This window comes from Pteropus medius, unplaced genomic scaffold (genome assembly GCF_902729225.1).
Source record: "Pteropus medius unplaced genomic scaffold, Ma_sr-lr_union100, whole genome shotgun sequence".
Lineage (NCBI taxonomy): Eukaryota > Metazoa > Chordata > Mammalia > Chiroptera > Pteropodidae > Pteropus > Pteropus medius.
The window spans coordinates 10,134,932-10,279,110 of record NW_024354500.1 but is presented as its reverse complement, the minus strand read 5'-3'; the positions used below and the strand labels follow the sequence as shown (position 1 = coordinate 10,279,110).

The 144,179-nt window shown below is 37.1% G+C and overlaps 3 protein-coding genes and 2 pseudogenes across 15 annotated transcripts in view; 1 reads left to right on the top strand and 4 right to left on the bottom strand.

The window, feature by feature from the left end:
- Positions 1 to 13,988: 13,988 nt before the first annotated feature.
- NT5E (5'-nucleotidase ecto) lies at positions 13,989 to 59,426 on the top strand. Of its 2 annotated transcripts, XM_039853278.1 has the most exons (10): positions 13,989 to 14,007; positions 14,065 to 14,427; positions 30,990 to 31,212; positions 35,532 to 35,720; positions 51,506 to 51,703; positions 52,552 to 52,706; positions 53,806 to 53,911; positions 54,749 to 54,898; positions 56,141 to 56,341; positions 58,994 to 59,426. In XM_039853278.1, the coding sequence occupies exons 2-10, from the start codon at positions 14,089 to 14,091 to the stop codon at positions 59,155 to 59,157; spliced, it is 1,725 nt and encodes a 574-aa protein (XP_039709212.1). In that variant the 5' UTR covers positions 13,989 to 14,007; positions 14,065 to 14,088; the 3' UTR covers positions 59,158 to 59,426. The 2 variants fall into 2 exon arrangements, with proteins under 2 accessions (XP_039709212.1, XP_039709211.1); XM_039853277.1 differs by having other exon boundaries at positions 13,993 to 14,427.
- A 9,480-nt stretch (positions 59,427 to 68,906) lies between these two features.
- SNX14 (sorting nexin 14) lies at positions 68,907 to 131,018 on the bottom strand. 8 transcript variants are annotated; one of them, XM_039853262.1, is made up of 29 exons: positions 130,709 to 131,018; positions 117,044 to 117,164; positions 115,617 to 115,693; positions 115,457 to 115,535; positions 111,976 to 112,019; positions 109,884 to 109,971; positions 105,847 to 105,931; positions 101,316 to 101,472; positions 100,252 to 100,327; positions 99,486 to 99,530; positions 99,305 to 99,385; positions 99,097 to 99,211; positions 93,382 to 93,537; positions 92,893 to 93,017; positions 92,354 to 92,412; positions 90,368 to 90,394; positions 88,458 to 88,590; positions 84,243 to 84,444; positions 81,604 to 81,687; positions 80,047 to 80,147; positions 78,009 to 78,120; positions 77,125 to 77,165; positions 76,863 to 76,982; positions 74,729 to 74,852; positions 74,310 to 74,474; positions 74,038 to 74,133; positions 71,510 to 71,601; positions 70,826 to 70,882; positions 68,907 to 69,860 (listed from the first exon to the last, which is right to left on the bottom strand). In XM_039853262.1, exons 1-29 carry the CDS (start codon positions 130,906 to 130,908, stop codon positions 69,822 to 69,824), a joined length of 2,901 nt encoding a protein of 966 aa, XP_039709196.1. In that variant the 5' UTR covers positions 130,909 to 131,018; the 3' UTR covers positions 68,907 to 69,821. The 8 variants fall into 8 exon arrangements, with proteins under 8 accessions (XP_039709196.1, XP_039709192.1, XP_039709198.1 ...); XM_039853258.1 differs by having other exon boundaries at positions 115,617 to 115,690; positions 130,709 to 131,006; XM_039853264.1 differs by lacking the exon at positions 130,709 to 131,018 and adding an exon at positions 130,326 to 130,510 and having other exon boundaries at positions 115,617 to 115,690.
- On the bottom strand, positions 96,730 to 96,845 carry LOC120595251 (uncharacterized; annotated as a pseudogene).
- On the bottom strand, positions 119,401 to 119,519 carry LOC120595215 (uncharacterized; annotated as a pseudogene).
- Positions 131,019 to 144,176: 13,158 nt separating the features above from the next.
- The window catches only part of SYNCRIP (synaptotagmin binding cytoplasmic RNA interacting protein), a 28,990-nt gene continuing 28,987 nt past the window's right edge, over positions 144,177 to 144,179 (bottom strand). For 3 of the 5 annotated variants that reach the window (XM_039853268.1, XM_039853270.1, XM_039853273.1), the window contains one exon: position 144,179. This exon is cut by the window's right edge. The gene's annotated coding sequence lies outside the window, so the exon portion shown is untranslated. The other 2 variants (XM_039853272.1, XM_039853276.1) reach the window with 1 other exon arrangement.

Below are 144,179 nucleotides of genomic sequence, written 5' to 3'. Positions count from 1 at the left end.
CAAATAAATAATATCAATAAAGAGAAATTATATTAAATAAATAAAAATAAATGAATGAATTTTATATCCCACACTACTATCTTTCAAAAATAAGGGGAAGTTAAGACATCTGATTAAAAAAAAAAAACAAAACTGAGAATATCTCACCAGCAGATATGTTTTATAAGATATACAAAGATAGTCCTTCAGGCTGGAATAAAAGGACACTAGACAGTAATTAAAATTCACATAAATAAATAAAGAGCACCAAAAGAGGTAACTACCTAGAGAAGCATACAAGGTAGTATATATATATATAGGTTAGGTGTGTAAAAGACAACTGCATAAAGCAAAATTTAGAAGGGTCTATTATGTATAAAGATATAATTTGTATGATAATAATAGCACAAAAGATGGGTGATGAAACAAACATATAAAAGCAAAGTGTTAAATACTATTACAATTAAATTCATATTAATCTAAACTGATGGTTATAAGTTATTCCTTATAATTCCCATAGCAATCACTAAAAAAATCACTCAAAAATGTAGTAAAAAGTGAGAGTATTAAAATGGTACCCTAGAAAATATCTACTTAACAAAAAATAAGACAGTAATGGAAGAACAAAAAACAATAAGAAATATAGAAAACAAAGCAAAATGGCAGATGTGAATCCTACCAGTTATTATCAGTTATTATGTTAAATGTAAATATTTTAAACATTTTAATTACAAGGCAGGATTAGAAGAATAAATTTTTTAAAAAAGTGATCCAACTATATGCTATCTATAAGAGACACATTTTAGATTCGAAGACATAAATAAGTTGAAACAAAAGGATAAGAAAAGAGATACAATGCAACAAAAAGAGACAAAATAGACTTTAAGACCAAAGAATATTTTATAATGATAAAAAGGTACATCCATCAGAAATAAATAACAATTATAAATATATATGCACATAACCTTAGCACTTAAAAATTCATAAAGTAAAAACTGATAGAATTGCAAGGAGAAATGGTAAATTCAACAATAACAATTAGAGACTTCTAGACTTCCCTTTCACTTTCAATAATTAATAGAACAACTAAACAGATTAAAAATAAAATAGAAGACCTAAACAACACTGTAAACTAACTAGACGTAACAGACATCTAAATAACACTCCACCCAACAACAGGATATACATTCTTTTCAGGTGCCTAAAGAACATTCTCCAGGACAGACCATTACCAGGCCAGAAAACAAACCTCTATAAATTAACAAAGACTTAAATCATACAAAGTACGTCTTCTAACCATAATGGAATAAAATTATAAATCAGTAAATGAAGGAACTTTGGGAAACTCACAGATATGTGGAAATTAATCATGACAGTCCTGAAAAACCAATGGGTCAAAGAATAAATCACAAGAGTAATTAGAAAGTTCTCTGAGATGAATGAAAGTGAGACATACCAAAAATGAGATGTAGTAAAGACAGTGTTTTGAGAGAAATTGATAGTTGTAAATGACTGTATTAAATCAAAAACCTAATTTTTTAACTTTAGAAGAAGAATGCTTTTTAGTTGGTCTTCTAAAATATCCATATAATTGACAAACTATTAGCTAAACTGACCAAGAAAAATTAAACTAAATACTTAAATCTGGAATGAAAGAGGGACTATTACTACCAACCTTATAAAAATAAAAGAATTATAAGGGAATACTATGAACAATTGCATGTCAATAAATTAGATGACCTAGATGAAATGACAAATTCCTAGTAAGGCACAAACTACTGAAACTAACTCAAAAAAAAAAATCAAAAAATTAAATAGACCTATAAGAAGTAAAAAATCAAAAAATTAAATAGACCTATAATAAGAAAAAATCTTCCCACCAAAAAGTGACTAAATCCAGGTAGCTTCACCGGTGAGTTCTCCCAAATGTTTAAAGAGGAATTAACAGCAATCCCTCACAAACTCTTCTAAAAAATAAAAGAGGGAAGAAAACTTCTCAATTCAATCTAAAAGGCCAATATTACCCTGATATCTCAACTGGACAAAATCATGACAGTATAAAAAAAACTACAAACCAGTATCTCTTATGAACATAGACATAAAAATTCTCAACAAAATCCTATCAAACAGAATCCAACAAGAATTATATATCATGATTTGTCATACTTTTTAAAGTCTGAGTCAACAGGCACGATAGAAATATAACTCTCAAGAGACTGGTTCTGGGACTGACTTGGGTTTAAAGGGTTGAGACAATAAAATCTGGTTAATCGTATATTAATCATTTAGATGAAAATGGGATAAAGTTCCTCAGAGCATTCCTGACCTGTTTTAAATTTTTCAACCTGAAAGCCTCTCAGCTAAGGGAAATCCAGGGTTCAAAATTTTGTAAGAACACACAGAAGCCTGTGGAAATGGTACAAATGGGTTAGTAATTAAATGTAGGATTATTTTTTCTCCTACCAGTTCTGTGATCTTAAGCAAGAAACTCAAATCCAGTTTCTCTTTCTGTAAAATGGACATAACAAAAGCACCTACTTTGTAGGGTTACTGTGATAATTAAGTGAGATTTAAGAGGTTGGTATAAAATGCTACTCACATGAAAAGGATTTAATGGACATTGGCTGCTACTGACTGCCTTTGAAGATTGTGTTAACCATTCTGCATAGGAAAGGGGGGTGCTCAGGCATGCAATGTCACCTATGTATCTGCTTGGTGTCCTTTAATGGGAGTGAATGGGGCCTCAACTCTCCACAGAAATGTCCCTGGAGCTCCAGTTACTACCTACTACATCCTCCACCATCTCCTTGTCCATCATTCTAGGGGTAAGGTGTGGCTGCCCAGCTCTCTCATTGTAATACAACGAAGCCCTGCTCCCAGGCTTGCTTCACCCACCACCATGTCACCAATGACAATCTCTCAGGAATCTGTTTTGCAAGCTTTGGAGAGTAGATTGTTACATTGTTTCTTCTTATATAAAATGAGAAATTATAGGACACTGGGAACCTAGAGTTTTGCCCAACGTCTCATATAGTGTGCTCTTTCCAATCCATGCTGCCTCCCATTCAAATGAGATAAAAATGTGTTCAATTTTGAGTCAGTGAAGCTAGATAGCCAACAGACCTGCCTATTCCTAACTAGACAAAAGAGCTTCAACTCTCTGTGCCTTATTATCCTCGACTTTGAAAGGGCTGCTGTGAGAATTAAATAAGGCTTCCATATAAAAGCCCCTCTTAAAATACTTACCTTTTTTCATTTCTCCTATAACTTAAAAATTGTATGTATTATTTGTATTTTTTCTTTAAAAACATGGCTACGAATATGTAGCTTTTTTTTACACAAATGGTTACACTTCCAAATTTTAGGATTTCTGACAGAAAGAAAGAGGGCATTACAGAGTAAAGGCAACTTTTCTTAGAAACGTGAATTAGAGCATTAATAATTATAATAATACAAGGAAAATTCTAGAGACATTGTGAAGATGACCTTCAGTCTGACAAAATCCCCAGAAAACTCATCTGTGTGGAAAGCAAGGAAGTGACCCAAAGATAACAGTAAAAATGCAAAAATATTTAGTAACCATTGATGTAGCAATCCAAAGGTAGTGCTGATTCTAGAGGTGCCCCCCCACCACACACACACACATTCCACCACCATCCTTGGAGCCCTGGATTCCTGACGCCTATCTCTAGGAAAAGTGGAATTCTGGTTTTTCTGCAACAGCTTTGGAGCAGTCCAACTTGTAAACTCCCTTTTAAGTAATTACTGAGTCTATTACCAAGAGTTTTAAATCTGCTAGGCAGTGTGGCCCACGTGTGTTCTTGGGATAGCACAGCACACTGTGATTCTCTGGCTTCTAAAGATCTCACACAATTCTATAAGCTTTCTGAAACCTCCCTGTTTGTACTGGAGGAAAGGCTGAAAAGTTTTGGTCAAATATGTGATATTTGAGAAACAACATCTCTTTTTAACATTTCGAAGCATATTGTTGAAAAAATTGGCAAGCTCTAGGTTCCTTTTCAGCACGCAACTGGTGGAAAATATAGGCCATCTCCTTAAAATAGCCATCCCCTTTTTTTTGTTCATCATGTGCTTGCTGGTGGCATCAAAGAAGAATTCTTACACATTTTTAGTCCTCTTTAAAAACTACAAAGACCGAATTTGAAATGATTTTTTTTAATAAATAAAAGGAAAAGAAAAATTGCCAGAGAGAACTTTGTCTGAAAAGAAGTATTCCCAATTCTTTGCACAGATGGAACTCCTGCTATGTTTTATCATACGCCTTGTTCTGCTGATTTCATGAAAAAGGAATCCCCTTGGGTCACGCCACCCATTGCTCATCACACAGAGAGGCACTAATGAAAGTCTCCTCGTGTCACCCTGAAGAGATTTTTCGACAACCATAGAGACAATGCCATTATCAGAAGCCAGATCTCTAAATCATAGCATTTTAAAAAGATTTTGTCAGGAAATGGGAACATCATGGAGAGTACTTCTCTACCACTCAGAAGAGGGAAATTTTTAAAAGCACTTGGAACTATAAGCAGGAGTTTCACTTTATCTAACAGAAAAAGAAAACCCATTCTTGTTTCACTTTGGAAAAAAATATATATATCCTTTAATTGTATTGCCTGCCAGTTATTCATACTCACATGAATAAAATAAAACTTTCTATTAAAAATTCTGCAGTCACTATGATGGTTACTATTAAAAAATAACATGCTTTATTGGCTAAGCTGCCAAGATTTAGAAATAGGAGGACTAGCATCTTTCTAACATTTTTTTTTTAAATAGACTTTTAGAGAAGTCTTAAGTTCACAGCATAATTCAACAAAAGGTACAGAGATTTCCCATATCCTCCCAGCTCCACATATGCATAGTCTCCCTACTGTCAATATCTGGTACCAAAGTGGTACACTAGTTATAAACAATGAAACTGCATTGACACACCATTATCACCCAAAGTCCATACTCTACATTAGGGTTCACTCCTGGTGGTATACATTCTATACATGTTGACAAACGTATAGCAGTTATCCACTATTATAGTATCATACAGAGTAGTTTCACTGCTGTAAAAATCCTCTATGTTCCACCTATTCATCCTTCCCTCCCACTAACCCATGGCAACCACTGATTCTTCTACTCGCTCCATAGTTTTGTCTTCCCCAGCACGTTGTATAGTTGGAATCATACAGTATGTAGCCTTTTCAGATTAGCTTCTTTCACTTCGTAATATGAATTAAAGATTCTCCCATGTCTTTCCATGATTTCATATGTCATTTCTTTTTAACAGTCAATATTACATTGTCTGAATGTACCACAGTTTATTTATCCATTCTCCTACTGAAGGACATCTTGGTTACTTCTAAGTTTTGCCAATTCTGACTAAAGCTGCTATAAATGTCTATGTGAAGGTTTTTGTGTGGAAATAAGTTTTCAACTCATTTGGGTAAATACCAAGCAATGAGATTGCTGAATATTATGGTAAGAGAATGTTTATTTTTGTGGGAAACTGCCAAACTGTCTTCCAAAGTGCCTATACCATTCCCACCAGCAATGAGAGTTCCTGTTTCTACATATCCTTGTCAGCATTTGCTGTTGGGAGAAGCCTAGATTTTGGTCATTCTAATAAGTATATAGTGATATCTTATTGTTGTTTCAATTTGCATTTCCCTGACGATACATGTGGAGATTTTTTGCTACCTGTATATCTTCTTTAATGAGGTATCTGTTCAGATTTATTGCCCATTTTTAAATCAGATTGTTTTCTTATTGTTGAGTTTTAAGAATTCTTTATACATCTCGGATAGCAGTCTTTTATCAAATATGTCTTTTGCAAATATTTTCTTCCAGTCTGTGGTGTGTCTACTTATTTTCTTAAGAGTGTTTCACAGAGCAGAAGTTTTTAATTTTAATGAAGTCTAATTTGTCAATTATTTCATGAATCATGTCTTTGGTGTTATATCTAAAAAGGCATCGCCATACCCCAAATCCTAGATTTTCTCCTGTGTTATCTCCCAGGAGAGAGTTTGTGTTTTACAGTTAGGTTTATGACTCATTTTGAGTTAATTTTTTGCAAAGGATATAGGTCTGTGTCTAGATTTATTTTTTTGCATGTGAATGTCTGTTCCAGCACCAATTGTTGAAAATACTACCTTTTCTGAATACTACTTTGTCTGAAGTAGTATTTATTGTCGTTACTATTTTATCAAGGATCAGTTTACTAATCAGTTTATATTTTGTGAGTCGCTTCTGAGCTCTCTATTCTGTTCTGCTGATCTATGTATCAGAAAAAAAAAAACTGGGGAAGAGAAAAATATGCCCTCTTCTGAAGTTTAAAAAAATAAAAATAAGAAGTCTTCTGTGCCTTCTGCCAGCTGGCATGGCCCTCCTGTCTTATCTAAGCAATATCTTTCCTCCTTTGATGCAGGAGCAAATCTAAACTATCATTGGCCCACAAGACCCTGTATAACATGGTTTCTGCTCACATCTTCAGCATCACATACATGCCCCATACATCAGGTCCTCAAAATACATCATTTTGCTCAATGTCGTTTTTTTATAATGTTGATAAAAAAAAAAAAAATTGATTCCTGGCTGGGAAATTTGCACATTCTTCCCATATCTATGTGGGTTTTCTTTGGATATAGTTTTCTCCCAAATCCCAAAGTTATTCACGTGAGATGAACTGGCATGTCTGAATCATCCCTGTCTGAGTGAGTGTGGGCTTCAGTGTCAGTGTGCCCAGTAATAGAATGGCTGTATGTCTAGAGTAGATCTCACTTTGTGCCCTGCGATGCCAGGATAGTCTCCAGCTACCCACAACCCTGAACTGGGATAAGCAGGTTAAAAAACAATTATCTTACTTGTTTTATTAATCTGTATTAAATGTATGTATGGCTCACTTTTATTTCGATCTTTAATATTAGAAGTATTGTAGGTCCTTATTTAGAAGTTTGGTGATTATTTTGTGACCACAAATATGCCATAGGTACTTAACTCTTGTTTATATCAGTCTATGGTAAAACTGGTTTCAATATATGTCATTTCGCTCAAAGTGGCAGTTTCCAAGAGCCTATCGATGACGTTAAGTGAGGACTTACTATATAACATGTCACACAAGTTTGCGATTGCTTCATTTTGAGATTGTTTCATTAGTTTCCTAGGGAAGCCACAACAAAATACCACAAATCGCGTGGCTTAAACAACAAAAATTTACTGGCTCAAGGTTCTAGAGGCTAGAAGGAAATTAGGTGTCAGCAGGGTTGATTCTGAGGGCTGTAATGGAAATTTGTTCCATGCCTCTCTTCTAGCTTCTGATGGTTGGCTGGCAATCACTGGTATTCCTTGGTATCTGCCTTCAAGTTTACATGGTATTCTCCCTGTGTGTGTCTTGTTAAAAAAAAAAAAAATTAACTGAGTAAATTTTGAAGATCTTATTGGCTTTATTCAAAGATTCATGAATCAGGCAGCTAATCTACCAGCTAGAAAGGAGCTCTAAAGAGAGATATTCAAGGGAAGAGATTTTTATATAGGTAGAAGAAAGCAAGAATAGAGAAGTTGTACTAGGCAAAAAAGCAGATTGGTTATTGCAAGGTTACTTTCCTTACAGGGGTTGGCAGAGTCCATCAGGCAGATTGCCTAACTAATGCTGATTAAGTGATTCTTATTGATTGATGTAAGACAGTATTTCTGGTGGAGCAGAAACTGTAACTAAGTTAAGTCTTGGTTTAATGACATAGAGTTTAGCTAAGTAACTCCCTTTGGGACCTGTTCTCTTGTTTTTAAATCTTCATATCATCTTTCTTTTACGTCTCTGTGTCCAGATTTCCCTTTATAAGGACATCAGTCATGTTGGAGTAGGGCTCACGCTAATGACTTCATTTTATTTTGATTGCCTCTGTAAAGACCCTATCTCCAAATAAGGCCACATTCTGAGGTCCTGGGCGTCAGGACTTCAGAATATCTTGTTGGTGGGACACAATTCAACCCATAACCCTTTGGCTTCCTCTGTACAGTAAGAGCTTTAAGGACAGGATCTGTCTCGTTACCCATTTTAGCCACAGAGTTTTACTGAATGCCTGTCACATAGTGAGTGTTCGATAAATATTTGCTGAATAAATGAACAAATAGATGACAACCCCAATTCCTTTGGACTTTTCTCAAATCACATAAAATAGAAACTGTGTACATGCTACAAGCAAAGCACTGAACACAATTTTATTTGTTATTCAATGATATTCTGTTTGGAATCCTAATTCTAAAGCATCAATGCCTGCATACTTGAGAAATAGCCACCAACATATGTAATAAGAGTTTGGAGCAAAAGTTAATTTTTACCCCAGCACACTGCTTACATAAGAAACATCAAAACCTTTAAGGAATTTTTATATGAGTTTATTTGAGACAAAACTGATGACAATTGCTGGGAAGCAAGATCTGAAATGTTCTGCAGAATGACAGTATTGCAGTTTCTTTTATGCATTTGAAATTAAGGATGGAATGCAAAGAAGATTACACAAAAATGGGAGAAACCAAGGTGGAGATTGAATTACAGAATAATTAATAAGATTATGTGCTCTCTTAAAGGTGGTTGTGCCTCAAAGGCACAACCAGCAGGGACCTGACTTATATAGACAGAAGTCCCTGCCCCTGGTCCTTAAATGGTCCATCCTCATGCAAATGAGGACTCCAAATCCTCACATGGTCCAAAAAGCACTGTCCTTATTGGAGCCTCTCTGACTGATTGGTGAAGATGTTGATAAGGATAAAGCTGCACAGCTCCAAGTGGATGACAAAAGCCTCAGTCCTATTGGTTAAAATACAGTTCCAGAAACTCCTTTATAAGGGCTGGCTCGATGTCAAGAGCACAATTCAGGGAGGCAGTTTAGTGCAGGAGACAGGCAGTTCAGTGCAGGCTTCTCCCTGAAGTGCAGTTGGCATGAGAGGCCCCTGTTTAGAAATAGCTGCTAGGCTCTGCTTTTAAATTTGAGCCCAGTTAGCCACCAGAAGCCCTTCTCAGTAGGTATCTTCTTTCTTAGGGTCCACAGGTATAAAAAGAGGCATTTCAAAGGTGTGTTAACCTAGGTGCACAGAAACAATGGACAGGGCTAGCTTAAGGCAAAGATAAACCTTTTACTAAAGAAGTTATAGGCCTGGGGCATGACTATCCACTATGACCTGTCGAGTTAGAAATTTATGATCAGATCACCCTGAGAGGTCACCTTCCATAGAACCCCTTTTTCATCCACATTTTCTGAACCCCTACAGAGGGAAAGAAAGAGGAAGCATAGAATATGTGACAGAGAGTGGAAAGTGAAGTTGGGCAGATAAGGTGAATGTATAAAAAGCCAAATTGAGAAGTTCGAGTTTCGATTCAATAATCAAAAGCCATTTTAGATTTGTATGCAGATAAATGACAGAAGGATGACGTTAAAGCAGAAGTCTGGTAGCATTCTCAGGACAGGAATTTGAGGCTATTGCAGTGGCCCAGGTTTACAAACAAGAAATAACAAATCATCATTTACCCAGTGATCAGTCATAAATCATGTACCCCCCAGAGATGATATGATCAGAAGGCACTTCACCTCTGTGGCATTCTCTCTAAAATTCCATAACCTCAGTCTTATCATGAGAAAGCATCAGATAAACCCAAATTGAAGGACAGTATGCAAAAACTAGTACTCTTCAAAGACAAAAGAAAGATTGAGAAAATGCCACAGATTAAAGGAGACTATGGACACATGACAACTAAATGCAATGTGGTATCCTGGATTGGATCCTGAAACAGAAAAAGCATATTGGTCTGATAAATGTTGAAACCCAAATAAAATCAGTAAAATAGTGTGAACGAAAATGGGGCTCTGTTATAAATCTGACAGGTCCAGTGACTGAAAGTAACCTCACAGGGTGATCTGATCATAAATTCCTAATTGAGCAGGTCATTGTAGGTAAATATAACTTCTTTAGTAAAAGGCTTATCTTCTCTGTAAGCCAGCCCTGTCCATTGTTCTTGTGCATCTAGGTTAACATGCCTTTGAAATGCCAGAAGTAACCCTCTTTCTCAGACCTTTCAGAGGTGTAACCACCCTCAAGGGAGCACATAATCTTGTTAACTATCCTGTAATCCAATCACAGAGGTTTCTCTTCCTGGCTTTCTCCCACCTTTATGGAATATTCTTTAACATTCCCTCCTTAATTCCAAATGTGTAAAAGAAACTGCAAACTCATTCTCTAGAGCATTTGAGATCTTGCTTCCCGATATATCGTCAGTTTGGCTCGGATAAACTCATAAAAATTCTCCACATGTTTTGGGCATTCTTAAGTCAACAATAGTTAACATTTTTAATTTTGTTATTTTTTTTTATCTTTGATGGCTATATAACACATATATAAGCTGTTAACATTAGAAGAATATGGGCGAAGAGTATGTGGCAACTCCGTACTACCTTTGCAACTCTTCTGTAAGTCCAAAATTATTTTTTTACACCATTTCTTCACCATTGGCTTTCTGGCTCTCAGACCTTTGAACTACACTACTGGCTTTCCTGGGTCGCCAGCTTGCAGAAGGCAGATCATGGGACTGCTCAGCTTCCATAATTACATGAGCCGATACCTTATGATAAATCTATATCTATCTACATTACCATCCCCACTCCTGCCCCTCACCCTTAATACCCCCCAAAACCAGCCCCACCCTTTGGTGGGGTCCAATAGTCATCTCCATTAACATAATAATGCTTAGGAAATTCTGAGGGTTTGGGGAGCAGTGACTGAAGATCAATATCCTATAAAACACAACATTGCATACACATATATATCCTATTGGATCTGTTTCTCTGGAGAATCCTGATTAATACACAATCTAAGCCTCAAACCCCACGTCTTAAAAACAGGGCTAGCAAGGGCAGTCTTTTCAACAATTAGCGTGGGGAACACCAGACATCCATATGCAAAAATGAGTGTACTCTTACCTTATACCATATTAAAAAATTAACTCAAAATTGATAAAGAGTTAAATCTAAGGGCTAAACTATAAAATTCTTAGAAAAAAACATGGGAGAAAAGCTTATGACATCAGATTTGGCAATAATTTCTCAGATATGACACTAAAAGCACAGGTAACAAAAGAAAAAATAGATAAATCAAACTTTATAGAAATATAAAAGTTTGTGTACCAAAGGGCACTATAAACAGATTGAAAAGGCAATCCACAGAATGGGAGAAAATATTTGTAAATCATATATCTGACAAAAGATTAATATCCAAAATATACAGAATCATACAACTCAAGAAAGGAAAAAAATTTAACCTACTAAAACATGGGCAAACTTGAACAGACATTTCTCCAAATAAGATCTAGAAATGGCCAATGAAAATGTGCTCAACATCACTGGTCATTAGGAAAATGCACATCAAACCACAATGAGATATTACTTCAAACCCCTTGAGATTGCTATTATCAAAACCAGAACATAAGTGTTGGTGAGAATGTGGAGAAATTAGAACCCTGTATTGCTGATGGGAATGTTAAATGGTGCAGCCATTATAAAGATAGTATGGCAGTTCCTCAAAAAAAGTAAACATAGAACTACCATATAACTCGATTCCACTTCTGAGTATATACCCCAAGGAGTTGTGTTAACATAAAAATAAAAACCAAATGGAGAAGCAACAAGCATTTATTTGAAATCCAAAAGAATGGCTGTTGGGGAAACACTGATTCGGGCAGAAACACAAATAATGTTCCAATTAGGAGGTGATGGTAAAGGGTATTTATGAGAAAGGGAAGGGGAACAATGACATCAACAGAAGAAAGGCATTTCTATTGGTACAGATAAACTAACAGTGATGCTAATTCAAAAGAAAGTTTTTAATCTTCAGTTTCATAGTAATGACATCAGCTTTCTTGTTATCTATGCAAACTGTGGTTTGGGATGCAATACTACTTTAGACCTAGTCCAAATATCATTTTGCCCAATTTTAACATTCCAAAGGTTTGAGGAGTAAGACATACAAGGCAGTTTCTCTGGGATTACAGCTCCAGCTCCATTTTAAAGTGGCTCCATTTATATTATTTTTCACAGTTGAAAGCACAGACTTGAATAGATATTTGTACACCATGTTCAAGCAGCATTATTCACAACAACCAAAATGTGGAAACAACTCAAGTGTGTATGTATCAATGGATGAATGGATAAACAAGATATTATATATATGTACAATGGAACATTATTCGGCCTTAAAAAGGAAGGAATTTTTGACACATGCTGCAACATGGATGAACCTTGAGGACATTATGCTAAATGAAATCGGTCAGTCACCAGTGGACAAATATTGTATGATTCTACTTATATGAGAAACCTAGAGTACTCAAATTCATAGAGACAGAGAATAGGATGGTGGTTGCCAAGTGCCAGGGGCAGGACTGGGCAGGGGGGAGGAATGGGAAGTTATTGATTAGCAGCTAGAGAGTTTCAGTTTGGAAACACGAAAAAGTTCTGAAGATGAATGGTGGTGATAGTTGCACAATAATATAAACATACTAAATATCACTAAACTATACACTTAAAATAGTTAAAATACATCTTGTTATGTGTATAGTTCATCTGAAAATGCTTTGAAAAAATAAACAAGACTGGCTTGATGCATTTTGAAGTGTGAGGACTATATATGCTGTTCAGTAAAGCATAAATCAGGGAACACCAAGTAGTGGCTCCAAACTAATCCACCACTTCTCAAAGTGGCTAGATTCTTTTTTAAAAATTATAGTTGACAGACACTATTATATTAGTTTCAGCTGTATAACGTAGTGATTGGACATTTATATATCTTGGGGAGTGATCATCACAGTAAGTCTAGTACACAACTGACATCATACAGTTATTACAATATTATTGACTATATTCCCTATGTTATACTTTACATCCCTGTGACTAATTTTATAACTGGCAGTTTGTACTTCTTAATCCTCTTCACCTTTTTCACCCACCCACCCCATTCCAGCAACAAAGCATCTAGACTATTGCTCGCTCAAAGGAATCAATCTGTTCCTACTATTGTCTTCCTTGCCAAAAGCATTGCCTTACCGCCCCCCACCCACCAACATACACCATCCTTAAAACATTAAACCTTCAAAAATAGGGCAGAAAAGGAAAGAGAGGGGGAAAAAAAAGCCTAGAAAAGCAACAAAAGGAAGCATCACGCCTTGATAGCTCCTGATTTTATTCTTCACGCTGTTTTAGCTTCCAATACCTATCCACGCACCGCTGTTGTTCCATCGCTAAGATTCTAATCGTGGATAAACGCGGGACTGGGTTCGTCTGATTTCTTAGCTTCTGAGATTCTACGTCTAAACAAGGAAGACCTGGTGTGTTTTCACACAGGAAAGCGCGGTTGGTCGTCTCACAACCTGTTTTTGGTTCCCAGAGCCCAAAAAGCAAAGCGCTTCTCTCCCCTGCGTCTCTGTCTTTTACTCCTGTCTCCCCATTTTGTCCATCTTCTTTCCACCTCTTTTCTTCACCCTCTTTTGCTCTTTCCAGTGATGAGCTCGCACAACCACAAGTCCAACAAAAAACAAGCACTTCTCTTAAGAAAAATTCTTGCCAAAAGAAGCAGGAATCGGCGAGGACCCGGACCCTCCTCGCCCTCCCTCGCGCCCGGGAAAGGGCGACCCACCAGCAGTGGGACTGCGGGCGCCCAAGCTCCTGGTCGGGCCTGGATGGTGGCCGGCGCCCGCTCCCCGCGGGAACAGCTCCCCCACTGTTCCTGCAGGAGCGAGTGTTAGCCGCCAGCCGCACGCGGGCCGCCGGAGGCGGCGGGGTCGGATCAGGTGACCGTACGGGCTGCGCCCGGCCGCGGGGCTGGCCTCGGGGTAAAGGAGGGCCCGCTCCGGCCCCGCCCCGCCCCGCCCCGCCTGCGCGCCCAGCTGCTGCGCTCGCTGGCGCTCACCGCTTGTCTCCGCTGCTCGCCCGGCTCCCCTACGCTCGCCCGGCTCCCCTACGCTCGCCCGGCTCCCCTACGCTCGCCCGGCTCCCCTACGCTCGCCCGGCTCCCCTACGCTCGCCCGGCTCCCCTACGCTGGCGCCCAGCCCACGCGCCGCAGCCATGTGTCCCCGAGCCCCACGGGCGCCCGCGCTGCGGCTCCTCGCGCTGGGCGCGCTGCTCTGGCCCGCGGCCGGCTCCTGGGAACTCACCATCCTGCACACCAACGACGTGCACAGCCGGCTGGAGCAGACCAGCGAGGACTCGAGCAAGTGCGTGAATGCCAGCCGCTGTGTAGGCGGCGTGGCGCGGCTCTACACCAAGGTGCAGCAGATCCGCAGCTCCGAGCCCCATGTGCTGCTGCTCGACGCCGGCGACCAGTACCAGGGCACCATCTGGTTCACAGTTTACAAGGGCGCTGAGGTGGCGCACTTTATGAACGCCCTACGCTACGATGCCATGGTAAGTCGGCGGCCGGCCCGGGAGGCTCGGGAGCACGGGAAGAAGAGTCCGGACCGAGAGAGAAGTCGGGGTGGAGGAGCAGCCCATAGCACGGCAAAGCGGGGCAAGCCTAGGACCGGGAGCGATTTGGGGAGAAAGCAAAACTCTCTTTGGCCAATGTGCTATGTGGATGCAGACACAGAAATCTCTTGGATGATGTGTCTTAGACGTACTGATGTTGTTGGGCCCCCACTATGAAATGGGATGTTTAAAAGAGCAGAACCCAGTCCTGCCTATGAGGGGGTTCCGCTGGGGTGCGTGGGAGCATTGGCAACTATCCCGTACTAGGGACCCAAGTAGACCCATCACGCGTCTCTCTCATTTACTCTTATTCTATCGAAGAACATCTCAGTTTTGTTGGAAGGAAAACTTGGGGTCAAAGGTTGAGTACATTATCCAGATTACCAGCTTCAAAAGAGGGAGACACTGGTAAGTGTGCATTCCAGATCTCTTTGACCCTGGAAATTGACCTTGATTAAGCTCACAGGCTTGGGTTGGATTCCCAGGTTAGCTACCTTATATGTGCAAAGTATTTACTCTCTCTTTGCCTCAGTTCCAACCTCTATTAAAAGGGGATAATAATTGTATCTACCTCAGAGGGTTGCCTGGCACATAGTACGACCTCTATAAAATGTTAGTTTCTATTACCAGATGTAAATGTTAAAAAAAGAAAAGAAAGAAAGAAACTTCCAGAGAAGACCAAAATGCCGAAATACTGGTGTTTCAAAGGATTTCGATAAAAGCAGTTTGGCAGCTGAGATTTAGGAAGAATCCAACTTAAAAGACCAGGGACCCTTAAAACACAAGCAAGAGTTTAAGTTCAAGCTCCCCAATGCTCTGTTAAAGGCAATGCCTTATTTGTCGGACTAAATTTTAGGAAAGGAGCAGAGAGGGCTTATACAACAATAAGTATAACCTAAACATATATGTGGTCTTTTGGGAGTTTTTTGTTTTTTTTTTAATCAAACCACCACCCAAGTTTAACCCTGTGTAAAATCCTGGAGTAAGGAGATTCTGTAGAGAAACCGGGGACAAGAAATCTTAGGAGCTTTAGAAGAGAAAGAACAGAGCAAAGATACAGGGAAATCTGTGAAGTCCACGAATGTGGAAGGGAAGGAGAGGTGTGGTCCAGGCTGGGATACAGAGGGCTAACAGTGCACTTTGAGAAGAGCACAGAGGTCACCAAAGAACAATGCTTTATTTTTCCCTCTGGAAGCTTAAAGAAAGGAGGACAGGAAAAGATGATAAGAAGGTAGAGTTGTTTAGTTTCTTTTTCTCCAACAAGAAAACAGAGAAGGGAGCTCTTCTCCATTCCAATTGTTGGTTTTAAGGATATCAGGACTGCTCGAAGCAGCAGCAATTCTGAGGGAGCCCTGAGTCCCAGAGTTTATCTCCAGGGCTCACCAGCCTCGGAGTCTACAGAAAAAAAACATGGATCTCAAGAACTCTGTGTGGCCTCTTAATGTTGGTATCTCCACAGCTTGGTCTGTCTGATGCTTTGCACACGGTAATGGCAAATGAATAAATATTTATTGAATTGAATTGTTACTAGCGTATGTCTCATTTCCTCCACAGAAGGGTAGAGTAAACCTTACATGAATTTATTTTGATTTCACAAATAAACCACTTTATAAACTTTTCTTTTTGCCACACCCTTTTCTCCACAGTTGTGTAAACCTTTTTTGGTGTTTAAAAAAAAAAAAAGTGAATTCCTAGTTTTCTCTAATAAAAATGTTTCCTCTTTATGTCAAATTGAGCTTGTGGTGTTAATCATCTTATCGAGTATTAATGACAGGACTCTGGGTGAGGCTGGGACAATCTGCTGCAAGTTACAGCCCATCACCACTGGAAATGTTTAGAATACTCTTTGTTGGATGGAATTATGTTCTTTCAAATTTTGCTCAGAGTAATTGGAGTGGGGCTTGAAGAAAAGTAGGCTACTTATATAGTGAAAAGGGAGAGAGCTCCAATGGTACAGCTGGTTGATAGCCACATTCCTAATAATACAGAACTTCACCCTGAGCAGTTCTGGAGTTCGACAAACATGATTTGACCTGCATAAAATATTAGTTTTTGTAATGCTTTAGCTGTGCCATATTCTTGTTTCACAGAGATTTTTCATTGTCATTTTGTTTATATTATACCGCTCTCGGGGAATTAATTAATGTTCTGCTATAAAGGTTCCCCTACCCTACCCAGCCGCACACCATATCTTAAATCTTAGGAAGCCGGAGATTCAGATCAGGGTTGAAAACAGTGTGGAGGGGCATATCCAGTTCTCTAGTTAGAGGAGCCAAGTCTGAGGACTCGAGGGTGTGGAAGGCAAAAAAAGGAAGTTACTAGAATCTATCTTAACCCCCAGAAGTTCCCTCCAGCAAGAGCCTCCAAGGAGGTATAGACTTTCTAGACCTGCCACATCCCAGTGAGAGCTGCAGGAGCAGTTCTGATAACGCTGGAGGCCCCAAGGTGAGCCTGGAGACCCCCTGGACCCACTGATAGCTAGAAAACTCCGGAGGAAGGATGTCAGAAGCCTCTGGTTGGTGTTGCTGTCTGAGTGAAAGGACCAGAGTCCCCCGAGGCAGCCAGAAGACAGCACGGTTGCACTTACAGCATGAGTATGGCCAGGTTACTTTCTCTGACTTCATGTTCCCTAACTATAAGAGAGGAGGGATAACCCCGCCCACCTGTCGGATTTTTGTGAATAATACATGTGATAATAAATGTAAAACTCCCCAGCACCCTGCTGGCTTGTAGTAAGTGCTCAGTAGAGGTTAGTTCCATGTGCCTCCCCTGCCACCCCCAAAGGAAAGAGAATCAGTTTATCTGATTCTGTCAGCCTGGCACAGTCTGCCATTCTCCTCCACCCTCTCCACCATTTTTTTCTAAGTCCCATTGTCTAAACTATCCTTAATGTTTGCTCATTGAGCAGACTTATGAAATCTCTGCAAAGCACAAAACCAAAGGGATTTATCTCTAGAGGTGACATTCTCGTCTTCGAGGTGAGTGGGCTGTGAGGATGATAGCTTTGGTAGTGAAGGATAGCCGCCTCTCTAGCTGCTCCTGCTTCTAAGGCCCTGGCTCCTAAGCCCACTTTCTGTCCAAAAGACTGCAACCTTAGCCTAAACAAATTGCTCTGAGATGCTAGAACTAACAGCTGGGGTGGGGATCAGGGCACCTGTGTTTAACTCACACAGAAGACCAACCACTAGTCAGGTCCCCACCTCCTGCATAGGCAACCATTCTAATATGTTGATGTTTTGTTTCTGTGTGTACTTGCAGAACCTTTCTTATTTAAATCGTGTAACTCTTCCTATTACTCAGCTCATTCTGTTTCTCACTTTTGTCCTACGCTGGTTGTTTGTAGGATTTGTCCCTGTCACTCTGTGTGTATCATGTACGTATGTACACTGTGCATCGTGCTCCTCGGAGATCTCCACAGATTTTACCATCTGGTCCCCCAGTGATGGTCCACTTGGAGATCACACAAATTATGGTGCGATTTCACAAATATGCTGCTCTGAATAGCCTGCTGCAGGTCCTGCCAGTGGGGATGTCTTTGGGATCCATACCCATGGGCAGAATTACAGGTCACAGGCATTTATATACATACTTTGAAAAAGGACTGCCAGATCGATTCCTGAGTGACTGGAACCTTCTACTTTCCCCACCCCACCTCCATGTAGATGTGAATGCCCGCATTCTTACCCATACCTTGTACACAGCTTTCCAGTAGGTATAAAGTGACATCATTGTTTGATCTTGTATTTTTCTAATCAATATGTAAGTTCAATATCTTTTGACTTTTTGAGTTTCCACGTACCTAATTTCATGCTCTTTTTTTAAAAATTGGGTTTGCTCTATTCTTGATTTTCAGAAGTTCTAGGTATTGATCTATGATCAATTTTAAACATTAAAAATGTCTTCTGATTATGTCTATTTTGTCTATAGTATCTTTCAGTGAACATAAATCTAATCATTTGTAGTCAAGTTAATCTTTTCTTGCCTTGTTTGTGTTTTTGAAAATTTTACATGAGTAAAATTTGTTAATTTGAAGCTTATCCTCAGCAGAAATTCAGAGAGCAAATTATAGATTACTATTTCTCTGCCTTTTGAGAGATAATCTATAATCTGGGGCTGTGGCATCACCACCCTGAGTCAGTAGTTCCTCATCTATAACATAAAAGGCTTGAACCAGCTCATCTCTGAGGTTCCTCACATCTCTAAACGAAATGACATCCTAAGAAATGTTTTGAGGGCAGAAGAAATGTGAGAGGGCAGAAGGGTGGGGCAGAGGTGCAGAGGCGGGAATCTGCAAGTTGGACCAGCCTGGACCTTTGCGAGTGGCAGGAACCATGGGAGGTGAGGTTGTGTCCGGCCTACAGGCCCCTTGAAAAGTTTGGGCTCTCCCTATTATCATGGTAGCCACTGGAGATTTCTGAGAAAAGGGTGACTCTGGTATAATATAAAATATTTGGTCTTTGTCCCCAGTTCCTACGAGTGTCTTTTATATGCTAATAAGATGACTGATGGCTGAGGACCCCTAGATAGACCAGAAAGACCAAGCCATGATTAGAGGGTTGGATCAGCCTCCCCTCAACCTCCTGCGAGGGGAAAAGAACCAGAGGTTGAGTTGGTTATCCTTGGCAATGACTTGTGATCGACTGTGCCTGTGTAATGAAACCTCCATTAAAAACTCTTAAGTGATGAGATTCAGAGAGCTGCTGGGTTAGTGAATACATCGAGGTGCTGGGAGGGTGGCGTGCCCAGAGAGGGCATGGAAACTCCACAGTCCCCCCCTTACCCCCGTCATACCTTGCCCTATGCATGTCTTCCGTTTGGCTGTTCCTGAATTGCATCCTTTATAATACACCAGTTGTAGTAACTAAAGCACTCTCCTGAGTTCTGTGAGTCATTCTAGCAGATTATCAAACCTGTGGAGTTTTGATAGCTGGTTGGTCAGGAGTATAGGTGACCTCGGACTTGCAACTGGCATCTGAAGTAGGGGCAGGCTAGTGGCACTAAGCCCTTACCTTGTGGGATCTGATGCTTACTCCAAATAGATAGTGTCAGAATGGAACTGAAATGTTGGACAGCTTGTTGGCGTCTGCATGGAACTGGAGGATTGGTTGATGTGAGAAAAAACTTCTCAGCAACATAGGGGAATCTGTTTTGGAAGATGAGCAGAAATGGATGGGAAGGGGAAACACCACAGAAGAGTCCGGGAGAAGAGGCAAGGCAGCAGCGTGGATGTGAGATGCTAAGGGCTGAACTGTGGTGATGAGAAAAGAAAGGCTGAATCCAAAGGAACCAGTTTCAGGCAGGCAGTGCGGCCTAGGGCTAAGCAGATGAACTCTCAGGTGACTCTGGATGATTCAAGTTCCCTCTCTTCCACTTAGAATCTGTGGACTGCGAGCAGGTCATTTAATCTCACGAAGCCTCCAGTTCCACATGTGTCAGGTGGATGTGATGGTAGTCTTCATCCAATAGGTGGCTGTGGGGTGTAAAAGAGATGATAATAACGCATGTCAAGTGCTTAGCGCAGTGCCGGCTCACAGTAAGGGGTAGCAGTGCTGGCCATGCCCACCTTCTCTTGGCAAGAGTGGCTCCGGAAAGGATGGAATCAAGATAGGACTAAGAAAGTTCAAGCTGGAGCACCAAAGAGAGTCAGTAGGCTTTGACACCACTATACAGGAAGGTGAGTTCTTCTACGTAAGCATGCCTCTGACAGAAGAAACATGCTAGTTGCACATAGAAGCTCAGTCTAATGACTTATCCAGCTCAGTGTAATGACTTGGACCCTATGCAGCTGTGGCAGACAGTGCAGTGGAAAGAGATTTGGACAGGAAGTCAGGACACCCAGGTTTTATGGCTTGTCTCTTCCAACTCATTAGCTATGTAAGTTTGGACAGCGGATTCCTCATCTGTAAGATGCGGGAATTGGAAAAAGCGGTCGGTTCCATGTCATTTCCCAGCACCTCAGCCGCTGTCCAGCTTTCTGTCTTGCTTCCAATCTGCCAACATAACTTGGTTTTCCCTGGGACTTAATTTTACACACAAGTCTAAGCTGGCTTGACAACTCTCTTATTGCTTCCTCACAGTTACTTTCATGGCAGCTATTTCATTGTGGAGAGATGGCTTGGGTCTTCTCCCAGGTACCTCCAGTTGGCCACTGTTTCCAGATAAAGAGGGTCCCAGGATTTTGGGTAGAGGGTCCCAGGATTTTGGATGGAGCGTCACTCTATTAGTAAGAGAAAATGGTGGCTTAAGGAACGGGAGGATGATGAGCTCAGTTTCAAGGCTGTTGGTTTTGAAGCTCATGTATTCAGTCAGTCCGCAAATATTCACTAAGCACCAGCATGTGCCAGGCTCAGTGCTAAGTGCTAAGGACAGTGAACAGGACCTGCTAGGGTAAAACTTAACTGTTAAGTAGATGGGAGGAGCAGTGCCCCTTTGAGCCCTTCTTAACGATGTAACGAGGCCGGGTAAGACCTATGAAGGAGGGGAGATAAGCAAAGCAAAGCAAAAATGACTGAAACTCCATATCTCTGCAGGGGATTGTAGAGCTAAAGATCTAGTCTGCAGAAGACATGACATCAGGCCCTCGTATGTACCACGTATGCCTAGTCTGACAATGGGCAGCTTTCCGCACCTCCCTAGAAGACCAATCCTTAAGCAAAGAGAAGTCCCCTTATATTCAAGTGCTTACAAAGGAACATGATATTCTCATATCAGGGAAACTCTCAGAATTACTTTATCTTCTGTAACAAAGCTGGGTTCAAGGAAGACAGATTAGCAATTCTAGTTTGGGTGGCCTGAAAGAGCTATCCTGATGGCAGTGGTAACTTTTATTTTTTTAATTTTTTTAAATTTTGATTCATTTTTTTAATGATGACGTTGATTAACGGGGCAGTGGTATTTTTTTAAAGGCAGAGAAGGTTGGTTGTTATGTCTAGAGCTCAGACCTCAGGAATTGCAAGTGTCTGGGGTTTGTGGATCCCCAAGTCTCAGCAATGTGATCTTGTGGCTGTGGTCACAGCTCTTCTGCTTCCTCTGTTCCATTCTGAGTTCCACACCAGCGCTGGGCTGGCTGAGACTGACCTCAAGCACGAGAAGGAGTCAGAAAAGGTGGTTTCTTAGCTCATCTTGTCCTCGTTCTGTCATCTTTGCTTAACTGAAAATTAGAAAGAGCCAAGTAGATCACACACTGAATTGGCAGCTTTCCGTACTTCACTCACAAATATATCTGGATGCTGTGCAAATTCCTTTGTGTCTGTTTTCTTCAACGCCAATACTAGAACTTGAACATTCTCTTGACACTTCTTTTCCCTCACTTGAGTAATTACTTCTGTATATAATCCACACATTGGCTGGAGCCCTCTAGCCTCTCAGAGATGTAGTGAAACCTGCTGGATCCCAATTAGTTGAGCAGGTAATTGTAATGTAACATGGACATGTATATTTTGCATGTACGGAGAGTTAGTAAAATTTTCCACCTGATGTGGAAAATGTGAAATGCTGCCTGTTCAGTACCTGTTCGTTTATTTGTTCCACAAACACTGAAGTGCACATGAGCTGGGCTGAGCCCCGGGATCTTTTTTCTGCCATTCAAACAGACACCGCATTCACTTGCCAGAGCTGACATGCCCTGGCCCAGGACTGGGGGATGGAGCACACCCCACACCAGAAGCGGTCCCCAGTGCCTGAAATGCATCGACCAAACCACACGTAACATAATCCTCCCCTCCTAAGGTCACTGTCACCTCTCCCTGAATACCTAGCAACTTAGCCCTAACCCTTATGTAATAGGGTGGACTGCAACCTCCAGTCTTTAATGGGGTGAGCTAATGTGTAAATGACTAACCAGATTCAAGTGCTGGAAATTTTTGACAAATGCCTTTTTGATGTTATTGCAGTTGGGATCTGTGGATTGCAGCATTCTTTCCTTCTGCCTCACGCATGCTGTGCTGCTCTTGAATCGATTCTTCTTTCCTTTGTTTTTCTTCTAATGTCTTGTTTAAGCCTCTTACCATCACTTGGAACATTTCTGACTACCTCAGCCCTCGCGTTTTTATTCCCTCATTTGTTTATACAAGTTGATATTATTTCCCTGTGAGCTTCCCCTGACTGGCACCAAGGAGTGAAGCTCACGCCCTGAGCTCTTCGGTCCTTAATGGACAGGGTGTGCCCGCGTCTTTGCTGGGCCGTCTCAATGTGCCCCTCCCTGTGGTTCCCATGTGTCTTAGGTACACATGGATGCATGGGTGGATGTGCTATGTGTGCTCTCTCCCTTTGGGTCCCATCAGCTTCCTGAGGACAGGGACTATGGCCTGGTTACTGGGCACTCTGTTGCCCTGTACGAAACTAATGTCAAATGATCCCCATGCCCTCCAGGTGTTTGCATCAGCGTCAGTTTGGCAGAGCAGTTAAGTCCCTGGATACCTAAACCTCACCACCCATGTTCACTACTGTGCTCTGCCACGTGCTAGTTGTGGGAGCTTTGTGCCTCAGTTTCCCCATTGACAAAAGAACAAATAATAGCACCTGCCTCACTGTAATGTAACGATTAAGTGAGTTAATATGTCAACAGTGCCTGGCCATGAAGCATGAAAATCTTAACCGTTAATATTTCTTTGTGTTGTGTTTTTTGTCTTTTAGGAAGAAAAACTCCTCTTTCTTGAAATTCCTTTATGTCAAATTCCTGGTAATTTTTACAGTCCTCTGTGAACAAAGCTGTGGCTACGAAATGCCCTGTTTCTAATTCAGATATAGGTGTCCTTTGATAGACCCAATAATTGGTCTCCTTGGCAAATTTCTAATAGAAAGAGACTTTTCAAAAAGTTCCATTTTCTCCCTCACTGCCATGAAAGCTAAATAATGTTCACATGAGCACACACAAGGCATACACAGAACTGTCAACAAACTTTTAAAATATACCTACTCCATTAACGAACAAGTGCCAATAAGATATTAGTAGAAATATAAATAAAAACACAAGAAATGAAGAGAACCAGGCCAGTTGAGCGGGGGGCTGCCAGAGGGTCATGCTGTGACTTGCGATGCAGTTGGCCAAGCTTTTCACCTGCTTCCAAGCAACTTGGTTTCTCTCATTTTACAACTGAGGTACTGCTTAACTTCTTTACCAGGTTCATTTTTGTATCCTGCCTTCTTTTGAGAAGTTTTAATTGCTCACATACCAAATCATAGAGTAAAATGGAGATGATTTAAAAGGAGCAGAGGGAGTGAATAGTTTTATTATCCATTCAGTAAACATCTGCTGGGCTTTGGTGTCTCTGAGGATACAGGGCAAGGGACACTTCTACTGCCTCTAGGAGAAAGACATGAGGACAGACAGCTGTGGCAAAGACAAGTGCTGTCAGACATACGTGCAAGGTATGACATGACGGACACGCAGAGAGGGGCGTGCATCTACAGTGGAGCTGTCATGGAAGGCTTCTCAAGGAAGTGCCCCTTGAGCTGCATCTGAGGCCGCTCACTACATGTGGGTGGTTCAGTGATCCTGGGACTCCAAGCACCTGAAGTTTGGCAGAAAAAGTGAGGCAGCTCAGGGAGGGGCTTGTTTGATGTCCACGGAGTCAGGACTGTGGTTTTGGTGGGAGGTTGGAAGCCTTGGACAGACATCAAGCAAGAAGCGGCTGTGTTTTGAGGAAAGGCAGTCTGGTGGCCTGAGGTGAATGGGTGGGTGGTGTGCGCGTGCCCAGTGGCCAAGAGACCGGCTAGAAGACTCTGGAAAGGGCCGAGTGAGAAATGATGAAGCAGAGGGGGTCAGTGGAGTGTGGTGAAGACCACTTGAGGGAATGGTGCAGGAGCAGAAGCAACAAGACTTCAAGGCTGCTTGGCAATGAGGGGAGGGCCCAGGGGAGAAGGGTAGAGCTGGCAGCATGTTTCACCGCTTCTTTGGGTGCTTCTCTGTGGGGACAGAGGCCCCTTCCCAGCACCTGAGGCCACTCGCATCCTCACAAGTGCCTCATTCTCTCATGGGTTACCGGGAGCAAGTGTCTTCTACTGATGTTCCTCCTGACCAACAGATAAGAAGGAATGGGGCACCATGGGTAGGGTTGAGGGAGAAAGGGCAGTGACCCCTATTTCACTTGCAGACAACTCCATCTAGTGTCTCCTGAATAAACAGGAAAGTGGTCCAGGCCTCTGCCCCACTGGCCCACTCCCAGGCCCATGGATTTTCACAATGTCTATAACCTACCTGGCCTAGTTTCAAGCCAGACAAGCCTAAAATGGGAGGGCTGAGGCGGGGGCGGGAGTGGGGAGGGGAAGAGGGGGCTTCAAAACTTGAAAAAAAAATCTAAGTTTTCAGGTAACAGTTGGAATAAAAATTTTGCTGCAGGTCGAGGCACAATAACTAAGGTTGCTGCCTCAGGAGCTCGCCAAAGCTGAGCCCCTGGGACCTCCTCACAGCTTTATTTATTTGAAAACACATTTCTCAGTTGAGAATGCAGGCTCTGTCCTCAGCAAGGCCTAACAGATTCGCCTGTGAAGCCTTTTTTCAGCTTTTGAGGCTTTGCGGCTAGCTTGCCTTTTGTGACCCAGTTTCCTACTAAAATTATCACTCTGTGGCTGCTGTGCCCATTCATGAGAGGCTCTCAAAACAGAACTCTTCACTGGGTTGGTACCGGAGGCCAGAGAGACTGTGTCTCGTAGCCTTTTTTCCCATCACAGCACTCAGACATGATGGCATAGGTACAGAATTCCAGGTTACACGGGAGAGGCTGTGGCGGCAACTGGCCCAGGGCTGGGGACCAGTAACTCCAGCCTTGGGGATGTTAATTCTCTGTCTCTTTTGTTCCTCCCCCTCACCAATCGTTTATTTACTTGTTCATTAATTCAGTAAGGTACATTTTAAATGGATTTTGGGGGCTAAATAATGCAATCAGTTGTAACTGGAGAAATCAGAAAGTGAAAGATTTCTCCTTAAAAGCAAAATATTCTAAAATAGTGAGAGGCCTTCATGGAAGGCCATCGGATGGCCACTGACTTCCATGTCTTCTCTTATAGGCCATGAGTAAATACCGGTGTCAAGGCTCAGGCATTAGCCACCACAGCTCACCCACTCTCATACCAAGTCCTTATTTCTCTTACCATACCCTGAGGAGTACACTCACTACTTCTCCTGTTTGCCTGTTTACTTGATACCAAGGCAGCCTTTGTTTATGTGTGAAAGCAGGAAATGAATTTCATGGCAGCTCCTCCTAGGAAGAGCTTTGAGAATGAAGAAACATGGACGTTGGCATGTAGCCTCAGAGGACCGTGTGGTTAGGCAGCAGACTGTGTGACTACTGAATTCAGTTGCAGATCTCATCCATACTATTCGTGGAACAAACACGGTGAAGAGAGAACAGTCAGAATTCTTTCCTCTTTATTTGAAAGTATTGCTTCCAGCATTTGTTACTCACTGAGGATATGTTTTGCTGTTATAAGTCAGTAAAGAGATGCCACACATAATTGCTATCATAGTGCAAGCAAGAAAACTAATTCCATCTCAAGCATCAGTGTCTCACTGATTGACAGTAACTCCTTGCAGGGCCAAAATAAGCAGGATTCTGAGGCTCAGTCCAAACTTACTGGGGAAAGACTGACTCGATCAGTTCATGAGCACCTGCCGTAGACATTATATTTCTATGATTGTGGTGTTGATAACGAAGGTGTGGAGTGTGGCATTATGACATCATGCATTTGTTTGCACTTCAACTTGGGTGGATGTTAGGTACCTTTCATTTAACGTGGCATCCAAGAGATGATAATGAAATGTTAGGTTAAATTCTTTTTAGCATATAGTGCATTGGAAATAAATGATTAGAGAAATGATCACCTCATAAAAATCTGAAAATTTGTCTAAGTAAGAAAATTGCTGATCCCTAAAGGGAAGGTAGAATTTGACCAGTGCTCAGAATTTGTGAGAATTTCAAACCAAAGTTTGGACACAAGCTTTCCCTCACTTCTAACACCAGGGTATTTTTAATAATCAAAACAAGAAACTTGGAGTCAGAAGTCTTAGAATATTCTCATTCTTCTTTTACTGAGTTGTATGACCTCAGGAGCCTTCTAGGCCTTATCCTCAGTCACCAGAGAGTTTCTCCAGCGCCACTGGACTTTCACAAGCTACCCACATCGAATGTAAACATTAACAGATATCTGCAGGAGGTATTAAAACATCAGACTGTTTCTCAGAGTTCACTTAACAACAACAACAGGCTTTTGAGTCACAGAAGAAGGGAATCTCTTGTCCTTATATTTTCATTTGTTTCTTGTTTTAAACAGCAGTGAACATTTTTTGGTGTTTCAATCATCAAAAATACTGGGCTGGACTAGATGAAGAATGTGGAAAATTGTTTTCATATAAAATCACATTTGGGTTTTTTTTCATAGTATTTTAGGCTTCTCCTGCACAAAGAAAGCAGTGAGGGTGAGGAGCTGGGGCTAGACCAGCTGCTCACATTATATTTCTATGATTCTGGTGTTGGAGATGATGAAGAAGGTCATTTTATTAGGCTCAACTTTCTTAAATTACAGAAGAGTTCATTGGCGTCGGCCACGGACAGGAAAAGGTAGGCCAGTGAAATTTAGTGTTTGTAGTAAAAATACGCAATGTTGTCATAGGGCCGAAGTTAGTGAACAAATAAGGTTAATGAATGAATGAACCCAATAGTAGAAATGACATGTTTGAGAACTCTCCCCACCCACACACACACACCAAAGAGAGAAGAGAAAGAGAAGGAGAGCATAAGAATATGATTTAGGGTCAAGGAAATCACTTGCCCGATGTGAGGATTACTTCAATAAGTGGCAAGTAACAGGTCAGATCAGGATTAGTTGTTAAAGGCACAAGAGAAGCTGTGGGCAGAGCAGCAAGAAAATTGACAAGCACACATAAAGGAAAGTGGATGGGAATTTTCAGAGAGCACAAAAAAAGGCAGAGTACTACCGCAGTATGAATTTTTAAATTCTCCTATGTTTATGCTACAAATGCTCTATATCAGCCCCCAACATTTTTGGCACCAGGAACCGGTGCTCCCATGAGAATCTAATGCCTGATGATCTGAGGTGGAGCCGAGGTGGTGATGCTAGCGCTGGGGAGCAGCTACAAATACAGATGAAGCTTTGATGGCTCCCCTGCTACTCACCTCTTGCTGTGCAGCCCCTTTCCTGACAGGCCACAGACCAGTACCCACCCACGGCCCAGGGGTTGGGGACCCCTGCTCTATAAGATATAAAGGAACATGGAACGTGATCTGCTCTATTATGTTCTATCTTTTATTGCTCTACGTTCTCTCAAGCAGACTCTTCCTGAAGTATTCTCATGTTATTAATAATAACAATCTTTAAAACGAATAAATATTTAAGACATTTCTTGAGCGCCTGCTGTATGCCAGCAGTTTGGTGGGAGCGTGGTATGCTCAGGTGAGTGGCACAGTCCTCTTTCTGAAGAGCTTAGGAATAAGGAAGTTGTACTAAGTTCCGTGGAAGAAGAACGGGTAGGAGAAGGTCACAGAGGGAAAATGAAAATAAGAGTTTCTAAAGAAAATTTATGAAGGAATTTTTCTGGATAAATTCTTGTAGGAAAAGTTAGCTGTGTATAGAAGAAAGAAATTGCGTTAGAGACTCTTCTGTTTAGTTATTTGTTCCATTAGGGAGGCTCACTGGGCAGGAGCAAGGGCTGCTAGGGCTGCACAGAGGTCGTCCTCAGAGCAGGGGAAGGACATTAACTCAGGGAACGCGGTGAAGGGTTCTTGGGAAGTCTCCGTTCTAGAAGGATCATCAGACTTCAGGAGCTAAAGCCAGAGTTGCATAAGGTAGTAAAGGCATGGCATGAAAAAGGGATATTCTGTTCTACCTATCTACTTATCAATTGATCAGTCATCATTTAGCTGTCATATACAAAGGGACAGAGATAAGTGAGAGCATGGAAAACTGCAAGTAGTTAGGATTTAATTTTGAGTACTCTTTGTATACTAGGCCTTATGCAAAGCCCTTTGCATCCAAGCATCGAGGTCAGGAAGGTCGGAGTCAAACGAAAGTGGTCCTAGTCCCAGCCCCATCACTTACTAATTCTCTGACTTTGAACAATTCATTTAGTGTCTCCAGATCTCAGTTTTTCTCATCTGTAAAATGAAGGTAGTTATAATACCAACCTCACAGCAAAAAAACAGGTTTTCTGTATGAAATCACTTTGCGTGTCGTGGGCATGTGGCAAGCGCTTAACAAATGCTGGCTCATTTTTTAAATTACAACTTGTGTTTTATTCATTTACTGCCCTGCCAGAGGGAGCTGTGGTTTAGAAATGTGCCCAGGAAACTGCTCATGAGTGATGGAGCCAGCCCTGCCTGGTTGCCTCGCACATTATGGGGTAGGTGTTAGAAATGAGGCAGTGGAGAGCCTCAGTGGGACCTTAAGGTCAAGATTGACAAGACCAGATTTGCATTTTAGAAAGATTGTTCTGGCAGCAATAAACAAGATGGTTTGACGGTAGCCGAAAGCCCAGTGAGGAAGCTGTCGAGGTAGTCTAGAGAGAAAGGCCAGGAGTGCACGCAGCCGGTAGCAGTGGGATGGACAGGAACTGGGCATTTGGTCAAAGGCGGGGGATGCCGGTGGAAGGAGAGGGGGAGGGAGCACTGAGTGGGAAGGATTTGACTGCTCCAGGGTTCCTGGCCTTACTGAGTGGGTATGTGGTGGCAAGACGGAGTAAATGAAAAATAAAGCTTCAGCTATTACCAAATGCCAGCAATATAAGGTTGGCAGGTAAACTGCAGGGTGGCTGACATGGTGGATAGTCTTTTGTGAAGAACTATAGAAACATTCATTTAAAACTTTACAGTTAAGCGGAATAGTTATTGAAATCTCATAAGGGAGACTTATTTCACCATAGGAATAAACCAGTGATATTCTTACAATAGAAGAGGAAAAGACGATTACCCAAGACTGGTAGAAACTTTAAGACTAGCCTAGCCTTTAAGAAGGAAGCAATAGGTAAGAGGAAGAGATAAAAATGAGTAGATTCTCGGAGATGGGGGAAAAGACAAATTCAGAAATTTTGAGTTCAGTTGAGGAGATGGGTAGGTGAGAATGTGAAAACATTGTTGCTTTCTCTATGTAAACATATACACTTCAGGACATAATGCACAGTCCCTTGAGCAGCAGATACTCAAGGAGTACCGGTGTGGCAAGTAAAGAGCAGGGCAAAGGTGGCAGCACTCAGTCTGGCAAGGACGCTATCAACATGTCCTTAGAGTATGGAATTTGCTAGGAGAGAGGAGGTTGGGGACTATAAGAGAATGGGGGGCTAATTTAGATTGAGAGGTCACTAGCCAGCATTTCCAGGCTTGCTCCCAGATGACCCTCCAAAGTGAAGCCAAATTGGATGTGGTATTTAGAAAGTCTGAGACTCACTGGTTTAAATACTAAGTTAGCAAAAGGGCCATGGCAGCCAGAACAGATAGGTAGGTGCTTAGAGCAGCCAAGCTAATTCCAGGAAGGCAGTGGGGAAAAAAGGTGAAAGGCTTTTCAGGGGAGGTAGCCAGAATGTCTTGTTTTGTCAGTATTGCCCAGTGGGGTAGAAGCTGCCAAATGTCGAAATGGTGGTTTTGCACCCAGTAACCACAACCAGAGCAGTGGTGGATAGAAGAGAGCCAAGAAGACGGAGGCAAGGGTTGTGTTAAACCATGCCAGCTGCTGACGAAACCCTGTGCTCAGAGGGGTTCAGAACCCCCTGATGGCGCTGTAATTATTTCACCATCCTGTTGTTCTCAGACAGGAAACTACTGAGAATGAAACACAGGATGGCCCAGAGCTGACAGAAGGAAGAAACCAGGGCCACACTGTAGAATGCAAAGAATGCTATCTCCTTCTTGCCTGTGGGGATCTTCACTTCCCCAGAAGAATTAGAGACCGCACAATCCTTGGCAAGAAACAACTGTGGGAACATAAGGGCACTATGACCAAGGAGACGCGGAGATACGATGACTGAAGAGAGGCCTCTGGTCTCTGTCCACAGTGCTTTTCCTTTCAGTCGCCTTTTGCTAATGTCCCATTGATCTTAACCGTTCTCCCTGGCAGATAGAGGTTGGAAAGGTTGGGTTGGTGGGTTGAAATGTGGGATTATGAGAGAAAAGAAAAAGTGAAAGGCTGGACAGCACCTGGTGAACGCAGACTCTCAACCCTGCCCCAGATCTGTGGATGGCAGGACAGTGGATGATCTAGTCAGCTTTCCAGGTGACTCTTAGTTACACTGATGCCACCTTCAGTAGAGTAGGTGGTGTGGGACCTAGGGAACAATTCTCAAACCTGCCTGATGACCTTGATGTCCCTGGGCCCAACCGTAGGACAATGGAGTAAAACTTTGGGCATGAAGAGGACAGAGGCCATGCAGTTGGCCTCTTGAAACCCCACCAGGTTTGGGAGCCACAGGGCTAATGTAATATTTAATATTCTTTAAATATGCGTTTATTGGACATTTAAGAGTATCTAATTCTTTTTCTCTTTTCTTTCTTTGCTAGGCACTGGGAAATCATGAATTTGATAATGGTCCAGAAGGTCTGATTGATCCACTTCTCAAAGAGGCCAGATTTCCAATTTTGAGTGCAAACATTAAGGCAAAGGGGCCACTAGCATCTCAAATATCAGGACTTTATTTTTCATATAAAAATCTTTCTGTTGGTGGTGAAGTTGTGGGAATTGTTGGATATACTTCAAAAGAAACCCCTTTTCTCTCAAATCCAGGTATTTTCTACTTTTATAGCACTCGTGGCTTGAAAATAGCTGCACCAAATCAGAGCTTGGTGTTATTTTTATGGACTGTAGGTGAAAGTAAGAACCACACATGGTATCGGGCAAATAACGTACTTAGGATAACATGTTAAACCAGGCTGGTGGCTTCCACATTGTCCTAACTTACCTCTTACAGACATTTGCTCTTCTGCTCAGTGAACTTGTTTGTTGACATAAACAGTATCTTTGTTTAATTCAGTGCATTCGAAGTTGGACAAGAAGTCCATTTATATCCGAAACAGTACAAAGTCATTTACTGGAGAATGAGAGCCACATAACTCACTTTTCCTATGGGGCCAGAGCACCCAGGGACAGGGTTTTTACCTCAATTTATCTTTCCTTTTTTAGTATTATTATTCCATGTCTAGTTAAGTCTCCTTTCCTCCTTTGTGTTATTTATCTTTAGTTTTAATGACTTTGTCGTATCTGGCTTTCTGAGAAATAGATACATATTCTTGAATGGTCTAATGATATATATTGACTATATCTATATATCTATTTATACACATATATTCATATATAATCCTAAGACCATTCAAGAAACATTTTTGAGCCACTTTTACAGGAACACTTTCACCAAAATACTTGGGCAGTGAGAAGAAAAAAATGACATTTTTTTCTACATTATCCACATTAACTTTCTTTCCGTACTTGAAGAAAAAAGGAAAACTAGGAGCTGGCAGAAACAAGCGTTTTTATTAAGAATTAACTGATAAAAGGGCATCTAATTATTTAACAATTAGAAAAGTAATATATTAATGTTGTTGTTAAAATAGGTCCAGGTCATTGGAAACAAAAAGGCCAGCTGTACTTGACCCTGAGCAGCATGGCTGCTCCCGAGGGGAGAGGGGCCTGCCGCCAGCTTGGGGCAGGACAGGCATCAGACATGGACTTGGGTGCTCTCCACTGAGAGGAGGTGGGGAGTGTCAGGTGCTCCAGGCAGCAGGTAGACAGCTGGTGCACAGGTGACCAAGCCTTTGCACACTGTCTGACACACAGTAGCTGTTGTTGATGTCATCGTGGAGCCAGAGGGTGCTTGTGGACATCCAAGTCACTGGCTTTTGAAGTGTTATAGAAGTGCTCTTCTGACTAAGAATGTGGTCTCACCGGAAGAACGTGACCAACAGTCTCGGGCTGCTCCCCACCCCACCCAGCCTGACTGGTCCTCTCTCCCTCCCCCTGTAGACTGGGCTGCCTAACTGATCAGACTCCCCCTGGGGTTAAGGGGCTGAGGCTGCTTTGGGCCTGCTGGTACTTTTCTGCAAAGAGGAGAGGATGGAGATTACAGAGTGAAGCAGGCTTCCCGACTTCTAGCAAACCAGTTGCCAGTGAGGGTAAGGCTGGGCGACATCAGTTACCGCCGAGGTTCATTTGCTGCCGTCCTTGCTGCTAGTCCCCATCAGAACCAGCACTGGGTCCCCAGCACCACTAGAACTGCACTAGCCTGCACTGGTCCCCTTTCAGTGAACATCTGGAACCTAACACAGAGTCCAGCTTGGGATCTTTGGGTAAAGATGTAGATTTGGTGAATAATTGAATAATTATGTGTCTCCATAATTTATATTTCATCCACAGGTTTTTGTAGTTAATTTAAGATAGAATGTAATTAAATGACATAAGAGAGTCATAAGCAGAGACACAGGAAGAAAGGGCAAAAGGAGTGATGGCCAAGTTAGGGGTCGGACAGACTTGGTGAAGAACCCCTTGGCCTCCTTGAGGGCCATGGGAAGCATCCTGAGGCCAAGGGCATTCCAGAGGCGGGGTCAGAGTCACGTGCTACCATACATGCTCTGTGAGGGCAGGGGTCTTATTTGTCTCATTCGCTGCTTTATGTTCTGCATAGTGCCCAGCATATGGGAAGTTCTCAGTAAATGTTCCTGGAATGGATACATAAGAGCAGGGGATGTGGGGACCACAACCACAAAATAGCAGGTAGTTCAGTTTTCTGGAACACGGGTTCTAAGTAGGGAAAGCTAGAAAGTTGGTTGAGGACTGCATTGTAGAGGCTCCTGAATGCTTGGCTGAGTTCAGGCATGATTTGGAAAATACATTATCTTTTCTTTAATAGTCATCAATAAGAAGGTAAAAGGAGCAAGAGTTGTTAGTGGAGAGACATGGGGCCTCCAGAAATCAGACTGCCCTTGCTGGGACTCTGAGAGCATCCCACATTATCCCTTTACCAGGTTATAATGGAAAGGGGAATCTGTAGCAGTGATGCTCTTTGCAGCAGCTCCCAGGAGGGGACAGCTGGATTGTGTAGGGACTCAGGCAGGAGCTGAGGAGGGGTGGAGCAATGTCTTTTCTGAGGACACTTGCCTCTTCCAAGACCGCAGGCCCAGCAGCCCAGCATCGGTTCTTCCTCCAGATCTCTGGCCCCTAATCCAACCCCATTTCTCCAGGCTTGGTGGCCTGGTGCCCACAGGTGTAATTTGTGTTTCCTGCACATTTACTTCTGCTAGATAAATGAAATTCCTGCAACTCCCCTCATGATATCCTGAAATAGATCTCATGCTTTCTATATATGTGATGACTAATCCTGTGAGATTTCTGATGTCTTAGAAGACATTCCTTTGTCCTCAGAGGCATTTCACTGAATTTTTTCATTCCTTCTTGCCAGAGAAACTAAAGCAGAGGATGGTAGCTTTCTCTGAAGTTCTCAACTTTTCCTTCCTTCTTGCCTGCCTGCCTGCCTGCCTGCCTGCCTTCCTATGCCTGTTTACGTCCCAGGCACTGTTCTAGGTACCAGCGATACTGACCAAAATTAAAATTTCTGTCCAGCGGAGCTTACATGTCTAGTGGGAGAATAAATGAATGAATGAAATGTTTGGTGTGTCAGAAGGTGTTAAATGCTGTGAACAATTAGTAAGAGGCAGAGGAGTGAGGAGAGTGGCATGGGGATGGGGGAAGGGCGCACCTTGTCGTCTTATGTGGAGGTTCTGGGGCAGGTCTTCAGAGAAGGTGACATGGTGCTGAGAGATGACTGGGGAGCCCTGCGTTAATTGGGGTGACCAGCAAAAAGCAGATTATTCATTACCTTCTCACGGCAGACAATGGTGGCAAAGCTGTTCATTTAATTCCTGATTTTTAAATATCGCCTGTGAGTTACTGTCAACACTGCCAGTCCAATCCAACACATCTGTGAGCTACTGATTTTTAGGCTGTCAGCTGGGCCTCCCTGGCTTAGCTGTCAGCTATGCTGTTTATCTAAGGACTCAAGAGTTCTCCACTGGATCACGTAGAGACTCAAACATCACAGCATCCCAAGGGGTGTGTTTAACAGTCTTGCCGCTCTTTGGAGAGATGAATACTTTTCAAACTGGAGATGGCAGTCTCCTGGGTTTTGAAAATTCTTTGTGAGATATTTATGTTTTGGAAATTTGATTTTAGCAATAATTCTTAGAAATTTCTCATAAAGGAATCTAGATCATCTAGAGGACTCCCTTATCACTGAGTACTGGACATGACTTCAGGGCAATGTGTCTGTCTTTGTTTGCTGTCACCAATAAAAACGTTAAGACCTCAAGCCTTGCTGAGGTTTGGCTACAGAGACAGAGGGAGGGACAGGTGGTCTTACCACACTGGGTAGCACATGCTTGTAGCACACAGAGCACCTGGGCTGTGCAGTCACACCCACACTCGCCAGCCAGTATCCATGAGCAACAGTCAGTTACCACCACGTGGGGAGTGAGTAGCCAGTGAAGAATGTGCATGCTCCCAGTGCAGCAATATTCAGACAGAACCCCTGTCTAATGCAGAACTCAACAATGCTCTGATGCTCACTTTGTCAAGTGAACAAGAGAGTTGTGAACTAGTGTATTAAGATGGGCATTCAAGGACCAGTTGCTGACAGTTTTAAGTTTGAAGACTGATTATACTAAACCTGCAATGAAGCCTTAGAATTAGTAATCTGTTTTATACTTCATGCTTTGTGCTCAGGCATTTTCTGCATGGGCATAATGGAAATCTAAATATGAAAAATGAAAACAGGCTTTCAGATCGAAAGGCTTCTCATACTGTGAGCTTGAATTTGAGCAACATAATATTCACAACTTTAAACTAATGCAGCATTAAGTGACTGTAAAAGAATCAGTATCTTGGGGGTTTTTTGGCTTGGTAGGGATTTTATATTTAATTATAAATATGTGTTAACCTTAGTAATTCAAGAGCTTTAGTAGATTAAAGTGTTTTTTACTTGGCATGTCAGTGTGTACAATAAGCAGTATAATAAAAATTGTTGTTAACATTTATTTTATTTGTTTTGTCCCTTTTAGGAACAAATTTAGTATTTGAAGATGAAATCACTGCATTGCAACTTGAAGTGGATAAGCTAAAGACTCTAAATGTGAACAAAATTATTGCACTGGGACACTCTGGTTTTGAAATGGATAAACTCATTGCCCAGAAAGTGAAAGGAGTAGACGTCGTGGTGGGAGGACACTCCAACACGTTTCTTTACACAGGTAATTATTTCAGAAGGATTATACCAGCCGAGATGTCTATATAACTTACTTTGTCTCTTTTGCCTTTGCAACTATCATTGTTAATTTTCTACTATTTAACATATAATGTATATTACACATATTATACAATATGTGATGTATATTGCACATACTATACAATATGTGTAATACTGTATAATATGTGTGATATACGTTATATGTATGTAATATACATTGATTGGTAACATGTAAATCTTACTCAAAGAAACATTACTAAGAATAATTTATAAATAATATACAACATATGAATAAAAAATATGTATAAAACAAAAAGATTGCTGAGCCCCAACCACAAGTCCGTTAACATCAAAAAGCAACTTGTCATAGTAAAATTTTTCAGCATAAACAAAATACTATAAATAAGGCCTTCACAGGATTTGATTTTTAGGTTCATAGGTAGCAGGAGCTGGGACCCTGGGCTCAAGTCCTGACTCTATTGCACACCAGGACAGTGAGTGTCCTGGAGTCACACCACGCCTGGCACTCTGGAGCACGGACATTCTCCCCTCCCTCCCTCCCTCCCGTTCTCCCCTTCTCTCTCTTCTTCTCGCCTGTCCTTCCTCACCCCTCTCCCTCCCTCCCTTTGTCCACGTAAGAAACGTCCAAACCTACAGAGAATTTTTATGAGTTTATTCAAGCCAAACTGACGACATGTGCCAGGGAAAAGATCTCAGGTACTCCAGAAAATAAAAGTTTTGCAGTTTCTCTCATGCATTGCATGGAAAGAGCAAGGCAGGGGTTGAATGACACAGAGTTAACAGGATTATGTGCTCTCCTGTGGGTTAATACTCCCTTGGAGGGGTATTGCTTCTGGTATTTTAAAGGTGTGTTAACCTGGATGCACAAAAACAGCGAACAGGACTGGCTTAAAACCTTTCCTTAAAGAGTTATAGGCCTGGGGCGTGACTACCCACCATGGCCTGCCTGGTAGAGAATTTATGATCAGATCAGCCTGTGAGGTTGCTTTCCGTAGAGTCCCCTTTTTAATCCATACCTTCCTCCCTTTTCCCTATCTTTCCTTTTCCCTCCCCTCAAAAGAGATTATCACTGATAATCTCTTACTACGAAGGCTCCATCTCCTCTCCTTTCTCCTTCACTCTCCTTGCCTTCTCCCCTTCCCCTTCCCTGCTTTTTTCCTCCATCCCCCTCTCTCCTTGGTGTTAGGTAGTTTTAGTTAGAAAAATCCTTTTTTAAAAAAAATTTTTAACTCATAATGTCCCAAAACTTTTGAGTTTGGCTCAGTGAATCTTTTTCACTATGTCCCCCTCCCCCATTACATGGAGCTTTGAAGTATTTTCAAGAAAAGAGCCTGGCTGGTAACTGATTTTATCAGCAGTGGGAAGGAAGGCTTTGTGGGGGAACAACCCTCCCCTTGAATAAGTGGCCCCTTGGTACATCTCTCTATATGGGCTATCTAAGGCAATCCTACTTTTACAAAAGCAAAAATAGAAAATACCCCAAATAGTAGAAAATACCCAAAAATGTTTAAAAAAAAAGGGTTATTGCTAAGAAAAATATGGGGTAAGAACAAACCTCTCTACCCTCAAGATTCCTTTGGCTCATCTAATAATCAAATAGACATGAAACAAATTAGCAAGTGAGAATGACCAAATTTAATACATGCGTACGTATGGGAACTCTGCATACTTGAGAGAGTCAGAGACTTTACATGCAGGGGAGGTTTAGAGATAGAAAGGGAACGTGGGTATGTGAGACATCCTGAGCTAGGGATGAGGTAAGGTGCCTTGGGGGCTTCAAAGGGTCCTTGCAGAGAGATAAGAGGAGATGTTTAGCAAATAGAAGTTTGCCCTGCCATGTAGGTGTGTCAAAAGAGGTTATCGCTGATAATCTCACTATGGGCAAGGTCCCCAATTCAAGTTCTCCTAGATAGTTAAGGGACTGGAAGAAGTTTCTCTTGAGCCTAAAGCTAATATTGCTTGTAGCTCAAAATAACCCACTTACCACTGAGGCACATCTTGGGATGGCTCGTTCTGAACCCCACAAAAGCATACAAGTAATTTTTATTTTCCTAGCACCTTTCAGCATTTTAATACAATGAGTGCATGTTGCTTCTGTAATCAGAAAAAGAGATACATGATAAAAAGAAAAGAAATACAAGAGTGGGTCAGGAGTTCTTATTTCTGGTTCACTTGAAAGACCTTGAGCTGGTCACTCACCCTCTGAATGTACTAGCTTTGCTTCAAAATAAGGATGATAATGCTCAAAGTGCCACATTGTTGTAAAAATTATGTAAGATGGCGTATGGGTGTCAGAGAGGAAGAAACTTTCCTCTACCCTCAAGGTTCTTTTGGCCGGTCTAATAATTAAATCTATCTGAGAGATTAACGAGAAAATAGAGATTTGCATGTGTACATATGGGAACCCTACATACATGAGAGAGTCAGAGATAGAATGGTAAAGTGAGGTGTCTATGACATTTTGAGCTAAGAATGAGCTAAGGTGCCCAAGCCTTCAGAGGTGAAGAATTTTATTGAATAGCAGGTGTTCAATAATTAGAAGTTTGTCCTGCCCTATACATAGGTGATAAAAAAGTTATTTCTACTGATAATTCTTACTATGGTCAAGGCCCCCAGTTTAAATTATTTAAGGGAGAGGTAAAAGTTTCTCCTGGGCCCTCAGAGTCTCGGTTACCTTCAGTTCAAAATGATCCACAAGCCAGAGTGGTACATCTAGGGGAGGCCTGTTCTGAACCCCTTTAGTGGAAATACTTTATAAATAACTATATCCTGGCCTATAGTGGTATGGAGACTGTTCATCAGTAAAAACATGCCAATCAGAACTGTCTCGCATGCTAGGGCTGGTTTTCACGTAAGAAAATAATAACAGAATTTACATGGCTAATTCAAACCCTTCACAAGTATTTTGCCCGTGGGGAGACATAGGCTAAAGAATAATTTCAAACTGTGTTATACCCATTAGTGGTTGTGAAATCAATGTAGTGGTTTAAAAAAAAGTAGTTGTTTTTTTTTTTAACAGACTAGATTAAAATAGATTAGGCACTTAAACATTACTCATACGAAGGATATATTGTTTCATGGAAAAAGACTTATATAAAATGATGAGAACAGCTCCAGGCACATAGCAGGCAATACATAAGTGTGGTGAGGATGATGATGGACACTGACAGTGATGTGAACCTTTTTTTTTTTTTTATGTGAACTTCCTTAGTGTGGGCGATGTTGCAGGCAAACATCAGAGAGCCACTTAAGTCACTTCAGAGAGTCAGATAGACTGATTGTGCCAAGAGGAGGAAGCATCCGAGCAGCACTGGGTAGAGTGCTTCGGTGTCCAAGTCTGGCTGTGCCACCAGCTAGGGGTTCGATCCTGCCTCTGTCTGATTTCCCTCACTTGTAGAACGAGGGTGGTGACAACAGTACCTATTATAAATGCTCATTGTGATTTCATGTGTGTAATGAATGGGTGTAGGTGAAGAGCCTCAGAATGGGGGGTAGTATTTTAGCCATTCCTATTTCAGTTATGCCCCAGTTCTGTGGATAAGACCCACAAAAAAACTCTCTCTGGAGCCTTTTCTTAGCTTTTCTTTGGGGCAGTGAGTGTCAGAACCCTAGGACACAGGGCAGAAGCTAGATATCTGCTTCCCACCCCCTCATCCTTTGGAGTAGTGATTTCAAAGGTTTTTGACTATGATCCACAGCAAGAAAGGCATGGCGTGTGTGTGTGTGTGTGTGTGTGTGTGTGTGTGTGTGTGTGCGCGCGCATTCTCACATAAGCTTGTGCGCGCACACACACACTGGAAAAAAAACTTTCACAAAGCATCTGGAATGTATCCTGATGTTTTCTGTTCTACTGTTTTTTTTTTTTTTTGAAGTGCCAGTTACCACCCATTAAATTAATTTCTCCATATTGTAACTTGCCTATATTTTTAAAAACTCAGCCTTAAGTGAGGTATGACTAAAACAGCGCATGAGCAATCACAGGACTCTAACCTTTCCATTCAGATGCTAAAGTCATTCCCACTCCCTAGGGACTTATCTTAACACCATCTTCATGGATGTCCTCTTACAGCACCAGCTAGTCACCCACAGCCTTGGTGTGTGGCCATCAATTAGTGTGCCCTGGTGGGTCTGAAAAGGGCCCGTGACTGTGCCTAGCTTCTCATTAATTCTGCAGCCTGTCTTTTTGTTCCTGCACTTGGTTCCAGCCAATGAAATCCTGCAAAATAATATGTACCTTTTGCTAAGTACATGAATTTATGGTTAATGATGAATGACTAGATGAAAGAAAGATGCATGCATAAAAATTATAATTTGCTTATCCATAAATCTGGAAGCAGATAATTATAGTCTCTAAAAAAACTGCCTCTATACAAGCTTAGTCATTTATTTCACATTTTTCGATTACTTACCAAAATTAAACTTGTTCTCATGAATTATTCAATTTTGATACTCATCATTTTGAGGAATGAGTTTAAGAAAAGTAATAAGGTAATTCCAGAACACAATAGGAGATGAGGCATATTTACTTACTTAAGTAAATTTTCCTAGCCTTAAAAACAAAACAAAACAAAAAAACCCCCCTCCACTGAATTGTTTGAATTGAATTAGCATAAAGTTAAATGTTATTAGTTAATAAAAAAAAAAATAAGTTAAAAATAATACGTCTCTTGGAATTTTAAGTCTTACTGAGAATCATTTCAGCACACACACAGGACCTGCCACACATACACACACATACACCTGAAAGAAAACATCACAGAGCATCTGGATGGCACCCGCTATTTTTTTTTGTTTTATTATTTATTTGTTTAATGCTGGTTACCACCTATTAAATGCATTTCATTCTAGGACAGCTAGCCCATATTTTTAAAAACTCAGCTTTGGTGGTGTGCGGGGGAGATTGAAGAGGGTTAAGGGGGTCAAATACATGGTGACAGAAGGAGACTAGACCTTGAGTGGTGAACACACAATGTAAGATGCAGATAATGTATTATAGAATTGTACACTTGAAATTTATATGATGTTATTAACCAGTGTCACCCCAATAAATTTAATTTTAAAAAATAAATTTAAAAATATTTTTAAAAATTTTAAGCTCAGCTGTAAATGAGACGTGACCAAAACAGGACAGAATGGCTGTCCTCCAGGTGCTGAATACCATCCTAGGTTTTTTTGATCACAACCACTGTGCAAATGCAAGATCACCCATCATATCCAGATGAAGGGAGAGGGCTTCCCCCTGCCAGGCCTACAAAATGTTAAAGCTGCAAGGACAAGGATGAGGGCTAGTGTGCACATATCAGCTCTAAAAGAACTAAATCCATGTCTGTTGTCTTGGGAGAAAAAAAGTGGTAAAGTGAGTGCAGGTCAAAAGCTGCTGCAGGTGCTCTAGGGGACTCTGTTCTGGGCGCAGCCCGTGAGGGTACACAGACTCCTCGGAAGCTGCCCCTCTGTTTGCCCTCCCACTGTTTTAACTGATCTTTGGATTAGGCAGGCCAGTGTGACTAGCTGCGGCCTGGCTGAGTCCAGACATCAGTTTCTATATCTGCAGAATGACGGGGTTAGAAGTAGTAAGTCGATGATCCCTTCCGTTCTAACATCCTATTCCCTAGAAAGTCATCCATGCAAAGAGCGAGATTACTTACGTTACAAAATTTGGGAAAATAAAATATTTTGTGTGTTTCTTTGTTTGATTTTTGGCTGAACACCTGATAACTTCCTGAGGTTTACTGCAGTGAATTTACTTTTACCTCTCATTTCTTTGAGGCTCACACCTCCTGGGTGTACCACCCTCTGTCCCTCTTTATCTCTGTCATCTAATGGTCTCCAGGCCACTCCCCAACATCACTGAGAATTTCGCACCGAACTCCCCATCCTCTCCACCCCAGCTCCTGCCTTCATCCGGGCTGTGTCCGTACAGATGGCTGAACCAATACCCAGGGTTCAGAGCCCCTTGATCCTCGCAACTCTCACCCCCACTCCTTTCCGGCACCTTCGCTTCCGGGGCCACAGGCTGACACTCCGTCGTGTTGTCCAGAACGCCTCCATCTCCAGACACCCACGATCCACCTCCCTAGTCCCAGCCTCCGAGCCGTAAAGCTTTCTCACCACTTGTTTCTTGAGAGTTGGCCTCTTTCAGCCTTACTGAAACCTCAGTCTCACCAACTCCTCTTTTCCTCCCAGTCCAGCAGGCTTCACTTTCCTCTACTCGTTAGCCTGGAAGTGTCCATTACAGACTCTTGACCATGTCTGTGGCTGACGCGTAGAAGGCAGTTACCCAAGATTGTTGAATGACTTACAGATGCAGCTCCTTTGAAAATAAGATTTCTTTATTTGGTCAGTCTTTTTATTAAGTACTAATCTTCTTTGCTTCTGGAGGTAGGCACACATTTGTTGATGATGGAATTCATACCTTTCATTTACATATAGAACATAAATAATTTTAATGAGCACCAAATTTTGTTCTCAAAACAAATGTGGCTCATAATGTAAATATAAATAAGACAGACGAAAAACCTAAAGCTTGTTCTTCATGCTGCAGCCAGTGGCTAGGTGTGCGGTGCAAAGGGATGCACCCTCTCCCTGCCTCAGTAGAATAAGCGAGGGAGGGCAAAGGACTGTTCATCTCTTCATTAACTTTCACTCTTGCAGTTGAGATGATCTGGCCTTTTAGAACAAGAAGACGGTCTTATTATTCACCACATCCACAGGACAAGGAAACACTCTCCAGAAAGAACCATTCCTGTAAGTCAGTAAGGATTGCTGACACCTGTGGTTTGTAAAGTGAACTGGGAGGATCCGCCAAAAGCCAGAGGTGTGGTCTGTTAGCTCCAAAGATGATGTCCTTGGTGGCCCAGGGACTTACTTGTTCCAGTGGTGGGTCACTCATTCAGGACCTTTCAGTCAACTTCTAGCCACACCCCAGCCTCAGTACCAGCTTCCTTCATTGAGCAAAGTCCAGGGCCTTCTGGTTAGTGAGTTTTGCAACCACATAACAGCAATCGGTTTTAACTACGCCTAAGGAAACTGCTTTCCAAGGTAAAGTGGGACTGGCCAAACCCAAAATCTAATAAGAACAACTATAAATCACGGTCAAGGTCATTTGACAGGGTGGAGTTATAAGGAAAGCTGACAGCCAGCTATTGTAAAATCGTAAGGTCATTCTTACCTCAAGGTACAAGTCTCCTCCCAGGACTGCTGTTCGTTTTGCCTTAATTTTGCTGCCTGATGGTCTTCTGAGGAGAACCTCATTTCTCCTACCTTCCCACCGAGCATGGGTTGTGGAAAGGCTTTGGACTCTGACTGACCCCATTTCCTCCTGGGGTTGGTCACTGCTGTCTGGGCTTCAGCTTTTTAATTTTAAAAATGGTTACGGTGACACAACAGAGAGTGTTGTAGGTATTAAATGAGGTAATATATGAACAAAACTAGGCCCTAGAGCCTAGTATGTCCGAGGTAAATACGTCAGTTCTGTGATATTCTGCAACATGGGAAAACATAACATTAAATGAAAAAGAAGACAATACAAAAAATTTTTACAACTATATAAAAGGTTATCATCCAGAGTGTACCCACCTGAGAGTCACAAACCCTCAAGATAACTTATGGGATCACTCCTCCCTTTAATAAATAAAAAGGCTCTTTATTATACAAAACTTGAAGCACTGGGGGCTCGTGTCACTCCCTCTCTTCAAAATCTGATCATTCCTTGAGGACCCTACATTTGTCCTGGTCCCCTTGATTCTAATGTTGACTTCCGTTAAATTCTCAGTTGCCTCTGAGAATTTAAGTTGCCTCTTGCTTCTCTCAAACCATTCTTTTCTGTCCATGCAGCATAGACTCAAATATGGAAAACCGACCTTTCTTTTTGAACTTTCCAAACTCCATCTACACAAGTCAGTTTCTCTCCAAGTTTGCCAGTTACCACGGGGGAGTTGGCCACCGTACAGCACAGCCTGTAACCTGGCATGAGCCCCTATCTTCAAAGCCTGTGCTGGCTCCACCACAGGGCAGGTGGCACTGGTTTGCTGTTCTTCCTCGGCCCATTCCTCCCAGTCCCGCCTGTCTCCCCTCGTCCTGTTCTTTTCTTTACTCCGAAGCTACACAAAACTAAAACGTTCTCCCGCTACTTTTATGCAAATGATTAAGCACCCTCTGCCAGCACCACCACCCCCACCACCCAGCCTGGGCCTTGTCTGGGAGCCTGTGTGCCCAGACAGGCCTGCCTCCCCTCACTTTGGGGAAACGCAAAGGAACAGAGACACCAGGACCCTTGTCCTCCCCCAGGTGTTTTACTAAACAAAGTGGTTTCTCCCTAAAATGGATTCTGCCACCCATTTCTCTCCAGCCCCATTGCTATCCATACATATATATACACATTTTTTTAATTCACTGAAATTATTTTGGTCATTGACATAGCGTAGTGAGACAAATAACTTTTTCCTCTCCATTTGCCAAATCTTCTATTATGCTTGCTTTACTTTAAAAAAAATTTTTAACCTCTCTAAACCTTACAAATTTAACTCTTAATCCTAAACTTTATTAAAAGAAAAGTTTTCCACAGACAATTTACTGCTCTAGTAGGCTTTTTTTTTATTCAGCGATTCCTGAATTGAGCAGCATCCTATCTAGCAGATAGAAAGGGCCTCCCTCCGAAGAACTGTGTAAGAACAGCGTTTTGTGAACCAAAGTGAGGATGGGGACGAGGAAGTCACATTGGGCGTTTGCTCATTGGTTAAAGCACAGCCACTTTCCTTCAGTGGAGCGACAGGAAGTCTCGAGTCAGGTCAGGTAGCTCGAGCTGGGCATAGAAACGTGGTCACATTTTGGTCTGCCGACGCAGGACTAATCTGGTTAATAACTCGAACTATTTTAAATATTTTTATTAAATTTGCAAAAAGATACACACTCACTTTGAGAATCTGGCCTAAATACAGAAATGATCAGATGTATCTCATTACATTGCAAAGATAAGAAACCAGGCATGCAATGCTTCCTCTCAAGCAGCCCAGATAGTCTCCCACAGTGCTCTAGTTCTCAGTGTATAAATTTTCCCCAGACCAGGAAACACATAAGACTGTGAATCCGTGCTCCTCCGTAAGGGAATTCCTAAATACTGCCAGGATTTGGAAGCAGGGCTTTGGCCTTCCACAACAGACGATCTCCAGGTTCTCTTCGATAAGCTTATTTGAATTGTGTCCTGCATGCTCCATTGCTCACCAGCGTGATGAAAAGGAGTGATTTGTGGGAATCAGCTGAATACAAACACACAGCATTTCCCACTGGACCGCTGGATGAGACCACCCTGGGAATGCCTTCTCCAGCTGCATGCTGGTTTCTCCTAAAAAATACGTTAGGTTTACATGACTCTATGGTCACGTGTACATCCTTTTTAATCTCAAGAAATTAGGTATTACTTCTGAAAAGAACACTTAGCGAATGGAACTACATGTTAAGATGAAAATCAGTCTCTCTCCATCCCATTTCTTTGGACTCTGCAATTTAACAGGCCACAGTGATGGAACCAGAGGATGGTTGTGTTATGATTTTTGTTTTCATTTTTTTCGTTTGTTAGATAAAACCCCGTTCTGGATGGTTGTGTTATGATTTTTGTTTTCATTTTTTTCGTTTGTTAGATAAAACTCCATTCTGTAATGTAAAAAGTGAATGGGAAGTCTGGTATCCAGAGGGATACTAAACCATGGGGACGGCTACATCCTACGGGAGAGATGAGGGTGACGCGCAGCTGGGTGTGTCACTCCTTCCCTGCTCTGTTGTCATTGAGCAGCCTCTCCCAGCCCCATAAAGATGAAGCAAAGACCTTAGGCCTGGCTCCTCAGAGCAGCGAGATCCAAAACACAGGGCACTTGTTGGAGCTCTGTAAATATCTGCTAAGTGAGTGAGTGATGCATGACTGCCCATTGGCACCCTGCTTTGTCCCCTGACTTGCCCCAGCCAGTCAGTACTGTGTACAGCAGATAGCCTGAATTGGATTTCAGGCCAGCTTCACCTAGACCATCCGCCCTGGGTACTACTCGAAGATGCATAATCTCCTTTAGACCTCCCAGTCATCACTGAATGTCCAAGAGCAAGAATTTGATCAGTAACTCGAAGCATGTGTAAAACGGAGGGACACAGTCCCAATATGGAGAGTATTACATGGCCTCTTGAGTTCCCTGAAGGGGACGTAACGGAAGGTGCATCATAGTTGGGTACAGAGATGGCCAGGGAGACCATGACTAACCCCTCTGGTTGCCAACCACCTCTTGTCTATGCCGGGAAGATGGGAGAGAGCCTGGACACCTGGAGCTGCTCCTGTACGAGAGGCAAGGGACATGGCAGCTGGCCTGACTGGCTGGGCGCAGAAGGCATCTCCGTCAGCAGTCTTCATGCTGTGTCCTGAAGAGCACCCGTGGCCAGGAGCCTAAAGCTGGACTCTGGCCCCAGCACCACCGCGCCCTCCACAACCTGTTGTATGTCTGGCATTGCCACACAATTTCCTGTATGCAAAACAAGTTCATAGCTTACAAAAAAAATGTTTAACCACTTTTGGTCTAAACCACTAATTAAATCTCTTATTTTACAAATTTAGGAAATAAATTTAGGCACCAGGAGCTCCATGTCTCTCCCAAGATCGTGAAAGCAGATTGAAACTGAGCTAGCACCAAAACCCATTCTCTTGACTCCCAGCTCTGGTTCCAATTTAGGATCCCCACAGAGCTCATTAGTTGAGGAAATTGAATTGAGGGGAGCAATGCTCCCTTCTGAAAATAGATTCCACTACAGGGAAAGCATACAAATCTCGTCTGATCTGTGGAAAAGTATTGGTGAAACTACTTAAGCTTAAGTCATCCAATCAACATTTATTGAGCACCTACTACGTGCTAGGCAAACTCCAGAGACACAGCAGTCCTTGCACTCATTGAACTTATTGTCTTGAAAGGGATATTGACTGTTATGTAAAATTCCCTGGGGCTGAGAGACCAAGAAAGAGGTCAACAACTCTATCATTTATCAAGAGTTTATTAAGAGAACTTAATATGACGCTTGTCTTGGGCAGTGGCAAAATGATGGTGGATATCATCATTGTGCAGTGTGGCAGGTGCTAAGGGATTATATAGGACAAGACAGGATGGATAAGGGTCCTGGGGCATGACTGCCCCAGCTAAGGGGAAGGTGCCCTGCATAATTGCCTGAGGCAGGGTGACAGCTTGTGCCAGGAACCTGCAAGCCTGGGGCGTGGTGGAGGGGTGAATCAGACAGTCTTTGAGGGGATTTTGGGGAAGTAATCTCTGTTCTGGCCTGATCTAGCCGGTTGGTTTGGCAGTGGTCTCGACATGGAATAGTCTCTCCTCCACATTGACCCTGATCAGATTCTTCTTAAAGCATGCAAATAAATCAATTATATTATATTGTGGGGAAGAAGAAACTTTCCTCTCCCCTTCAAAGTTCTTTCAGCTGGTCTAATCGTTAAATCTACATGAGGCAGATTAACAAGAGAAAATAATCAAATTTAATTAACATCTTGACCTACATAAACGAGAGATTCAGAGACAGAATGAGGAAACGAGGCATTATGACATTCTGAGCTGAAGATGAGGTAAGGCACCTTCTAGAGGAGGTCATTCTCAGGATAGTAAGATGAGCAGATGTTGAGTAATTAGAAGTTTGCTCTGCCCTGTAGATGGGTTAATAAAAGGGTATCTCTGATAATCTCTTATTATAGGCAAGTCCCTAATTCAAACTCCCCTAGGTAGTGGGGTCTGGGGGGCAGAAGTTTCTCTTGAGCCCAGAGTGTCTCAGTTGCCTTTAGCTCAATAAGCCACATACCACAGAGGCCCATCTTTGTGTGACTCCCTTTGAAGCCAAGCTATATATAATTACAAAGCATGCTATGATGTTGTAAGAGCATGTATAGGAGGACTCGACCAAGTCTGGGGGCTCCCTAGAGAGTGTTCTCCTGAGGAACTGACATTTAGGCTAAGATCAGAAAGATGTCCAGGAGTTAACATGGTATATGATTATTTCTAATCTTTTGAGCATCTATCTGAGTCAGGCTTCACTTTATTGCGTTAACTTCTTTAATCTTCCCAACAACCCTGTAAGGCAGGTATTATTTTCATGATGAATAAACTGAAGCGAAATGATGTAATTCACATGTAGACCTCGGGCTCCAGGTCTTACTCCATATTCCAAAGCTATGGAGGTGGGTGTGGCCTAGGAATGGGCAGAGCTAAGATTGTTGAAGTGCTGGTCGGATGGTCTAGAGGAAGCTGGCAAGGTAAGAAAGGGCCACATCATGTAGGTGTGGTAGTTTATGATATTCATGTCAAAAATTGTGTTTTACCTAAGGCCAGTAAGAAATATTTTAAACTGGGAAGCACATGATCATATTTATTTATTTATTTGTTTGTTTGTTTGTTTTATTTTATTATTTTTTTTTTAGGCAAGGCAACCCTTGATTGACCTCACAGGTTGCAAGGAGCTTGTCAGCTTACAATCCCTTATTTTTTATTTTTTACGCCTACAGCACCTGGTCTTCCTAGGTGGTCTCCCATCCAAGTACTAACCAGGCCCGACCCTGCTTAGCTTCCGAGACATGATCATATTTATGTTTTAGAAAGATCACTCAGACTGTTGCGTGAAGACTGGATTAGAAAGAGGGGAAGAAGAGATGTACAGAGACCAGTTAGGAGGCTGTCACAGTAGCCCAGGCACAAGATAACGGTGACCAAAACTGTGGCTTGCCTGAAGAGATATAGAGAAGTAGACAGTTTAAAACAGTCTGGTGGAAGCAAGCACTTCCAAGTAATTTAAAAGAGAGACTCAAGTCCTTTTGAAGTAATGATGTGAAATATGCCGATCAATTACCAATGATTTGTATCTAGTCCCATATAGGGAGTTTAGAAGTTAGTAAACTGGTTCCCATAGACATTAAAATCATAGCATGGACTGTCTTACAACACAGTACAACTCATTCAGTCCATTGAAAACCATGTCAAACGCCTGCCCCCTGTCACCACATGCTCCACCCTCAGCCCCTTCCAGCCACCAGGAAGGCATTTGCCCAGGCTGCTCTGGCCAGGATTCCCAGGGTAGGGCCCCTCAAGGTTCCCCTTGGCACCCACACTGTGCTAGGAAATGCCCCATTTACCAACTCCTCGGCCTCCCCAGATATGCTTCCCAGACTATTTTCTAGATGGCTGGAAGAGAGGGAATAATTTCTCTCCTGCCAAGATGACAAGTCAGGTTTCTAGAGACAGATGTTTGGCTCTGTGTAGAGAGAATATTTTGGGTGTGAGCATCTTTGGCAGAATAGAATGGTGTGGAAAATGTGAAGCCTTAGATTGTTTCCTCTGCTAGTCGTTTTCTGGGGCTGCCAAGTTGAGGGAGAGCAGAGAGGGCTTAGCTGTGGAGGAGGCAGGGATTAGCCAAACTAGCTATTGCCTCATCCACATGAGACGTGTCCTCCTGGTTCTTGATTAAGTCCTCTTAAAATGCAGATGACAAGTCTTGTATTCTCACAACAGGAACATAAAGGCCTTTCAGAACTGGAGAATGTTCTTTGTCAGACGGGCACCGGGATTTGTAGCTCCTATTTGTAAGTACGTGCTGATCTGATGAGGCATTCAGCCGATCGTCAGATTCCTAACTTTTACATTCTGTTTAAGTTCAGCTATGTCTAGGGAAGACAGAAGAATGCTGGCTGAAAAAAAAGTCAGCCTTGTGCTTCTCGTGGATCTCCAGGAAACTGCCAGGCTTCCTTTCTGAAATCGATTTAGCGCTATTTCTTCCTGGGTGTGCGTTTTGCGCCACCTTGTGGGCATATTGGGAACTGCATCTCAGCTTCTCAGGGCTCAGAGAACCACCTTCTGTAAGAACCCCAGCTGAGAACGTTGGAAGGGGCTGCCACAGCCCCTGGTTCCCTGAAGTAAAGACCACGCTCGGGCTTGCCCAGAGGAAGACCAGCTAAAAATGGAATGATGATGAGAATGTTAAACTTTCCCTGATCCTCTGCAGTGCATCAGATAGATGATCTACGACCGCCCTAGCCAACTCTGCTTGTTGCCTATGAGGCTGTACACTGCAAACAGAGATGGGACAAGGCCTGCACTGCATCTCAAATCAGGTGCTTTTGAAAAAATTTACAAGACTTTTTCTTTTTTTCTAGAGGGAGCAAGAAAATAAGGAAATTAAGGTTGGCAACAGCTACTTCCTGTTTGTGAAATTCTGGTATTGCAACACTTCTGCTCTGTGGTTATTGAGCTGGAAGGGGGCTGCTCTTGGCACAGAAGCAGAGCAGGGTGAATTTTTCATAACATTCACTGCAGCTTATCTTAGTTGTAAAGAGAAGCCCAGAAACAGTGTGGGGCGCAAAGGTGCTGCCCTGGGCTTGCATCTGACTTGGTAAAGGGCCTTTGGCAACCAGCCCTTGCAGGCTCTGTGAGAATAGCACTTTGTAGGCTGTGTTAGGTAGTGGAGAGGACATAAGCTCCAGTGCCTCACAGCCCTGCTTTTTAATCCACTCTCCTTCACATACCAGCTGTGTGTCCTAGGGCACGTTGCCTGTGACAATCAATCTTCTAGTCTATAAAGTGAGGATAGTAACAAGACCTGCCTCGTGGGATGCTTGGAGAATTAAATGAGATATAGCCCAAGGCCTGGCTCTTGGCTGGCTCTCCTAACTAACTGGTCCACGTGAGGAACCAACATGTGCTCTCTGTAAACATCTGATTGGAACAACTGCTCATGGCCGTGGTGAGGGAGGTGATAGGAACAGTAGCACGGGTCAAGGATATCTGCCCACGGTCTCTGATTCGTAACAGCCCAAAATAGGTCTCTGTGGAGATAAGATACGAACTACAGCATGCCTGAAGGACGGGTGCAGTTACAGAACTGAAACATGCCAGGCGACTAGAGGCCAGAGCCCATGTGGCTTCCCCCGTGTGGCGGAACTCACCACCCTCATGCAGGCCCATGTCCAGGAGGCAGCGGTGGGGTGGGCCTCCCAGCCTCTTGGTCACGAGTGGCTCCCACACTTTTCCCCAGGAGTTCCCTTTGAGACGGAAGTCAGCAGACGGGGCCGGTGTGAGATCTGGCCGGAGTGGGTAGTGTGCATGCCAGTCGGCCACCAGGGTGAATGTGGCTCTTCCAAAAGGCACCTGAGGGGACACAGTATTTAGCAGCAAAACCTGAAGACAGCCTTTTGTCATGTCCATTCATCTTCCATTAAAGATTCTAAGTGCTGGAATGTGTGCCCAGGGTTTCCAGAGGTTGTCATCACCTCTGAAGAGAAAGAAACATTCATTTACTGAGTATCTGCCACGGGCCAGGCACTATGTTAGGGAGTTTAGACATGTAATCCTCAGCTGCCCTGTGAAGTAGGAATTGTTATTTCACCCACTTTACAGGTGAGGAAACTGAAGTACAGTGAAGTGAAATGGCTATCCATCTGGCTAGTGAGAACGGAGCCAGGGGCAGGATGGGGGTAGGGTCATCTTAGCAGCATTGTACCTTCGTGTCCCCCACAGCACCAGGCACAGTGCCCTGGATTCAGAACGAGCTTAACAAATGCCTGCTGAGTTGAGAATGGAAGGATTCAAGTGCCAAAAAGGCAGATGCCCAAGCTGGGCCCTGAAAGACTAGCTGTATAGAGCTGCAGCTGGCAAGTCATCAATTCAGAATTCACTGTCATCTGGCCAGTGGCCTGCTGGCCTGCGCCCAGCCTTACAAGTGCTGACTTGGTCCACTTTGGCTCTTTCATTTTAGGCAATCCACCTTCCAAAGAGGTGCCAGTTGGGAAGTACCCATTCATAGTCACCTCCGATGATGGACGGAAGGTTCCTGTGGTCCAGGCCTATGCTTTCGGCAAATACCTAGGCTATCTGAAGGTTGAGTTTGATGAAAAAGGAAACGTTATCACTTCACATGGAAATCCCATTCTTCTCAACAGCAGCATTCCTGAAGGTACCTGAAATTCATGGCAATGTTCCACTAATTCAAAAATTAGATGGTTGGATTTCTCTTTCTCTTTTTCTCTTTTCTTTCTTTCTTTCTTTGTTTTTTCTTTTTTTTTTTTTTTTTTTTTTTTTTTTTTTTTTTTTTTTTTTTTTTTTTTTTTTTTTGTTAGTTTTGGGACAAGACTATAATACTTTTGAAGAATTGAGCTTCTCCCTTTATCCTTTCGTGTATAAGACTTAAAATACACCCAAATGCCAAAAATCTCCATTTGCTTCTTCAGGTCCTCTCAGCATCAGACACTGTGTCACTGCTTCTTGTACCTTTTCAAGCTTTACCCTGGCATGAGAAAGCCATTCTCAGCTCATGTCCAGAAGAGAGCTGATTATGGAAGCAAAAGGATTCAAATTATAAATACACTTCTATGCTGCTTTCTCCCCTGCCATTTACTGCTTTGCCACAATCAAATCAGGGATGGACGAGCAGTGAGGGGCCGGGACCACATGGACAGGAGAACCTCAATAGGTCCTTTGTACTTGACCTTGGGCCTTTCATCGCCCACCACCACCACTAATGCTATCCCAGGCGGGCCAACAGGTACTCAGACAGATGTGATGAGTTGATGTTCGAATACTCAGCATGACTTTAAGATCTATTCCAAGTCTTATTACCAGAAAACAGAACGGCAGTTCCTAAGGAAATTTCACAGTCAAAACCAAAATGTACATAAATATGGTAAAGAAATGTATACTCACAATAGGTAGACGAAATGGCGTGTGATTCCTTCTCTAAAATTTAGGCCAATGTGCAATGTGCTTTAACTGCAGGCTGATTTTTTTTTTTTTTTTTGCTTCCAGATCCAAATATAAAAGCAGACATTAACAAATGGCGGGTAAAATTAGATAATTATTCTTCCCAGGAATTAGGGAAGACGATTGTCTATCTGGATGGCTCCACTCAAACATGCCGCTTTAAAGAATGCAACATGGGCAACCTGATTTGTGATGCTATGGTGAGTGGTCCCCAGGAATGCAGGGGGCCTAGTCCTAGGGAGGGAGGAGAGGGAGAAGAGAGGAAAGATGCAAGGAGGGACAACCCGATAGTTACAGCATTGAACATTTTTTAAAAACTGAGTGCCTAGACTAAAGCTCTTCCCACTGAGCGCCTTTGGAAGGAACGTGAACTAGACCGGCGCTGACCATTGCTTTAATGATTTGCAAGAACTGAAGCATTTATTTTAAGGTGTTCATTTCTGGATGTCTGAAATTTGGATGTTGCTTTCCTTTTGCAAGATGGTCAGAATACATGAACTGTACTACGCTAAAGATGCAGACATAGTAGATAAAACACATCTGCTTGGGACTAACTTGGCCAGATCGTGTTTCACTGGTCTGTCTTATTGGCTCCAGAGAACCAGGCCTAGTGTGACTGAAACCTCCTTCACAAGTAGAGAATGGCAACACATATTTATAATAAGTCACCCATGAAAAGCAGCCTTCTGTTCACCTGTCTGCAGACAGATTGGCATGGCAGCCCCCTGGGGGATGCTAAGCCAAGATCTCCTAGGTCAGCTCAAAGCCCACACCCAGGGGGCCGTTTCTTTGTGCTCTGCACAGTGCCTGGGACACAGCCACACCCAGCAAGTGTCTGCCAAGTAAAATGACAACATTTACGCTTTCCAAGGTAAGACCAATGCTGCAAGAGAAGTAGTTAAAGAGAAGCCAGTACGTGGATGTTTAGCAAAGAGTCTCGAAGGGAACACCCCAGGCTAAAAGCAGCGTTTACCTGTTAAGAGACTGGGGCAGGTGTAAGAAAACTTGTTTTTGCACAATTTTTTTTCACTAAGGCCCACTGGCCTGGGAGTACGGGAGTCTTAAGAGAGGGGGCTCAAAGCTACTTGCTTTTCAGAGTCTGACACAGGACTGGTCATAATATCTTATTTTTCTTCTCGGAGCATAAAACTAGTTCTAACTGTACTTGAGAAATCTCTGGAAACACAGGAGCAGGGAAAAAGCGGCTTTATTTCCTCAGTAGCACTAATCAGATTTCTGGAACTGACTCTAAGGAAGAAGACCCAGAATGACTAATGTAAATTCCTGCTACTGTTGCAGATTAACAACAACCTTAGACACTTGGATGAAACGTCCTGGAACCACGTGTCCATGTGCATTTTAAATGGAGGTGGCATTCGGTCACCCATTGACGAGCGGAACAATGGTATGCTCCCCAGGCTCAGCATGTTCTCTCTGACCACGCCCATGGGCAGCTCAGCTGATCTCGGCCACCAGCCATGTACCACAGTTTGGGTTAACTGCCACTCAAGTCAGTGCCTAGCCCAAAGGGCACACACACACTTGTGTGTTCTTAGTACGCATACACACATGGAGGCAGCAGGCTAGGGTTAGTGGAACCCAAGCTTGAGCTAAACTTCTGACTCACAAAGCTAAATAGGAATTGCTGCTGACATATGCAAAATATTCACAGCCTTCACCTAGATATTTGGAAAAAGAAAGGCAAAATTGTCTTCTGTGCTGGATAATGTACCACTGGATTAAATTTTTAGTGCATTTACAGATAATCCAGGATTATATCATATGGTGAAATAAACCAAGTAGACAGATACTCCAGATGCTCTTGCAGTCTTCCCTGAAATACTGTCAAGACCAGTCAGTCTCACTGTAAGCCCCAAGCTCGTCTCAAGGACAGGCAGCAGGGACAAACTGACCGTCTGGAGGAACTAGGCAATCCTTAACACCACTGAACATCCAGCCTCAAACCAGGAGATCCAGGGCAGGCCACAGGTGTATTTGGAGCCACAGCCATTTATAAGCTCTCACCATCTTGTTCAGTGGTGGAAGACATAGCCAGAGACATATTGAATCTGTTTCCTCCCTACATGTCAGGAACCACTTAGACATGGCTGATTCTGTCCTAATAGCCCTCCACGGCCCCATGTCTCCTTCAGCTCCTCCGTCAATTCTAAAGGAAACTGGTCTTGGGGTAAGCTTGTCATCATGCTGTTTTCCTTCTTGCCTCTTCGGTGACTACACTCAGGCACTATCACCTGGGAGAACCTAGCTGCTGTGTTACCTTTTGGAGGTACCTTTGACCTGGTCCAGTTAAAAGGTTCCACCCTGAAGAAGGCCTTTGAGCACAGTGTGCACCGCCACGGCCAGTCCACCGGAGAGTTCCTGCAGGTGGGCGGTAAGTAACCCTCCCAGGGGAGGTGGACTTTCCTGCTGGTTGGCTTAGCTCCCCCTTCCCCAGAACCTGTGGCCAGATTTGTTTGGGTTTTTCACGATCCAACACCAGTGCATAGTCTTTTAATGCAGGGGTCCCCAAATCCGGGCCGTGGACCGGTACCGGTCTGTGGCTTGTTAGGAACCAGGCTGCACAGCAGGAGGTGAGCAGTGAGCAAGCAAGGTAAGCTTCACCTGTATTTCCAGCCGCTCCCCGGCACCAGCATCACTGTCTCAGCTCCACCTCAGATCATCAGGCACTAGATTCTCACAGAAGTACCAGTCTCTGGTGTCAAAAAGGTTGGGGGCTTCTGTTTTAATGGCTGTGGACTCCCAGACCACTGAAATTAGGTCAGAGTCAAAGCCCCAAGGCCCTGGCAATGAGTAGTAATATTTGCCACGCCTGATTTGGACATATCTAATCAGTATTAACATGGATGATTTCTGGAAGGGGCAGCCTGCTGCATAGACACAAAGACTTCTGAAATGCTTTTGTCAATAACTAATTCCAGTCCAATGAGCTAATATTTAAATTAATATTCTTATTTGACTTTCAAACCGTATTCTGGCCTCATTTTTTTGACTGTTGATGGTGGGCTCCACTCGATGGGTATGATTGCTTTGTTAAGTCCTCCCTCTGTAGAACACCCCACTGTTGGGATTGAGGGGCTCCAGAAGGTGGTAGGGCCCTTGCCTGCTGCCTGTGGGGTAACCCAAACATTCTGCATTTTTCTAGGAGAGAGTGGAGAGAACAGCAGGGTTTCGATGCTCTGGCACAGTGCTGGGTAGTTGTATATTTTGCGAAAAACATGCACGTCCCAATTATTACCATAGTAGTTAGTCTTCTTTGAAATTTTAACAAATGTTCTGCACCTCTCATCTATTTCTCACCTTCCAAAGCCTCTGAACCAAGTTGCTGGACCAGTTCATTCAGGATTTTCAAAACATGTGGTTTCTCCCTGCAGTCGCCCCTTGCCCATTCTGGGCCAGAGCCAGTTTCCTCCCAGTGGTCCTTAGACCTCCCAGGACTCAAGAATAAACCTAACCAAGAAAGGGTAGCTGCAATGTCACCTCACCCTCCAAGCTCGAACTAAATGAAAACCAAGCCCAGTGCCCCAATTCCAGGTTTGAGCCAAAATCCCTTTCTTAGAAAACAGAAATTTCCCTTTGGATCCAGTGAAAACATACAGACTCATTTCTTTTCTAGGAATTCACGTGGTGTATGATCTTTCCCAAAAACCTGGGGACAGAGTGGTCACGTTAGATGTTCTTTGCACCCGGTGTCGAGTGCCCAGTTACGAGCCTCTCAAAATGGATGAGGTATATAAAGTGGTCCTCCCGAGCTTTCTTGCCAGTGGTGGAGATGGATACCAGATGATAAAAGACGAAGTGTTACAACATGACTCAGGTAAGCACAGTGTCTCTTCCTCTCCATATCCCAAAGATACTCAAGAACAACAAAATTGATCCGAAGAAGGGAGTCAAGTTACTCATGATGCCAGGAGGGCGAAGCCAAAACCAGAGCCTGGCCCCATGGGGCCGACTCTCTCTTTGTTGGAAAACAGCAGCTTGGTGTTGGGGGAATATGTGCCCTGTCTCTCTGCAGCACACGTACCCATCTATCCAAGCCCAGGGAAAAACATTTTTAAATCAAAAATGTTTTAAAACTCTGTTAAGTACATATAAACAGCTATTTAAATTGTGAAATATAGATGAGCTTTGCACTTACAGGAAAAAAGCACCTCTAGAACTTTAGGTTGGACGTGGAAAGCCATCATATTAAATTATCTAAACTTTCTTAAAGAAGCTCTTAGTGTGACTAGGTCAAGGAGTGGATGAGGTATGCCTCCTGCTTTCAGCACACTGGGTTGGTGGAGCAAGTCAGAGGAACCACACTTGACACCAGTCAATATTTTTGGCAGCAATGAGGGTCATACACCCAGTCTCATTTTTAAAAATCCATTTGAGAACCACTTCATGTTAATAAAGTCCATTGACAGAACACGCTACCCCTTCCTTTTCTGTAGGGCAGAAACCAGTGTGCTTACAAGACTTACGCACAGCTTCTCTGAATCACCAAGATAGATCTCTGCCAGCTTCCTTCTCAGCCAGACCTGTCATTTTAGCTGTTTTTTCCAAGGAGGATAGAGAGCAGAGCCAAGGCAAAGGGCACTGGCTTATTCTTTGCATTCCATGATAGGAAATGGAAGGGCAGGCTTAAAAAGTTGTCCAAAGAGGCTGATGGCTATGCAACACCCAATCCCGGACAGATGGGTGTTGGAGAGAAGGAACTCACACAGAAAGGAGAGGAAGCCTTGGCCGTATGGGTTCTCTACCCTGGCTATAATTAGAATCACTAGGGGAACACTTTAAATACCAATACCTTGGGCCCAACTTTTAAGAGATTCTAATTGGGTTGGGGTAGGTCTCTTCTAGTGATTCTAATGTATACCTGGGGGTGAAGGACCACTGCGGAGTTCTTAAGTATTCAAGTGATAAGGGTTTTTTATTAATATAATTGACATAACATTAGTTTCACGTGTACAGCATAATGATTCAGTATTTGTGTACATTGTGAAGCGAGCACAAGTCTAGTTAACATGCATCACCCGTTACAAAAAATATATATATTTTTCTTGTGATGAGAACTTTTAAAATCTTCCTAGCAAATTGCAGATATACAATACAGTATGAACTATAGTCACCAGGCTGTACATTACACCCCCCAAGACTTCTTTATAACCACAAGTTTGTACCTTTTGATCCCCTTCACCCATTTTTCCCACCCTTCACCACCCCCTGCCTCTGGTAACCACCAGTCTGTTCTGTGTATCTATTAGGTTGGTTTTGTAGTTGTTGAATTCCACATATAAGTGAAATCGTACAGCATTTGTCTTCTTTGACTTATTTCACTTAGCATAATGCCTTCGAGATACATCTGTATTGTCCCAAATGGCAAGATTTCATTTTTTTTTAATAGCTAAATAGTATTCCTATGTGTGTGTATATATATCTACATATATACATATATAGACATTTCACAATTTCTTTATCCATTCATCCATTGATGGACACTTAGGTTGCTTCCTTATCTTAGCTACTGAATGCTTCAATGTACATGGAGATGCTTATTTTTCAAATTAGTGTTTTCATTTTCTTTGAATAAATATCAGAAGTAGAATTGCTAGATTATATGTAAATTTTTTTTTAATTTTTTGAGGAAACTCTATAGTTTTCCATGGTGGCTCCAATTTATTTTCCCACCAGCATCCTCACCGACACTTGTTATTTCTTGTCTTTTTTATGACAGCCATTGTGACAGGTGTGAGGTGATATCTCATTGTGGTTTTATTTGCATTTCCCTGAGGATTAGTGATTTTGAGCATCTTTTCTTGTGTCTGTTGGCCATCTGTATGTCTTCTTAAGAAAAATGTCTGTTCAGATCCTCTGCCCATTTTTAATTGGATTTTTTTTCTATTAAGTTATATGAGTTTTTTATATATTGACTATTAACCCCTTATCAGATATATGATTTATAGAATGGTGTTTTAAAAATAAAATTGTAGGGTCTCTATGGGTTTGTTGTAGTTACAAGCAACTAGTATTTATCAGCTCTCCTCTCTTTTGGAAATGAAGTTTCTACTCTCTCTCCAGCAATTATGTGAAAATGATTCTGAAGCAGGCAAGCAAAAGAAAGCCACTTTTATGTCTCAACTAATTGCTCTTGACTCAGTTCCCTCATGCCTCTGCTCTGGAATGGTGTAAAGGCAATAATGTCAACAACCTCTTTCTGAGTCATCCCACAGCTGAGACGACTCTGTTCCTCCAATTATCCAATATCAAATAACAGGCACATTTCACACCTGGAACATGAAAAAGCAACCAATTCTTTACACTTCTGATCACCACTGTTCTTCTCTTCTGTGACACTGTATCTCTGCTTATGAATGGAATATCTTCACTCTTATAATTACAAAGGACTTTAGAGAAATACATTGGTTTTCCCCCTCTTACTGTTAACTGGTACTTGTTCTGTAAAATAATGTCTCTATTTTTCTAGGTGACCAAGATATCAACGTGGTTTCTCAATACATCTCAAAAATGAAAGTAGTTTATCCAGCAGTTGAAGGTCGGATCATGTTTTCTACAGGAAGCCGTTACCATGGAAGCTTTTCTCTAATATTTCTCTCACTTTTGGAAATTATCATTGTTTCATACCAATAGCCAAAAACTCATGTTGCCATTAATGTGTGGAATTGGTTTTTTTTCTCAAGAGATTTAAGCCTGCCTTTTAGGAACTGGCTTTGCGATGGTTCAGACCATCCTCTCAGGCTCCTAGAAGCTGAGCTTAGAGGGTCATAAGTGATCACTCAGGGTCAATAACTTAGTGAACACACAGGAAAAGAATTTAAAATGGACTCTATGAGGGGAAGGCCAACCATCTTTAGTTTATACATGCAAATTTTAATTAAATTTTATTAACAATTTTTAAACCTCAGAAATCATTTTTCTCCCTTATAACCATTCTAATACAGCAAACAATTTATGTTTATATAGAACTTTATCATTTACAAGGGAATTTTAAGCACATTATCTTATTTGATGCCCATAACTTACTTTGGTAGGCTAGGCAGGTGTTGTTTTTCCCATATGACAGATGAGGAAACTAAAGCTCAGAAAAGGTTGACTTATTCAAGGCCATACAATTAAAAGAGACAGATCTAAGACTTGTACCTAGGTCTTCTGACCGCAAGTCCGGTGCTCCTTCAATTATATCCAATTGCTGTTCAGAATGATAGTTGGTCTCATCTCTTTATATCTAGCAATAGCCCCAAGCTCATGAATGACAAGTCTCTGCTTTATTTCTGGTCTCTGTTTTTTTCCTTTTTAGCTCCTGCTGTTATAGCAAGTTTAATGGACTAAACACAGGGTAGCATTCTCTCTTGTACCCATGTGCCTTTGATAAGTCAGGGAACAAATGATGCAGCAGCCAGTGGGAAAGGCCAGAGGTTGCAAGTCAAGGGGCAGGGAGAAAGGGAAGAACAGGGCACCCAGGAATGATTTACATTACAGAAGAGAAAGACCTAAAGGATATTTAGATTTGTTAGATAAGTATTTGCTAAAAGAGTAGCAGCACAGTGCCTGATACATAGTATTTAAGATGCTAATAATTTTACGAGATTCCATCAGTTCTGCCCCTATGCTCTTTCCTCCTTTCTTCCTAACATAAAAGTGTCATAAGAGAAACCTTCTAAGATGAGGTATAATTCTAAACCTGCACCTGTCCTTCACCAGCAAGTGCCAGCACTGTATTTAGTCATGACACATGTGCGCGCATGCACACATGTGCACACACACACACTCCTCCCCAGTTATGGAAAACCTAGAAGGGACACAAGGGTTGACTTTTAAAATGATATACAACAGAACTTTGAAGTCAGCTCTGCCTCCAAATCAAACAAACAATCCTCTTAAATCATTCTCAAGTACAGATATGAAAACTGCCTAGGAATGAGCCCCTCTGCATGAGTGCTCAGGAAATATCCAGACTGATGAGATTTTTGTCCCAAGAACAAACACTTGCTTAAGGTGGTAGTAGGACCATGTGAACCTACTTAGCATTGCATAAATGATCCAACAAAAATGGGAGCCTTCACCTTAAAATAATAGTAAGCAAACAGCAACTAGAGGTTTGCAGAGGATGTTTGTTTCTTAAAGTTTACAAATATTAAGTACTCTTGATACAAAATATATTTTTAAATTTAATAAACTGTATAAAAGTTGTTACAGGAAAATAACCCCCTCAGTTCTATGAATATACAGATTAGCTATAAACAAATGTCTATAAGATTGTAAGAAAAATTAGGGTAAGGTGCAATTAGGGTATATTTTATATTTTATGCTTAGCCTAGTAAAATAGGATAAATCCTATTACAGCAAAAATTTTTAAAGAACATTTTTGTAAGTTTTCTAAATATGTGTGCATGTATTGTACAGTGGTTGAAGAAATTACCTCAAAACACTTTGCTACTGTAGATTCCAAACAATAAAATTGAAGATATACAATTTGTCTTTAGTAGTTATTTCTTTTCTCAAGCAAATAACTATAACACAAGACCATATGACTAAAGGAAAACTCTGTGACAGTTTATCACTGATATCATTTCCATTGCCACCTGATAACTCTCCCTATCCCTCTTCTCCTCCTCCAAAAAATGAAAAGAAAAATGCATGTAATTCTTAGGTAGGCAAGAAGACTATATAAAGTATTTCAAGTAAGACTACTAAATTTTTTGGCTTTTGTGTACAGAATCTAATGTAGAAACTGTTGAGGTCTACCATGGTCTCCTAAAAATAAAAAATGTCCAAGTGAGTGTTAGGGATTTTAACTAATTTATCTGAACTGGTTATGAATCTAAGAATCTTCTTCAAGCACACACGACACAATAGACCTTGATCCCTCACATCTTAAATCCACTTAGTGGCAGAGTCACCTTCAGCATTTTGCAACAAACAGGAAGCTGGGTTTCTTAGAATAAAGTTTAGACTGCTCATAACTGTCCATTAGAAAAAGATGCTCCCTCAAGGAGTATGGAGTCCCACGGATGTGTGGCTAGGCTTGCCAAAATTAGGAAATGTCCCTGATTAGTTTCATGGGGCTGTTATAACAGTGCCACAAACTGGGTGGCTTAATAGCAGAAATTTATCATGTCATGTTCTGGAGCCTCAAAGTCGAGATCAAGTTGGCAGAGTTCTTTCCTTCTGAGGGCCAGAGGGACAATCTGTTGCAGGTCTCTCTTCTAGCTTCTAATAGCCTCAAGCATTCTCTTTGCCTCAATGAAGGCATTCTCCCCATGTTTTTACATGTTCTTTTCCTTGTGCATATGTCTGTATCTAAATTTCCTCTTTATGAGGACACAGTCATCATACTGGATTAGGCTCACTCTAATGACTTCATTGTAATCATCTGCAAAAACTCTATTTCCAAATAAGGTCACATTCACAGGTCCTGGGGTTCAGGACTGAAGTCCTAACACAAGACCTCTACATAGTTCCAGAGGACACAAATAACCCACAATAGTCACCTGGCATGATCTACATAAAGAGCTGGGGCAGCCCCAAGGCAATCAGCGGCTTCTGTGTCTGAAATTGTTTCACAAGTAAAAAATTATAATTAATGTAATTTTTGTGCCGATAAAATGAGATATTTTAGAAGCCAATCTGGCTCAATTACAGCAAATCAAAAGGAACCATTTTTTTTTTAATCTAATGAAGTCAAAAGGAAAAGCTTTAAACTTTTATTACAAATTGAGAGATCTTAAATCTCTTTTGAGTAGTACTGCGACCTCTAAGAACCTGAATGAAATACTTCATGGAAATATTCATGAAGTTAGCAAATAAGTTAACAAAGAAGCTAGTTAGGGTATAAAAACAATTTAATCCATGACAAAGATGGCCAGAATATTCAAAGCAGCAATGGAAATTATAGACTCTATTCATCGGGATTCCTGGTTACAAAAAAAAAAAAAGGTCTATAAACACAAACATATCAGAAGAATATTAGCTAGTTCCCAGAATCATCGAGCATGGAAAGTCTGGCCTAGAAAATGGAGAACAAGCAAGAAAAGTGAGGCATGGCTTAAACCCTGCCACAGGAACAGTCTTCATACACCAACTTGTGCTTGCTGCTGGGTTCACCTCCACCACAACTGCATCCAAAGAGCCTTTGTCCTTGGGCCTCCAATCAGAAGGGAGCATCTAAGGAGCTGAGCCCAAATTGTCTTTCATAAAGACAGAAGGCTGAGTGAAGATTTAACTCCACCCTTTCGGCTTCTGTAGTGAAAATCAGTATTCTCTCTCCCAATTACCTTGGAATTCCTCCAAATAAAGATGTTTCATTCTGGAAAATCAAAACTGAGAAATGGCCCCTATGAACATTCTGAGAATTCTCAAGCACAACAAATAAACGCAAAATAGTATGTTAAAAACAAAAACGCTATCTTCTAAGTCTGTCTGGAAAACTATACTGAGCTCTTAACTTTCTCTCCAACACCGATCATTCACATGTGTGATATCCAGATTTTTATGAAAGCCAAAAACACCATAAAATTAACATTACAACTTTCCTTTGGTAAGAAAATCATTAATTCGTAAACATATTAGTAATGAAATCATCCCCTAAGACATGTTGATATTACTTTACAAAGAAAAATAAATATGGCTAATGAAATTTCTAATTTAGCTTGAAGTTTTTAATTTGATGTTGATTTTTTTTCAGACATACATGCTACAGATGAAGGAAGGAAATCAATACATTTAAAGAATAAACATAAGTTTTATTTTACCGGTACAATCAAAATATGTTAACTTTATATATTAGCATTAATACAAACAGCATTCTTGAAAATTCAACTTATCACGGTATAAAATTTTGTAATCATAACTTTTGTGTCATAACCAAGAAATGCTTATAGCATCATTCACCTTCAACACAGATATTACTCTACTCACGTTCTCTTTGTGCAGCCCTGCCTTATTCCTTATTGAACACTTGGGTAAAGTGAAAAGAAAAGATGGGAGTATAAAATCAGACATCCCAGACACTACTGGAGAATAAATCACAATGAACAAACTAGCAATGTAACATCAGTAATGACTGTCTTCTTAAACTACACCACAGATCAGTAGGCTGCTAGCTCCTTGAATATCTGATCCCTGCTTAACTCTACCCATCCCTATCTCACTCAGGAAAGCCCACAACAATGCAAGTGAACGAGAGTAGCATTACAAGGCTAACAGGGAAGGCAGTATAATTCACATTTAAAATATAAATAAAAATAAATCACAGAAAGTACAGTACTTAAATTTGTACACTGTAATAAATTACTACTCATCTCCTTCAAAACTAATCAAGACACAACAGTGCACTCAACACCAGAGCTGAGACAATTGCTAATCTCCACAAAATACCAGCCATAAACTTAATGCCATAAGGTTAATTCCCAACAAAGGGAAAAGAATGTATAACTATTAGAAATATTAGTAAATTATAAAAATTAACACAAATTCATATGATTCATAAAAGGTCATTAATCTATTATAAGACCATATGAATAACTTTTCATCAATACAGAAAATTAAAACAGAATAACTTTGTGCATTGGTGCAATTCAACAGTATGCAGTGCCTTAGTAATGCCATTCTCTATCCCTCTGGTGCTCAGTTTACCTGCCACCCAAAACTTAATTGTATCTGTCAGTGTCCACATAGCTGCATCTCTTACACACTTAACTTCTTTTAATTATTCAAAATTTTGGCCACATTCAGAATATCTTGTTTTTCTGGTTATTTAGCAGGAAAAAGTCAACATCAGTCTTTGTGCTCCCTTATAAATTCTCAACAGTTATAACTCTACAATGGCCCCTTCTCTCTCTCTCCAACATCCCTCTCTGCTTCTTCCGTCTCTTGAAACATTGATTTGATTCAGAAATCTGTGAGTTTGAGCATAAGTCACCATATCCTAAGGTTGGTCGGCATAATCACCTTACCTAGGCATGTGCCCTGTTGTCTTCAACACTTCTTTCACTCTAGTAACAGTCATACAGAAGGTGAGGGACCTAGATTACATGCCACAGCCCTGCCTAAAACCTTTCATGTTCATTTCACTCAACTCACCTCACCACCCTCTACAAATGATTCTCTTTATATTGATCACTTTCTTAGTGCCAGGCGGTGCTGGGGTACACAGAGGTGAATCAGGGATGAGTAAGACACATCTCTGCACTTATAGACTATTCACAGCTGAGTGGAAGAGACTGATAAAACTGACATCTAAAAACACAAATGCATGCTTATCTTTGTCTATTCAGAATCTCTTTCCACTCCTGGAAAGAGCCCCTACTCTTTGGGAGATACCTCCTCTCTCCTATCCCAGGTAGTTCTGCTAGGACAGTTAATTACAAAAAAATATGTATGATCTAGGCCTCACAATACAGTGTTTGATTGTCTTGGCCTAAGTTACTGGCCTAAGGACAGGCATGTGACCTAAGCCAAGACAATAAGAATCCTTCTACAAGCTTTTATATACACAAGGATGTAGAGACAAGTTCCTGTTTTTGCCACTTTGCATCACCTGCGATTCCATAGTTGCTTGTAACTGTCCTCCCCCACATGAAGGCATCTGTAAGAATGACAGAACAAGACAGAAGCTAAGACAAGAAATGGACGTGTGTCCATAGAGAATCCTGATACTATTCAAGTGTGGATAAGTCATACTGAGCACAACTCCGTTACCGCCTTTCAATAGCTGGGTTACATGAACAGATACATTACTTCTCTTTTCTTTTTTTTTTTTAAAGCAAAGTTGAATTGAGTTCTGTGACTTAAAATCAAAAGCTTAAACTAGCCCAGACTAGGAGAACATGTCAAAAAGTTTCCCTGTGTACACATGTGTGTGGAGGTAAGGAAGGAGGGAAGTTAAATAGAATAGTCCAGACATTAAGTAACATGTACCAGAGGGGAGAGGGAAGGAGGGAAGGTGGGGAAATGAATGAATGAATGAATAAAAAATAAAGTACTTGTTAATAAAAATAAATGACATGTATAAAATCCCTCAGGTAAAATTATGCAGTTTTCATTCTAGTACTAATAAAGATTTAACAAACTTTAGAAAATTATCTAAAATACGTGTTTCCTTATAAAAAATTTCACCCATTTTTTTTTCAGACTTTTGAGCCACTTTTTAAAACTTAAGTCTCCAAAGAAAATACCTTGGCAAACCCCTATTTGTGAGGCTTTCTGAGAATTCCTTACAACATGTCTCAGCTGCCAGCATCTTGCTGGAAGCTGCTTAAGGCCTCTCCGCAATTTGTTCAGGAACCTCACTGTCAACTCTCCAAGCTGTACCAGTTTTCTCTATTTTGTATTGTCCTAAAATGTGGATATAGTACTCCCTTCACTCCCAAGAGTAGCTAGCATAAAGTTGTAGTGTTAAAGCTTTACTAAGTGGGCATAACTGGAGGAAGTTACAATGAAAAAGAAAACTCAATCTGAACTATCAATGCTCCTAAAAAGCACTGGCCAAACCTATCACATGGAGCCCCTTTGGGGGTTTCTCTTCAGCTCCTTTACTGCTAAGCACTGGAGAGTCCCAGAGCAGAGTCTTTAGACTGCTTTTCTTTTCTATTTACACTTAATCTCTTGGTGGCCTCATCCAGTTTTATTACTTTACGCATCTAGATGCTAGTGATTCCCAAATTTATATCTCCAGCCTGCGTCTCTCCCCTGAACTCCAGATTCATAACTACAACTGCCTACTTGGCATCTCTAGTTGGAATGACTAATAAGCATCTCAAACTTTACATGTCCAAAAATGAGTTCCTGATCTCTCCTCAAAACATGTGCCAGTCACAATCTTTCTCATCTCATTTAATGGAACTTTCATCCTTCCTGTTGCTCAGGCTGAACCTTGTGGACTTCCTTGGCTGTCCCTTTTTCTCAAACTTACATGCTATCTATCCAGTGGTAAATCCTGCTGCCTAACTTAAACGAAAAGGAAAACAAAGAAAACAAAACTTCAACTTCTCGACAACTCCCCAAGTACTACCCTGATTCGAATCACTGCCATTTCACCTGAATTACTTCAACAGACTCCTAAATGAGCTCCTTGTCTCTACTTTTGCTCCATTTTAGTCTATTTTCAACATTCTCAATACATCAACCACTGAAATTCTATTACAATACAAGCAAGATCAGGTTGCTCGCCTACTTAAAACCTTTCCATCACACTCTAAGTAAAAATGAGTTATTACAATGGCCTACAAGGCCCTCTGTGATGATTTCCCATTCTTTGACATTATCTCTCCTCACTCACCATTTGTAGCCACATTGATCCCCTTACTATTCTTCCTACAAAAAAGGCACACTCCTACTCAAACCTTTACACTTGCTATTTCTCTAGTTGGAACATGGGCCCCTAAATATCTGTATGACCGGATTTCTCACCTCTTTCAGATCTTTTCTTCAATGTTCCAGACCACACTATTTAAAATTGCAACTCTCTACCCATACCACTCTATTTCCTTTCTTAGTTTTTCTTCTGAGCACTTATTACTTTCTAACATGCCGTTTCCTTACTTATTTTGTTAATTGTCTGTTTCCCCAGAGTGAATGTAGGCTTATAAATGCAAATATATCCCTAGCATCTAAAACAGTCTGACACATAGTAAGTGTTCAATACCCATTTGTTGAATAAACTGAATAAATTGTGCATAATTCCTTCTCTTGTACCTCTCTGCCAACCTCCTTACTCCATCCAAAAGCCACAGTCATTTTCTCCAGCATCACCTCCACCAGAGAAAATAATCAAAAGAAATTCTCTACCTCCTAAAACCTTTTTTCATTATGCAGAGCAGTTTAACCATTCTTTACTCTAACCCTTCTAAAACCAAAAGGCCAATTAAGTTCTCCATGAAGGATAGCCACCTGTCTCCAAAGACAACATTTGGTAGCCTCCTCCCCCTACTCCCTAATATGAAGGTGATTATAATTTTTCTAACAGTATCCCTTTTCCCTCTCCCTTTTGTTCTACATCAGGGATTAGCAAATTATATCCTGAGGGCCAAATCCTGCCTACCATTAGTTTATGTAAATAAGGTTTTACTGAAATACAGCCACATGCATTACCTGGAGTAAAATATTACTTTAATATAATTTGATAAATCATAAATATCGAATTAACAAAAAATAGTGAAATTAAAAAAACTCTTTTCACTGGCTTTAACAATCTTTTAGGGACCCGTCACCTTTCAAAATGTGAAGCTCATGCAGTAGAGGACACACAAAAAAATGGACTAAAAGGAAAGTACAAAGTAAAATATTTAAAATACACCAGTCGCACATACTTTTTAAAGGGACCCAGAGAGTGACTACTTTTGGAAATGAAAGCTCCTTCCATTGGGCAACACTAACAAGAACATGAAGACTAGAGAGACAGATCTAAGTTTGAACCCTAACTTCACCACTCTCTCTGGCTTCAATATCCTCTCCTATAAAATAGGAATGACACCATCTCACGGTTACTGTGATGGATAATGAAATGTGATAATATATATAAAATGCCTAGCAAATAGGTACTGCATCTAGTTCCTTTCCCTTTTATAATATGATTAATTTTATATGTGTAGATTTTTATACATCACATTTTCTTTAAATAGAGTTTACCAACTACAATGGATTGAATTATGCCCTAAAATTCATAATTTGAAACTTTAAACTCCAATGTGACTATATGTACAAATGGGGCCATTAGGAAGTAATTAAAGTTAAATGCGATCATAAGGGTGGGACCCTAATCCAACAGGATTGGTAGCCTTATAAGAAAAAGAAAGAAATTTCTTTTCCTTTCTCCTCCCACAGCTGGCACAGAGGTCATAAGCATAGTGAAAAAGTGGAGTCTGCAACAAAGGAAGAGGCCTCAGAATAAAACCTACCTTACTGGCGCCCTGATCTTGGACTTCCCAACCTCTAGAACTATGAAAATAAATTTCTGTTATTTAAGCCAACAATCTATGGTATTTTGTAATGGTCACCCAAGGAGACCAACAGACCCATAACAACTTTTTTCTCATCTAAATAAACAGAATATTGCAATTTATAGGAGAATAATGAGAATGTCATAAAAGGGGCTGTAAAATGTTTTATTTTTCCAATTCACCATGACATTTGAAAAAATAATGTTCGAAATGCCATGGATTTAAATGTGAAAAATAAGCCTGATTTTTCTACCCATCCCTGAGAAATTAGTTAATGTTTGAGGTTTGGTTTTACAGCACTGATTCTCAGTAACTCATATTCTAGAACTTTCAAGTAATTAAAAATATGATAGAACTACTGACAAAACCTTTTCAAAAATTTACAACACCTAATGACCATTTTTTAAAACCTTAGAAAAAATAACAATATCACTAAATGGGTAGTTTTCCAAATTATATTTAGAGTGCCCACAATTTAGAGTGCCTAATACATGGCCGAAACTCAAAAAATATATTCTGAATGAACAGTACAACGAATAACCAAACACAAATGCTCAATCATGAAAAACAAATTTTTTTCAAGAAGAAAAGCATAAAATGGTAAGGAATTGTAAGTAGAATTCCAAACACTGAATCTTTAAAAATAATCATTTAAATTAACTTTTTTAAAGAGATACTATTAATTCCATATTTTTCTTTTGGAGAGACAACTGATAACATAAACCAAAAATCTACTTGACTGAATTGCTTATAAAAGCTTTTGAAATATAATTACATACATTCAGTAAAATGTAGCTGTAACCACACAATCACAAATATTTGTAAATACTCAGTTTTCACACCTGAGGGCTATAACCCGTCAATAATCCAGCAAGAGTAAGAAGTCCTTTGTTCTCAAAAACTCATAAAGGATGTCTTCTTTATAGACACACAGTTAGCTATGTAGAAAACAAAGGAAAACGGGAAAATAGATCTACTAAAATGTATGAATTCTAAATGAGAAAGCAAATCAGACCTTGCATAATTATTTTCAAGGTGATACAATAAAAAAGGTTATCAGTCTTATCTGTTTGCTCTAAGGGGATTACAAATTATCTCTTTAAAAAATGACAATAACAAGTAATATATGTTCTAATAAAATTTGAATAACAGGTGTAAAATGAAAGGCTATGAAACCCAATCACTTATAATCATTATCAAGTATGTTAGTCTTTATTAAGACAAAAAAAAATCAAAATTTCAGACACTGAATTACATGATATATATAAGAATATACAAAAGTTAAAAGAAAAAAACAGTATCTATTACACTAACACAGAAGAAATTTCAACTGGTTATTCTATCCCAAATCCAAATTTACATCCAGGATGTCACAGAGGTAACTTCCTTTTGTACCTATAAGTAAAAATAAATCTATTTAATTGAAGACAAAATAGGTTCATTTATAAATTGCCTAACAATTCCACAGTTCTAATGTATTAAAATTCTAACCTAAGACATATACATTTAAATTATGTAAAAAAAATCAAACCAAAGAAATTACGTGGCCTATGCCACAGATAACATTTATGCTTTAGAGATGAGAAAAATGGGAAGGTATAGTGACAGACCTTACAAAGTCTTAAAAAGAGAGCCGAAGGTTTCCTGGTACTGATTCCCATATAAATTGAACATAAAATGTCTGTAATTATCCCACTGTTTTAACATATATGTAATAGTAACATAATATGAAAGCTCATAATTAATAGGTAAATAGTCCAAACCTGGATTCTTCTACTCTATGAAACTGACATTGCTATACCACAACCTTGAAGAGTAGTTATTTCATCTGACCAAAAAATAGTAAAAAATATTAGTCAAAAAATAAAAACAGAAAAAAATAATAAATTTTTGCTCAAACCTCAAAGTCCTCAAGATTTAATATAATAATAATATTACCATCCTCCAATTCCAATTCCTTTTGTGCTCTTGGGTTCATATAAGCTCAACTACTTCAAAAATACTCAAGCCTGACTTACGCAGTATTCAATTACAGATGACAGCCTGAAGAGCACGGCCCATTCTAATGCTACAACTTAACCTTACATCTTCCTCCGGAAAGACTCTACAGGGTATAATAATCCCTTTCTGCTTGTAATGAGGAGGGGATAAAGTTAAGGCAGAAGCTATTCAGTTCCTGACCCCAAAATCCACCCTATGTTTGAGCATGTTGAATAAAAAAATATAAAGTGCCACTTGTTAAGGTTGTTCATTTTAAAAAGAATCACAGTCACAAGAATTTCCTTAATTTTTGTGTCCTTATTAAAATAAATGTCAGCATCCCATTAAATATAAAAAGAAAATTTCTGCTTTTCAGTTACCTTATTCAGCTCTGGAAACAGTTCTTGTATCACAATGTCCAATAAAACATAAGTCAGCTAAAAATTAATAATTTTTAAAGCATTAGACAAAAAGAAAAACAACTAAGACTGTGGTTACTTCTAAATGGGAAGGCAAAGACTAGAACTGACAATATAAAACAAGTCCAAAAGTAGCTTCAACAGTATCAATAATGTTCTCTTTTTAAGATGAGTGTATTAACATGTGGACATTTTATTATTATGCTTCATAACTCATTTTGTGTTAGATATTTTATATGTAATAAAAATTTTAAAGAAATAAGTATGATACAAAATTGCCACTCTATTAATATCTCAACAGAATATGTACTCTAAACATAAAAATGTTAATTAACTGTGGTTATTCTATGTAATCTGAATGATGTAATTCTTGATTTGCAAATTTTTACTTTGATTCACGAACTTTCCGTACATTCCAAATTTTCTACAATGAATGTTTATTTTAAATCAAAACAATTCACATCATAAAGAAAAAAGGTTATCAGCAAAAAAGGAACACAAATAAAACTTTTTTCTATTTGAACACTGGAATTACATTGCCTTGATTTAGTAGTGTCACTTCACAATTAATTATATACCAGACACCCTACTGTGTCATTCACTAAACCTAGTCAACTCTAGTCAACCTGCTTTAATAAATTTTACCTGCTTGTTGAGAACTGGCTGCTGTAAGCCATCAAATAGAAGTCTGATGCTTTCATACTTGGCTTCTTCACCAATACACTTGACGATCAGGTCTATACAAGAAAGCCACATGTAAACAATTACATATTATAAAGTAACTTGTCATTAACTGGATCAAACAAAATCTCCACTCTGTTTCCCAGATATGCAAAAACTGTAAATCCGAATTTCCTAAATCAGGGTTTCTACAAGGGTTCTACGGTCAAGTTGAGAAATGCAGTATCGTGCATCCTCTTTGGAGATTCGCAAGGCTCAAAGCATACTGCAAGCCTACTGAATGCTGTAGTAAAGAAATCTGCCTATATACTGTATTAAGTGAAAAAACAGAGTTGGAAAATCATATATATTGTATTATTCCATTCTGGTAAAACAAACAAAATAAACCCTAAAATTATGTCTGTACATTTGTAAATACATGTATAGAAATGCACAGAAAAATGTCTGTGAGGATTAACACCAAACTGGACCATGTGGCTACTTCTTTGTAGTGGGAAGAGGACAGCTTCTATTTTTTACTTTTTATATTTTCCTAATGTTTGAATATCTTAATATCAAAAAACAAAAGTTTAATTTTTAACATAGGCTTTTCTTAATAACTATGACTACTTTATTTCTGTACTTTTTACATAATTACTATTAACCATGTTCGGAACAATCCTTTAGGAAACTGTTTAAACACTAATTCAAGGTCCAAAAGTTCCAATTCATGTTTGACTGCGCAGTTGTCATTTATCACTCCTGTTACTACCAAAAAGATCCTTTAGTCATACACACTAGTGTAGCTCTTCTCAAGGTATAGTAGGCAGCAGGACTCCAATGGTCCCGCAAACATGTCACTTTAATGAGTCTGATTATAAGTCATCGTTAAAAGAATCTGGCTATTTTAGTGTGAGTAGAAACAGCCTTGTCTTAAAGTTCTTAGCGCTAACATTATAAAAACCAAATTTAATTTAACTAATGAGTTAATATTAAACTCTCTGCTGCATGTTTTCCCCCAAGCAGGAAAAGAAAATCATTCTCATGTAAACAAGGTGCTCAAATATTTGTCCCTTTCCCCTACAGTCATAATGAAACTCTTAAGGCTGTTCACAGAAAATTCTCACTTTATGTTTGCTTCTACGAGGTAAATCTAAACCCAAGAGGTAAAGGCCAAATTGAATTTACAATAGCATAGTAGATCCTTGATATTCTCAACCTTGCAGCCCAATATGGATCTTTGTGAATCCTCTAATTCACAGAGAATATCCTAATTAATATGTGTGAAACATAACAGACAAAAGTAAGAAATTCTTTCAGATCCTTCAGGACTCACTAAGAAATGAAAAAGATAATAGAAAGGCATGCTAAGCTTACTCACTAGCTAAATTACTCCTTCCCAAACGTCTTAAAGTAGATGTGATTCAAATTTGTGCCTCAACGAAATAACAAATTATTACATTCACTGGCTTTCCCTGTTGTTCCTGAATATCAAAACTAAGAGTGCCCAAACCATGAATGTTATATGATACTATAAAACAGGTAAAAAATCATTTCATCACTTACAGAAGACTTACTCAAAATAGCTTCTGTTCACTTTTACATTTAGACCAGGGATTTAACTTGTCTTCACACAGAGCAGCGGCAGGACTATTCTGAGACTAATTTTTCAATGATGAGAATTCTCTAAGGTACAGTCCTAAGCCCTCTTCAATTCTTACTCTATACTTTCTTCCTTGGCACTATTATCCACTCACACATGACTTACATATCTCTATAATGTACCATCATTCCACTAATTTCCTAACCTGGATATCTAAATGCTTATTTCCTCCCAAATAATGCATAGGCACTTCACACTCAAAATGTCCTAAACTAAGTACCCTCTGCTTTGACCCCTTGACATTTGTTCCTTGTATTTCCCATCTTAGTTAGTGGTTACTACCACTCATTTACTTAGTGGCCCGAGCCTATCTCTTTTATAGGAAAGGTGATCATTCTCCTCCACTGAGATACTCTATGACTTGAACATGCCTCTATTATCACATGTATGTTCTGTCTGCATGTCTGTCTTCCTGCTAGACTTGACCTATCCAAGTACACTTTTTATGCCCCTTGCACTCTGCATAGTGCCTGGCACATGGAAGGTACTCAATAAATTTGGAATAAACTTTGATCCTTTAGTCATAAACACTAGTGTAGCTCTTCTCAGGGTATAGTAGGCAGCAGGACTCCAACTGTTCTGCAAAAATGTCACTTTAATTACTCTGATTATAAGTCATCGTTAAAAGAATCTGGCTATTTTAGTGTGAGTAGAAACAGCCTTGTCTTAAAGTTCTTAGTGCTAACATTATAAAAACTAAATTTTATTTAACTAATGAGTTAATTTTCATTGGCCCTTATAACTATTTCTAAAATGAAAACTCATAGTAAAAATTAGCCTCAATAATTACTATATATTGTGATCTCAAAGGAGTGTTAATCTATATCAAACTACTTCTTAAATATTATACCTGGAAGGTAATTCATCATTTCTTCAAAAGTCTGTTTTGCTCGTTTTTGCTTATCTTGGAGAGAGCGAGGTTCACTATTTTCACAGAATACAGCATCTAAAAAGAGAAAAAAAAAATGTTTACTGGAATTTTCACCTATTATCTACAAAGTATTTCCTCAGAGTGGACATACTAATAAACCAAAGAAAAACAAGATTTCTCACTCTTTTATATCCCATTAAAATCATTAAGAGTACACAAAATATGAAACAAACACATAAGAAAACACAAACCTCTGAAAAGTGTTATAAGTGAGACCAAACGGTGCTCCTGAAATAGCTGTTCTAGTTTACAGTGAAGATAGTAGTCAGTATACATTTCTAAGGTGTTTTTAAAGAGTATTCGAGTTCCCATTAGGAGATGATGAAGCCAGTCAGGAACTTGGAAAACCACTCGTCCTGAGGATTACATGGAATACTTCATTGTTAAGATAAATATTTTCCAATATAAAAAAATACAAATGGTCAATATTTTATTTGTAAACACTAGGAACTTTAAATGTTCAAGACCAATTGTACTGAATTTTTATAAAAGTAGTATCTTCAATTTAAAAAAAGTTACAACGGGACAATACATAAGGGCATTAATTTGCATCACAGAAGAAATGTGATGAATAAAAAACAGGTTTCAACAGTAACCACATAGGTCTTACCTACATACATCAGGTAATCATAAACTCCTTCTACAGTCATCATCTCCATAAAATAATTCTGATTTTGCTTTCTTTCTGTATTCTCAGCACGGTTTGCATTATTCTTAAACAGATCATTGAATAGCTAAAGTAAAAGTTGAAATAATAAAGAGACAGGTAACATATTACACCGGCTGATAAAAATCACTAAAGCTAAAATGACATAGAGCAAAGGCATTTAAATTTTTTCAAACAAAGCAGAATATCAGATAGGTTAAGATCTGCCTCCAAAATTCCACATTTATACCCAAAACTGAATTTAAAAAGTGCTCCCCAAAATATTACATAAAAGTCTGCATTCATTTTAGACACAACAGATAATTCATTACCCATAAAGAACCCCGTTTACACCAAAAGTAGCAAATGAACATACAAAAATGTATAAATGTATTAATGATAGCTAATTTCAAAACTAACATGATTTGGAAATTATAAATTGCTATTCAATTAAAGGGTGTTTAGAGGTGAATATTAAGCCTTAAGCAAAGCTTATTTGGACAATAACAGTCAAAGCCCAGAAAGTGATTTTTCACAATCAATGTGAAAAAAATAAGATATGAAAAATTATTTATAGTAAAAATGATGAAATGCAACAAAATCCCAGCTCCACTTACCCCCAAAATAAGCAAAAAGAGTCCATTTTCAATAATAACCATCAAATAGCAGAAATTAAGGAACTAAAAATTTAAGTCTAATAGAAAAGATCAGCAAGGCCAAAAGATAAAATGGAGAAAAACCTTTGGCGAGATTGATCAAAAAATAAAAGAAAAAGAAGACACAATGTTAGGAATAAAAGGAGACAGCTACTGATGTCAAAGAAAATAAAAAAAGAATATTATTGTCAACTTCAAGCCAAATGATTTTCAAATTTAGATAAAATGGAAAATTTGTTGGAAAATATTATCAAAACCTGACTCATTAAATAAACCTGAAGAACATTATAATTAAAGAAATTAAATTTGGTTGTGAAAAAACCTTCCTGCAAACAAAATAAGGCCTAGATGATTTTACCAACAAGTTTTATCAATTACTTAAAGAACTAATAATTCCAGTTATAATTCTACTAGCAAATAGAAAAAAATTTAATAAAACCTCGATACCAAAACCCCACAAGGAGAGAAGAAAGTCCACCCATAAACACGGATATAAACTTCCTTAACTTCACATAAAGGATATTTACAAATAAAGCTACACTATACTATTTAATGGTGAAACACTGACATAATTCCCTTTGTACAGGTCGTAGCCATAAATGAAACAAAATCTGCCATCATTTGCAGATAACAGAGTAAATCTAAAAGAACTGATATGTTACTACATGCCTTATCTCATCTGATCTTGGAAACTAAGAAGGGTCGGGCCTGGTTAGTACTTGGATGGGAGACTACCTAGGAACACCAAGTGCTGTAGGCCTTAAAAAAAAAATTAATACAAGTCTAGCGAGAATATTGAATAAAAAAATCATTCACAAAAATCAACTGTATTTCTGTTTACCAACAATAAAGTTATAAAGTGAAAAAAATATTAAAGATACCTTTTATAGTAATAACAAAAATGAAGGTGTTTGTGGGGAGAGCAAGGCTGTCCTTTAGCTCACACAGCTCCCCAGGCTGGGCACTACTCTGGCACTAAAGTGAGCTTGTGGACAGGGATTATAGTTCTACATACCCAGTGCCTAACACTCTTTAATAGGCACACAATAAAATAGTTGTTTCATGAATAGATGAAATATTTTATAAGCCTTAATGTTAGTAATACTATCAAATAAACAAATACTTTATAGTAAGTAATTCTTACTATATTGGAAGATTATTGGAAGTTGGTGATTTACTACCTAAGAAAAGCACTTTAAAAAATCCCACAAATACAGAAATGGTAGAAGTTTGCAAATATATTATCTAAAGAAATATTTACCCTGTTAAAGCAAAGAACCAAGTAACTATATATAGTACTCCCCTTACATTGTACAACTTATATCCATATAAAGGAAATATAAAGTCTCATCCATTTCATCAACACAGGATTCTCCCTACAACAGAAAAGTCACCTCAAGTAAGACAACTACAAACTTAATGGCTAAGGCAATACGCAGTACCTTCTTGTTGTTTTCTGAAGTAGGGCTGAGAATTGTCAGTTCTGGTTTACTTGGTTTAGGCTTTGGAGATTCACAAGAATTAATGAAATTCATGATGAAAGGTTCCAAATGCTGACCTTTCTGTGGTAATACAGAGATTACAGTATAAAAATCGAAAATCAAGATTATGATTCTTAGTCTCATATAACCCATTAAAACTCATTGATATTTAAACACACTTACAACTATCATATTATAGAATATACATAAATCAGTTATTCACCTCTTTCATTAGTTTTCCAGGAACAGACTTTATAATTTTTCCTGTAATTAAAAGTAGAATATTAATTTTATGAAGGTATATCATATACCTCATAATTGCTCCTATGAATACTTCACTAGGTAATTTTAAATACTAAACAGCCAAGTGAAAAGTAAAAAATATTTATAATTGACAATTTTACGCTGAACAGAAATGTACAATAACTATGGTATTATTAACCATTTATAGATACAACATTTGGGATTTACTTTAAAATAATCCAGTGGGGGAGGAGGTGGGGTAAGAGGTGGAACAAGACAAGTGTTAATAATTGTTGAAATAGAGTAAGGAATTCATTATACAAACTTTCTATTTTTATGAATATATGAAATTTTACATAAATGTTTTCAAAAGGTTTTAAACAATGGTGAATTATAAAGACATCTAAAAATATACAAAAGTTTATCAAAAGAAAAAAGTTTTAAGACTTGCTACATTTAAACTGGCTATTTGAATAGTTTATATTCTGAATTTTAGATTAAAAATATTTTAATCCTGTTTACCAAAATTTATTCTTGATTTTATCTCCAGGTTCCTTTATTATAAAATATCAAACATCTTGAGATTTTCTCAAGCATTTAGAAATGACTATGAAAAATAGTCAAAATTGATAAATACCACTTAAATTTCTTTCAGTTCAATTTACAAAAAGGAGACTTATAGCAATAGCAGGAGTCATAAATATAGTGACTATTTTACAACATGCAAACTACCCAGCCCTCCCATCGAACTCCTTTAGAGTCTGATACATGGCTTCACTATATAAACTATTTTTCTAAATTAATCTGAAAATGCTGATCCTTTTCAGTTTATCCTCTTACATACGATTCTTTAAATTGACTTACCAAGGTTTACATCTGGTAGTATCTTATCCAAAAACTGTGTTTCTCCACCATTGGGGGAGAGAAAATCTGCCAGAAGTTGACTATTACTCAGTTCTGGATGCTGTAGAAGTTTCTTAAATGAACAAAAAAAGGAAAAAAAGGGTTTAAAAATTTAGAAAGGTGATCAAAACTATTTTTAAATGATTTTTTTAAACCAAGAAAACAATTTTAAATCCTCAAAAGCTATTTTATATTCATAATAAATAACAAAATTATATTTATAGAAAGAACAGTAACACACAGCAGATAAGACCTTAACCTCTATAGTGAAACATGAATGGGTCTGAATTCTGGCTCTTCCATTTGCTAGCTGGGTGTCCCTAGAAAAGTTCCTAAATTTAGCATAAGAGTCAGTTTCCTCATGTGTAAATTGAAAATAACACTACCTACTTTATAATATTATATAAAGTAGGAGTTCCCAATACCCAGGCCTTGGCCTATTAAGATCTATGGCCTGTTAGGAACTGGACCACACAGCAGGAGGTGAGTGGAAGGCAAGCAAGCAAAGCTTCATTGGTATTTGCAGCTGCTCCAGAGCTAGCATCACTCACTGCTTCAGCTCCATCTCAGATCATCAGGCATTAGATTCTCACAGAAGCACTGGTCCCTAGTGCCAAAAAGGGTGGGGACCGCTGATATAAAGCATTCAGCACCTACCTGATATACCTGAAGGAAAATTAAACAATAGCTAATATTATTTCTCAGTTTCTCAATGATAAAACAAGTATTACAATATCATACAACTTCCTTGATAATTAAAAGAAGCTGGCATAAAAGGATTTTGCAGAAAACTAAATGTGAAATGTGAAATACCCTATAAAATCTGTTGTCTGTTCTTCTTCCAACACTATTTTCTCAGAAGACAAACTGACTTTTTAAAGCCAAAATTAAGTCTTACCTATTATTAATTCTTGACTAGAAATCTAAATAAACAAAATACCAATATTATGACCTTTAACTCTATATCAGAAAATACTTCTTATAGAACGAGGTACTCTAGTTCTTAGAATTAGTTCAAATAATGGGTTAATGACATCGACAAAGACACAGGTTAACACTAGTAAATGGTGTGTTCAAATATCATTGTAGTAGTTAATAATTCATATTTCAATTTTCACACCATCAAAAAATTATATAAACTCTACTTTCTGGGTTAAAGTATTCAATAGTTCAAATGCAAGAAATAAAATGTAAATAACTATTTATACTGTTGAAAATCTTTATTTAAAAAGTACTTGTTTTGACTATGAAGTAACCAAATTTAACTGAATTAACACTTAATAAAAACCACAAAATTCTATGACCAAAAAGATTTTTTAAAATAAAACAAAAGTATCCCCTCTACTCCTATGCATTTGATTAACAAAAGATAGTCATTAATTTTGGAGGCATCTCAAATAAGTTACTTTTAAGCTGATTGTACCAATAGTGGAAATAATAAACTAATTACATTGTTTATATAACACAATGCATACACACTAAATAAAAATGGAATTCAATTCCAAGTGGTAAGTGGTAGAGAGTCAGGAGATCCCAAGAAACTGGAAAAACATCTTCAAATTGCAAAAGGAAAAGAACTGAGGAATAAAATAGGAGTGAAGGAAGATTCCAAGGTTCAGAAAGTGCTGAACACAAAATCAAATAAAAAATAAGACAAAAATAACAAAAACTCCCCAGTGTTCTCAGAATGTAATCTTTTATACCAAAGTTTTTTTCTCTCTTCAACACTCTACATCAAAACTAAGCCCAATATAAGACTTTTTTTCCTCCCTCTAAGAAAATATTTGGTGTTTCACTGGTTACCAATTGAAAATAAAGAAAAGAAAAAAATGTATCCTCCTGACAATTCATTTCCACAAAGAAAAAATTTTTAAAATAAAAGAATTTTAGAAAGTCACAATGACAAGTATTTGTGAAGCAAAGCATATACATACAAGAGAAAAAGACAAATAAGAGAATGCTATGATTAGCAATGATTTAAATTAAGTTAGTGCTATACCTGTAGATATTCTTGAAATTCTTCTCTCTTCGACTTTAAGAATTCATAATTTTTGGGGCCAATGATTCTCTTGGAAGGAAGCTGGGCATCAGGAAATGTGCCTGAAATTAATATACATTAAAGTTATTACTATGTTCTGCTAGTATTTTAAAAATTTACTTTATAATTTACTGTGGCAAATTCAGAATCACAGTGCTGCATTGTAGAGATGTGGCATTATCCTTTAAATAATCCTGACATCAGACAACACAGAAGCCTAGACCAGAGAACCTGAGTCTACCTACTGATAGCCAAAATAGCACCACTCTTCACTGACATAGTTATATTTAGCCTTCTATACTAGTAAAAAAAAGCTTCAAAAAATTATCATGAGATTATTTTGAAATCTCAAATGGGATTCTATTTGACAAAATTTTACTAGAGAAACATCTAATCTCTCATGGGGGAAAACGATAGCATTTGCCAATGCTATATAAGCTTAAAAACAAAATTTTAAAATCATGGACATGCTTTCTCAGCTAGAGCTGATTTCAGAAATTTTAGTATCCAAAGGGAAAACATTGTTGGGAATCCAACCAACTTTGGTTAATCCAGAATTTTAAAGTATGGAGATAAATGATCTTTCAACTAACTATAAACAACAAAGAAAAGATTCTCAGAGAAAGAACATGACAAGAATAGCACTGCATCAGATTGGCAGAAACAAAGAGAAAACCATTTAAAGAGAAGTACAAACTCAAAATCGAGGCAAAAAGTATGGAGTGAGTCTTGTATTTTTTAATCTTCCTATAATCTCCTTATCACGAAATCTGTTCTTATAGCAAGGTTAAGAAGGTTCCCTGAGCTACTCAATTCAGAACCAAACTGAATTTGGATCAGGGAACACTCCACAAAGCTGTTCTAAAATAAAAAGGTTCAGAATACACAAATCAAACTCGCTAATCTATACATAAAATGACTGAAAATACTCCATAACTATATCCTTGCTATTAACTTAAATAAATGGAGAGATAAGAGAGACTTAGCAGATGAGAGGAAGAACTAAAAAAAAAAAGGTACTCTCCTTTTCTGATTGATCTACCCTCAAAAGCATTCATTTACAAGTTTTGTTTCCATATCTAAATCTAAGAACTAAATCAAAACATTTGCCACAATGCATAAATATGTCTAACCAAGGAAGATGATGGTAAAAAAACAGAGCAACTCTGAAATGCATGGTTTAAATTATCCACATCGTCAAGATAAAAACTTAACTGAGGGAAAAAAAAAAAACTAAATTGGAAAGAAAAACTTTTCTAAAATACAGTTAAGAAATAGCTATCTTTTACATTTTATTATTTAAAAAGCAAGAACTGGACATTGTAAAAACTTTAAAAATATAATCAGGCAGAAACAAGATTAAAATACTATGTTTCTATTTTCAATAGCAGTGTACACAAGTGTCACTGTTACATTTCCTTGATACCATGACTTAAAATGAAAAAATTAATCTGGTTCGACAGCTTTCAAGAAGGCTCATTTTGAAATGCAATGTTTTATACAAAGAGAACAACATACCATGAAATTCTGTTAGTTTTGATTCAAGTACATAGAATTCAAGATATCTTCTATAAACAGACCAATGTTCAGGCTCATGCCCAACTGTAAATTGAATAAATACATACTGAGTAACAAATAATTTTATAAACTACTACTAAAAGGATAAAGTATTTAAAACATTAAGTATACAAAGCTGGAAATTATTCCAGTTTTAAAAATATATTATTTCTTCACATCACATTAACATATTTTATCCCACATTTTAATTTTAAATTATTTAGGAGACGGATAAATTTTACCTATTTATGAAGTTATCTCACTAATATACACATTTTTCTACAAAGACTCATAGAGCTGACAGCAACTTCCAAAATTATGTAATTATGATCAGTTTTAAAGTGACACAAATATGATGATGTATTGCATAAAAAATTTATAATCAATTTTGGATCTCTCAAATATTTCCTAATTGTCCTGATCTAATACAGTACAGAATAGCGCTATCCAATACAACTTTCTGTAAATTCTGTATTATCTGTATTATCTGCACTAATATAGTAGCTACTAGCCACATAATATTGATCACTTGAAATGCAGCTAATGTAAGTAAGAAACTGAAATTTTAATATAATTTAAATTGCCTCAAGTGGCTAGTGGCCACCAAACTGGACAACGTAAACTGATGGTTTAACGAATGATTTGGGTCAGACTGCCTATTCCAATCCTGGTTCCTCCATTTATTATGTAAACTTGAACAAATAACTTAACCTCGCTGTGCCTTAGTTTGCGCAGAATAAAAATAATTGTACCTATTAAATGAAATAATCCATCAAAAGCACTTTTATATAGTGTGCAGCACAGAGTAATCACCCAAAAAATGTTAACTGCTATTATTCACATCTCATGTCAGCCTAGCATTGCTTTGGAGATGCAATGGATCAAGTTAACTAAAACCACAACCCAAAAGCAATACCTGTATTCAAAAAACAAACAAAAAGCCTGATATGGCCACAACCTGGTCTTAAAAGATCTGTATTATATTTAGTTTTGGTTTTTAAAATCCTGAAATTGTTATCTTGCTACACACATAAATCAACGTAACATTTAAATGATACACTTTTTATTCCTCATAGGCCACTTCCTCAGAGCACATTACATTGACTGTAAAAGTCTACAACACTGCTGACAAAAATTATCCTTGGAATATAAATTTTAAGACTTTTGTGGTTTTAATTTTAGGGTTAAATAATTAAGCCAAACTTTTAAAAATAAAGACCAAAAATTAAAGATGATTTTCCAAAGGCAAAAACAAAAGTATAGTCTCAAAATACTTAAAAGTATATCACATATAAATCTATAAGTCCTTCAAAAGGAGATAAAAGTTACTAAATTTAAAAGTTACATAAATTTATTTATATTGATAGGCATTTATAGCTGAATAGTCAAAAGTTTTAAATAATTTCCTGAGAAACAAGAACCATGTGGGAACAGCCAGACTTTAAGTACTAAGCACAGGAAGGAATTAAACCCAGAAGCTAACCAGAGTCTTTTCATTTCTTTCCAATACTTAAAATACCAATCAGTAGAGACCACAGACAAAAGATGTAAACAAAACTATGTTTGAATCAGACTACAATATTAACAATGGTTTGTCTATACACCTGTAAGAGTGTTGAGACAGAACAGCAATTAGCAAGACTGAATGGTGACTGTAACAAAATCAAGTAGCACTGACTCAGAACTGGATAGAGCAAGACCCTGCCCCGTACTTAGCTACAAAAGAAAAAATAGCCAGCTACTCGGAGCATTCGTCCTTCCCCATTGCTATGCTTTATGTTCTTGAAAAAGGATCAGCTTCTGAAAAAAAATTTAAAAACCTAATACTTTCTGAAAAATAAATGAGGGGAATCATTAGCACTGACCTTTACACTATCACTTAGTCACTTCCCTCTCTTAACCATTTCCTAATACTACCATGTTTTTTCCTTCTTTCTTCACAGAGGAGGGATAGTTCCCGCCTCATGAGCTCAACTTTACTTTCTGCTCATCATTCCCAAAACTTGTACAACTTTGATATGCTTTTGCTTACACCAACTGCTCCACCTCTTAGACAAAGCCTAGGGTGGTGACTGTTTATCTCGCTATGGATGCTGTTTATTCCCCTGTCACTATTACATATTCTACATTTAAAACAACCAAAAGAAAAAAGATTTTTAAAAAAATGAAGAAAATCTGTGAAGCTGTATTTGATCATATTTTTATCAATTCTTATTTTCTGACAATGATGGCGGAGCAGAAATGCTATCTTAATTAAATTGGTAAAATACCTGATATAGTGTTATACGTATTAATAATGGTCAAATAAGTTTAATAGCTAATGATGACAGAAGCAAAACCATTGAAAAGACATTATATAAAATGCCTTGATGGATTGTCAGGTATCTTGCAGGAATCTACTCAATAAGTGTTGATTGAACAAATTAACTAATAGCGATAACCTAGAAAACCCTAAGCTTTCATTTAATTTTCTGTTCTGGACAATTATCTTTTAAATATGCAATCATACTCAACAGTTAGAAATGACAAAATGTTTTATCATCTCTGATAAATACAGATTAATGAGAATCTTTTTAAAAAGTACTCAGAAAGCTTCCTACCTGCTCTTCTATCATTCCTTTCAACATCAATACAAAACACAGGTATTCTCTCCTTTTTCTCCCTCCTTTCAGAGGAGGGATCTTCAAAAAAATCTACATATGGAATGCTAATTTTCCATGCAGCAAGGTTTCGGGGAGTATTAGGTGTGCTCACAGCTTCCACTGGAGAATCATCTTCCATTACAACAATACCTTCTTCAATCTGGGGGAAAAAAAAAAAATCACCAGGAAAAATGTAATATTTCCAGGACCTTTAGACCTATGAGATTCAACTATAAAATAATATGCCCATATAAATTCTATAATTTTTTAATGCTTCTGAAATTAGGTGATATCAAATTTTCTACTGAAAATATAAAGATAAAAAATAAAACTGACGAGTTATTAGCATCAACTCCAGGTTTTGTTACATCACCTATGTGTGAAAATTCAATAGAAAATAGAAATTTCAGATTACTGAAAAAGATATTAAAAATATACAAATATTGAAAAATATTTTGCTTAGGTAATAAAAAGTAAAATTAACGTACTGGTATTTTTTCATTTAGGGATGTAAAATTTTACAAATAATAACAGCCATCAATGGAGACTGTACCAATAAACTGGATCCATGATATACTGCTGGTTACTAGATATACCAGCACAACTCTTCTGGAAAATGTCTTGGCAATGTGTATTTATTTATAAAGAGCCATAACTAGTTTTGACCAAGTTATTCCATTTCTGAGGATTTATTCTAATGAAAGTATTTATTCCAAATAAAATTTTTTAAACTTGGAAAATGGCACAAGTATAAATATATAAATAATATAAAATTAGAAAAGTAGTCTGAAAGGGACCCACCTCTATAAAATTAAAATTTTTATCTTCTGACTTTTAAAATGTTAATAAATATTTAAAAGAATAAATATTTTTTAAACATTACTTCAGGAACAATTATTTTTAAAAATAAATTTTAAACATTTTCTAGAAATATACACTTAGAAGGAAAATAACTGTCTCTAGTTCATTAAATTGAAAGAGAACTTCTGAATTGGCACATTATAACATTTGGTCACCTAGATATCTCCAATTCATGTTAAAGGGGTAAGAATATTGCAGATAAAGACACTTTTTAAGGCAATGAGTCAAAGACTGTAGCATTTAAGAGAATTCTGAAGAGCCCAGTAAGAACAAACCAGTAGTGAGTGGAGAGGAATTTCTTTCTGGAATTCTAGCACCCTACCTTCACTCTCGGTTCTACTCTCTTCCCACACCTGGTAGCCACCTCTCTTCTTAGTGAATTCTTTTACTCCCCACACAGTCCCTTGGCAATTATCCCTTTTTCTGTTCTTGTCCTAAAATGGCTTTCCATAATCCCTAATAAGACCACCAGTGATCTCGGGAAGACTTCTTAATGCTCTCTTGAAAACACAAAAGTCTTCAAGGGCTATGAAACATGAAGCTATAAAGACAGATGATAGGTGTTGCATTCTGCCTTTTTTGGGGACAAGGATATCTCCCTATAAACCTGGAAGGAAAAACAGAGAAAAGCATGTGAGGAAAACTCCCATTCTGTTGCCCGGTACAGGCTACCCTGAGGTATAGAGCAGCATTTTCCACAGTTATTAATCTGCATTTTTTTTTTCAAATGATAGGCTCACGTTTAATTTTGAAAGATTTTACCAAATTTCCCTTTAAACAATTTATGCTTCTACTAAAATATGAGAGGTCTTTTCCTCAAAATTAAACTGTATTTTTGTTAATAGATTTAGGTTCTGAAAAGAGGGTAAAATAAAAAGTAAAAAATTGCAAGTAAGTAAATATTGTAAACCAAAAAATTTCTTAAAAAGACTAAGTACTTTTTTGTTTTCAAAGAGATGTTCCCTCCACAAAAAAGGATGAGAAATAAAGGAGGAGGATAAAAGGCAAGGAGATAGCCTCTAATTCCTTGAGAAATATTAATGTTCCTCATTAATATATTTCTCTATATGGAAGTAACCGACAACACACCAATGGACATATTACATTCCAGAAGTTTATTTGGAAATCAGTTCTGAACTTGAACAGAACTTCACTTTCAGAGAGACCCAATCTCCTATAGCGGAATTTTTTGGTTCCCAGGCCAGCATACATATGACTATTTAATCCATAATTTATACTCATATATGAGAAAAGATAATACAATACTGTATAATACTTACTGTGCTTACTGTATGCTAGGCACCATTCCAAGTGCTTCATATATATTACTTGTTTAATCTTCACAACACCCCTATGTAAGTTAAATACTATTATTCTCATTTCATGTGTGAGGAAACTAAATTTAAATTTAAGCAATTCATCCAAGGTCACACAGCAAAGGGGCACTGCTACTAAATGATCTCAACAAATTTTCTAAAAGAAAATGTCTTTGAGGTCCTAATTTTGGATCACAAACCATTTTACCAATTTCCCTTTCCCTTACTTTCTTTTCCCCTAAACTTCCTAAACAAGACAAAAAAGATTCTACGAGGTCCCACAGCTTAGAAATAGCACAGTGCCCTCTAAATCTTAAATGGCGCCATCTTAGTCTGGGTCAACACTCTACCTTCCCCTGCTGTTTCTTTTCAGAGTATTAGAGATGAATTTGCTCTAGTCTATTTTCTATTACTACTATCTTTGCTTCCAATCAAGAATTTCCTTCTTTGTGCCACTACAAAACAGAACTTTCTCAGCTTTTTAAAGATACCCTCCTATTCCTGAAGCAAAAATACAACTTGTATTTCAAGTAATTGGGAAAAACAAAACATTAAAAGTTCATCTTCCCCCAGAAAAATTATATTTTGAAAAGTTCACAGTAACATAGATAAATGCTTTTGTTATAATATTAAGTAGGAAGAGAGCAAGACAGCGAACTATATATATAATATAGCCTCATCGATGGGGGTGGGATGGGAAGGATATTTTAAAAAGAAAATGTTAATAGAAGTGGTCATGGGGTGGTTGGATTATAAGTGGTACTTTAAATTTTCCCACTTTTTTATATTATTTAAAAAACTGAAATTATAATATGCTTAAAATTTTAAAACATACACATTATTTTGAAAAAAATAAAATAAAAACTCCTTCCTCTGGTCTACTGTCTTTCTTCTACCTACACTTTTAAGGAAAAACAGAGCATTAAGAAGGAAAAAATGCTGTATCTGGATTACCTAAAAAGGAGAAAAAGGATTAAATAAGATTTTCTTCCATTTAGATTACAATGAAAAAGCAGTAAATCTTAATTCATTAACGCAATGGGACAGAGGTCAAAAAAACGGGGTAAAGAGGAAAAATTAGTTTATTTACTCTTCTCTCCCCCCATCCTTGGTCAATGCCAATTCAATCACTACTTTATGTCCTTTTCATACCCAGGTTAGTGAATTTCTTAAGGGCAAAGTCTGTCTTAATCATCTCTTTATCTCCAGTGCAGAGTCATTAAAAGGCAAAATGAGGAATCCGGATCTCCATTCAATTCAGTATTTGCTAGACAAATTAAAATTGCAAATGAGACAATATCTGCCTTTATGGAACTTACTAATTGGTAAGGAAGACAATCATAAACATATAATTTCAAATACAACATGGTACATGCTCTAACATATGATCTAATAGAGGCACAATGTACGAAATGTTCAATTCTACTTGGGAACTCAGGTAAGGGTTTACGGGGAGGGCATTTCAAGGACAGCATGTGTAAAGATACAGAGAAATAAAATAGTGTGGTGGGTGCAATGCACATATAACTCGACTGGGTACCCTATTAAAATGCAAATTATGATTCAGTAGGTCTAGGATGGAGCCTGAGATTCTGTATTTATAACAAGCTCTCAGGTAATGTTGATGCTGTTGATCTACACATCACAGTTTGAGTAGCAAGAGGTTAGGACATCTATTAACAACTCCATATGCCTGGACCATTGGAATGAGATGAGGATATGAAGTAAAAGCCTAACCAAAAGATAGTAAACTGTCTGACTATTAGACGTAGCTCAGCTTAACAGAAACCATTCTGGCCTCAGTAAGCTGTAACTTAGTGCTCAGGAATTTTAAAAATTAGATTGTACCACAAAAACTATAACTAATGGAAGAATGGGAAATATAAAGAAGTCTGAAATAAGTAGTAAAAGGGAAAATAACAAGTGAGCGTACCCAATTTTTAATGCCATTGTAAGTCTGGTTATATACACATCAAATTAAAGAATTTTTACTTACAAAGTCATCTTCACTTTCAGCTAAACCATAATTAGGCAACATAGCTCCCTCCATGGTGGTGCTCTTGAACACGCCTTTAATTTTGCTACCTATTCTGCTGATTCCAAATGATTCTCCTCTTTTCTGTGTGCTCCTAAATATTAAACAAAAATGTATCAAGCGCAAAGCAAATTATCTCAACAGTCTAGTTTACTATAAACAATAATAATAATAAAAAAAAACTTGTGAAAAGGGTAAACTGAAAGTAACATAGCTAACATATCTTTTTGGAGTGCTCGGTCATAAAGTTTCAACAACTCAAAACAAAAGGAACAGAAAATTTAAAGTTTAAATATGGGGGGATGAATAAATAGGACAATATTTATTAACAAACGTTTGAAATTTACCCGCTATTTTACTTTAAAACTTTAACTGAACTAAAATGTTTAAAAGATGAGAGCCCCCTAGTGATACATAGCTCTTACTGCCATACATATTTTGAAATAGATAAATAAGGTTAAGACCTATATTCAAAACAGAGTATCCATTTAGAACTGTACTGCTAAAATAACACAGTAGAATAAAAATATACAAAACTATGAACTTCTCAGTACTTCATTTTTAGAAAGAACTTAACACAAAAATTCTGTCCTCTGAAAATTTTTAAGCAAAATTCAACTTTAATCATATAGTCAAAAGAAGAATGCAGTATAAAATGGATCTTACTTACCTTTGAAGTAATAAAAAGAATGACAAAATGCCAAAGGTAAGGGTGAGTAATGAATATAAGGATAAAAGCAAATGTAGCCTAAGGAAGCAGCCTGCTCTGCCATATATATATTAATAGTAACCATAAATAGATCTATATATTTTGTTTTGTAACTTTTTTCAAAAGCAAATTTCTAAAAGCAGAAATAGCTAGAAAGCAATGACAACAAAAAAATATGCCAAAAACAGCAAAAATTTCCTCCATTATAGCCTACTTCCCATGTTTCAACAAGTAAAAACAGCTTTTACCCAATTTAACTCATGCTTACTATGTAATACTGCCCTTACAACAGATATACTCAAATAAAAATGGCCATTTTAAAAATCAAGAAAGTGTATTTTGAATGCTTAATGGATAGCTATTATTCCTCTGAGCAAAATTTACTTACTAAAATAATACAATTAAAGAAATAGAAGTAAACTGATCAAGTTTCAACTACGCCAGGCATATAGCGACCTATGCATATTATACATGTCCAACGAGCAAAACAAACTTATTTTAAAACTGGAAAAACTCTAAGTAGTGAGTAATAAAAAGCATACTTAAACTAGAAGGTTATTTTATTTAAGCAAGCATACAATTAGTGTTTTTTTAAAATCCAGAACTGTAAACACAATTCTCTCTGATAGAAATGTTTCCAAAAACAAATATTAAAATATTTTCATTAAATACAAAAAATTATTAAAATCTAGAATCTAGATAGATTATTCTAGTCTTTAGGACCTAGGTAGATTATAAAACAATTGGGCTTTTTGAAATGACATTTTTAAAATATCTTACTTGTGATTATGCCCAGAAATACAAAAATACTGTACTTCTTGCTTAAAAAATTCTTTAAATACAAACAATTCTAAAAGTAATTTAGCAAAATCAGTAACAAAAAAAAAAGAATCAATAACGTAGAAAAGCTAGGCTTTTTCATTTTATTTTTATACTAACATTTTTATTTTATGATGACATATATCATGTTATTTCAAAAAGGAGATATCTAGAATCAAAGTACAGGTTAATTTTAAAAGGATATCCCAAACAGTTGATATAAAGGCAGTAATAGCCAGTGTTTCATTATTTTTCTTCTTAGTTGTACTTAACTGGGGTGTACTTTCTGGACTTAAACAGATAACTTATACAGAAAAGAATCACATGCTATCTCAAAACTTACCGAAAATCATCCAAACTTTGGCTACCTCTGCAATAACAGATATGTGAAATTATATAAAGAAAGGAAAGAATGCCCAGGCATTAAACAAGTATCACTTTAGAACACAAAACAAAAATTTAAAGCTTAAAAGTTACACAGGTAGACAGCATTCATTTTTGTAAAGATAAGGCAGTCTCATGAATAACATAATAAAGGAAACAAAGTACTAACTGTTTTGAGGGTGTGGGAGTATGAATTCTACATCATTAAAAAGAAGTTCTTAAAAACTCAATATGTCAGGAAATAATTCTGTATTTTTTGCCTTCATTTAGGCATACTATTTGTTTGACGCAGTGGAAAGTATGCAGAGACTAAGCCACCAAAAACTTGGCACAGGAAAAAAACTTGTACTTTCCACATCATGGAATACATGTCCATATTAGATATAATTATGCGTGCTTTGCACATTTTTAGTTTGCATATTTTAAAAAGTATATTTTAAGCTAAGAAGCAAATTTAAAAGATCTCTAAATGTTTTTTAAGTTGTGCTTTGAGCATGAAATGAAACAGGATATGCATTAAAATTTTACTTTTAAGATACAATTAAATAGAATGTAAATAAAGTACATATATACTTTACATATTTTAAGTCATGTAACAGCAATGCTGCTCTATTCAATGAAAGAATGTTAGGAAAGTCTTTTCTTTATTCTATACAGTCAGTAAATGAGTCATTAAGTATCACAGAAGCAGAGTCCTGACAAGACTGACAGTTAATATTAGAGTCAGGTCAATATACAGAAAAGCTTACTTTATTTGCTATCCATCTCTGAAGTTAAGACCCTTAGATTTAGCTACTCAGCAGATTTATAAATTCAAAGAACTATTTTGCCTTATATATATAAGAGTTTCTATTAAGTCCTATTAATCGCAACAGCTTAAGTCTATAAACGGGGACAAATTTCATCTGCTTCTCAACTGATGCTGGGAAATGTGATAAAAGTCTTGGAAAAGTATTCAAGTGAAAGGCACATGAATTGGGCAAAAAATGCTATTTTAAATAGCATGGATGCAACTTTTGTTAAAGTCTATGTTTCATGGCTATAATATATAAACTCTTAAGAAAAAAGTGATATTTTTACAAAGAAGCATAAACATATTTTCCACCTTTCAGAAAAGTTATTACATGTATACTACTTATACTGAGGCATTATGTAAGAATTAATATTTAACATTCGAAAAAATTCAAAACTATTTCTACACCCTTGGTTATGTCAAAAAATGTAATATATTCCCCCATGGCTAAGGTTTTCAGATTTTTCTTTGTTCCATCTAAAAGAACTACTCCATTTTCTATCTACTTCTCTCTTTGTACTACATTTCCAATTTATTTATATATTTATTGGATCCTTGCTCTGACAAACTAGGTGTTGAGAGCAATGTGAATACCCTGTATATTTACAGATTTGATACCTATATCAATTTTCATACATATAACAATTAAAGGACAAATCAAGACATTAATTATTTAGTTTATAAATGGATAAAGTTTCTCTCTTCTGTTACCTTTCGTTAGTTCATTTAACTGCATACTTATATTTCTGGAGAGCCAGAAAGGAAAGAGAAAAATCTCTCCACTTTTATAACGAGTAAGTTCTCTAATAAAAAGTGCTCCCTATGGGGAAAAAATTTGAATTATTGGTGAATTTCATTTATGCATGCAGTCCATAATCTCCAATAAAACAGGTAATCAAGTACTAATGTGTATTAACTATAAGATTAACAAGGCAAGGGTGTGTATCTCGCTAAATTTTTCTAAAAGAATTTCAAGCATTTTGGTTACTGTATGTAGTATAGTTCCACAGTTCCTTAGTAAAATGTCTACTTAGGTAGCAATAGAACCATATATTCACAGAAAAATAGCTAATAAAGACAGTGATGCTATCACAGAATGATTAGCATCACCAAGTAAAAAAATAAAACATATATATGATTAAATATATCTACCTGTTGAATTTTGAATTGCGTGTTGGTGATTCTGCGCCTCTTAAAAGTTGTCTGAAATACTTCAAAAATAATTATGATTTATTAAACTAACATTTAATATTGAAACATTACCACAGCACTTCCCAGTATAAAGAAAATGTTATTTAAACCAAGTGAATACAACCACAGTCAAATAGATAAGAATTAAAATATTGCAAATAGAGATATTCAAGCCATTTGATTTCCATGGGTCTATAAATAATGTATATGTAAGAAGAATGTGCTTCCTATTATGTCATAGTATCACAAAGCTACTCAGGCAAATGGCCAAATTTGGTCACAATCTACGTAGTCACATATATACAACATGATTTTGGCATTGAGAATTATATTTACAATCAACTTCTAATCTCCATTAAGTTATGTAGTAAAAAAGAGTATTCACTTTCTTAATCATATTTTAGTTTTCTGTTTATTATTTTAATCACTCACATAATGATATCAAGTCATTATTAAATTTTACAGAAAAATCCTCAAACAAGATTAAAATTTTAACTTACCTCATCACTGTGGCAGAACATAGGAGTAAACACATTCTCCAACAGAGAAAGTACATGTTCATATGCTTCGAAAAGACATCTCATAGTTTGAAGTTTCACAACATCTATATATGGGCCTTCAGCAACTATTTAAAAAAATTATATTGTAGAAGTTATTTATGAATAGCATAAATACATTATAAATTAGTTTAAATGCATGACAGTGAAATAGCACACAAAAAGTCCTAAAACCACGTTTTGCAGAAAATCCACTATAAGGTATAGAATTCACCCTAGAATGAGGAATTGAAATATCCAAGCTCCAGGTCTGGCAAATATTAGTTATGTGAATTGTGAATAAGTTTCTTCATCAAAGCTTTCATCTTGTTAGTAAAATAGGATAATGGCTGCTCGTGTGTTACATGGCTATTACAATAATAGAATACATGAGAAAACTCTGAAAACTGTAAAAAGCTATAGAATCCATTTTCAGCATCATCTTTGACTTACTTTTTTGAATCTCTTCTACAATGAAGGGATCAAATCGAATTTTGTCAACACTTTCATCCAAACAGTATGTTTTATAAATCTTCTGCAACTCCTCATGAAGAGATAGCATTTCATCGTTTGATAACTCTGGTCTCAAAATTCTATCATTGAATTCCTCTAGCAAATTAGACAAGAGTAAAGAAAAAATGAATTATTTTAACATATAACTATTCATGAAAACTTCATGTTCATAGTTTAATTGTAGTCAATATTAAAAGCAACAATTATAAACAAACTACTCATCATTTTAAAGCTCTTTAGAAAGATTTAATTGGGACTAAAATAACTACTCAGATGAAAGAAAAACTCGGTCACCCAAATATTTTACGCACTAATAAAAAATATGTAAATATTTACATAGCAACATAACTTTCCTAAAATTAAGAGTAGTACACATTTCTAAAGTATTCTTTAAAGAACATATTGGGTAATTTCTTATACCAAGAATCTTTAATATTTTGAAATCTGATTCTCTAAATAACAGGAAAAACTAAGGCTTTTATTTTTAGTTCCAGTTAAGTTTTTAAACAATATTTCCTTTAAACATGAAGACTACAAACTAGTGATGGAGTTGAGAGTCTGAACAAATTAATCTTTTTTTCTAAAACGACAGGTAATAGCATTTGAATAGCCAAAATACTGACTGCCTTTCTTTTATGACAAGAGTTGCTAATATGGAGCTCACCCCTTAATTCTTAATTGTCCAAAGAGAAAAAGAGAGGAAAGAAAGAAAGGATTTAAAAAAAAAAAAAATAGAATAGAACATATAAGGTCTTTAGGATGACAGAAAATTCATATAATTGGAGTCTCAAAAGGAAAGGAGAGAGAAAATGAGGCAGAATATCTAAAGAGATGACAGCCAAGATTTTTTAAAAATGATGAAAGACACTAATCCACATATCCGAGACTCGGTAAAATCCAAAGAAAATTTAAAAAAAAAAAAAAAGAAAAAAGAAAACTACACATGATAGTCAAATTGCTGAAAACCAAAATTAAAGAGAAAATTGTAAAATCAGTCAGAGAGAAAAGGGATACAAATCTAAGAATGGACACTAATTTCTCATTAGAAACAAAGGTATTGTCTAAAAGACAATGGAAGAATGGCTTTAAAGTACAGAAAGAAAACAAAATGTCAACCTAAAATTCTATATACCATAAAAATATCCTCCAAAAATAAAGACAAAATAAACATCTCTTCACACAGACATAAGCTAAGAGAATTTCCCTCCAGCACACTGGTACTCTCAGAAATGTGATAAAGATTTCTTTAAGCAGAAGAAAAATGGTAACAGAAACCTGGTTCTACAGAAGGGAATAAAGAGTACGAAAGGCAAATATGCCAGTAACTATTACTGCCAGTGTGTGTGTGCGCGCACGCACACGTATGTGTGTGTGTGTGTGTGTGTGTGAGAGAGAGAGAGAGAGAGAGACTTGGCTCTTTAATAAATAAATAACAATGTACTGTAGACTTCTAGCCTACACAAAATTAAAATATATGTTAACAAGCACAACGGGTATGACGGGGATAATTTGAGGCATACCGAGGTTCTTGTATTGTTCCTGAAGCAGTCAAATATTTTTAAGTGAAGACTGTGATAAATGAAAAACGCATAATATAATCTCTGAGCAACTACTTAAAAAATAGAAGAGGAGACATAAATAAAAAGTCAAGAGGAGATAAAATGGAATACTAAAAAATACTCAAGTAACCCACAGAAAGGTAAGAAAGAAGGAAAAGAAGACTATATGAAACAAATACAAAACACCAAGATAGAAGACCTAACAATAAACATACAATAATTATATTAAGTGTAAAAGTACTACACATTGCAATTAAAAAGCAAAGATTGTCTAACTAGATTTTTTAAAGCAAGATTTAACTATATGCTGTTTACAAGAAATATAGATAAAAAAGACATGCAGTGTAAACTCAAGTGTAAAGATGGTGTAGCTACATTAATATCAAAGTAGACTTCAAGACAGAATTGCCAGAAATAAAAAGCATTTTATAATGATAAAAGGATAAATTCATCAAGATATAACAATCTTAAATGTGTCTGCACCTAATAATTTCAAAATACATGAAAAAAAATTAACAAAATGAAAGGGAGAAGTAGCAAATCCATTAAAAAATCAAAAAGAATAGAGTATTTGAATACAATCCATCAATTTAACCTAACTGATATTTATAGAATGCTACCCAATACAGCAAAACAGATGTTCTTCTCACATACACATAGAACATACATTAAGACAGACCATAAAACAATAAATGCCAAATTATTGAAATCACAGAGAACATACTGTCTGATAAGAATAGTATTAAATTAGAAATGAATCACAATAATATATCTGAAAAATCCCCAAATCTCTGTAAATTTAACAATACACTACAAAATAACCCAAGGGAAAAAAATAAACCATAAAATAAGCCACAGGGAATTTTGAAAATATTTCAAACTGAGTGACAATAAAAAACATAACATATCAAAAATTTTGGAATTCAGCTATAGCAATTTATAGAAACTTATAACTTTAAATGCCTATATTAAGAAGATAAGCTTTACCAATTAATCATCGGTGCTTTCTCCTTAAACTAGAAAAAGAAGTGCAAACTAGGCTCAAGGTTAGTAAAAGAAAATGAAAATTTTAAAAAAGGAGAATATAAGCAAATCGAAAATACTAATAAATTTGATAAGTGAAAAAGAAAAGTACAAATTACCCATGAAGTGGGGACATTACTATAGCTCCATAATAAGAGAACATTAGGAATAACTTGGTGACAATAAAATACGTTACTGAGATGAACTAAAAGCATTCAAAATAATTCAATACTTATTCATGATAAAAATTCTGAGCAACCCAGGAACAGAAGGAAACTTTCCCAATTTGATAAAAGATAATCTACAAACACAGACAAATATCATACTTAATGGTATAACACTAAATGATTTCCCCCTAAGATCAGGAATAAAGCTAGGATTTCAGCTCTCACCACTTCAACTAAACACTGTAGTGATGGTCCCAATCATTGCAATAGGCAAGAAAAAAAATAATAAAGGGCATAAACATTACAAAGGAAAAAGTAAAACTGTGTATTCACAAATGACATGATTGTGTATGTAGAAAATCCTAAGGAAATCTACAAAAAAGCTACTAGAACTAATTAATGAATTTAGCTGTGTTGCAAGATATAAAGTCAATATGCAAGAAATCAATTCTATTTCTGTATATCAGCAACAAACAATTTGAAAAATTATTTTAAATACCAGTTGCAAATACTTTTTTTTTTTTTTTAATTATTATTTATGCCTACAGCACCTGGTCTTCCTGGGTGGTCTCCCATCCAAGTACTAACCAGGCCTGACCCTGCTTAGCTTCCGAGATCAGACACTGGGCTTGTTCAGGGTGGCATGGCCATAGCCATGGACTGTGGCTCCACTGGGGCGCGAACCCAGGACCTTCTGTGTGTAAAGCAGATGTGCTAACTGCTACACTATGAAACCACGTCCTGCAAATACTTCTAAAAACATAAAAACCCAAGTGGAAACTATAAAACATTATGGAAATTAAATAAGACTTAAATGAATGAAAAAATATAATATATTCATGCATTGGAAACCTATATATTGTTGAAACATCATTACTCTCCAAGTTGATCTACAGATTCAGTGCAATCCAATCAAAAAATCCAAGCGGGGGTGGTGGTGTGTGTGTGTGTGTGTGTGTGTGTGTGTGTGTGTGTGTGTTGTGTGTGTTGTGTCTATGTGTGTGGAGGCTGGTGGTCTGATTCTAAAATTTATATAGAAATGCAAAGAACCTAAACTAGCCAAAACAGTCTTAAAAAAGAATGAAGTAGGAGGCCTTAGACCACCTGATTTCAAGATTACTATAGAGCCAAAATAATCAAGACTATGATATCGAACCCTCCCTCAAAAGACATGTGGATCAAAGAAAAAGAACGGAACCCAGAAATATACCCATATATATGATCAAATGATTTGACAAAGATGCCAAATCATTCAAGAAGGGAAAGAAATGTCTCTTCAAAAAACAGGTATTAGAAAAACTGGATATTCATACAGAGGAAAAAATGAATCTCCATCTCTAATACCAACAAAAATATTATTTCTAGAGAGATCATAAACCTACATGCAAAAAATAAAATTATAATGCATCTTGAGAAAAACAGACAAGTATCTTGACTTAGGGTAGGCCATGATTGCTTAGGGAACTCTCAGAAAGCACTAACCATAAAATTAAAAATAGATAGACTGAACTTAACCAAAATTTAAAAATTTAAAAACTGCTCATCAAAACACACTATTCAAAAAACGAAAAGCCAAGCCATAGTCTAGAAAAATATATTCATAACACTTATATCTGACAAAAGACTTGTATTTAGAATATGTAAAGAATTCCTATAATTTAATGATAAAAAGGAAAACAATTCAATAAAAATCAGGCAAAAGACTTAAACATTTTCATAGGAAGATATTCATATGGCCAATAAACATATGATAAAGTGTTCAACATCTTTAGTCATTAGAGAAATGCAAATTAAAAGCACAATAATATATCACCATATATCCACTAAGCTGGCTAAATTTAAAAAATATATACACCACCAAATTTTAGTAAAGATATAGAGCAACCGAAATTCACACACTGGTAAAGGGAAAAAAACAGTAAAGCCACTTTGAAAAACGATATGGCAGTTTCTTATAAAATTAAACATAGATCTATCCTGTGACCCTGCAGTTCTACTTTGTTATTATATGCCCAACAGAAAGCCTTGTACAAGGATGTTCATAGCAACTTTATACATAATACCCCCATATGGAAATAGTCTGGATATTCATAGACAAGGAGAATGGATAAAGAAACTGTGGTATAGTCATATAAAGGAATATAACTTAGCAATAAATAGAGCAAACTACTCAACTATAGAGCAACATGGGTCAATCTTAAAAAGCATTGCTCTGAATCAATGAAGCTAGGCACAAAAGAGTACATATTATGTGATTCCATTTATGTAAGGAAATTGTACAGGCAAAACTCTATGGTGAGAGAAATGAGACCAGTGATTGTTTTGGCAGGAGTGGGAGCAGGTGTGGATCCCATTTGGGAAGGGCTCTCAAGGAAATTTTTGGGGTGATTAAATGTTCTATATCTTGATAAAGGAGTAGGTTGTGCAGATGTATTGATTTGTCAAAACCGATCAAACTGTTCATTTAAGTTCTATGAGTTTCATGTGTAAATTATACTTAAATTTTTAGAAAGTTATATTTAAAAAAGAAATTAGGTACATTAGAAAATAATCTTTCAAAGTCCATAAATGTCTCATAAATCCAATAATGCAAGATATTATAGAGCTTAAAATAAAAATAAAACATTTTTGTATTTGATCAATCAAAATAATCCTTAACAAAAACTAATATATTTTCATTATATTCAATTTTCAGTAGTTTTTCTTTGCCAATAATAGGATTTAACTGAAGTCAGTTAAAGATTATGTCCCAATCTGGAAAGGAGTCAACACTTGAGAGACAACTCATAGGAGCTTTTAGAATATCTAGTAAATGAAATTTAGTACAATGGTAGAGGACAACTATAACATCAAATATATTAAAAAGTTTTAACATGACTTTCATAAATTACAAAGGTAAGCCTCACCCACAGTCAGACAAATTTGCAACACGTGTACTGCTCCTTCTTGTTTCAGAAAGTTCATAAAACGAAATAAGAGATCTTGTTGCTCTCTGATTTGCTTCAATTCCAACTTCAGCACCTAGATACAATATAGAAGGAGTCAAGGCTATATAAATATATGATAAAATTGTTTTTATCAAAACTAATGTAAGTTATTGTTGAAAATACTTACAGATGGCTTTTTATTTCTAGGTTCTGCAAATTTCTGCAAGAATGGAACCAAAGGGGAAGGCGGTTCGGTTGCTTTTTCAGGCTTTGAAGAGAATTAATTCATTAAGATTGTCACTGACTTGACAGGTAAGAATGAAAATTCAGTGCAATGTGAAGTATTTTTTAATACATTCAATACTCACTGGACTGTCAACTATGAAGATGATAAGCAAATGATTCACAGTATCCTAATGGAAAATCATAAACACAGGTCAAAATAATTCCATTATTATATTCTGTCCAGAATTCTCATAAGTTTTTATCATATGTAAGTTATTAAAAAAATGAAGAAACAAACGGAGCAGTGGCAAAGCATCTGTACGTATGTAGTATGGAAAGACTTTTAAAAACTCTACAATGAATAACCTCACCTTTTATGAAAATGGGCAAAAAAAAGTTATCCTGACTTTGGCATTTAAAATGTTTATAAAATATTCCTACTTCTTCAAAATCTTACTGGATCAAAAGCAACTCAAGAGTCTATCAATGGATGGATGAATAAGCAAAATGTTTTATATATCTGCAATGAATATTATTCAGCCTTGAAAGGCAAGGAAATTTCAACATATGCTACAACATAGGCGAACTTTGAGGACATTATGCTAAGTGAAATAAACCAGTAGCAAAAAGACAAATACGGATGATTTCACTTATATGAGGTATCTAGAGCAGTCAAATTCATAGAAGCAGGAAGTACAGTGATGATTACCAGGGGCTGAGGGGAGGGAGGAATAAACTATTGTATAATGGGTACAGAGTTTTAGTTTTTTAAGATGAAAAGAGCTATGGAGATGGATGGTAGTGATGGTTGCTCAACATTATAAATGTACTTACTACCACTGAACTGTACATATGAAAACATTGAAGATGATAAATTTTAACCACAAATAAAAAACACTTAAGTCTTACTGGATCAGCTAGGAAATCCAAAGAAGGAAGGAACACCGAACCAGAGAGGATCTCTCTCAAAAGTAAGGTCAGGGATCTGGAAAAAGAAATAATGTATATATTTAGTGATTTACATCAGTTCTTACCTTGTTAAATCTTGTTAAAATGCAAACTACGATTCAGCAGGTCTGGGGTATGCCCCAAGATTCTGCATTTCTAACAAACTCCAAAGTAATGCTTGTGTTACTGGTTCACAGACCACACTTAGAATCCTCAATTGGCTAAAAGAGAATACTATTTAAGAGAAAAGAGCATTTTCTTAGCAGAAGAGACTTAGATGAACATTAGAAAACATTTCACACCTTGGAATATTTAAAATATTTAATATATTTAAATTAATGTTTAAAACTAACACATTTAATAGTATAATTATTTTATAATTATAATATTTAAATTATCTTATAAATTAAAATAAAAAGTTGTAATTAAAATCATTAAAAATGTTAAGATAAAAATTTTAATTTATTAAAATAAAAATTTTAAATAAAATTAACATTTCAAGTATATTCACAAAAATAAGCCATGGTTTCTACTCTAAGGATTATTAGGGTAAGAGTAATGAAGTAACTTTATGAAATAATCTAAACATGCTCCTGCCAGAACAAGGGAAGATGGGTCAAATGACCTCTAATTATTCTTCACAGGTGGATGACCTCAAACCCAAACGTGTCCTTATAGTTTGTTCAAACTGTTTCTGCCATTAAGTCATAATGTACATGTCTTTTAAAAGGACCACCAAGGAAGTAACAAAGTATAATGACCTCAAACACAAAAATTAATTTTATTCATATTTATCTAATATCCCAGGTTCAATTTCCAAGAAAAAATTCTAAACAACACATCATGAATACTTAGCATCTAAAATGGCATTTTAAGGCCTGATCAATTATATTTCTTAAATAAAAAATTATTCACATCATAGGCTAAACTCAAGTTTTAGTGTACTCCTATTACGATCAAGAAGAGCAATATACAAATGGCATGGTATACAAATACTGCTATGACATTATCCAGTCTACTTATACCTGCAATCTGTTGCTTTAGGAGGCAAAACATAAGGAAAAAGTAGTTCGGTAAGTTTCCTTAAATAGTGTAATTCATCTCTTCGACTCCTCAAGGCCACATGAAGCTCTGGACCATATTCTTCTAAAGCAGCTTGCTGTAAAAACTCTGTATTTTCAACTATAAACAGAGATAAATATTGAAAGAATTTAAGCAACATTAAATAACTTCAGTCATTTCCACTAACAAATAAAGAAATCATTTAATGTAGTCATTCCTTTCTAGCCCTCCTTTCTTTCCAACATGTATTGCCCTGGGAAATTTTTCACAAACAGGATTAAAAATAAAGTGATTTTCTTCTTGGTTAGAAATCTTTAAATTTTGAAATAAGAAGACCCTTAGCCTCTTGGCAAACAAGAATTGAAACTTGTGTCACTGCCTTACAAATTATATTAAACAAAAGCAAATGTTTTTTTTTTTTTAATGGAAAAAACTACAGAAAACATCTTCTAGCACACACAAAGCTTCTGTTATCAAATATGACATCTTGTTCATTCTCTGCAAATACAAAACCCTTCTTTTTAAAATTCTCTATTGTCTGACTTTCACATCAAAAATCATTCAGGTTAACCTTTTAAAGTGATTATGGTATAAAAATAGCTTTCTTGCTTAAATTCTGTATCTTCTGCCCAGAGGATAAGGACATAAGAGGTATAGAATTCCTTATACAGTTATTAAATATTAACTGATAAGTTGTAATAACAGTTTTCTTAAAAGGCCAAGCACTAAGTTAGTATTTTAAAACTTAAAAATAATAGTACTGCTACTCCTTTTTACAGACCTCAAAAAACTAGGAGAAAAACAAGTCACACTTTCCCCTATTTGCATTCTGTGTCATGTTTTAAAATTGTGGAGTTTGTAAAGGGAATCTTAACCCTAATTCAATGGTATTTATTTCTGACTATTTACTCCTATTTTTATTGAAAGAGAATGCAAGCACATTCACCAAAAAACCAACATATGCATTCTAATAGTGTAAGTACAAAGAAGATAAATGAAGTCTACCTGAGCCTGAGGTACTAAAGCAGGATTAATAAAGGACTTAGATTTTACAAGACATGCATTTCATTATATAATTGTGCAATTATTTGCCAAGCATTATTCCCCAAAGTCTTTTAAAAATGTGTATCATTAGCAGTTTTAAAATAAAGCTATGATCTTGAACAAATGATATAATTCCTTTCAGCCTCAATTTCTATATCAGTAGTTATTAGTTATTAACACTGAAAAGTTGTCATGCATAATATGTAATTATAATATCTGGTGTGATTAACCATTCACACGTAATATATAAATTAAATCACTAGATTGGAATCTATTCAACATCTGTCAGATGTGAGAGGTATATGTAGTCCTAGGTAATGAGAAAATAAGGGAATCAGGCAAAAGATAAAAAGAATATAAAGGGGGAAAAACCTTAATTAAGAATATAAGCAAAATATAGATGCTAGAAAACAGAGAATGCATTAATCTCCACTAATCACCAGTATATCTACTGCCTAACCAGTTACCAGTTTTCAGACCATAAAGAAAAAAGTCCCCAGAATCCATGACAAAGAGGTATCTTCAGGATGAAAAAGGTCCTTATGCATAATTATTATTAAATTTAAATTTAATCAATGCTTCTAATGTATATATGCATTCAACATTTCTAAGGGCCATGGAAGTACTTACATAGATAGAAAACGTCTATATAATCTCTATTATTCTCAAAAGGCAGATTAAGGGGAGAACATCAAGAGATCAGGATGAATATGGATGAAGAGATAAACCTTTATTTCCTGAGTAATGCACAATTGTGGGGCCATAAATTTAGAAAATAGATTCATAAAGAAATGAAAAATTAAAATTGAGAACCATTTTTACATATTTATCTAATTTACTGTCATAATATTTAGACCCCCAGAACCTTTGGATAAAATAAGAGTCCTCCAAACTCTTTGGCCTTTTAATTATATGAATTTCACTAATAATAATGTTATTAATGAATCCAATCTAGCATTTAATAGTGATTTTTTAAGTTGAGGGCCATTTTTACATGAATAGTAGCAAATTAGCAACTCTTATCTTGCAAAGACTCAACAATAAATTTCAGTCAAACTGGACTGTCTAGAAGTGTGTATATGTATCATCGTTCTCATAGAGACAAAATAATTTGGAGATTTTATTAAACTGATCAATTCAACTAACAATAAAAAGATGACTCCATTTACTCACAGGCTGAGTTCAAAGTAACTTGTCTTTAGAATAAAAACTATATTAAAAAATACTTTGCTAACTCAAAAACCTACACACAAATGTTTATAGCTTTATTCATAATTGCCAAAATGTGGAAGCAACCAAGATGTCCTTCAATAGGTAAATGGATAATACGAGCAATAAAAGGAAATGAGCTATCAAGCCATGAAAAGACATGAAGAAGCCTGAGAAGCCTTAAATGCATATTTCTCAATGAAAGAAGCCAGTCTAAAACGGTTACCATATGACTAACTATATGACATTTGTTTAAAAAAAGCAAAACCACAGAGACAATAAGAAGATCAGTGGCTGACGGCAGTTCAAAAAGAAAGGAGGGAGGGATGAATAGGTGAAACACAGGGGATTTTTAGGACAGTGAAACTATTCAGTACAACATTGTAATGGTAGACAGATGGCATTATGAATGCATTTGTCAAAACTCATAGAATGTACAATAAAAAGAGTAAATCTTAATAAAAACTATACTTTAATTAATAATAATGCATCGTTATGGTACATCAATTGTAACAAATGTACCGACTACAGCAAGATATTAATAATAGGGGAAGGAGAAGATAGACAGGAATTCTATACTTTCCGCTCAATTTTTCTATAAACTTAAAATTTCTCTAAAAAATAAAATTTACTAATAACACTTTTCCTATATTTTTTTTAACAGTAACCTTAAAAAAATGGCTACAGGGGTTGCTCCATAGTGTAGTGGTTAGCACGTCTGCTTTACACGCAGAAGGTCCTGGGTTTGTGCCCCAAGTGGAGCCACGGACCATGCCAGACCATACCCCGGGGTGCACCAGGCCACAGGTGCACGCCGTGAGAGATGCCTCGCCTTCAGAGAGTCAGTCTTTACGGAGAAACAGCAACATCCATAGGTCAGGGGTGGAAGTGGGTGGGGGGAAGGAAGAGTTAAAAGAGGGGGGAAAAAATGGCTACAGCGAAGTTACTGTCTCTACTATGCTTTTGCCAGTAACACAACAATAATTTTAAAAGTTAATTTTTTTATTTAGCAATTAAATTACACATATTCAAACTCATACTTTTTAGCTATGTTGAAGTAAAACTACTTTTACTTGTTATAACATTATAAGATGAACACAGAAAAAAATTTTAAATATATAATTTAAAATGTTTCTCATACCTGAGGAATTATTCATACCAAAGATTAAACTAATAATTTACTTTAAATTCAACTCTGCCTAGAACATAACTTGCCCAAATGTACTCTAATTATACTGATTGATATTATGAGGAAGGGAAAACTGGTTTTATGCTCAAATGAGTTTGGGACATGCTGTGTTAAACAAAGTTAAAGCTATTTCTTTACTGCAGGACTGCTCAGAGATTTTGGTATGCTAATACTTACTGGAAATTTCCAGAAGGGGAATACAATATGTAATAATTACCAGAAAATATGACCATGAAACCTCTCCTACATGATCATCTTACATAAAGTAGTATTCTGCAGAACATACTGGGAAAACATTGACAAAGAATACCAAATGAAAACACAGAGAAAATCAGTTTGGCAAAGAACCAAATATAGAGCACATAAGTAGTTCTATTAAATAGGAACATTTCAGCTTGTTCAAAGAGCAAGAAAACTCCCAATTTCATTCATTCGATCGGAAAAAATTTGCTGAACATATGCTATGTGCAAATCATGACAGTATAAAGGCCAAGACACACATGTGAAACTGCAAATAGGTCATTCTGGCTATAGTATAATACACAGTGAAACACAAGAGTAGATCAAAATATTTGACTAGATAGGAAAGAATTAAATATACAGTTTAGACTCTACAGAGTCATTAATTTTTGTTTGGTAGGGAAATAACAAACAAGGAATGTGAAATTAACACGGTAACAATTTATAGGATGGGCAGTATATAGGATATGTAGTATATAGGATAGGTTAAAACTGCTGAAATTGTTGAGAAAGAGGAAAGAGATTAAAATATACCCCTGAAGAAGTAATGAAGGCAACAGACTATCATTCAAAAAAAGTCAAGAGTAATCAACAATATATCTAAAAGTTAACTATATTTTAGTTTTCATAGATTCTTGAGTTTTCACAATCACTTATACAGTTAACAAACTACTGAAAAGTATTTCAGTTTAAAAGAATACTCTCACAGAATTGTGAATATATCAGTTAATGTATCAGTATTTAGATATTTAGTTGAAAGTTGGTGTATAAAAACAAAATCACTCAAACTTCATAGTAGAAAACTGTATTACCTTTCTGACTGGCTTTAACTATCACTTCTATATGCTTCATTGCTGCTTTTAATAGTTTCTTGGTTATAATAGATGGAATATCCACCTAGAAAATTCAACATTAAAATAAAACTTTTAAAGTAATTATCACTAAGTTACAATGGCAGAAACTATATGTTTAAGATATTAGAATATACGGTCTTAAAAATTATAGCTATTATTTGTAATCTTTCAAAAATATAATTTAAAAGCACTTTATATTCTTGGATCATACTAACCTTAACTTTAGAGAATTTTGCTACCACAGCAATGAAAATATTTTAATGTGTATAAGGATATGCATAAGGATACCAAATTTCTCTCACAAAATAATCTTTATTCATGACATTTCTTTAATGTGTTTGTTTTAAATGTATTCAAGGAAAAACTTGAAGTAACTTATCATCCCTTTGAGGCTGTAAATTTTTGTTTACTAAGGTTACTTGAAAATGAACTTTTTTCATTCAGCTTACAAGATAAATTCTGGTTTTACGATATATGGAAGCATTCTATTTTGGAATAATATTAAGTTTCATCATTCCCCACAGACATTTTTCAATTTAAAGGCTGGAAACTATAGTGACTATGGTAGGTTATTGAAAGAGGGTTGTAGGCGTATATGTACACACATAAAAGAGACAAAAACAATTAAGTAACTAAAAATAAATTGCAAATAAATCACCAAAAAGTGGGTTTACTGGACTTTGACAGGCTTATCTTCTACCACAAAACTCAACATATTATATTTTCCCACTATTAAAGGCATGAGAAAATTGCATCACAACAATGTTAAGTTTTGTGTTAACTTCTCAATTCTTTTTGAATTCCATATTAAGGAAGAAAGAAAATCGCTGGCTGATAAATCTAATAAGCATGATGGATCATAAACCCCCAATATTTAGTGATTTACTAATAAAACCCAGCACAGTTTACAGATATCTTTAGGCTATGTAAGATCAAGCACATTCAATAAGAGGGGTTATTTTGCTAGCAGAATGCCTTGTTGCAAAATAACTTTACTCTTCAGTTATCCCTGGCCTCTTGGTACTCAATGATTAAAAATTATTCTCATATTTATCAAATAAACAACACGTTTTAGTTTTCAAACATTTTATAAAATCTTGTCTTCTGAGAACACTTATGAAAATTTTCATATGTAAGTTCCATTTTAGAGACTTCAGGTCAGAATCAAAATGGTAAAATAATGAATTTGTCACTAAACTTAGATTTTAAAAAAAAAAAATCTGGACTTTAAATGATTTCTTGTTTTCTTTATCCCCAAACTGTCAGTTTACAATATTCGGGCAATGGTATGAGGACAGAACATTGTATTAGGAACAAGCTTCATTCTTTGCCCATTAACTACCTCTAATGCTTTGACAAAGTTACTTTCTAGAAAATGAGTATGATAATGATCCATTTACCTCCCAGGATAGTGACACAGATAAAATAAAAGAAAGACTATATAGCATAACAATCCAGAAAAATGGAAGAAATTTACAAATCACATATCAGATAAATTACCTGTAACTTATACATATAATATAATGAACACTTACAAATCAATAATAAGACAAATAACCCCATTAAAAAATGAGCAAAGAATCTGATAGACATTTCCCCCCAAAAAACATACACGAATGGCCAATAAACACATGAAAAGATGCTCAACATCATTAGTAATCAGGGAAATGCAAATTAAAATGACAGTGAGATACCACTTCATACATACTACCATGGTTAGAATTAAAAAGTAAGATAACAACCAGTTCTGGCAAGGATGTGGAGAAATCGGAACCCTCATACACTGCTGGTGGGAATATTAAATGGTACAGCCACTTTGGAAAACAGTCTGGCAGTTCCTCAAAAAGTTAAACAGAGAGTTACCATTTGACTCAGCAATTCCAATCCTAGGTACATACATACCTGAGACAAATAAAAACATGTTATCTCCCACTCTAAAAAAAAATTTGTACATAAATGCTATGGCAGCATTATTCCTAACAACCAAAAAGGGGAAACAATCCAAAGTTCCATCAACTGACAGATGAATAAACAATATGTGGCATATCTGTACAAGGAAATATTATTCAGACATAAAAAAGAATGGAGTACTGATATATACTACAATGTGACAACATTAATAAACCTTGAAAACATTACGCTAAGTACAAGTAACAGTTCCAAAAGGCCACATATTATATGTGGCCATTTATATGAAATGTCCACAACAGACAAATCTACAGAGATAGAAAACAGACTGGTGGTTGCCTAAGGAGGTGGGCGAACAATGGTTTATGGCTAAAGGGTAAGAGGTCTCTTTTGGGTTGATAAAAATATTCTAAAATTGATTGTGGTGATGGTTGCCCAACTCTGGGAATATTCGAAAAAACAGAATTGTACACCATAAATAAATGAATTGTAAAGCATATAAACTATATCTCAATAAAGCTATTAACAAAAATACACATAGCACACTCTGAGTATGAGGTGCTATGATTTTAAAATCACTACGCTATCTCAAAGCCTAATATAGCAGAGTTGTTTATTAACTAATACCTATAGATGAATTCACAATGAATCGGCTTTTTGATCATTTAACTTTATTGACTTACTCTAAGTTATAATTTAAATGGTTTATCATCAACCAATTGTTATTCTTACTAAATCATTTATTCCACTTAAATTGTCTACTGAGATAATTGCCTCAGAACTCTTTAAACAATATTTTTCATGTTTATCAACTCTTTTCTATTTACAAAAATGACAAATGCTCAGCACTAAAAATAAATGATGAACAGAAAGAAATTCAGGGAAAGAACCAAATGTCAGCATCAACTCACCACCATAACAAGTATTATCAGTGATAAAGATATACATGACCTTAATATACATATTAACTAGCTTTAATATGTAAGCTTTGTTTTCAAAATGGAAAAATGCCACAAGTACTATTTTCCAGCCTTTTCCACTTGACTAAGATAATTTCCCATGTAAATAAGTACTATTTTCCAAAATGACTTTTCACGGCTGCACAGAATTCTATAGCTGGCACGTATTACATTTAATTAACCAACAATCATATTAAGTAAACATCAGTTTTTCATTATACTGCAATGAATTTATGAACATACATTTTTACATAGACTGATTATTTCTTTAAAATATATTATCAAAAAATAAAATTAAATGAGTATAAACATTTTTAAGTCTTTTTAATAAAAATTACCAAACTGCCTTCCAGAGTAAGCGTGATATTAATTTGGATTCATAGTTTCTCTGCCTGTTTCCCCACAATCACCATTACTAGATAGTATCGTTCTTTTTTTTATCTTTCCCAACATGATAGGCAAAAAAAAAAAAAAAATGGTATCTCATCAAAAAGCTCTATTTATTTGACATGAGACAATATGGTTTCAGGTATTCATTGGCCATTTTACATTTTTCTTTATGAACGGCTTATTCATTTTTTTGCATTTCTTTTCTACAGTGGGTGACTGTACTGTTCATTTCTCAAATAGGTCTAGAAACATTTAGTAAGATTTATCTTTATTTTACCTACTATAGGCGGAGATATTATATACTAATTTTTTTGTCAATATGGTCAATTCTATTGAATTGACAAGACGGTAGACAAGTATGTGCATCTACAGCTGATATACCGTAAGTATATCTATAGGCAAAGACCCTAACATACACAAGATATGGCTCAAAAAAAATTTTTAAGTGGGTCATAATCACTACCATTTACACAGTAAAATGACTGAAATGGAACACGACTGTTTTTCTTATAGTTCTCTTTTTATATCTAATTGCCACAAACTAAAATAGCCAAGCATTAAAGTGAAACTGACCAATGAATAAAAAGTGATCCCTTCATCTTTCAATCTAAAAAAAACCAAAAAGTAAAGAAAATGCAAAAATACAGAGTACAGGACAAAGTAAATATAAGATTTAAAAAACTCTCTTTAGTAATACTAAGTCTTCAAATTCCCAGATTTCTCATTATAAGTACATACCTTGTGAATCCTTCGAATTAGAACAGATGCAAAAAACCGTAATGTAATCCTCAGTTCATCAACAAAGGACTCATCATCTGTTACATCCCTTCAAATTGAGAAAAGCAAGCATTCAGAAGTTCAGAGAAATACGCAGCTTCACTATCTAGAAACGAAGGAGTCTAGAGCTTCCTCTTGTCCATTTACTTATGCTATTTTTCTTTTGTTTAACAAACAACACATTATATTACAGAATAAGACAGAAACGTATATAAAAGAAAATAAATGTCTCCCATAATTGTGGTACCAAGATATCACTATTAATAAAGTCATGTTATACATTTCTCTGTAGATATCCACATATATGTAGTCATATTTTTATAATACTAAGATCATTTTCTAAGCATCAGCAAAGAAACATCTAAGAAACAAAAGAGAATCATTTTGGAGAAACAATAGAATAAAATTAATATAAATTTTTAAATTAGTTTAAAATATTTATAGATTAATGATATAAATGAATTCCAATGGTAAAAATAAAAATGTGTTCTATTTAAAAAAGAAAAACTAAAATTCAAATGTTTTTAAAAGGAAATTTTGACAACCTTCTTCTGAGGAGCTACTTTTCACTATCCTGAGGTCTTGAGGTCCCTAGAAGAATTAGGACACTTCCCTAATCAAAGCAAGACAAAAAGGGATGTATAATGGTGATATCCTGAACTTGAAGATGGTGCTAACTGTTAAATCCCTTGGTAGAATAAGGAAGACAATTTTACTGACCATGTTTCCCATTATTAACCCTAGGGAAGGGGATATTACAGCATCAGTAGCTATAACATTTAGAAATACAGCTAGATTTTAGGTCTTAAAGTCATAACATTGGCAGAGGGGCTGGGGCCAAGGGAGTCTTTATAACAGGATTTATTTTACAAAATGCTTCAGCATTAGCTTTACTTAAATGGCAAATTCCCCATATTTAAGACAGAATCTAACATTTAAAAACTAAGTTAAAATAGTTTTTCAGGAACATATGGCATATAAACTGGATATTAAATTTGTTTTAAGACACTATAAATCAATTCAACTACTAAAATTTAATTAGAAAATTCAAAATATACTGAATCAATATAAAATTAGGGTATGTCATTAAATATTACATCTATAAGTCATTTAGGTATAAATGTTCAAATACATAACTAAATACCTGATGCTTATGTAAGGAAATGTGTTTATTAAATAACATAACTTGGATTTATTATTCTCAAACTATATTTTTTTCAGGCCTAGAGTTATTCCATATTCTGCAAGGTATTGGATACTTGTACATCCACAGCAGATACCAGAAACAAAATTACTTTGGAAAAAAATCTTAATATTCCAGGAAAATTCTATTAAAATTATATTTCAATTTAAGGACACATCTGAACATAAATTTTTCCTCTAAATGTGCAATTATTTCAAGTGTACTAAGTGCATACACAATAGTAAATCATTATATTTAGGAATGATAAAAAAATTCTACAAATAATTTTTCTTTCAAAAAGCAGCCTAGGGGCTGGGGGGCTGGGTAAAGAAGGTGAAGGGATGAAGAAGTACAAACTAGTAGTTACAAAAGTCATGGGGATGTACAGCATAGGGAATATAGTCAATATTATTCTAATGGTGCTGGAGTAACTGAGGCATCACTTATATAAATGTCTAGCCATTATACTATATATCTAAAACTAATATAAAAAATAAAGCAGCCTAGGATTTTTCCTCTTTACTGTCACTAAACTGTTAATTGATTGCCCACATCAATGGTTAAGTGAAGCCATTATGCCTCCCAGGTAACATTTGGCAATCTCTAAAGACATTTTTGGTGGTCACAACTAGGAGGAAAAGGGGGTGATACTAGCACCGCGTGGGAAAAGGCCAGGGGTGCTTAAATATCCTATAAAATCACAGTTCAGCACTACCCAACAAAGAATTACTTGGCCTAAAATGTCAATAGTGCCAAAGTTGAGAAATCCTGGCCTACACTAAAAACCCATCACGAGCACACTTCACTTAATGGTATTCACTATACTAACGAAAAAGGCATAGAAAGAACATACCTGTAGAAAGAACATACCTGTACCACGGATAAACAAAGTTTTCCAACACTAATTCAAGAACCTAAATAAAAATTATTTAAAAAAAAAATTAAATAATTACTTCTGGGAAAATAAACTACTACTAAGTAATATATCTACCAAGAACCAATTTTATTATCTCAATTTTTAACATCATATACATGACAAAAGGCATGTTAACTTTACATGATTGTTGTGATGGTCAAAGAGAACATATACGAAAATACTTTGAAAACCATAAAATTCCATAAAAAAGAAAAATTACTATTAAAATAACACACATGTCTAACTATTCCCACAAGAAGGAAAATAACAGGCTAGTCTTTTATATTCTTAACTCTCTCTGAAAGTCAGTAGTCCCAGGATAAAATAAACAAACAAATAGATAAGACTTTAAAAGGGATCAAAATAGGTGTTGATGATTCCTTTGAAGAGAGGCTAGTGAATAAAAGGGAGCATGAGGGAACTTCTAGGTTGATGATAATGTTTTGTTTCTTGATGTGGGTGCTGGTTATATAGATATGTTCACTTTGTGAAAACTTTAGCTGTACATTTAAAATCAGTATATAAGTTATACGTGAAAAACAAGAGAAATCCTGGGTATTCAATCTTCCATTTCTTGAATCTGGGTGTAGCAGTATGAATCAATTTTTAAAAGGACTTGCAGCAGTGTTAGTAACTTTAAAAAGCAGTAGGGAGGGAACAAAACTATGTATCTAACCTGACTATATACCTATATACCTTCTCCGACAGCACTAATGAAGGTCAGGGATTCTCTAAATACTAAGGCAACAAGATTAGGATTCTCTACTACCAAAACTAAGCGTTAGGGATATCAGATGGTATATAAATAGGGAGAGGACACAGAGAGGAAACTAGAAAATTTACCATTAAACATTTGGTCTTACTTTATCCCCCATATCTTGTAAAGACAATCACCAAATCCCACTGATTCTACATCCTAAATAGCTCTTTTCTACAGCTCCACTTGTCAAGTCCTCATCTTCTCACTCCAAATTGTAGCAATAGCCTCTAAATGAGTCTCCCTCTTCACAGGCTAGCTCTCCTCCACAACCTCCATAGAGCTGCCAAAGTGATCTAAAACTGTAGTCCCCAATCACCAAATCCCACTGATTTTTGGCACCAGAGACCAGTGCCAGTGATGCCAAATGATGTGAGGTGGAGGTGAGGGAGTGATGCTAGCGCTGGGGAGCAGCTGCAAATACAGATGAAGCTTTGCTTGCTGGCCCCACTTCCTGCTGTGCGGCCCAATTCCTAACAGGCCACGGACCAGTACTGGTCCATGGCCCAGGGGTTGGGGAACCCTGATCTAAAACATATCTGACCACATCACTTCCTTGCATGAAACCCTGAATATATCAAACCACAATATATCAAAAAAAGAAAAGTGGAGCTGCACTGATTTTGAAGGGGCAAGAGAGAGCTGCATACCAGCAACTATGACTATTTACTTCCTTTTTCACCTCCCACTGCATCCTGTGAGTCACATCTGAAAACTCTAGTTACACAGTTGAAAATCACAGCTTCTATGATCAATTAAACTCCTTTAGCATGGCCTTGTAAGTCTTTTGATGATCTGATTTCTAAAGGGCTGCATAAAAACTGGTTAAGAACTAAGCCAGACCTGAGTTTTAGATTGAATTCTGCTACCAACCAGCCATGAAACTTGAGAAAATTACTAAAACTCTAAACCCCAGTTTTGGTTAAATCATCTATAATAGCATCTACTTAATATGTGGTGTGATTACGTGAAATAATACGAGTACTGTAATTAACAGTGCCTAATATATAGTAAGTGATCAATAAATATTAGTACTAAAATACTGTCTCTTCATTGCCCACATCCTCCTTCGCATTTTACCCTACAGCTTACTGAACACTACACCTTGCTTCAAAGCCACTCTTTCCTTTCAAAAGCTCTTCCCAAACCCTGAAATACCCTTTCCCACACTATCAGTCTGGCAAATTACTAGTCATACTTCCTGACTGGCCTTCTCTCAATAGTTACACACTTCTTCCTCTGTACTACTAATATAGCTTATACATTTCTTCTATTATTCCCTGAATTACATTATATTATAATTACCTGTTTATATGTCTAACTCTCTTCCTAGACTGAAGCTTCTAGACAGGGCAATATCATATTTCTCTTTTTATTCCTAAGGCCTAGTCCAGTTCTCGCCTATAGCAAGATTTCAAAAATGTTTTTAAACTTGGAGCTAATATTTATTGAACACCAATACATGCCAGACACTAGGCAAAGAGCTTTATATAAGTTTCATTTTTTTTTAAAGAAATAAATGAAGTGTCAAAGACACAAACAATACTCTGGCTAGAGGTTTTGTCATCAACAGTCCTCAAATCAGCACTCTCCAACAGAAATATAATAATGTTAGTCACATATGTAATCTTAAATTTTCTAGTAGCTACATTTTAAAAAAGAAACAGGTGAAATTAATTTAATGATATTTTATGTAACCCAATATATCCAAAATATTATCATTTTAACATGTAATCAATAAAATATTTAGGAGCATATTTTACATTCCCTTTTCCTTACTAAGTCCTCAAAATTCCACATATATTTTACATATACAGTAAATCTCAACATATTTCAAGTGTTTATTAGTAGTTACATGTGGCTAGTAGCTACTGTATTGGAGAGCAGTCTTAAATCAGGGAAACTTGAGGATGAGAAAAATGTTACAGAAGAAATGAAAAGTGCCAAGAGTTTGGCACTTATGCAGCATGTTTTTAGCCACAGAAAGATACAAAATGGGAAAAGGGACAATTAGGCAGGATTCAGATATCTAATGCTATTCTTTAACTAATTTTTTGGCATTCAATTTAATTTAGTACATATCTATCAGCTACCAATAATGTATCTGGCCCTGCACTTGGGGCTGGAAACAAATGAGACCCCACTGCCTGCCTTCATGGACTCGAATGCTTCCTCAAATCAATGGAGAAGACAAGTCTCTAAAAAAAATAACTAAAATATACAATCTGTTACCAGAAAGGTACATATAAAATGTGACTGGAACAAAGATAAGAGAATATGCTTCTTATTCTTATATTATGCAAAATGTGAAAAGTGTTCCATTCTCTACTCTTCAGTTAGTGTCAAAACTGAGGTCATACATAATTCAGTGATATACATTTGCTCTTTGCAGCTCTGGTCCCTCCTTCTGAAATTACAAAATGGTTATTTCTACTGCTCTATCATAACAATGGCTGTTTTTATAAGAGATAAGCAATAACTAGGTAAAACAGTGCTTTCTTTGGCTAAAATACCCGCTTAAATTAGACATGAGATCCAAAAAACATTTCTAGCTTACCATTTAAGTTGCATTTTTCATCATAATCAAATCAACTAATTAGCCAAGAATTGATGAGGTGGCATATATTAAGATGCTTCATAACTAAATTTTCCATAGTATATCTGGCAAAATTAGTTACCTCTGAGAGAGAAGCATCGACCTTGGAAGAAATTTTCAGGTCTAGCCATGGCTGGTAGTTTTCAAGTAGCAAGGAAGGCCTAAAGAAAATCATACAATTAAACTGCTTGAAATCCAAATTGTAATTGGAAGGATCAACAAATAGAAAATGTTTAACTCACCTATGTCGTTTACATTTCACTTTACCACAAACAGCACAGCTACGACCTTGAGGAAATAATTCTTGAAGTCCTAACTGCTAAAAAAGGAAAATGGGGGAAGGGGAGATTTGTCTTTACATATTATCTTTACTAAAGAGAATCAATTTTTCAAAAGTTTGTTATACAATGTATGAATTCAAAAGACTTTTTTATTGTCTGCTTTAATACAGAAACCATTCTTTGTAATTAATATTTGCCAAATTAAAGTGACAACAGAGAAAAAAATGCCTGATGAAATGCTTTTTACAACAGTGGTCCCCAACCTTTTTGGCACCAGGGAACAGTGCTCTTATGAGAATTTAATGCCTAATGATCTAAGGTGTAGCTGAGGCCGTGATGATAGCACTGGGGAGTGGCTGCAAATACAGATGAAGCTTCCCTCGCTCATCAGCCATTCACCTCCTGCCATGAGGCCAGTTCCTAACAGGCCGCGGGCTGGTACTGTTCTACAGCCCAAGGTTTGGGGACCCGTGCTACCTAAGCCAAATTTCCAAGCTTACAATTCAATTTTCTCACTCGCTTATAGAAAGAAAATTCAATCTATATTTTAAAATACTCTATTGCAAAAGTATATTTAAAAAACTATTTTCTATTTCTCCAAAACCTTGAATTCAATGAGGGAGAAGATATGTGACAACTAATAAAGTTATGAGCACCACTTTGAGCTGTGTTTCTTCAAGTAGAAATACCAACAAATCTGGGATGAGGGACCGCATCAACTTGAAGAATTATCAAATAAGACTTCAAGATATCCCACAAAATCCTGATCTACACACTAGGGTCTTTGCCTACCATAGATTCAAATGCTATCATGGTTATCTAATTTCAAAAGTACATATTATTTTGGTTAAGCAAATTGCCTAATTATTTCTCTGTCTCTGTGGAGCAAAGAGACAGTTAGCAAATGAACAGTGTTAACCTAGAGTTCCCTAATTGTACCTGTGCTACAGGATCACCTGGAAAGCTTTTAACAAGTATTGATCGCAAAGCCCTAACCTAAAATTATGCAATCAAAATCTGGTAGTGAGGCCCAGGAATCTAGTTTTAAAGACTCCCCAGGTGATTCTACTGTAAAACCAACTTTCAGAACCGCTGTTTTAATTTATTGTCTCCATAGTTAATAGGCAGTTAAGAGGACACTCTAAAATTGTGGATCCCAAACTTCCAAGAATTTCGTACTTTCTTTTTATAGCTCCTTCTATGGGAACTGCAGACCTCAAAAACATAAACATTTGTAAATTTCACTTTGAAAATGTTCTGATGTCTTCCATTATTAAATAGCAGATGAATTTTTAAAAATAATCACTGCTTTAACATGCTTTCAATAATAATATCAAACAGCATAGGGTCCATACATACTGACTTTTAAAAATAATAACAAGTATTACCTTGGGTTTGTATTTTATTGTGAAGAATATATTTGGTAAGAGAGAATCAGGTCCTAATGAGCAGTAGAATGTGACAACTCCAGCAACAAATGACCAGAAGATCATTAAAACATGAAGATACCTTAAAAATAAATTAAAATTTTATTAGAACCAAAAAAACATAAACTTGTCCCTTCATTGATTTAACAAGTATTTATTAAGCACCTACTATATCAGACTGAAGCAATTTCTCCAATCATGATTTTCTGTAATATATTTATTAATTATAAGAATCTTTGAATGTATGCTATCAAAAGAACATTTCACTTAAAGCACAAGAAAGTATACTTCATAAGGTATACAAACGTCTAGTATGTTGTACAACTGAAACTAATATAATATTGTGTTATAAATGTAATTCAAAAATAAATTTTAAAAATACATAAAATGGAGGAAAAGCTTGAAAAATAAAGTATAAGGAAGTATAAATTCTCACTATTTCATAACTTGGTACATAGGTTGTCATGTTTAACTAACCTATAACTACATTCTTCCAGAATACCTTCTAATGATACTGTACTAGTCATACCTCACCAAAATTCTGGTTATTTTTCATTAAATTAAAAAAAAATTTACTGAGTGCCTATTTCATGCTACACAGTACGAGGCTCTGGGGATATAGTAGGAAACAGCAGTGCTGTGGTCTCTATTTGCATGGAAAACACTGTCTGGTAGGTGTAACAGAAGTCAATGAATGCAATATAGTGTGATCATGTGTCCTATATTATGGCAGAGAAAAGTACGCATGACCTAAAAACACCTCAGGCAGAATACACAACCACACTTTGAAAGGACAGAAAAGCTGTCCTTTTTTCAGAAAAAGCATTGTCTGTGAAAAAAAAGAATGAGTAAGAGAAAAACAAAAGAGGACAGCTTAGAGTAATGAGGGATTGGGGACAAGGTAGGGGAATTCAAATGAGAGAACTAAGTGGGCTAAGATCTGAGCACAGTTACAAGGAAGAAGTGGCTCTGAGATAAATCTAAACAAACCAAGCCGAAGTCAGATGATATAGTGTCATATAAGTCATATTAAGATGTCTCAATACAAGCAGTCCTCACATTCTGCATAAATTTGGACCCTGAAATTTAGCATATCCAAAGAGAACGGATACTTATAAAATCCTTATAAAATACTTATAAAATCAAGTGTGGACCCCGAGAAAGAAAAGAAAATTCTGATATGCATAAATTTCAGTTACCATGATTTTATGAAACACTAGCCCCCCAACAACACAGTTCAAATTCCAATGACTATATTATGTTTAACCGTGAATAAATATATGAAGTACAAACTTTGGTACTAGCTTTTCAGTGCACGAGTCACTACAGAGTGAGAAGAGAATAAGGCCAGTCCACAGAGAGGAGGAGGAAAAGGGAGGTGAAGAAAGTATTGGCAGTATTTCAAATCCTGGTTCTATGTGTTTCTGAGGCCCAAGCTACACTCAATCTTCTTCTGTACTTACATAACCTTCCAATGATTTCCCTCTTTCCCAAACCTAATGTAGAGTTTCTGTCATTTACCAAGAGTCACGAGTAATACCCAGGAGACAATGAAGAGTTTTAAGAATATTTTAAGAATTTTCAAGTATCATTAGATTGTATAATCAGAAGACCACTCTGGCTGCAATATGGAGAACAGCTTAAATTGGAAAAACACAGAAAGCTGCTGAAAGTCATTTAAGAGAGTTAAAGGATGGCTTGCTTGTACTAGGGAAGAGAGCTACAAATAAAAAGAAGCTGATTGTTTTGTGATATGTAGGGAAGAATTAAGAGGATTGCATAGTTGATTAGATGTGAGCAGAAGGTTGAAGTAAAAAATCCGTTCTCTTTGGATATGCTAAATTTCAGGGTCCAAGCAGAAATGTTCCATAAGCAGCTAACTACTGGGTAGTTTAAGTCTCTGCAGAGAATATTGTCTAAGGATAAAGATTTGGGAATTATCAACATAAAGATCACTGAAGTCATGGAGAAAAAAAAATGGCATGACCTAGGGAGAAGCTGCAGAGTGAAAAAAGAAGGGAATATAAGACATTTAAGAAATAAGCAGAGCAAGAGAAATCTAGAAACAAATATGTTAATTATAAGAGTTGGGAGGAAAACTAACGGACAAGCCATAAAGGCTGTCAAGGTTAAAAAAAAAAAAAAAAAAGGAAAATTGGGAGAGAGAGGATAAAGAAATACGTCAAGCAGGGGATGAAGCAGTTAACAGAATCAAATACTTATAAAATCAAGTGTGGACCCGAGAAAGAAAAGACCTACTGTGAGAAGGGTTCTGGTTGCTAACTGAGCTCAAATTTATTCCCCATGCTTTTTTTTTTTTAACATAACATCTGGTCTTCCTAGGTGGTCTCCCATCCAAGTACTAAGCAGATCTGACCCTGCTTAGCTTCCGAGATCAGACGAGATTGGGCATGTTCAGGGTGGCATGGCCATAGACTTAGGCTCAAATTTAAAAGCAGAGCCTAGAAGCTGTTTTTAAACAGGGGTCTGTCATGCAAATAGCAGTTCAGGGAGAATTCTGCACTGACTGGCTGCTTCCCACACTGAACTGCCTCCCTGCACTGTGTTCTTGATATCTGAGCCAGCCCTTATAAAGGACTTCCTGGAATTGTATTTCAACCAACAGGAGGTTTTCCCTGTCCAATTGGAGCTGCACAGCTATAAACCCCCATCTTCACCAACCAATTAGAGTGGCTCCATTCTGACCAATCAGGACAGTGACCTTTGAACCAATCACACTACGAAGATCTGGAGTCCTCATTTGCGTGAGGATGGACCAACCAAAGATTCTGTCTATATAATCTGCTGCTCCCTGCTGGCTCGCAGAGCACTTTTCCCTTTCTACTGTAGACAGCGTTTCCTTGGCTGGAGCTGAAACACTGAAGACAAAATACTGACGTCTCACTGGAGCAGAGAAGACCAGGTAGAGAAGAGCAGACAGAGCAGGGCAGAGTGGAATAGACTAGAGTAGAGCAGAGAAGAGCTGACATGCTGTCTCTTAACTGAGCTAATAGTGTTATCACTATTAAGCTGTCCTCACAGCCATGCTGTATCACAATTGATCTATTTGCACTGAATATAGTTTCCCTCCTCACCACACCCCAAATTGGGGATTCCTGTTGGTGTTGAATTGGCGCCAAGGATCACTGGTTGACAAAAGAGACAGACTGAGAAGTGTCCATTAGCTTTTGCAACAAGAGGCACTGATGAACTAGCTAAAGCAATTTTAGTAGAATGGCAAAGGAATGCAATGGAATGAATAGTGAGATGGAAGTGTGGAAGTGGTCAATGTGGATATTCTCCTTTTAAAGGAAAGAAGAGCTAAGGTGGTAGCTGGAGGGGGGAAATGAGGGAAGGTGGTCAGTAAAACCTGATCACATTTAAATGTTGATTGGAGAGAAGAGAGAAAGAGGTAGAGAACAGATAAATTGAGTGGATAATATCCTAGAGAAGGTAAGAGTAGTTGGGTTTCAGAGACTAACAGAAGAAATAGTCCTAAAAGGGCAGGACATCTTTTCCCCAATACCACAGAGAAAGAATAGATGGATAAGAATACAATGAAGCCTGTAGATCTAATAACAAGAATTAAAAGCCACATGATAGCCTTTAAGTGAAACAGGAGATGCTGAGAGTAAAGGGCAAAGGTGGCATGATCAGAAGTTATAGAGGACTGGGGAAGTTCTGAAACAGCTTCTGGGGAGAACTAAAGAGAAGGGTATCCTAGGGAACTGCTGGGCAGTATTAAGGCTAAAGAGTTAAATTTACAGGTGTGGGATTTTCTCTAGCAGTATTCAGTAATCAGGAATACAAACACTAAAAAGCATCACTAATCCAAGATTTGGATTTTGTCAGACAGTGGAATAGAATGGAAGGGAGGTAAAGATACTGGCAATAAAGTGGCTGAAGTAATGGACCATGGAATCCAGACTAGACTGACTCTAAACTGCATAGAAAAGTGACAGCAGAAGAGGGAAGAGTTAGGAGGCTAAGAAGTCAAGAAGCAGGTACAATGTGACTAGCTGAAAGAATCAGACACTGGTCAGCAAGTAGGATATGTGATTTTTAAGATTTCAGAGGTATAGGTCTTTTTGGTGATGAAAGAGGACTGTATAGTGATCTAAATGGGAGGCTAAAGAGGAGTCACCTCGAGACAGACTAAAGCAGGGGTCCTCAACCCCAAGGCGACTGACCACTACTGGTCTGTGGCCTGTTAGGAACTGGGCCACACAAGAGTGAGCAGCGGGAGAGCGAACAAAGCTTCATCCGTATTTGCAGCTGCTCCCCTGCGCTAGCATCACCTCCTTGGCTCCACCTCAGACCATCAGGCATTAGATTCTCATAGGAGCATCAGTCCCTAGTGCCAAAAAGGCTGGACTAGAATATTTGATGGGTTACTCACACAAGCACTGAAGTCACCTAGAATGATGGCAATATATAAAATGGAGAGAAAGTCTATAAACTGGAGGCCAAAATATTCTCTAAATGAGTACAAGTGACTTGTAGATTGATATGAGAAAACAGACAGAAGGCATATGTTTCAAAGAGTAAGAGACTTCGGCTTCCTTGACAGAATAACTGGTACCAGACTTGCCTTCCCACCACAAACAATTATAATACTGGACAAAGCATATAAGCAGTGGACAAAAAGCAGGACAGGACTGTAATCTCAAAGGGAAGAGAAGCACACAAGTGAGTTTCTCGTCCATCCCAGTCTCTGACTAGGGAAAGTTTTTCAAGTGTATCATGGAATAGTAAGAGTCACAGAAGATACCGTGAAGACCTGGGAGTGCAGAATTGGGGATACAGTACCAAGTAGTAAGAAGAGAGAAGTTTGATGATTAGAGGAGTTTATAAATTGCCGACAGTGACCAAGTAAGTACAGAAGCTATGAAACAAAGGCCGAAGCACCCAACCAGATGAAATTGCCACCACTCCCAGGCTCTCAGAGCAATTTTATACTTGAAGAACTTTTGACTGCATACCTCTTATTAAATGTTCTCATACAACACTTAAAAACATAAACATGGTTGCCACCCACTCAAAAAACCTCCATAGCTTAATGTTGCCTACAGAATGAAATAGAAAACCCTTAAATGTTTATGGCCCCTTTCAATCTAGTCCCAGCTCACATTTATACTTTATACCTGTATTTCTTCCCATTCCTTTATACAAAGATTCAATCTAATCGAAACAGTATATACTTGACATCAAGCCTTAAAAAAAACCCTTAAGTCTGGAAGTTAACTCAGATTACAGAGCTATTCACAGAGAAAATAATAAAATTCGTGTCCCCAGTCACTTACTGAAAATCATTCTGAGCCAGACAGATATGACTCAGAATTCTTAATTTTTAGGATTCTTGTTATGTAGTACATATTTTATATATCACACCCCCAATGAGGTCTGATGCAGTACTCTATAGTCAGATATTAATATTTCTGTAGTAAAACATGAATAAGTCAGAAATAAATACTATAAATAATCTCATGTCTGTTCAGGTCAGGTTTTGTCATCAAATGTAATTGGTGCCAAATTCAGGGAAAAGTTACTTCTTCAGAGCTTTTTAATTTCAGAATTACAGATTAGGAATTGCAGACCTGTATTTAGACTGAATGACAACAAACACTACAATGCAATATGCGTGGGCTATTACTAAGGCAAGCAATAACTAAGAAATCATTTAAGAAGGAACTCTATAGCTCTAAACGAATTAACCCTGTGGTTCTCAACTAAGGGTGATTTTGCTCCCAGGGTACATTTGGTAGTATATGGAGACATTTTTGATTGTCACAAACGTGAGGAGGGGAAGGGGAAAGTGCACTACTGACATCAAATGGCTAGAGGCCAAGGCTGCTGCTAAGTATCCTATAATGCACAGGACAGCCCCCCACAACAAAGAATTATCTGACCCAAATTATCAATCGTGCTGAGGTTGAGAAATCCTGCATTAACCAGAGACAAAGAAATACTGAAAACCAACAAGCTAAGCATTCAGAAAGTTGGGAGAAAATAAAACAAATTCAAACGCACAAAAAGGAAGGAAACAGTAAAGAGTAGAACATAAATCAACAAAGTAGACAACAATGACAAGAGATAATAAAATATAAGTTGTTTCTTTGGAAAAATTAATAAAATAAGCAAAGTTCTGACTGGAAACCACTGGAAGTTACTAGGTCAGCAGCAGTCTAAACACGGATAATTAAGAGAAAAGAATAAGTATTTATCCTACTTTTCCAATTTGAGCTGCCCTTCATTGTAACTAAATATACCTACTGCATGGAGTAAAGCAATTCTATTAGAAAAAAAAGAATTCAGATTTAAAACTACAGAAGGAATAAAAGAATGAGAAAATATAATGTTGAAATCTATAATGAGGTAACTGATTCACAGAATGAGTGGTAAAATGAAAAGAAAGTTTTGGTTTTTAGAAAATTTTTTTGATACTTTACTTTGAAAGGCCATCGGCTATCACTACCCGAATCTGTGAAAAGCAAGGCTACTCCATCTTATGTGGAGTTATCCTCTGATGAGCTATAACAGGATATGTACACCATCACTTAAGTATTCTTGTACCCCCTTAAAAAAATCTAAACCTAACTTAGCCTATAGATAGATCTAACTATGTCTACAAAAAAAAATATATGACAGTGAGGATAAAAATAAGACACAATAAAGAAACCATCAGCAAAATCCATAGTGTGAATAAATGATACGGTTTCTTCAACAAGTCAATGGCAGGGGGAGGGGGGCGTGCGGGGAGCAAGTAAGGAGGAATGTTCCAGATCAGGGTTGACAAACTATGGCTTGTGAGACAAATGCCACCTGCTTTGGTACAGCCTTCAAGCTAAGAAATGTTTTTACATTTTAAAAGCATTCTTTTAAAAAAGGATGTGGAGCAGACCCAATATAGGCCCCAAAGTCTAAAATATTTACTATCTTACACTACAGAAAAAATTTGCCAACTCTTGTTCTAGATTATGAGATGTACAAAAGCTTAGGAAATGTAACAATCACATACAGTGAGTGGGCCTAGTTTGGATCCTGATTACAACAAATGCACTATAAATTTTTACACAATGAGGAAACTTTGATTATGTACTGGTTATTAGATGATATCAACCAATTGCTAATTTCATATGGTTATGGTTTTGTGTTGAAGTGTTTTTTAAAAAGGAGGAAGATTAGATTTTTTTTAAATATTCGAAATATTGATGGTTGTTGAAGCTGAGTGATAGGTGCTTGGAGGTTCCTTGCACTCTTTTTTCCATATATGTTTAGAAATTTCTAAAATCAAAAGTTAATAAAAAATACAAAGATTTAGCAAGAGAGATAAAGGAATAAAAAAGAACATAAATATACAAAATACAGAATGAAAAAAATAAGAATAGCTATAACTGAAATGAAGAGTAAGATTATGAACAACTACACGTTCATAAATTGGACAACCTATATGACAAATTTTTTTAAAAAGACAAAAATGCTAGAAATTAGTAAGTGAAGAACTAGATATCCTGAATAGAGCAATTATCATCAAAGGAATTAAAACATAATAAGAGACCTGACTGTAAAAAAAAAGGCCCCTTGCCTAAATGGTTTTACCAAACTTTCATGAAACAGATAATCCCTATCTTATACAGAGAGCTTTGGAAAAGAAAAATGAGAAAAGATTGCTAATTTAAAAGGACTAATACAATTTTAATACCCAAATCAGATGAAGACAATATAAGAAAATCATTAGGTCTACTTTACTTATGAATATAGATAGGAAGTACTAAGTAAAATATTAACTAAAACTAGCAGTATATCATAAAATAAATAATACATCATAAGGCATATTTTTTTTAACAGTTCAATATCTTTAAATCTATGCCATCATGGACTAAAGGAGAAAAAATCAAAACAATGAAGACTTTTGACTTAACTACTAGTTTCAGAGAACCCAGACGGAACATGTCCAAAAACACTACAGGGATGCAATCAGCAAAGCCAGACTGTGGAAAACTCTATAGAACAAATGGCCCAGTTTCTTCAACAAATACACTGCAAAGTTAAAAAAAAAAAAAAAATAGTGGGTGGAGAGGAGAGGCAACTTTCAGATTAAAAAATCATATTTAGATCTTAATTTGACTAACTTAAAAAGCTGTTCATAAATAAGATACATTACAGACAAACTAGTGGATAGACAGACACATAATAAAGCATGTGTAAATAAAGCAAAACATTAACAGTAAAATCTAGGCAGTAAATAATTGGTCATCTACTATAAATTTCAACATTGCTATATGTTTAAAAATTTTCATCATAAAGTGTTGGGGGGGCAGTTCTAACAAATTCAGGTAAATCTGAACATTGAATGGATATTTAAAGATGTTAAGAAATTAGTTGTTTTTAAATATGAAATAGTATTGTGGTTATGTAAGAAAAAAGAACTTATCTATTAGAGATGCATAATGAAACATTTAACGTTTATAGATAAAATATGTATCATGTGGGATTTGCTTCAAAATAATTGGGGTGGGAATATTTGACTGATCTGATCATTTCTGAAGCTGAGTGATAAGTACTTACAGGTTTCATTATACCATTCTATTTTTATTTTGTATTTATTGAAATTTTTCAAAACAAAGTTTTTTAAATTAAAAAACATTCAAAGGACATAAGAGCAATAATGAATGTATGGAGAGAGATTTCTGTACATGGATGAAACCATTAAGTATAGTAAAGATATCAATCCTACCCAGATTTACAAATTAAATAAAACTGCAGTACTAAATATGATTGCAAATTCTATGACACTACTCTGCACATTAAAACCAGAAGCCTAATTTCCTTCCCAGTGAATGGGGGTTAGCCTTACTCACTCATTTCTAACCAAGAGAATGTGGCAGAAGTCTAACTTCCAAAGTTAGGTCATAAAAAGGGTAAGGCTTCCACCAGGCTCTTTCTCAAGATGTTCACTTTTATAACCCAGCACCATGTTGGGGAATAAAGCCACATACAAAGACCATAGGTATATGTTCTTGCCTATAGCCCAGGTATGATCACAGCCAACAACCAGTATCAACTGATACACTTATGAATGAGCAAACCAACAGATTATTCTAGCCTCCTAATTACATGGTGCCCAACTGATGCACAGTGAACAGAGACTAGCTGTACCCATCAACTCCTGGCCAAACTGCATTTCTGTGAACAAATTAATGTTGCTGTTGCCTTAAATCACTAAATTTGTGGATGATCTGTTATGTGACAATATATAAACAAAACAGAAACCACAATCAAAAGTCCAACTTAATCTTTTAAGAAATCATTCATTCTAAAATGTATAGTGAAAATAAAGATTCAAAAAGAACTGCTAGAAAAGATGGGCCAAGAGGGAAAATTTGTCCTAGTAGATGTAAAAACATACTACAAAACTATAATACTACTGTTTTTTAAAAATCTGATACTGTTGTTGTCTAAAACTGGACCAAAAAAAAAAAAAATAGAACTTAGAGTGAAAGACCCATGAAATTTGGGAACAAAATATATGACTTTCTAGCGTCTAATTGTCTGGATTCAAATCCTGGCTATGACACAATGCAAATTACTTAACCTCTCTGACTCCTGTTTGGTCCTGCACGAAATAGGGCAACAATAATTCCTAACTCACAGGGTTGTTATGATGACTAAATAAGTCCATAAAAGTGCTAAAAACCCATCACATACTAAGTGTATGTAAGCCAGTTGTGGTAATTTAAAAAATAATAATAACAAAACACAAAACACATTAAAAAGCAGGCACCATATATAGAAGCCTATATTCACAGAATAATCTCAGTTTATATAATAAAATTATAAACTGCAAGTGAAAGTGATTAGAATGTTAACAACAGTAGTCATCTCTGGCGAATTTATGAATGATTTTTAGCATCTTCTTTATATTTGTATTTCCTGAATTCTTTAGTTTATATAAATTAATGTTATGTAGAAAATTATTAATAATAGGTATTCTTAATAATGTCTTTTTAATGTAATTTTTACAAAAACCTGAGTTTCTGAATCAGAATGACCTACATTAGAATCCCATTCTGCTACTTAGCATCGATGAGCCTGAGTAAGTTATTTAACAACTCTAAACTTCAGTTTGCTCATTTGTAAAATGGAGCTAACAACCATCAAGGAATTGCAAATTAAAACTACAATGAGCTACCACTATACACTCACTAAAATGGCTAAATTAAACCTACAAATAATATCAAACAGAACTGTCATACATTTTTGGAAGGAGTATAAATTATAACCACTCTGGAAAACTGGCAGTATCTACTTAAGTCAAACAAATACATACACTGTAACTAAGCATTTCTATTCAAGAGCATATACCCAAAAGAAATAAGTACATATGTCCGTCGAAAGAAATATATGTAAAAAATATATAAGAACATTCACAGCAGCATTATTCATAGCAACCAAAAAGTGTAAACAACTAGACTGCTCTTTAACAAGTAGGATGGAAAAACAAAGTGTGGCATATTCCCAATGGAATACTACACAATAACAAAAGGGGAAAAATTACTGATATAAGTAACAATATGGATACATCTCAAAAGAAGAGTTGAGAGAAAGAAACCAGATACAAAAAGACCATATGATTCCATTTACATGAAATTCAAAAACAAGCAAAATTGATATATGGTGACTGAGAAAAGTTATTAACAAAAGAGCCTACTGGGGTGCTAGAAATATTTTTATATCTTGATCTGGGTGGTTACATGGAGAGCCACATTTAAAAATTCACAGAACTAATCAATTAGGTGTTATGCACTTTTCTCTAAGTTGTATCTCAAAAAAAAAACAAAAACCCTGAGGCTAATAATAGTATCTATCTTACAGTGTTGTGAGGATATATGACAAAAATAATTAACATTTAATGAGAGCACATGCTATATACTGAGCAAAATTCTAAGCACTTTCCACATCTTAACCCACTTAATAATCAAAATAACCATTTAATGTAAGTACTAGTATTATCCCCATTTTAAAGATGAGAGAACTGTGACAGATAAAAGTTAGATCACTTATCTAAAGTCGCATAACTGGTAAATGGAGGAGTCAGAATCGAATTCTTACAGTCAAGCTTCAGATTCAAAATTTTCAATCACAACAATAAACTGCCTCAGTTATAAATGAAAACTCTTAACAGTACTGGGTCCCAACAAAACACTCACAAAGTGTTAACTATTATTACTATTACCAATAATATTGGGATTAACTTAAAATATTCCTTATTCTAACATTCAAATACTCAACACTGATTGGCAAATAAATCTATATAATTGTAACTATGCTCCTAATTTGTCTTAGAAATACTGTAAGGGTGAAATCATAAATAATTTGAAATATATGAAGTATGTTACTCTACTCTATCCACAAATCACTTACAATGGCCAAAAGGTTATATCCATTTATCTTTCCACAGCTAAGATTCATAATCTTAATTCATATTTTTTAAAAAATGCACATGCATATGCTAAATAACACCTTGAAAGAGTTAAAGTTTCAAAACTATAAGAGAAAACTTTCAAAAAAGAGTATTATTCTAAGCTTAACCACAGAGAGGGAAAGCCTCAAATGTTCATACTAACTAGTGGAGATTTTAAGATGAACATTTCTTTTCAAGTTATTTGTAAAAACTAACTGGTGAAACGCCTGAGTAGAAATCAATTATTGAAAGTGCATAGTGAGCATATCTTCCCATTTCTTCTATTTCCATTTTTATGCCCCAAATGTTTTTTATATATTATATATATGTACTTTTTTAAAATTTATAAATAGATGTGCCTAGCATTTTTCCATTCCCAGAAGGAACCATGTTTTCTTGGATAATAATCTTCCAAAGATAGTCTAAACATACATAAGCATTCATGTTTGTATGTACATGTGAATCCACACTTAAAAATCACACAATACACAGAAAATACACTATATACACTGTTCTACACCTTCCAAAAACTTTTTCCTAAAAAAAAAAAAAAGAAGAAAAAAAAGCGCATCTACCCATTCTTTTAGTCAAGACTAATGTTAAAATCACTTTTGCTGATTACAACAGTAACAAATAGAAAATACCAACAAATGCATGCAAAAGCAATTTCGGTCAGAACTCCAACTATTCAAAGATAACCGTCAAGTGTTATTTCCTTCTTTCTTTGTATAATACAGATAAGGATACAGGATATGGATCATATGGCATACAAATCAGAAAGTATTCTAGCACTTCTTAACAACATAGACCACTATGTTTAAGTAGACAACCTCAGAAATCTAGTTCAATCTGTTCCTATATCGTTGTCCTTCCTACCCTGGAGACCTAAAATGACCCAACTCTCAAAGGAGATAGGTAAATCCCTGGAAAAAAACTTAATAATCACATAAAGTATGCATGTCTTTCATACTAAACCTGTTAGTCTAGCTTGGAATACCTTACAGATGACAAAAAGCAAATAATTACTTAATAATTAGTTTACACTCTGTTATGGACTCCACTTCCATACCCCTACAGACATCTTACCATCACAATCAAAGCACATTTTCCAGTAATATATCTATCAATCGCTATTTAAGCTTAATATTATATAAACCCACAATAAACTAATGAGAAAGCAAAGTGGCTGGGGAAGAAACCCAAATTCAACAGTCACAAAAAATGGTTAACCTTAGGGCAAAATTAAGTTACCAAATTCCTTGCGACTGCCTTCCCGTCCCTATCCTTGGGGATTAACAACCTCAACAGAGAGTAAGGATGGTTGCATGTTCACAACATTAGAAAAAAACATCATGCCGATGCTGTTGCCGACAACTGTCTCAGACTTAATTCCGCCAAAAGAAAATCTGGAAATAATTTTAAAGGAAAAATTCTCCTCTACTGTCTATTTCAATGCTACCATTTATAGAAACAACGAAATGAAGGAAATCTACAAGTTTAGCTCAGGGGCAGAACCTTCCGATTTCAAAATGTCAACTGAATTTACCAATTTTAACTTTCAGTCTTCCCTTTAAGATTATAGCGATGTTCAGACGGGCACTAATTTGCTTTCTGACTTCTGTTCAACAAATCTTTCTGGTCATCCGTTTAACCATAAACACTGCAGGACAGCTGCAACTGTAAGGCTGTGTGCTGTATGTGCCCGTGTGTATGTGCGGTGTGAGAGCCAGGAGAGTCTGCCTAAAACCGCGACTGCGAAAGGACTTTGAACGCTCCTACCCCGTCAGCTGACTAGAACGCCCTGATCGGTCTCAAATTGGTCCGGACATAGAGATTTCACGTCTTTGAAGAACAATGATGATGGAGGGCCAGGTTTTAAGAAGTGGATGAAAAGGTAAGAATCGCTGCCGGCTGGCTTAGGGAGACGAGGCCTGAAGAAAGGCGGCACTTGGATCCGACCCCCCGCCCCAGCCGCACTTCCGGACTCCGACGCTCGGTCGAGCTCCCCGAGGCCGCTCTCCGCAGAGGCCTCGTAGGCGGCCCCAAGTCCCCCAGCTTCGCAGCCCGGGCGGCATCCACAAAGGGAAGCAACATGGGTTTTGCGACCGGGGTTTCGGAAAGAGGCCGCCCGCCGCCGGGCTGACTCAGCGCTGCGGCGTTACCTGTTGAGGAGCAAGGAGGCGGCGCTAAGGCAGAGCAGCAGGAAGCAGAACAGTGGGTACTGGCGGCAGATCTCGCGTCCCACGTCTAGCCTCAGCCGCTGCTTCAGCTTCTCCCCCATCGTCCGCACCCAAGGCGCCATCTCTGCTGGCGTGTCCGAAGCTGTGCTACCGACTGAGGCTGAGATCGAGGCGACCCCCATAAACTTCCCGCGTCTCCGCCCCGCCGGCCTGCCGGCCCGCCGGCCGACTCACACAGCCGCCCACCGGCGGACTGTTCGCTGGGTGCAGACGCCCAAAGCCCCGCCCTAGGCCCCCGCCGCGCGTGCGCGGCCGTGGGCCAGGGGCTGGTCGCACGACGTCCCCGAGGTCATCACCCCGCGCAACACCCCTGGCGTCCAGCCGCTCCTCCCTCCCAGCTGGAGCGGCGCGCCGGGCTTCGGTGCTGGATCCTGCTCCACCAGCGACCCACCTTTTTCGGAAATCCGGGGAAAGCTGCAGCACTCAGTAACAGCCTGTATTACGGAGGAGAGAGAGAGAGAGAGAGAGAGAGGTCTCTGCCGAGCACAAGAGAAACTACAGCCCCGCAATTGCCGGGCTCTGCCTGCGGGATACCCCGAGCTCTCGGGGCCGCAAGGACTGTAGTCTTTGTGCCTCGAGCCGGCGGAGGGATGGAGAGCGTGCTTCCTTCCCCCGCCACTCTCTAGGCCTACTCTTCACTATAGGCTCAGCGCGGGGCTGAAGACAGGTCCAAGCTTTGCGTGACGCCCAAGGGGGTAAGGGAGGGACGTCTCTGAGTCTTAGTTTTGCGCGGGCCGCGTGTAATACAACCCTGGATTACGAAAGAGTCAAACCCACCGGGCCGCAACTCCTGCTAGAGAGCATCTTTTGCGTGCTCTTGTTGAGGTAGATCTCAGTTCTTGACAGCCCCGCGGGCCTAACCGAAATCCAAGTGTTTGGATGACGCGGATTGACAGGTTAGATTAAATCCCTCTGTAGAGTCTCGTGGGGCTTTCACTTTACTGACTAATCACATCCCTAAATTTTAATTTCTGTATTTTCCGCTACTCCGAGAGATGCAGAAGGACAGTATCGTAATAAGTAAAATTTGGGCGGCGCGCTAAGCACTTTCAGTTAAACTTCATACATTCACCTCATCGTGTAGGTACTCTGGTTTCTCCCATTTTACAGCTTGATTACTGAGGCAGAGTAACTTGCTCAGAATCATACATCTAGTGAAACCGAGATTTGAAGCCCTCGTAACCCCAAACCTGGTGCACTCTTGCTACCTGTCATTTCTCCTCCATCTTACCCTCTGAAGTGCGGAGACATGTTCCTCGGAAATGATTTTTTTTTAAATGGTGTATGTGTAGTTTCATTAATATCTCCTATGTTATTCCGAATACATAGATCATCTTTAATGAGGCATTATTTTCCGTCAGAATGTACCTTTAAGTATTCTATTAATGCAATTAATTTCGTTAATTATTACCACCCTTGATCACAAATACATACATATTTCTAAGAATTTCTTTAGGATCAACATCAATACAATTAAGAACATAGTACATACTGTCAAATTTCTTCCTAGAATGGTTCACCAATGCCACAGTGGTGTATAAAAGTATCCATTTCACTGATCCTCGTCATTAGATATTGTTTAAATTAACATCACAAATATACTCATGCTGTACCACTTCTGATTAAACCATTTAAAAGACTACTACTGCGTAACATCATTGGGAAGCTTAGTGTTTTTTAATGTTTTGAGGTACATATTTAATTAAACATTTGCAACCTTTTGCAGCTTTTTTTTTAGTCCGAATTATCTATAATCCCTCATTTATATGAAGTACAGGGCTATATTGAAGAACAAATAAAAGATGTGTGTTGAATTAATCTACATGTATCACGTGCCTACTGCAGACTTCACTACTTTATAATTGGGTAAGTTAATATATTAAACTTGTCCATGAAGTTATATTGCCAATTTTTTTCTGTTCATTTTCTGTTCATTTGCTTCCTTAAAGGCCTATTCTAAAAAACTATTCAACTTTTCACCGAGAACCAGAACATTTTAAAGATCAATTGTTTTCTGTTCTCTTCAAATTACATCTTTACAACATCCAACTACGACCTCTTTCCCATGATTTTCCAGACAATAGGCAATTTAAATTTTCATATCACTCTTACGCTCAGAAAAGGAGAAAAAATAAATTTTTCCCTTAAGTACTCTTTAAAAATCCACACCTAAAAAAAAAGTTTCCTGTTAATAGACATTTTTATTTCCTTAAATGTTTTCTCTTATGATTCTAGTATCCACTTTAACACAGATCCTGAAAAATTTTTTCCAACCTTTTATTAAAAGTTTTGAACTTCTAGTGGGGATATGGGATAATCACAATCAATCCTGGTTCTGAAACCAGCTCCACTTTCTACTAGCAATATTTCATTAAGCAAGGGTTACTTGATCTACCTCAACCCCTGCATCCTCAACTCTAAAAGAGAAATATCTTCTTCGTAAGTTTCAGAAGTTATACTGAATGGAAAGTGCCTATTGTACAATGCTCAATACAAAAAGGTTTCTTATTTTATGGACCTATGAACATGACAAAACAAGCCAAACCAATTAACCGTATTTGGATTATAACCTAAAATGACAATGACATGAAATCAAAGTTAGGAAACTAAGGTCTTAAAAGCTTTATTGCCTGCTCTGAAGTTCTAGACCTGTACTGTCCAATATAGTAGCCACTAGCCATTATCTGGCTATTGAAATGTGACTAGTTTAAATAAACATGTGCTGTAAGTGTAAAATACATACCAGATTTTGAAGACTTAGTATGAAAACAAGAATATAAACTCAATTTTCAAAACTTGATTACATGTTAAATATTTTGGAAATAACGAACTAAAAAAATATTAACTTTATGTTTCTTCTGTAATGTGACAACTAGATAAATTTTAATTACATATGTGGCTTCCACTATATTTCTACTAGACAGTGTTGGTTTAGACTGTTTGCTGTGGAGAGCCAGTAAAATTAAATAAATTTTTCACAAATGCCACAATTGTGTTAGTGGTACATTTTCAAACTATAAAAAGTAAAAGGATTTTGATAATGCATTCATCTAAAAGACTCACAAACTACAATCCAGTAATATCTCCATTATTTTAATGACTATTTATTGATTTAGCAAATAAGTGTAAGGCACTGTACTACATGTGGTGGCAGATACAGTGATTTAGATGCATTATTATGACCTCCAAAGGCTTACAACGTAGTGCAGGAGACATGTCACACATAAATAATGTATAACAGGGCATATTTATAAAAACTATAACAGAATTTTTTTAAATGACAGGTGATGGCAAAAGGAAATTTTCAACTGATGAAAATCTGGAAAGACCTTTGGGAAGACAATATTTTAAGCAAAGACTAGTATTTATCTGTTTTCACTTAATTTTCAGAAGTTATACAGCACGAGGCATTGTTAAGTTTAAAATGCATTTACCTAATTAAACCTGACTGCCTCCCCCCACCAGCAAATTGCACAAATTGCTTTTTATAGTGGTAGATGAATATGAAAGGATGGTTGAATACCTGAGTACCAGTAATTAGGCCTACTTAATTCTGATGATCCTGATATACACCCATTTTAACTGTTGAGGGCCATTACTTGTAAGGCATGGGAGTGTCAGGAAGAAGATAAGTGAATACACACTACCCCTAGGAGCCATTTTTGCCCCTCCGCCATATAGATGCCTTCTATAATTTTAGAGCATGCTCTCCTATCACAAGATTGGCATTTGTTTTTCTCCCCTATGTCTCAAAACGTCAAGGTTCATTTTTATCTTTTGTGACATTCATTTATTTTTAGTCTTAATTTTGTTTCATAGCACCCTCTTCCCACAACCTATCACTATGTATCCACCTCTGGAAAATAGCACCTGTTAAAGGAACCACTGAACTGCTTTCTTTAAGAAATGTTCCTTTCCTTGATTTTCAAGGAAGGAATTCATTACAATGGAAAATATGTAATTCAAGGAAGAGCCTTAAAGGGTTTTTATGAATAGGAGTTTGAGATGTTCAAAATGCAGTTATTGCTTTCATATTTAATTCCCCTTTTTATGGCAATGAAGTAAAACCTCAAATGGGAAGATATGAAGAACTACAATTTTATACAACCAGTGACTCAAATAGATACTCTCTGAATAAAAGCTGTTTTGACCACAAAATTCTGGCTGGTCTCAGCATCAAAAACAAGCATTTATTGTTTGTCATCTCATTTCAAAGATATGATGGAATAACCATTCTCTCAAACCTCACTTTGATAGAATAGTTGGTCATAACTTCAGAAAATGTAAGTTATTTAGTAACTGAGTAGAAACTGAAAATATAGTCTCCTGCCCGTTGATAAATATTAAAGATTGGAAAAGGCACTTGTAATCTAACATCACCATTATCTTGTAAAAGATGGCCAATGTTTTATCTACTTTTAAAAGTTACCTTTTAAATAAAGCGTTCTTCCTTATTTCTTTCAACTATAGGGACAATGGCTTTCTTTCATAAAAAAAAAAAATGCTAACTATATTCAGATGTTTAGATATGGCTTTCACCTGACTTTATTAACTTCTGAAAATATTTTGGAAAGGCTTTGCAGTCCTTCCTCTTAACTCTTGGTAGTGTATATTCTAAAGCAGTGGTCCCCAACATTTTTGCACTAGGGACCAGTGCTCCTATGAGAATCTAATGCCTGATAACCTGAGGTGGAGCTGAGGCAGTGATGCTAGTGCTGCAGAGTGGCTACAAATACAGATGAAGCTTTGCTTGCCTGCTCACCTCCTGCTGTACAGCCCAGTTCCTAACAGGCCACGGACTAGTACCGGTCCACACCCGGGGGTTGGGGACTCCTCAAGTGTAAAAACAAAAGCACTTTGACATGGTACATATAAACTACCATGCAACTAGGCTTGGTTCAGAATTGTAAAAATCACTAATATTGGTACTTCAATTCCAATTCTAGTAAGGTTGCTACCAAATAACTAACCTCAATTTTTATGTTCACTGAAGAGAAACTTTTCCTATTTTGGTAAGCTGATTCCAGCTATAATAAACTCAGTACAGTATATCCAAGTAGAAATCTTGAAAAAGAAAACTGGAAATTTTTACTGAAAAAATATTTTATTGGAAAATTTCCCCTACACATTGAGAGTTAAATTGAGGAGTTTTAGCTCAATGGACATTAAGATTTTAATTGTTGGAATTTTGAGCATTATCAAAAAGCCATATAGCCCATACTCTTCAATTATGTGAAAACAGTTCAAGATCTTTATTCAATTAAGAATTCTATCCCAGATGTTCAGAGCAGTTGTCACTTCTATTTTGTTAAAAAAAAAAAAAATCCATATAATTAAAAAGATTAATTCACTGGTTCTTTATTTCTTGAGGCTTCTCCAAGAATGCTCATGGAAACATTGATGGCAGGATTGGAGCAAATTTTGTAAGACTTCAGAGTTAAGAAATGAACAAATATCCCTATCTAAATAATCCTTTTCATGTACTGAGTTTTCAAATGTTGGTAACACATCATGTATTACTCCTTAGTTGGTTTAATCCTATTTACTTATTCAGCCTCTGCCAATTTCATAGTTTTCTACTGTGTAAAACAGCATATGAAACTGTTACTGATCACAATGTAGGATGAGAAATTTTAATTACCATATACACCATTAACAGAAAATTTGAAGGGTAGCATCAATCATGAATATAATTTATTTTGAAGATTCTTGCAGTTACAAAGCATAGAAATACCAGATTTTTAAATGTTGTCAGATGTTTTAAAACCATGGTTTTGCTCCTAGTTATCTTAAGCAGTTGATTTGTGGTTTTAACTTATATAGCTGTTATAAATCTGTAGCACAAGGAATAAAGAATTAAAAATCAGCTAATGGCCTCATTTACACCCCAGAAAGCCAGTCAGGACTTTTATCTTGATGTTCTCCTAATTGTATGTGTTCCTCAGGGATACTTTTGTTGATCGTTTTAATGCACTTACAGCAAGACTATACTACTTTGACTGAAGAGGATTTTTGTTTGCACGGTTGGCTTGGGATGGGATCAAACTCTAAGACACCAGATATGTGAAGTAAGCCAAAGAAAGACAAGGCAAGCAGTTTGTTTATAGACATTATCAATGGAAGGTAAGGCTATAAGGATGAGCTGGGGCCAAATTATAAAATTTTAAATTACATATGTGGCTTGCATTTTGTTTCTATTCGGGCACTGTTGTTGTAGACTTGAGATAGATATGGAGAGCCATTCTAATTGAATGTGCCACTTATAAATCTGGTCTTTAGGATGAAATTCATCTAGACCTGAACTTCCTAAAAGGTAGGGGAGGACTTGGATAGAGAGGACGTTTCAAGCCTATTTAGTAAATGATCAAATGTAGGATGTGATAAATTAACAGGATACAATCATTGACAGAACAGAGCGCTCTTAACATAAACAGCAAACAGCTGAAGTACACCTGCATAGAATAGAGATCAAGCCCTGACATTAAACAGTGGTGCACATAGATGTGATATGAAGCTGTGAATGTGGGTGAGATCAGAGACAAGTACAGAGGAAAAAAAGGGGAAATAAAGACAGATAAGAACAGGGTAGTCACAGGTTAGAGAACCAGCAAAGTGCCAAGGAAACTTTCCAAGTGATTCAGTGTAACGAATGTCTTAGACAAGTTAAATCTTTTTTAAAATGTTACTAGTATCCTGTGAACAGCTCTTGAAAACAGAGGGGAGAGGAAAATCGACTTAAAACGGACTATTTCCAAAACCAACGAGCTGTCAAGGAAAAGATGCAATGAAATGATTTATCTTAATGAAATACGTGGCATTTCAACCTAAAAACAGTATAATGAGAGTGGGGGAAGAGATTGTGGGTGCTTCTAGAACAGTTAGTGCTATTTTGGATTATAAACTGGTCCTATAATTTTTAGAAAATAATTGATTAGCAATAAAGCAAATTTGAGAGGTTAGTTTAGCAGTTTATTTAGCCTTTTGTTTCCTGATCAGGTTCATTAGTATATTAGCATTCTACCAAATGAGTTTTGCCTAGAATTTCAGAACTTAAGACTAGAAATAAAAGAACACTAATACTAAAGATTAAAAAATGAAGTTACAACAGTAGTAACTACGATCCATGTTGCTCATATATTAGTTGGCATCTGTTATTCAGGTTGACTCCCACCTTAGTGCAATATTAACACAGTAGTGTAGGGAATTTGAGAACTAGAATAATGCTTGATACAATTTCCTTCCTCAGAATACAGATGTCTGTTTTCATAACTGTAAGAGGAATATTTGTCCTGCTTTCCCTCAAAAAGTATCACAGAAATAACATACCAGGAAATGGTCATACATGTAAGGTATTACAGGTGAAGGAAGTCTTTTAATGTAACATTTCCTGTATTTTGTAAAACTAAGCCTTCACAATAAAAGTATGAAGAAAATAATCCTCTAGGCAGAATTTTACCAAAAACACAAGCTTATGTCAGAGAATGTTGAGAGCTGGGGGGAAAACTATCAGAATTTAACATTATCTCTTTTTACAAGAAACTCAGGACCAAAGAGGTTATATTCGTGCTTGTATATAGTTTCTTTCATTAAATGCCTCAATGATTAAGAAAAATATATTTTTTTCATCTATTGGGGAAATAAAAAATCATTGAAATTGTGAGATTGTATTAATGCACATAGTTTTAGCAACTTATACTTTTGTTTTGAATGTATGCACACACACACACACAGCTACATTATATATCAGCCTTATTAGAATGGGAAAACCTTATTAGTATGTCTTATATGTCCATCAATTTTAATTGAATGGGCCTAAGTATACTAGATAATAAGCTTTATTTTCCTCTTCAGTTTCCGGGTGTGTGTGTCCAGATGCCTACTATTGAAAAATAACCCAAGATTTTTGGTACCAAAAACCTTGAAAGTCAGCTCCTCTCTTGATATAAGCTAATTAATTTTAATATCATAAACTCTAACTAAAAACTCTACTTTGATACCTGAAGAAGTCCTTAATAGCTAAAATAATCTTGGATGTTTGAAATGCCAAATATATGTGGAAAATTTTTAAAGGATTTAGACTCTAATCAGCAAAAGAGCACATGACAAAAGTATAAAATAATATACTCCACAAGTAAATTAAGATATATTCTCATCAAATCCCAGAACTCAAATCGGGAGGAGGCAAATCTGAGATCCCTGCCAAATAAGGAATGTAGTCTCATTGCCTAGTAAAATAGCATACATAAAGGTAACTGTATTAAATGTAAATGGAAAAAGACAAAATGCTCAATGGTTTCTTTTTAATGTTCAGAAATTGTATGTTAAAACAAAACCTATCATACTATTCCTAAAAAGGCCTTTTAAAATAAGCTTTGCACAGTGAAGTACGTCTGCATTAAATATCTAAACTAAATTTGCATCCTTAGTCACAAAATGTCTTCTATATACTCATCAGCATGCTAAGTGCTGTTTTCTTTTCAAGAGTCCTTCAACTTTCCCTAGACTATTTTAAATGAGCCATGACATCAAAGTGATAATATCGATTAAGGTGGTTTCTTCTAATAAATTCAAGATAATGTATACTATATTGTATTTTACTACCCAGCTCTATTTAAAAACTAGCAATTTTTATACTATTTGCCCAATTTGGATACAAAAGATAAACTGAGGCTCATATTAATTTTGCACTCACGGCTACAGCTAGCAAGGAACAGGAGCCATTTTTCATGGGAGGGATGAGTGAGAAGCAAAGGGCAAGACCTCTGGTTTGCAAGAAGAAGAAATTGAGGTGACTGAAGGTTGTAAAACTGTTTTCAGGGTTCCACCCCTCTTCGAATGAAACAATCTGCCTGGGAGGGATCAGTGCTCCTGCAGTTGGGCCTTTTTCTTTCTGGTATTGGAAGAGGTACCCTGCTTGCCTGTCTGCTCCCCCTAGGAAGCTAAACTAAAGCCTGTCATGTTCTCACACGCACAAAAGAACTTAGCCGTCCTGGCGGACAGGCCCAGTAACACCAGACTACTTTTATCAATATCCTTCTCTCACAAATATAGTCACCAAACACTTGAGAAAAATCAGCAGCACACGACTAAATAACCAAAGTGAATATATCAATACATCCTAAAAGAAACTGTTAACTTCAAAACATCTCCAGAATAAAAGAGCAAGACAGTGCATATATAAAAAACAATAGACTGCTCTACTGAAATTTAAAGGGAACATATGCCCTGGAAGGAAGAAAAAAGTGACATTTTCTATAAAGTTTAAAAAGCTAGTGATGGATAAGGGGCAAAGTTTAAACATAAAAGAATCCAGCCCAATTCTTCCAATCCAAGCTCCATAAAGAGAGCAGAAAAAAGTGAAAAGTAAAATAGTAAAATTCTCAGCAATGAAGAAACACCCGTTAAGACTTCAAGTTAAAAAGCAAAATAAATAAATGAAGACTTATGCAGCCTCACGTAACTCTGGAAAACCCACTAACAAAAAAATCTGAATGCCTAAAAAAAAAAAGATTACCTACAAAGGAAAAACTGCATTCAAATCAGACTGTTTCAAGCAACATGGGATACTACAAAACAATGGAGCAATACCTCCACGAGTTCTGATGGGACTGATGATGAAACTATTTTCCCATATGCAAGACTGTTAACAGTTCATGTACCCTTTTCTGAAAACATTACCATAGAATATACTGCAGCAGCAAGTACAACAGCGAATCTAAGAGGAAGCTATGGGAACCTAAGAAATGGAATGGAATGAGAAAAAAGAATTCTAGGATGACAAGAGTACACAGAGCATTAAATATGATTAAACAACCAGAAGAGCTAAGTAAAAAGGTAATTAGAAACACAAAAATATCAAAGTTAGGGTTCATATTTTAGCAATGGCATGAATCTAAGCAAATGAAGGAACATTAAAAAGAAAAATTTATCTCTACCTTAGAATTTTGCCTTTCAACGGCCACAAGATTTGTCAAATTAGGATTATCTGTGAATCTAGGTACATTACTCATTATAAATGCTACATTTTGGCTATCTTCAGTCTAAAAACAAAATGTAATCAGAGTGTCATAAACCTAACAGAAAAGATGGAGCTAACAGGAATTGGGAGATGAAGTGTGCTGCTTCCTCATCTTATATAGTGAGGAATGAAAGATACTAAAATTGGTTTAAGTAAAGGCTTAAGTGTAATTTAAGTAATAACTGAATTTAAAAGAACAGAATCAGTGTAAACTACATTCCTCACAAGGGGTAGAGAAATACTTCTTCAATTTAGTAATTAAAAGAAATTTAAGAGGTAATCACTTTAAGAATCAGTCATCTCTGTGAATTGACTAGGGTGTAAAGAGTAGACTTTCATATCGTATATTATTTGAATGCTTTTTCACATCCTGTTTTCCAGGTCTTTTAAGATTTCTTTAAAGTACTATCAAGATAAAAACATCAACTAAGCATATAAAAAATAACCTTTTCCCATCACTATTCAGACTAGGAGGTATACATATTATAGTGAGACAATGGCTTAAATTCAGAGCTACCCTTTTCAAGTGATTGAACTTCAGCCACCTACCAACTGGAAGGTACAGTCTGTTCATATGGATACAACCATTGCTCTAAATTACTTAAGAATACAGTATGGATTACTCTTAGAAATAGCTGTTGTCTTTGTAGTTATCTAGCTTTCATTACTTATCCTCATCAAAGTGCTCTAAAAAAACTTTATGCACCAAAAACCAACTAGAATCTTCATCGGCAAAACAAGAATTAATCTTAAAGTACCCCTTCCTCGTATAGAAATGAGTACAGACAGGGTTTGTAGGTCAATACTGTCATGTTCAGCAGCTTGAAATTAAGCTGAACATCAGCATAAAGGAAAACTGCTGGGCTGGGTTGTTCTAATAATTATATTAGAAAAAAAAAACAAAGCAGTTTAGAAATCTCAAGACCAACTGTTCCTTTAACTTCACAATAATATTTTTTAAATGTCAGGTGGGCAGTTTAAATGCGGATCTTCAGATTAACTTACAACTATTTCATGCTCTTTAACTTTTAAAAGCTTTCCATATAAATTTAGTTCAAAATTTTTGATTCCTATTTCTAGTTAACATGCCACAATTAAGCCTAATTCAGCAAATGAACTAAATTTCCACCAATCTGAAATATATTTGGAATATTTTTAAATGCCAGCCTAGCACTACTCTGATTTCCCTGCCCTGAGGAGCTTCCACTCTAAACCGAAAAATCAAATAACTTTAAAGAACAAGTAAGTAGTTATTTAAATAGACTGATCAAAAGACAGACCCTAACCAGGGATAAGCCAAAAAAAAAAAAAAAACTACTACAGAATCTGCTGCTGGGCCCCTAATTTTGTTGATCTGTCCTAAATGCTAAATACATCTTCAGAAAACCAAAAGACCAACTCAGATTTAGAAAAAGCTTTTTCATCATGTTTTAATTCCATTTATAAATGAATGTGAAGATGGAGTGCCTAGAGGGAATTACACCTGTCAATGTTGAGGTACTCCTAGAAATTCAATTTCTGCAAATTCATGTTTTACTATTTCAAGACAAAAGGGATATAAATTTTGCCAAAACTAGTGTATTACATGTGGCTGCAGAAAGCTGAAGTGTATTCCAATTTTGATGACCTTTGACATATTGCCATTTCTGATTTTCCTCCAAGCTCATTCCAAATATTAAATATACTGAGAAATACAATATATATGCTTTTCTAGTTGTTCACGTTAAAGCTATTTTAGAGACCTAATTCCTAATGCTTCCAATTGAAGCAACATGAATATCAACATACTAAAGATACTCTTAAAAATGAAATCTTAAGTGTTTCTTTACTCATGACAAAATAGATGTATCTAGTCTCAGTAACTCTGTGTTCAAATGATGCAATACTGGCCATTTTATAATTCCCATAGGAAAAAATTGGGACTCTGAAGTTCAAATACAAAATTGTTGCACGAATGCCACAATATTCAAATTCCGTAAAATTAAGAACCACATCAGAGGTGATATTATTTTTGGTATATTTCTACACTTAGAACAGATTTTGTTAAAAAATTTTTAAAAGATTGGATTTTGGAACCTACGACTCTTTTCTACAGATTTTGTATTACTGTGAACAAGTCTTAGTTATATTCTTTATTAGTTAATGTATGGTAATGGCTCATCCACATCAAAACCTTTGTCCTTTTACCCTGAAAAAGTAAAACTGGTTATAGTTCATAAGCAACAGAAGACGGTAATTCCCTTAGATAGCCTAAAATTCTCTCTAAAACAAGTTGATTTTGTTATATGTTCGGAACACAGATAAATGCCACAAAGTCTAGAAATGAAAATTCATTAATATTACAGATAGCAGCCTATGTAACTCCCCTCCAATTAGAACTTGTTTTAAAGCATTTCATTGACAAATTAAAAATCAGATGTTCACTGAAGCTTGTAAAATGCCCTTATCTTGATCCTACATTTTAGGAAACAGTAACACCTGAAGAACTGATTTCCACAGTGGTTTATTAGGACTTCTCTCTCAGCCAAAATGTCTTATTCATCAGTCTTGACTTCAACAAAAGAAAAAGTACTAGTTTGGCATCTGCGTAGGCAACATAAATGATTTACAAAATGCCCTAATGGTTAATTTTTCTGGCATAAAACTGTGACTGCTCTGAAATGACAAAAGCTTTTCATTAATCAGCATACATTTTGGTAATCCTAAATACAAACTGAACTCTACTAAGTGACCTAAAAGGATTTTTGTCCTGAAGTGGCCAGTACTACCCCTACTGCCCTGCCCCTCCCTTAAAGAAACCCAAGGGCTATGAGCTAACCACCGCTCTCCCACCACCACTCACAAATGCAATCACAAGATCCCCACTCTTTGATAATGATTTGCCAATTTAGTGTAATGAAACATTTAAACTGAGTTCACCTACCTAACCTCAACTGCAGTCATCTAAATGTGCAACATTTTAAATAGACCCATTTACTCACTCCCCTTTCCTGAATTACTTGCAACCTCTATCTCATTTCCAAACCTTTCAGCAAGTGACATTGACAATGAAATACTGCACGGTAGAGGCATGTAAATTACCATCAACTTCATCAAGTCCACTGGCATATGTGACCACAGAATATTTTCATGATCAATTAAGATTAAGTGAGGACCAACATTGTACATTTATTCTATACATCTCCCCATTATGTGCTTGAATAAGAGTTCTTGGGGAATTTATTTTTACCATTGTCTAGTTATTTTGAATGTATGGATAATTAAAAGGCGAAAGAGCTCTAAAGATTCCAAGTGTCTATTTAAAAGCTGTTAAAATGAAAAACGAAATGGAGGACACCCACAATAATTCTTGGACTCCTGGAGATCCTAAGACAT

Coding starts and splice junctions, on each gene's coding strand:
- NT5E (XM_039853278.1), top strand. CDS start 14,089: ATGTGTCCCCGAGCCCCACGGGCGCCCGCGCTGCGGCTCCTCGCGCTG. Junction 14,428..30,989: donor CCCTACGCTACGATGCCATG/GTAAGTCGGCGG, acceptor TTTCTTTGCTAG/GCACTGGGAAATCATGAATT. Junction 35,721..51,505: donor CAACACGTTTCTTTACACAG/GTAATTATTTCA, acceptor CTTTCATTTTAG/GCAATCCACCTTCCAAAGAG.
- SNX14 (XM_039853262.1), bottom strand. CDS start 130,908: ATGGGGGTCGCCTCGATCTCAGCCTCAGTCGGTAGCACAGCTTCGGAC. Junction 100,328..101,315: donor CCTAAAGCAACAGATTGCAG/GTATAAGTAGAC, acceptor TTCTTTTTCCAG/ATCCCTGACCTTACTTTTGA. Junction 99,386..99,485: donor TCTTCATAGTTGACAGTCCA/GTGAGTATTGAA, acceptor TTCTCTTCAAAG/CCTGAAAAAGCAACCGAACC.